At 32.8% G+C, this 144,179-nt stretch overlaps 11 protein-coding genes across 13 annotated transcripts; 5 read left to right on the top strand and 6 right to left on the bottom strand.

Moving 5' to 3' along the window:
• The first annotated feature begins 31,587 nt into the window (after positions 1 to 31,587).
• LOC139088370 (cyclic nucleotide-gated cation channel subunit A-like) lies at positions 31,588 to 90,643 on the top strand. Of its 2 annotated transcripts, XM_070637938.1 has the most exons (12): positions 31,588 to 31,947; positions 32,756 to 33,083; positions 74,421 to 74,639; positions 74,707 to 74,869; positions 80,679 to 80,947; positions 82,442 to 82,547; positions 82,641 to 82,814; positions 82,936 to 83,045; positions 86,794 to 87,199; positions 87,270 to 87,410; positions 87,486 to 87,636; positions 89,316 to 90,643. In XM_070637938.1, the coding sequence occupies exons 1-12, from the start codon at positions 31,853 to 31,855 to the stop codon at positions 89,518 to 89,520; spliced, it is 2,367 nt and encodes a 788-aa protein (XP_070494039.1). In that variant the 5' UTR covers positions 31,588 to 31,852; the 3' UTR covers positions 89,521 to 90,643. The 2 variants fall into 2 exon arrangements, with proteins under 2 accessions (XP_070494039.1, XP_070494834.1); XM_070638733.1 differs by lacking the exons at positions 31,588 to 31,947; positions 32,756 to 33,083 and adding an exon at positions 72,595 to 73,048.
• LOC139089867 (keratocan-like) lies at positions 57,446 to 59,833 on the bottom strand. Its single transcript, XM_070639892.1, has 2 exons — positions 59,724 to 59,833; positions 57,446 to 59,668 (listed from the first exon to the last, which is right to left on the bottom strand). Exons 1-2 carry the CDS (start codon positions 59,735 to 59,737, stop codon positions 58,507 to 58,509), a joined length of 1,176 nt encoding a protein of 391 aa, XP_070495993.1. The 5' UTR covers positions 59,738 to 59,833; the 3' UTR covers positions 57,446 to 58,506.
• Positions 90,644 to 97,683: 7,040 nt separating the features above from the next.
• On the top strand, positions 97,684 to 98,584 carry LOC139098435 (trypsin 3A1-like). The gene is made up of 3 exons (XM_070651005.1): positions 97,684 to 97,882; positions 97,955 to 98,388; positions 98,444 to 98,584. The coding sequence occupies exons 1-3, from the start codon at positions 97,684 to 97,686 to the stop codon at positions 98,582 to 98,584; spliced, it is 774 nt and encodes a 257-aa protein (XP_070507106.1).
• Positions 98,585 to 98,939: 355 nt separating this feature from the next.
• LOC139097594 (crustapain-like) lies at positions 98,940 to 100,268 on the bottom strand. Its single transcript, XM_070649858.1, has 5 exons — positions 99,983 to 100,268; positions 99,901 to 99,939; positions 99,676 to 99,792; positions 99,118 to 99,460; positions 98,940 to 99,051 (listed from the first exon to the last, which is right to left on the bottom strand). Exons 1-5 carry the CDS (start codon positions 100,266 to 100,268, stop codon positions 98,940 to 98,942), a joined length of 897 nt encoding a protein of 298 aa, XP_070505959.1.
• Positions 100,269 to 101,854: 1,586 nt separating this feature from the next.
• On the top strand, positions 101,855 to 112,119 carry LOC139091645 (probable phospholipid-transporting ATPase IIB). 2 transcript variants are annotated; one of them, XM_070642182.1, is made up of 7 exons: positions 101,855 to 102,166; positions 107,255 to 107,384; positions 107,452 to 109,995; positions 110,063 to 110,207; positions 110,667 to 110,796; positions 110,857 to 110,930; positions 111,456 to 112,119. In XM_070642182.1, exons 1-7 carry the CDS (start codon positions 102,015 to 102,017, stop codon positions 111,587 to 111,589), a joined length of 3,309 nt encoding a protein of 1,102 aa, XP_070498283.1. In that variant the 5' UTR covers positions 101,855 to 102,014; the 3' UTR covers positions 111,590 to 112,119. The 2 variants fall into 2 exon arrangements, with proteins under 2 accessions (XP_070498283.1, XP_070499057.1); XM_070642956.1 differs by lacking the exon at positions 101,855 to 102,166 and adding an exon at positions 106,878 to 107,148.
• Positions 102,358 to 103,099, bottom strand: ND-13B (NADH dehydrogenase (ubiquinone) subunit ND-13B). Its single transcript, XM_070647622.1, has 3 exons — positions 102,947 to 103,099; positions 102,694 to 102,855; positions 102,358 to 102,636 (listed from the first exon to the last, which is right to left on the bottom strand). The coding sequence occupies exons 1-3, from the start codon at positions 102,965 to 102,967 to the stop codon at positions 102,457 to 102,459; spliced, it is 363 nt and encodes a 120-aa protein (XP_070503723.1). The 5' UTR covers positions 102,968 to 103,099; the 3' UTR covers positions 102,358 to 102,456.
• On the top strand, positions 103,124 to 104,994 carry SerRS (Seryl-tRNA synthetase). The gene is made up of 3 exons (XM_070646442.1): positions 103,124 to 103,337; positions 103,403 to 104,634; positions 104,693 to 104,994. Exons 1-3 carry the CDS (start codon positions 103,220 to 103,222, stop codon positions 104,819 to 104,821), a joined length of 1,479 nt encoding a protein of 492 aa, XP_070502543.1. The 5' UTR covers positions 103,124 to 103,219; the 3' UTR covers positions 104,822 to 104,994.
• On the bottom strand, positions 104,977 to 106,783 carry LOC139093999 (uncharacterized). The gene is made up of 2 exons (XM_070645277.1): positions 106,646 to 106,783; positions 104,977 to 106,584 (listed from the first exon to the last, which is right to left on the bottom strand). The coding sequence occupies exons 1-2, from the start codon at positions 106,720 to 106,722 to the stop codon at positions 105,051 to 105,053; spliced, it is 1,611 nt and encodes a 536-aa protein (XP_070501378.1). The 5' UTR covers positions 106,723 to 106,783; the 3' UTR covers positions 104,977 to 105,050.
• Positions 112,120 to 112,735: 616 nt separating the features above from the next.
• On the bottom strand, positions 112,736 to 115,507 carry LOC139093116 (actin-binding protein IPP). The gene is made up of 5 exons (XM_070644112.1): positions 114,186 to 115,507; positions 113,972 to 114,068; positions 113,731 to 113,845; positions 113,326 to 113,655; positions 112,736 to 113,213 (listed from the first exon to the last, which is right to left on the bottom strand). Exons 1-5 carry the CDS (start codon positions 115,273 to 115,275, stop codon positions 113,079 to 113,081), a joined length of 1,767 nt encoding a protein of 588 aa, XP_070500213.1. The 5' UTR covers positions 115,276 to 115,507; the 3' UTR covers positions 112,736 to 113,078.
• A 302-nt stretch (positions 115,508 to 115,809) lies between these two features.
• On the bottom strand, positions 115,810 to 122,828 carry Smurf (SMAD specific E3 ubiquitin protein ligase). The gene is made up of 12 exons (XM_070636761.1): positions 122,531 to 122,828; positions 122,410 to 122,448; positions 119,368 to 120,702; positions 119,162 to 119,302; positions 118,832 to 118,967; positions 118,273 to 118,764; positions 118,165 to 118,197; positions 117,968 to 118,095; positions 116,956 to 117,145; positions 116,698 to 116,897; positions 116,381 to 116,544; positions 115,810 to 116,317 (listed from the first exon to the last, which is right to left on the bottom strand). The coding sequence occupies exons 1-12, from the start codon at positions 122,580 to 122,582 to the stop codon at positions 116,033 to 116,035; spliced, it is 3,195 nt and encodes a 1,064-aa protein (XP_070492862.1). The 5' UTR covers positions 122,583 to 122,828; the 3' UTR covers positions 115,810 to 116,032.
• A 651-nt stretch (positions 122,829 to 123,479) lies between these two features.
• On the top strand, positions 123,480 to 126,386 carry LOC139090797 (protein RCC2 homolog). Its single transcript, XM_070641015.1, has 4 exons — positions 123,480 to 123,621; positions 124,276 to 124,805; positions 124,871 to 125,632; positions 125,693 to 126,386. The coding sequence occupies exons 2-4, from the start codon at positions 124,403 to 124,405 to the stop codon at positions 125,965 to 125,967; spliced, it is 1,440 nt and encodes a 479-aa protein (XP_070497116.1). The 5' UTR covers positions 123,480 to 123,621; positions 124,276 to 124,402; the 3' UTR covers positions 125,968 to 126,386.
• The last annotated feature ends 17,793 nt before the right edge of the window (positions 126,387 to 144,179 follow it).

The raw sequence follows: 144,179 nt of genomic DNA, 5'->3' as shown, positions 1-144,179 counted from the left end.
TCAAATTTTGTATTTAAAAGTCGATTCAATATGACTTTACTCTCCAAAATCGAACGCATGCGGATACGGTTTTCCATTTGGCCTCCACATGAAGGCGGTTCCATTCGGTGTTAGTAAAATAATTTAAGAGTAGCTTTCGGGATCGGCACATATTGAAATGTTGCCACACTGCGCTGCGACGACTCCGGTAGTCGCATATTTCAGGTGTCGCAAGTGGTCGCCACTCGGCAAATTTGTTGTTTTTTGCCGTATGGCAGCTTACCATTTACGCAGGTATTATCTGAGTTGCTGCCGGTGTGGCAACATTTTCAATTTGTGCCGCGATCGGGTTTAAAGCCCGTGATGAGCTCTTCGTCGTATCAATATGTGCATCGAGTCGATTTTGTGCGCCTTTGTTAAACAGGCTCGACCTCATAACAGCAGTCTTAATGCGGTAATTTTTTAAAAGTTCTGCGCGGCATATTTGCTTACCTGGCTTCGGTGAAAGGCTGTATAACTACTGCCGGAGAGAACGCTATCCTTCAAGAACTCCTGCCAGTTCTAAAATTACAAAAACTTAAAAAAATGAAATTTTGTTCAACTTTAAAAAAACGCAATTAAAAAGATAAGAAATACAAAGAAATAAAAAGAGGCGGAAACAAACGAAAAAAGCATTATTGCCTCGAGTACTGTCTAATAAAATATAATGAAATGATAACAATTAGGTATATATACAGGAAGCAGAAGAATTGTAATAAAAGTTCATCAAATAACAGCTGAGAAATAAGAAGAAATGTAAAAAGTTTTTTTTTTTATATTTCTCTATGTAGATACATACATCTGATTAATTAAAGAAAATGTCAGCACACACAGCAAATAATGGAAGTAAACTTCCAAATGATTTAGAAAGCTTGTATAAACTTTTTTTTTCCGCTTTCAAGCACATTTTGACAAGATTATTGTGCAGATGTTTGTATACCTTGTTGACTACAGGAGGTAACTGACCATCATGTATTCGACTAGCTGTCGCCGATGATAAAAAAAATTTCTTCCATTGGTGGCTGCTTCGGTTGACTAATTGTGTAATAAAATATTTTTTTGATGGCTGTTTTCGATGGAAATAGCCACAGGGACATTTTTTGTAGCTTCTCAATTTTTAGAAAAGAATTTTCGAGAGTATTTGGAGTCGTCAATAAATGACGTTCAGTTTAGACCAGTGATGTCCAAACTGTATGCCACACGCGTTAATGCGATAAACCACATGCCGTGTTCGGCTTCGTCATGGAATACCAACAAATTATGCCGTAGCACACGCAAATTTTGACTGCACCAACTCAAGGAGTCAGTCTTAAAAAACTAATCGAGAGTCAGGGTCAGGCATTGCGGTCGAATTTAGGGAAAATTGTAAAAAATCAAGATTTTTATTGACAGTCTCCGATCCTGAATGGGGAAGCAGAATTGGCAGGACTTTGGGGGTTTCTGACCCAATTGAAAGGAAGAAGGCTGTTCATTGGATTCCTGTCAACCTTCTGAATCCACTTCGAGATCTGCTATCAACTCAAACCCTGCTCTAAAGTGAAGCATCAACAATTCTGTATATATATAACCAATCCCAATTGTGTACGCAATTTATGAACATCCACATAGATCCACATCTCTTCAATAACAATATATGACCTTCAATCCATATCTATAGCTCGACTACAGCTTTAATAAAATTGCAGCAAAATAAAAAAGCAATTTCATAATCATTTTGGATAAGAAATAAGATGTCACAAGGGCATCTTATACAACGTCCATTATTTCTTCAGGACGTAAGTCTTGACAAACAAATGATATTGTGTTGAACATTGAAGGTAGACGATTCGGTTCCAAAAAAAGTTTTTCATACAATTTAATTTCCTCGCAAAATTATTTGAAAAAGGATTTTTTATGGCATCCAAAAAAAACGTTCATTTACCTTACATTTGCTTACATTGTTCCCAGTGATTGAGTCAAATTATCTGAAATAAAAATTGTGTACACGCGTGAGCCACAGAAGGAGGAAGACAAAACTTCAATATCGGTTATGTCAATAAAGTTCTCTCATTTTTTTTTTGTTTTTGGATGTAAGCATGGAAGAGATAGATAGATGGAAAAAAAGTTTTATTGAATTAGGCTGAAATAATAGGATCAGCTATTTTTCTATATAGACTGTAAGGGCGACGTTGGAAGGGAGATATCAAAAATAATCTGTCCGGGTACATTTTTTACCCAACATAGCTTTCATTACAATGCATAGAATATGAAAAAAATATGATAAAGGATGAATGAAGGTTGGATAGACACTTGGTGATTGAATAGAAAAATGAGATTTATGAGGAGTGAGGATGGGAACAAAAAAATGATTGAATTTGACATGAAAAGCATGGTGAAAGATTTTTCATCAAATTTCATTGAATGAAGAGCGATAAAATTCCTTTAGCTTGGACAGCTTGTGCTTGAACCCCTTGAAATAATCCAATTGTTTCATAAATCCAAAAAAAAATCCCTTTTTTGTTCCTTTCATTCATCTGAAAAAGGTAAATCAATTGATCATTATAAATTGCTTGATTAAGGAAAAATTGAGTTAAATATTATGGATTTGGCACTTAATTTGGGTATGAAAAAGGGATTTGAATAACTCTTTTTGTTCTGAAAAATAATGCAAAGCTTACGGTTGTGGATATCGATATCCAAAATATCCACTGGAAAGTATGGTATGGGGAAAAATCTGCATATTGATAACGGGGAGCGGATAGCTCAGGTGACACATTCTGTCTCTGTTGTCATTTCTGTTTTTTTTTTTTTTGGCAATTTGCCCGAGCGACACAAATGCTAAGAGGTTTTACAAATACCAAACGGAAACCGATTTCATGTCGAGGTCAAATGGCGTACATATTGCAGCCAAACTGAGGCTTTTTCCTTTTGGTATTAGTAAAAGAGGTTAGGCGAAGCCTTAAGAGCTCCGTGGCGAAGCCTTAATCAATTGTGTTACTCGAATTTTCATCTGAGTTCCTCGCCTTTTGATGAAAAGCCACACAATCTTTCATCAAAAATTAATATTAATACCTGAACAACCTCAATATTAAGTATTTTAATTTATTAGTTACCTGTTCATCTTCTAAATTTCCTATTAATAATTACCCTACTGAGCCTTTCGGAATCAATTTTTGTTCCAATGAATGATTAATGTGACGAATTAATAGAAATCTGTAGCTATTAATAATTTATTAATTGAGAAATTTGCTGTCATTTGTAAGTTAAATATTTGAAGAAGACACACGAGTCAAAAAGTTGATGACAATTATTCCACGCAGAGAACTGATTAAAAAAAAGGTTGAAGTTAGGCTTTGATTTATAAATAACTTGAGATTTTATTTGGATGTAAATTTGAGGAGTAAATTTAATTTAAGAATGTAAATTTAAAATTAACAATTTTTGACAGAAGTCATATACTAATGACTCCAAAAAAATTAAATAAAGAAGTGATTCTTAACAGGCAAAGAACATACAGTCGAGAGCTCGCTCACCTTAAACATACTAGGTGAACATGATCGTGTGCGTTGCTCTCAACTAACTTTGCTTTTGAAAGCATGATCTTTGTTGTGTTGTCCGAACTGCGTGACACGACATACTGCTTTACCCCCGAATCATTTTTATAATGTCATAAATCACATGTAGTGTGTGGTTTGATCGTGGCTTTCCACCATGTTGTGGCATGTAACAAAAAGGGTGCTCACCACTGAGTAGAGCATCGCGAAGCATAGTAATACCTATTTATGTGATTAAAATTAATTAAATTATCATATTTTAAAACTCACAAACTTATGAAGCTATAATACATGGAGAACTATTCCCTTCCAGCTACACCTCTCAAAATAATTTCACTAGAACTCTAAAATCACGTTTGATATTTTCTGATTAAATCTAATTTAAACTTTTCAATATGCAATGTATCGTTCTCCTATGCTTAATCATGAAATCCTTAAATAAACATATCAAACTACATTATGCTTCCGTGAATATATTCATTATAATGTGATTTGCATATTTTCATGTCAATTACCTGAAACTATGTCTTTCTTCATTATTCAACGCCTTGAACCAAAAATTCTCGATAAGAACAGAGATGATATTGATAAGTTTCGTACACATGTCAAGTTGATATGCTCGAGAGTTTGCGAAATAACAACAAAAACTTTATCATAACATTGTACAGACATACTTCGCATATATTGAAAGTTAAATATGATCTAATTAACCAATTCTCTGTTTATTTTTCCATTTCACAAAGTTTGATGTGATATTTCCACTCGAAATATGTTCAATTTTGCTCATACGTAAAGTCAAAGCTTCGTGCTGTTTTTTTTTTTTTTATTTTTCCTCCTCTTGGTTCATTTGACTTCTCATCATTATCAGCTTGTATGTTATGCATGTCTTCTGCAAACATTGGGAAATGCGATAAAAACTTTTTTGCACCTCAAATAAAATTTTGTTATTATTTGATGGTTGGGTGGATGTGCAAGGTTGTGTTTATTAAGGTATATTTGCGTCTAAATTAGAAAAGTTTACAATTTTCAGCAGTTAAAGTTGTGTTAAGTTAACATCATAAAAGCTCATGTTCTTTCCGAGCGACACAAATAGAGGAAACGGATACGGAACTCTTAAGAACCCTTTTTTCCTGTTTGCACTGTTGCTTGGCACGGAGTTTGTCAATTTCATGTACTTAGCAACAATTTGTGTGTCGCGAATACACAAACCATGGTAGGGTAACTGGAAACAGCGACAAAGCATCGAGTCTGGCAAGATGGGGTCTAACCCAGCATTGAACCCGGCCTGATCGGCACAAAATCTTCATGGCTGCCAAATGGTGGTCACATGGCATCCAAGTAGAAATTTTTCTGGTAGACAACATGATACCACTTGGACGTCATAAGGTAACCAATTAACTGCCATAACTAAATTGTATCATTGGGACAAGTCGTTTAGGTCGGTTGTCCGTACGGTTGACCATACGGCTGCCAAATTTAACATGTGTCACTCGGGTCTGAATTTTGAAAAGCTATGAATATTGCTAACGAAACTACAATTTCAATAAAATTATATATTCATCCAGACAGTGAACAAATGTGATAAAATTTATTTAATTTTATGTCATTTCCGTCTGCAAAGAAAATTGTCTAGCATGTTAATTTAGATGCTTTTATAAATAAATAAATTATACATCTGGTGAACTGAATAAACTTTAATAGTATTTTTGGCAGAAATGAAATTTAAAATTGGATGTGATTTAAATCACTTTTTTGAATAAATTTGGAATATTCACGAGACAGGGAAAATGTGAAATTTTAATTAAAGATATTAAGAAATTTGTAAGGATATTGTGAATTTCTGTAGAAGAAAAAATATGAAATAATTACAGACATTGATGGGAAAACTTTTCAACATCAACTTTAATTAAGGCTCCCAAAATTGTTTATAGAAAATTTCTAGAAATTTAATTTTTGTTTAATTTTATCGGTTTTTATTGCCATTTGGATCTCAATTGCTGTGAATTGTTGCTCCTTAATTAGTTCAGTTACAGAGAATCATCAAGTGCATCAATTATTCTCAAGTGAAAGTGCTGTTTTAAACAAAAATCATTTTCGAAATTTCTTGAAATTTTTATTTTGAATTATAAGCAATTATTATGGCTACGCGTCATTGTCCGCAATGTAAATTGGATTGTCCCATTGATGAATTTATCAAGTGCTATTTGTGTAAACGCCTAGCGCATGTATGTGCCAATGTTTTTACAAAAAATGATGTTGATTGTGATTTTGTGAGACGTGCTGCACTATCTGGATTCAAATTCATATGCTGTTCTTGTTGTCCTACAATTGAACTATTCTCTAACAGTAGTGTTAACCTTCAGACTAAACTTGATGGCCTGCAGACAAGTATAGAGAAACTCTCCACTGATGTGAGTACCATTTCCACTGATATGAGTGAAATTAAGAATGTGTGTAAGTTTTCTGATTATGGAATCAATGTTGGGAGTGAATCTGTCCTTAATAAACGAATGTCATATGCGAGCGCTGTAAAAGAAACTACCTTGATGTTGTCAGCCAAAGATATTAGTGTAGAACCTTCCCAATTGAAAGACAAAATCCAAAACTCTATCAATCCTGAAGATGACCGAATTACTGGTCTTCATGCAACGTCAAGTACTAGATTTATTCTTAAATCTGGAAATGTAGACAGTAATTCGTTCGCCGCTTCAATTGCAAGTAAGATCGGTCATGATTTTGAAGTCTCAATTCATGATAACGATATCAAGCGTATCAAGGTAGTTCGTTTTATTAGAGAAAATGTTTCACTTGATGAAATTCGAGAGGCGATGATTAAACAAAATGAAGTAGAAATAAGGAATCCTGAAAAGTTCAAAATCATCAAAGAAGTAACTTCCAAGATTGATACTCGTTATTCCACTATTATAATCCAGGTAGATTCATTGTCGCACAGTAGCTTACTCAGTAAAGGATTTATAAACGCAAAATGGAACAAATACAAAGTATTTGACGCTTTCTCTATCAGTCGTTGTTACAAATGTTCACGTTTTGGTCACAAGATTGCAGCATGTAAGTCGAATCATCCTGTATGCCCAAAATGTTCAGGTGCACATAAATCTGATGAATGCACTGTCACTTGCTTTACTTGTGTAAACTGTGTTGAATCGAAATCCAAATATAACCTTGATATCGACGTGTCTCATCCAGCTTTCAGTCCGAGATGTCCTACGATGCTAACCAAACTTAAGCATTTTTCACATAAATAGCAACCACAGAATTAGGGGTTTCAATCCCGGGACAAAATCTCAATCCCGGGATTACGGGATTTGAAATCTCAATCCCGGGATCCCGGGATTAATCCCGGGATTGGATGATGAAAAAAAATATCAAGTTTTTAGTCGAATTCAAGTGCAAATGTAATACTAATAGTTTTATTAGAAATTTTGAGGATGAAAAAAATCATTTACAGTACACAAGAATGTGTTCTAAATAGTTAACAAAACAAATTAATGACAAAAAATTGCCAAGATTTGTGATTTCAAAGCCGAAATCAAGATGTCAAAATCATGCTTTCTCAAAATCCCAATTTCGATAGATTTTTGGGATCGGGAATAGAAATTTCGGGATCTCGGGATTTTTCGGGATTCCCCGGAAAATCCCGATATCAAGAAAGCATAATTAACACAGAATTTGCTTAAATTTTTGAGATCTTTGGTACACTATAACAGAATTTTAAGAAATTACATACAAATAAATTTAATTTCTGGCCTTTCAAAATATTAAAAATTTAATATGAATTTTTAAAAAAAGTTTCAATCAATTTTTGTTATTTGATACTGTAAATCCTCATTTTTAACTTTAACTTCAAAAATTGTGGCTGAAATTAATATATTTAATTATTAGATCTTAATTTTTTTAAAATTTTAGACTTTAAACTTGAAGTTTTTGTATCAACATCAAATGAATTCTCAATCCCGTAATCCCGGGATTGAAGCTTCTCCAATCCCGGGATTTCGGGACCGGAAAAACGTCCGGGATCCCGGGATCCCGGGATGCGGGATCCCGGGATTGAAACCCCTACACAGAATGGTTTTAAACTTGAAGTTTTTGTATCAACATCAAATGAATTCTCAATCCCGTAATATGGTACACAAATGCACAATCCCTTTATGCAAACCTTCCACCCTTAAAAGTGTTTTCCGTTGACTATAAACCTAAAATAATTCTTCTAAGTGAGACGCGTACCATATCCAATATGAATCAAAATGAGTTAAAAATACAAGGTTATTCCCTATATCGTGTAGATTCATATTCCCGTCACACGGGCGGTGTTGCATGCTATGTCCATTCATCTGTTAATATAGACGTTATAGATTCATTCGCCCAAAATAATATTTGGTCATTGAGCTTTAAAATAATTTCAGGTTACAAAAGAGAGACATTCTGCTTAATTTACCGTGGTCACAAATCTTCTCTTGGTGATTTCACCTCCTTTCTCCATCGAACAATTGATTTACTATCCTTCAACAGCCAATATTTCCACATTGTAGGAGATATTAATTTTAATTATAATAACCATACGGTTTCAAAGCCCCTCCTTAGCCTACTCAAATCATACTCGTTACGTCAAATTGTAGAATCTCCTACTCGTGAACAGAATTTAACCAGTACTCTCATTGACTGGGTTATAACAAACAGCAAGTCAATTAGTTGCCAAGTCAGCAGTACTCCTAATATTGCCGACCACAACTTCATCGTTATCAATCTCTTTGATGATAAACACGTAACCAACGACAAAATTATTACCAGAGTAGATTGGTCAGGGTATTCGAAGCCAAATTTATCCAATTTCCTTAATTCGCTGGATTGGCATTCATTCGATCTTCACAACAACGTAAACAGTCAATACAATTTTATTCATGAAAATTTTCAGGTGTTTTTTAATCGGACCCTTTGTAACAAGGAAATTAAAGTGAGATCATCCATAAGGTGGTTCACAAATGACCATAGAGAACTAAAGAGACAAAAAGCTATAGCCAAGAATGAATGGAACAGATCCAGAAATGAGATCAACTGGAAAAAATATACTAGGTTACGCAATCAGTACAAATCTAGTTTACGTACAGCTGAACGTAATTACTTGCAAGATCAACTAGCGTCGTGTTCCGAGGATCCAAAGAAATTGTGGTCAATCTTAAAATCTATGTATAGTAACAAAAATGAAGCACCTTTGACATCCCTCACCTTTGACGACTCTGTCGAACATGATGGCCAGATATGCGCTGAGCGGTTAAACGAATATTTCATTAACAGCATTGTTCGCTTGTCTGGCAGCGTACCGTCTGTCAGCATGGACCTGAGATTTTATGTTCGCTCTTCTCCATCTCTTTTCAGTTTTCAGAAAGTCTCAACAGAGCATGTACGATCTATTGTAAATGAATTTAGAAACAAGCATTACCAGGATAACCTCACAGGCAAAGTTTTGCTTGATGCTGTCACGACGGCAGATTTTCTAATTTCATTCACTGCCCTCATCAACTTTTCTCTCGAGCATGGCTCTGTACCTGACCTATTTAAGATTACAACAGTCATTCCAATACAAAAGGTACCAAAATCAGCGAGAATCTCCGACCTCAGGCCAATTAATACCTTGTCAGTCTGTAGTCAAATATTAGAACGAATCGTCAAAGATCAGCTTGTAGATCACTTTGAATCCAATTCTTTGTTTGCTTCTGAGCAATCCGGTTTCCGGAAATTCCACAGCTGTGAGTCCTCATTAGCCCTTGTTATGTCGGATTGGATTGATGCACTTGACAAGAATCGAATTGTAATAGCAGTTTTTCTGGATTTAAAGAGGGCATTCGAGACTATCGATAGACAGCTACTTTTACGTAAATTAGAGCTATATGGTTGCGATCCTACTGTTATCAATTGGTTTAGTTCTTACCTACACAATCGATTCCAAAAGACTAAATTTAATGGTTTCCTCTCGTCGCTCCTGCCTATTATTTTCGGTATTCCGCAGGGAAGCGTCCTCAGTTGCGTGCTGTTTATAATTTTCGTAAATGATCTCGTAAATGTAGTCGAGCACTGTAGAATTCGAATGTTTGCGGACGATACTCTGATTTACCTTGAGTGTGATGCAGATAAAGTAAATGAAGCTGTAGGTCACCTAAACCACGATCTGAACAAAATTTATGAATGGCTCTGCTACTCAAAGCTTTCCATTAATGTTGAAAAGACAAAAGCAATGGTTATTACCAAAAACAGAGCTTTACATCAGTTGTCGGCAAGAGTATTAATCAACAACGAGTACATTGAAATTGTCAATTCCATTAAGTATTTAGGCATTATTATAGATAATCACATGACATTACAGGAACAACACGAGACCATGCTTAAAAAACTAAATAAGAAGTTCTTTGTATTTAAGCGCTGTGAACCAAAGATGAACTATGAAAGCAAAAAACTATTTGTACAGTCTCTCGTGTTTCCGCACTTTAATTATTGCTCTACAATTTCATTCCTCTTCAGCAACACTCAAGTTGACGACTTCCAAAAAATATTAAATCGTTTTATGCGAGTTATACTTAAGCGTGATAACCAAGCACACCGTCAGGAAATGCTCGATGTTTTCAATTGGTTATCGGTGAAGCAGCTACTAAATCTTAATGTATTATTATTCTTCCACAGGCTGGTAGTTTTTGAATCTCCAGATTACTTGTTCTTCAAGCTACAGAAAGCAGCATGCGCTCATCGATATCCGACAAGACGTGGCGACCAGTACATTCTACCTAACTATACGAAGCCTTTCTCACAAAATAGTTTGTTCTATAAGGGACTGCAGCTCTTTAATGAATTTTCAACCTATCGTAAGGAACAAGGCAGACACGCGTCCGTAAAAAATATGGCAACTGATTTCGTGAAAACACGATTCCCTTTAAACTAAACGCATTCAACAAGACACATGTGAGCGGTTGAAACACTCGTCACTCGTGTCCCATACCATGAATCTCCGCGTTGTGTGATATGAGCTGCTCGTTCTTAGTCCAGAGTGGCTTGTGTATGACAAGTAGAATGATCATGATGATGATTATCTGCTTTTCATCAATAGCCTGTCCCCATTCACGGCGCCACGCTTGCATCAGATCCAAGGATGTACTCGTGCAGCGTGGTGTGACAAACAAGCCAACAAAGTAGGATAAACGGTGGCCTCCGGGTACCTAGTCCATAAACACAAAGGCTTGCGTGTGAGAGCACGGTTGAATGGAACACGACGTTTATGCCTCTGCTTCGTTAGTAGCAGCACCATTGTCGAACAGCCGAGTTAGTAATGGTGTTGGGATGTGATTGTTGAGTGTCAAACCACAAAACTGTCTTCTTTGAATGCTTATATGAATTGTTTTAATTGGACTTTTATACTGAATTAATTGTGATATATGAATTTATTGTTAATCAAATACCTTTATGGTAAATAAAACCCATCTATCTTCAATAAAATGTGAGCAAATAATCAGTTTTATAAAATATCCTTAAGTTAATTCCCAAATGTCACAAACGGAAAAGGTTCCGGTACAATTAATTTAAGGCTTTTCCACGGTTTCCAAATGTTAATTAATTTGTGTTTTTGCAGAGAGCATTTGCATAGCCTTTTCAGCATTCGCTCGGTATTAAAAAATTGAATTGAAATAATCGAAAAAGGACATAGCAAAGAAATGGTCAAAAATCTAACATCAGACAAGCGTTAAACTTGCCTAAGGTAAGATTCGATTAAATACAGAGTCTATATTCAAGAATGAGACAAACCTAGACAGAAGAGACAGTCTGGGGTAGAATTCTCGATCATTTTTACAACATTTGCCTTTTGGATAAGCAGTGTTTGCCTTGAAATTTGTAAAATTAATTCAATCACAATTGATTGAGGACGACATTTAATTAGCTAGTAGTCTGAAATTGCACACTTTCCTATGTACTTAGAGAAACATCCATAAGACACCTCATAAAAAGAAGACAAATTATAAAAAAAAAACTCGAAAAATAAAGAATTTTTTAAAGTAAATCCTTGTTAAAAACTGATTACGAACTAACTGTTTCCACTAAGTTTCCACAGCAAATAAACTAAGTTTAAAACTTCAAAGAATCTCAAGTCGTAGTTTTTCAACTAAACCATAGATATCATCATGTCTGCAGTTAATCCAATTCCATTTCTCAAGTTTTTTGTTCACAGCTGCATTATACTTTCAGCATGGTATCTCGACGACCCGAGCGACACGTTAGGACGATGACATTCATGCAATGTTATGATGGGTCACTCGGGGTATACCAAAGCAGAACTGTATTTGCACAGCAACCTCATGATTTGTGATCATTGATTGTGATGTATTCAATATTCTCTCAAAAAATAAAATTTCCATTACTGCTGACTCAGCAACATGAAAATTGTGTGTAATCAAGTGCACTTTAATGGAAGATAAAATAAAAAAAAATTTGGAAACTTTTTTTCCATAATCATATGAATGCGAGTATCTAGTGCTTCTGATGTGCAAGAAATAAAGACGAAATGAAATAAAAAGGATGTGTGAACGAAAAGAAGAACTAAAAGTGATGAAGGTTGAATTATTTTTTTTTTTTCGATGACTTGATCTAATACGAGGAAAAAAGATGAATGAAATCCTATAAAAAATGAGTTAACTTAAAATTATGAGAAATATGTGTAAGTGACTTCTATTGCACTTTTATCGATCTGGAATGAGATTTTGAATTCAAGGAGAAATGTGGGATGAAATGAGAGCACTACGATGAAGTTGCAATGATGAGAAAAGTTAATTTTAAATGCTGATTATCAATATTTTACTGGAAAATATACGACGTAGAAATTTCGAAAAATCTGGAGTAGCATCGGACCAATGCTGGCTTGGGGTCAGATTTATAGATTTGGCCCTTGACTGTTGTCATCCTGACCGGCACATTCAGTGAACCGCGCTTATTTGTCGTACAAATTTGTCGAAATCCGTCGTCACGGTGCCATCATGGCTACTTAGTGTTTAACTATTAATACGGTGACGCAGTGGTAACATATCGAACACGATGCTACTCGGGTATGCTGGTCAACTACCGGAGGTTTTGCTTTTTTGTGCTTACTTTAAAGATACAGAAATGCATGAAAACGGACTCTTTGTCTGTTAGCGGTTTGCTTAACACATTGCCAATAACATGTGTTGTCCGGGATTGGATTATATACATTCTATCATGATAGTTCTTCTGTCTGCTATACTTTGTGAAGCATAAATTGGATTCTGGTTTCTTGAGCATGAAATCGTGAAATTGCTGAACTTTTACCAGATCTTGCATCAAATTCGAAGTTAGATTTCAAAGTGCTATCAATAGAAAGTCAATCCAGTAGCAGTATTCATCAAAATTCTAAATCTTTTTGTCGATCAACGTCTGTTTTGTAACTTTTGATTACTTAGGACATCATGAACATTTTATTAACACAAAATAGCATTCTTAGTGACCTTCCTTAAATAATTTACAAGATGTATCCACAATTACTATTGCGATTCCATTTCTTAATTACTTACACAAGCTCATTATGACTAATTTACTTAATATAATCATGATTGATTCTTTCCGTCCAAACATTTTATCTTTGTGGCAATTCGGACTGTGATTTCAAAAGTCACGCAAAAATTCTTACTCATCATTACGCTTACTAATCCCAAAAATAATGATAATGGAGACATCAATACAGGCAGACGCCCAAAAAATTCGGAAGATTATAATCATCATTATGGAAATTGTGTAGGCGTTGAACGTTCCTACCCGTTATCAAAAAAATAATTATAATGTATTTTAAATGACCTTCGTTGCGCTTTGTTTGGACTTTTGATGTTTGTCTGCCATGATTAATTAGCTATGGGCAGTATTTATTGGATAATGAGTTTAACAATTAATTTGGGTCATTTAAAATTTTACTTGCTTTTCTCACGCGTGAATTTATTTATTTGGTGGAATTACAACAATGAATAAAATTCAATTTTCACACATGAATGTGTATTTAACTGCTGAAATAATGAGTGCCTGTATTTGTTAGTTATTGGTTAATAGATTTTGTATTTGATTTAATTTTTGAATATTTTATTTGTATAATAATCTGTGAAAAATCCATAAAAAGCTATTAAATCATTTGCTGAGGTTAGATGCACTAGTTTGCGCTGTTTAACTGGAGTCAAGTCAATTCTGACCGCAATCACAATGCACGACGTAGCCGAAAAATTGAGCTGTTCGAATTTGGTAATTCCAGCCTCAAACTGTTAGGCAAATGCTCCTTAAATCCACCAACTCCCAAACTTCCTTACCAACATTCAATATCTTTATTACACAGTCCATTTCCTGTCTCCATACGAGTCATTGCTATCATAACTTTTATCTACAGAAACCGATTCAGCACAAAGAAAACAAAACTTTACCCAGCTCATGTTCTTTAAGATGATAAGCAGAGAACCCAGATATATATTTTTAGTAGGAACGACAAAGTTTCAAATCTTTTGATTATTTTCCTTTTGATGAGTTTTTAAATTGAAGGCCATCTTACGTGTCAGGTTTTACTCTCTAAAGCCTATGAAAAGTTTTCATGTTTAAATTTTTTTAAAGAATTTTTCAGCTTCATCTTTTCAATGCTTTATATTGAAGCTTCTCGCATGCGGTACACAAAAAAAAAGTTTTTACATTTACAATGTAGTAATAATGATGATAACAACATTGCTTACATCAACATGAGTAAATACTTTTTGACAAGTTGAGAAACCAGATTGGTTTAATGATTCATCGTCATCCTTAAAATAAATATTATGGTAGTTGTGATTTGCTATGCTAAAATGATTTATTAACTTCAAATTTTTTGTTGATACTGAAATTTTGGATTTTTTATACTAGGAAGGATTCTACGTCAGGCATGACGAGGTAAAAATACATCTACCCCGCCAAAGTGGGTTTGTATGAGAATCACCGGTTATTAGTTCTAATCCACCATTACAGACAATAAGCATACCCACTTAAATGAGCGTGGACATGAGTATACTCCATCTGTATAACTGTGCATTCTCAACTTTGTGAGTACACTCATTTATATACCTTCTGCTCGATCTCGAGATGGAGTTTTGAGACCGGATGGCAGCATGTGTTCTAAAACATCAGAACTTAAACAGCATCAATCCTAATGTTTCCTTTTTACACAATCTCGTGGGAAAGAAATAATAATCTTCGCAAATGACCTACATAGTTGTCATACACAGTCAATTGAGATCGATCTAACGCCTACAGTTGTATGTTACTGAATGTGAACAATCATGCTTGACTCATTTTCGTACCATAAGTTTTATCTTTATCTTGTCAAATTCAAAATTTCCGCCCTCTGAATGAGAATTAAAACTTGACACAACCCGATCGACACATATTGAAATGTTGGAAACATGGCGATGAGGTGACAGTATCGTGAGAAGCAAGTGTCAGACGATTGGTAAAAACAATCAAAATTTTCAATTGTTGCCAGATTGTCCTAAGTGTACTGCCGCATCTTCACCATATGTTGCAACATTTCATTGTGTGTCGATCGGGTCGTACATATGTATCTGACAAAACAATTCACAAAATTCAAAATCATTGAACCTATATCCATTTTCGATTCCTAACTTCAACTTAGTTACCCACGTAAAATTATATCTGAAATATGAAACTACGCCTTTCTGATTAAACTTTAAATAAGGATGTAAAACTTTTTGTATCCGATGAGAGTGCTCAACATTATATGCTGTTGCTCTGTCTTATATACGTAGCAGAAAATAGGAAAAATATCTCGTTGGCGACGACGTAATTGTAAAGCATAAAGAGAACTTTGACATGGCTGAAATGAAATTGAAATTGTTATTGAAACTTGTTATTGTACAAAAGAAAAGATAATAGAAATAGAAAAAGTAAATAATTTGACTTGAAGTTTCTCTTCTGCTATGACATTTTTTAAAGACATCAATTTAATCAAATTGTACTGAAAAAGGAGAGATGTGGAGATTAAGGTTGTCATTGAAAAACGATTGTCATATTCTAATGAATGGATTTTCAATAAAGGGTATTGGCCATTTTTTTTGCTTAAATTTAGGGATCTTATTTGCATTTATCATCTTTGAGTTTCCCTTTTTTTTGTGCTGGAAAATCGGGTATTTGTCAAGCGAAGCAAAATTTGAATTTCAATGACTTACTGAATATCCCAATTCTGGATTACTCGAGTCTCGGCATCAAGTTAGAGTCCCAGCAGCCTGCAGCCGGCTTTGTGATCAATTATCCGATTTGTGCTTTTCGGATCAGTCTTTTAGAGTTGAATGACTAATGAGTAATCCTGATGGTAACTAAACCGGATAATACAGGACGGTAAAACCACAAACAATCCAGATTTAGGATGATTTGACTCTAGTTTGAGCAATATTCAGAGAAATCTATACTCAAGGTAGACTAGAGTTGGTTTGAGGACAGTTGTTCTAGATGCTGCTTACGTCAGTTGACGCTTTTAATGAACGAGCTATCAAACATTTCCATGACCCCAGAGCTAGATGTTGACTCGAATTTTACATGCAGTCTAGTCCACTTTTCGACAAAAAATCCGAGTCGACTTCAAGTTTTGCATTGCCCAAACTTGCCGTTTTCTAATTTGTATGACGTTTCCTTCGACAAAGTCATGCATTACTGCCCAATTTTGATCCAATTCATTTAAATTGACATATTTAAATTCCTGAAAATTTCAATAAATTTCTACAAATTGTGGATATTTTTATAAGATCGGAAACGACCATTTGTACTCGGAATTTCCTCAAAATGTGAAGAAAATTCCTAAAATATCAATCATGAGAAAAATTTCCTCATCCACAATGGACACGAATATTTTGACATCTTTCTAGAAATTTATGAATGGGAGAGCTTAATAGAAAGTCTTTCGGATCAATGTATCGTAAAATTTCGAGAAAAATGAGAGCATTTACATTGTAATTGCTTTTAGGGCAATGTTTTTGCTCAGTGATAAAAGCGGTGTGAAAAATGGGTGGAAAATGACACTTAATTCCATTTGGATTTTTTTTTACATCCATTGTCTCTTCTTGCTACCTTAAGGGAGTATTTTCAATGTACTTACATAAAATATCTTAATGACACCTATGTGACTAAAAATTTTATTATAAAAAGCTGAGCTATAAAATGTAAAAATGTGTTGGGGTTGTTCGGGTATGATGTTGAATATTTAGAAGAGGAGGGGGTACATAGGGGCTTAAAGCAACACTAACCATGGAGAAATTCCATTAAAAATAGAAAAAAAAACCTTGAGCTATTTAGATCATTGATCCAGAGATGCACCAGGATGCTTCGCGGCTAATGTTGTTTGCCAAGTGAGGGTGGGTACCAGACATGCGGGCTCAGTAGACTTCCAGTTTAAAGTGGGACCAGAACCTGGACCAGCATCACTCTTTTGAATACATTACTGTCTGTATGTTACAAATTGAGGCTTTTCAGTTACGTTTCCACGTACATGTGACTCGAAAAGGACAACTGGACAGTTTCTCCAGCTGAGTTTCGAACCTCTGATCGCTGGGTCAGGTATTGCAGTAATGAAGTACTAAGTTCCGACTATTGACCCATTCCACCACCGAGCAACTTCGACTCGCTAGCCAAACACGAATAAAAGTGTTAATAACCATTCTCATAATATTCCAGACATTATTTATGGATGACCCCATGACACACCCCAGACGAGCAAAGAGATTTTGCTCTCAAATAAATTTTTAATGTTTACTCATTTTTCGATAAAATTCTACAAAGAAGAAAAGAAGCAAAAAAACTTTATAATATTTTTAAGAATCAAAAATTATTTCCCATCGGTACTTAAATGCTTAATGACAAAATATGAAAATTTTTGTATCAATTTTTTATTGCCCTTTTAAAGAAAGAACGAAAAAAAAGAAAGTGTACGTGAGATAAAAATGAGGAATAAAGAGACTAATGTCTGACAATAAAAGGTATGGGTGATGATGAAGGAAAAAGGTCGTTAACTGAAGACATCAGCGTGTTTTCATTAAACGACTCGTAAAATTTAATTTTGTTGTCTCTACTAATTTCTAAAATATGATTAAGATTAGTTAGACTGATTTGGATTGATTTTTAATTAGCTAAATTGTTTGGCATCTACTTGAAAAATTTGTTATTGAGGACGTTAAGGTCATTCAACTATGTGAGCAACGTGGGTTGTCAAAAACAGATTCTGGTATGTTTTTGAAATGTGTACACATGAAGAAATGGATGAAATATGAGTACACAAGCTGTAATGCTGAGAAGGGTTATCCAATCTAAACACTGCATGGAACTAAGTGTGTGGAAACGGATTAAAATGAACCAAGCATCATAAAAATTGACAAAAATGTGATTAAACAGTCACTTCTAATCTATGTATGAAACGAATATCCCCAATAGCACAAATCGGTTAATTGATCCAAAATTGGGACTCTAACATGGTGCCAAATGTAATGCTTTTAGCATTCAGCATTCAGCATTTAACTACATTACAGCTTTTAACCAAAATTCTTTGAATTCTGAATTTTTGGTCATCTAAACCAGTGGTGGACAACCATTTTTCGCGGCACTCCTTGGTAGCAAGCCTCGGCCAAAACTACACACTACTCTAAACCATAAAGATAATTCCCGATCGGCACAAATGTTGCCACCACGGCGACGACTCGGTCGTATACTTAAAGCCAAGTGGCTGCCACTTGGCAAATTCGGTTGTTTTCGCCAAGTGGCAGCCACTTGGCTTTAAGTATACGACCGAGTCGTCGCCGTGGTGGCAACATTTCAATTTGTGCCGATCGGGATGTTGGAGTTTCCAAGAAAATCCATGGTAATGGTAAATATACACTGTCTAGACACTTACATAGCAGAATAACAATTGGAGCTTTGTCAAGTGCTTTAAACGACCTTGATAACTTAGGTGTAAGAGAATACATTCAGATGTCGTAGCCAGGTGGTTGGGTTTAGGATCAAACCCAAAAAAATTCTGGATACGCCCTTGAGGACATGTATTCTATCTCCGTTCGAAACAATTTATTGGGAAACTCTACCTTTTTTTGCTATAAAGTCCAATCCCCAAGTTATTAGATACAAAACATTAAGTTCCAACCATTATATTTAAGTAAACATCCACACGAAGTTTGGTACATCCCCTGCAAAATCACCAGCTATAGTAGCTCTTAATTAAAATTTCTTTGTAATTTATTCTAGTTCATCTTATTAAGCGATAAATTAATTTTATACTAATTTGCATATTTTTAAAATAAAAAACAGCAAAAAAAAGTCATTAAGACATCAAATGACATAAAATTAACAATTCGCGAATAATAAAACAATTTACGAGCTTTTTAAAGACGATGAAGGATCTCTAATTCTCACAGTTTCAGTCAGTGCTGAAGAAAAAAATAATTTATGGAATCGTTCCTTTATTCTCGTTGAATGGCGCCGTCATATAATGTTTTGATGTGCTATTGAGGTGGTGGAGGGTGTTGAAAAAAATAACATTGATGTTGAGCTGTGGAATGCGAGAGAAGGAAGAGAAATAAAAAAAAAAATCACAAAAGTCTCTTTTTATTTTGCGTAAACAAGATTTTTAAGGATTTTTTTTTCATTTGGGGTCGTTTGTAGGTTAGGTCTAATTTAAAATGGCATTTTTAACATCGGTGACTTTGGAGTGAAATGGCATCGGTGGTCTGAATGGTAGGGCGTTGGCCTTACGTGCCTCAGGTTCTGGGTTCAATTCCAGGTCATGTCTAATTTTCGAAGCTCTTTTCCATTTAGTCGTTCTAATTACGAAGCTCAGTTTGTGTGTTCAGTGCACTTTTGACGTTTTTGGCACATAATGTGTCTGCATTGCTGAATTATCCACAAGGATAAACTTCAATCTAGATGATTTCCTTGGTGGAATCTTGCGCACTTGAATTACTACTGGATATATTGCACGATACAGCAGATTCTCAGAACTAGCTAGTGGTTTCCGGATCCCACTTTAATTTTTAAGGTTTGAAGGATGTGGTACAACAGATTCTTAATCGCCTATCCCTGCAGTTCATCTTTACTTTGTGCTCAAAATTCCCACTAAATTTCTACAAAAATATACCACATCAATAGAAATTGTTGCATCCTTTGTGAATAACCCCACACAAGATACTTTTTTTCCATCATCGTTATTATTATCATCCTTATTATTATTTTTTATTTTGTAGTAATAAGTATTGTTGTTATTGCGAGATTTTTTTCTCATCGGCGATGACATGACAAATAAAGTCAAAAATATATAAAAGAAGATATTTTCTCAAGAGGCCATCTTGAGCGGATATTTACCAACGGAAATGTATTCATTTTGTGTTGACTAAATTCCTTGAATGATACAAGTGAGAATATGTCATTTGGGTGTGATGCCTACCAATCCTAATTTTTGTTTTTGGCTTGTTAAATAATAAGAAAATATTTAAAGATTCATGGTGGAATTGTGGTGTTTTTAAAGTGCTTTATTTACGCAAAATTGAAGCCATTCCAAAATGCCAACCTTATAGATAATTGGTATGCTTAGACTAAAACCATACATGGCATACGGTTCATAAAACTTGATTGCACATAGGTTGACTGGAATAGAGTATCCAAATTCTGGCAAGATTTGTTTCAATTTTTCCGAGTCTGGTATGGTATGAGACAGTATTACCTTACAAATGGAACAGTTGAGTAGTGTACCAAGTTCAGCTCAGTCCATATCAAACAAGTATCACTGAAATCAGCTCCTGACTTCCTGACGTTAAAGTATCTCTTCCACTAAGTGATAATAATACTTTTTGTCTGCCAAACAGTACAATGAATAAATTTGCTAATGACGCAAATGAAAAATTAATTTTTTTTGTTATCGTAGCCATCCAAAATTCACGACTTTATTTGTAGGAACAGAGTCGAAAAGTAAAAACAACAAGTTGGGGGCGAAAAAATATTCAGATTAGGAAAAGTTCAACAAAGTTTATCATTGAAATGAAATAGGATGCTGTAGGAATATTTTGTGCTGCTTCCATTGTTTGCGTATATGCCAAATAGAATTTTTTTTTTCATGCATGTCTATCGCTGTTCTGTGATTTACATTTTTTATGTAAATTTATTGCTGAAAGTTATTCTAAAAGCGAAAAGCACTTTTGAAGGCACGAATAATAGCTTATTATGTGTCGACATTTATGTCAAAACATATTGTGATTGCAAATTACTTCAAAGAATTTCCTCAACGATCCGTTCTTCTTTTTCTCTCTTTTGTGATACTTTATTCAATTTTCCTTTGTTTTGTGTGATTTAGAATTCAATTTGTTTTACATGATTTTGATGTGGGAAAATGGATTTATGAGAATTTTGGCTTTGAATTCTATATTCTGTCGATAAAATAAATTAGAAGAGCTGCGTTCTGCCTTAATTTAACTTAAAACATGATAAAGAAGAGATAATAAGAGTTTCGGTAATAATTTATGCAACAACTTTCGAAGAGTACTTGCAGGTACTTGCAAAAAATATTAAATTGCAGTAAAACTTTGTGTTGCAGTAGAGAAATTTGATAATTTATTACGTAATCTATGAGAGGGCCTTTATCAGAAGTCTAATAAATTTTTCAAATACCTAACAAATGCGATTACAAATTAAATCATTCAGCATTTATTGTTCAATCGCTTTATGAACGCCCTGTGATTCACAGTAAATCAATAGGAAGTAATCATTATCATTTTATATTTTCTTTACATGGGAGAGAACAAAGTAGACAAGAAATTGATAAAAATGTGACTAAAGTGAGTAGCAGTGAAAAAGCGGCAATGGTCTAGTTGGTTAGGAATTCGGACAATCGTCTCAGAGATCCGGGGCTCGATTATAAAAACGAAAATTTGCCATCTGAATTGTCCAACCCCTGTTCTAGTTATGAAATCCAGACTTGTGTACATTGCCATGAGATGTTAAGTTTATTACTAGACACACGGTCGAATAGTGAGAGCATATTGCAATCGTCCTAACGTACATACTTCGAATGTCTCTACATAGAAGTGTTTTAAATTACTAAAATTAATATTATTGGTATTTAATACCTAAAGGATACAGAATAAAAATTGTGAAAAATCCGGCGACAGGTCGGTGTGACTCTGTGTTGGGGTCAGAGTTTAGCGATGAATCTGGTCTCGTCTTCGATTTATTTCGGCCTGGATCTGAATTGTTCACTTTGCTATGACTATACTGTATTCCTTCCGAGTTATTTATAGCCATTAATGATGTAACCTATTAATAATCATCCTTTAAAAATAGACAAAAATTCAACCAAAAACCCATTTAATTAAAATAAATCCTGTGAACTCTGCACATCCAATATAAAGTTAATAATCAGACAAAATAAAATTATCATTTTTCACATGAAAAAAAGCTTCATACTTCAGATGCTTAAATAAGGAAATCATTCATTTAAGCATAACCATAAAATCCAATTAGATTACCTATTTTTGTCTTCAACGTCTACACATCCTCAATTTTTTTTCAAATTTATTCATACATAAATTGATGACAAGTTTATCTACTCAACTTTAATACTATTTCACATTGCCTTATAGAAGATTAAAGAGAGAAAATGTTATTTTAGAAAAAGAAGTGTAAATTATTTAGCAAGTTGTTGTTAAGAAGTAAGCTGTGTATATTCTCATTTTGACAGGATTAATTTTAGTATAAAGTTTAACACGTGTGCTTTAAAATGAGAAGTGATGAACTCATGTTGGGGTTATTTGGTTACCAGAGGAACAGTAATCTCGAGTATCAAGACTGTTTAAAGGCTTCGCATTTTCTCCATCATTCCATTTAAGAGTCCGGAGCTCAATATCGACTCAAATTCTTACCAAGTCCTACTTTTGAGTCCAGTGGAATCCGATTCCTGCAGTCCTGCAGTCCAATCCTGCCTGTCACATCGGAGCGGACTTTTTGTCGCTTGGGAATGTAACACGCTGAAGTTTGTGATAAGACTTGTCCATTACTTAAACCTGAGCCAATCTTTCAACAGATTCAAGCAGATTTCTTCATTTTTCTAGGTTTATCAAGCTCCTATTCTAACCTCCCATACCTCCTCCCTTTTTAATGGTGCAAATATGTTAATTGATCCGAAATTTGGCACCAAGCCAACATGAATCTAGCATAATGTCGAATTTAAGCCGAATACGGCTCCAAATCAGAGTCACGCCTTTCTGGAGTCGGAATTCTGATCGATTAACCGATTTTAGATATTTAGTTCCAAACTATGACTTCCTTGAAAATAATTCCCATGCCAATAAACAGAATAAATTGAAAAATTTGCAATTTAAATCAAATACTAGACTTCCTAAGTATGCACTCGAATTCAAACATACCGACATAAAATGGATGACAAAAGAACATCATCCAGCGCTTTACTTTTTTTCTTTTTTGTTGCTATGCTGCTGACATCACAACTGAAATTTATGAGTTGTAAGAAGTACACACAAAGAAAGAAGGAAGAAAAGAAAAGTTTGATGCCATTAAAAGAAATGTAAAACATTTGTGTGTTTTTACTGCTATTTGAAATGGATGGGCTGATTACAAATATACTCCAATGCTCGCAATTTTTTTTTTACTGCATAAATTTCCATAGTAACAGTAATTTATTTTGTTTGTTTTATTCCTCGACGTTATTCCCTCGCTTCTGCTTAAAGAAAGCTTATAAAAAATGAATTTATTTGAGATTAATTATTATAGAAATCTGAATAAACATTTTTTTTTCTCATTTTCCTATTAAATCATGAGACTTGATGCTTATTGTTTTGTTATAAGAAAGACATCTGATACTAGCATCAATCATAAATATAAAGCTTTATGAGATATTTTAATTTATTATTTGATATCTTTGTTAATAATAATGAATAAGCCATTCAATCCCGAGTGGCACAAATTAAGAAGGCTTCGTTGAGATGCTGTTAAGGCTAAAGCTCTTTTATTTACATCGAATGAAGGTCGTCTCTATTTGGCAGTCTTATGGAAGCCGCACAGAAGTGGCTTCCATTTGTTGCTAATGAAGAAGTTTTGATACAGCCTTCTTTATTTATCTCGATCGGGACTATTGCCCTAACGACACAATTGATGAAAGCTCTGATACAGGCTCTGATACTGATCCTTTAAATTTGTGTCACGGATACTTTTAACATTAATACTAAAAGTTTTATATTATATATGAGTTCTGATTCCGGAGCTGATCAAATGTCAAGTGTATACCTTCTCGTGATATCTCCTGATATCGCTAAATACACCGCTGGTGTCCGAGCAGGATGTTCGTTTGAAGATTGACAGCTCCACAACTACTCTAGGGATAGTAAGGTTTAAAACCGTTCATTTCCCATATCACTTTGCACAAATAAAGCAGCATTAGCTCTATGTCGTTGAAATTGCATCGATACTCATTAGTCACTAGCAGTGGTTCTCAAACATCTTTAAATGCAAAGTCTCCATGATTTTTTTTAAAGAACGCAAAAAATGCCGCTGGTGTGAATCAATCGAAAATTCATCGAGCATGTCAGTTACCAAATGATGTTTTCATTGCTGAATATTTTCAAAATATTATTTTATCAACAAGTCAACCAAATGATTGTAAAAAATTATTTTATTAACTTCATGTTGGCTGATAAATATGGTAAAATTGTATAGCAAATATTCACAGTGACACCCCAAATATTTTGATTAACAATTTCTTCATTATACTACCATACGTGCTGTGCTTTCTATAATATTGTATCTGCGCATCAATATCCATCATAAATATATTTACGACGTAAAAATTCACGTTGATTTAATTTATAAATTGCCATAGTCAAATTTAAACTTTTTTTTCAGTTCCACCGTAATCATTTCATCATTAAAAATTCTAAAATTGTTATTATCATGTCATGATTATGTCATTAAATTTAATTCACATTTGTCCTTCACGTCAATCATGTCATTTAAATGAAATTCATTGTCTGGGACGAAGATAGATGTTAATTTGCATAAAATTCGAATAAACGGCAATTAAATCGCCATTGAGAGATCCTGTCAGCTTTATGGCATGCTTTGAAAAAGAGATGAGGGAATTAAATAAGAATGAGACGGGCTTTCATTGTTTTAAGATCGCTGCTTAGCATAATTTTGGATGAAAAATATGCGCTGTGTAAAAATTAGATTCCAATTTGGTGGGTTGAGGTCTTCTAGTCAAATTTACCCTTTCTTGCTGTCTTTGTTATTAGTTGATTTTGGAAATGGTCAATTTTAATCCTTACCTTTCACCTTACCTATCAATGTAGGGATACTGTTTGTGTAGGCTTATTTAACGAATTCAACTTTTCACATATGTAGCTAGGGTCACCTGGGGTATTATTGTCGCCTCCTCTTAATACACTCCTGAAACCCACATTGAATCTTTACAAATATTATTATTAAGACAAAGACAAAAATTAAAGTTTACTTATTTTCTTATCTTAAGTGAAATTTTATGATGATTCATGTCACTTGCCTGACATTTGTATAAGTAAAATGACACTTTTGTATAGTATTCATAAGAGGATGCGGAACAAGAGAAAATGAGCATAATGGTGGCAATAATACATTCAATACATAAGAAATTAAAAAAGTGCTTTTAATTACATTATAAAAGCTTCCTCAAAGCTTTTCTCACACACGACAACATGGAAAATGAAGCTTTATGCCAGGAGCGTAGCCAGAACCGGTTTTTCGAGATTTTTTAAAAAAATCAAACAAAAAATTTAAAAATAAAAAATACGATACAAAATAAACGGTTTTCCAATTCTCGAAGGAGGGCCGTGACCCCAATGAACCCTCCTGGCTACGCCCCTAGTCTGCACTTATATGAGATGAAAAATATAATTTTTATCATTATTGCCATTAAGTACTTGAAACATTTTCATTCTCATGCCATACTGTATATTTTATATACATATATTTTTTAATTCAAAGCACATCACGGAACATTGCAAATTTTTTCCCTCTTCCTTATGAACGATTAAAAGAGATGAGAAGAGAGAAAATTTAATTGCAATATCTGGAAGTGATTTTTATTTTTATAACAAGGAAAATTTTCAAAGATTTTTTTTTATAGAAAAATAAATAAAAAAGTTTAAAAGTTGAAGGAAATTGACTTTTATGAACAAAATTGAAGCTTAAATGCTGTTTATTTTGGACTTTTCTGGATGATGAAATTATAAAATGACTGTGTTGTCAGTGCTGTGAAAAGAGGAGCTTTTAAGAAATTTATTTTTGTTGATATTTCCGAATTTAATTTTGCAATTATAACTGTTTTATTGACATAGAAAGGATTTGCAGTTGAAAATTTCCAGGCAACCGTGAAAAATGATGCTAAAATTTGTTGTTATTTGTATTTATGAACCTAACCCGAGCGACACATACTGAAATATTTCCACCACGGCTACGAGACGTCAGTGTACGTAGACAACTGTCTAAAGTGTACTTGGTAACATTTCAACATCAGGTTGTTTTCGCCAAGTGGCTGCCACTTATCCTTGCCCACATCTGATACCTAAAATCTCACAGATACTTCCAGAAACCCTGAACTTCAATCATCTTACATAAACTTATGACATCGGAAAAACTTCGATACATAAGATAAATAATATCTGTACAGTTTGTTTTGCTTTGTAAAAAGTATTGACAGCCAAGAAATAAATCGATATTGAACTCCTCCATAACAGCTCTGATTGCTCATAACATTAAATAAAATGAGTTTAAAATCAGTTGAAATCTGTCGAATGCACAAGGCTCCATTTCAATTCGCAAGCACACGAAGTTCAGAGTTTAATTTAGATCTTTATTGGCTTTGTCTGTTACTAGGTGTAGTCCAAGTCAATACAAGAGATAAGGGTGTATCTATAGGATCTCGAGATTGGGACAAAGAATTCGAAAAAAATCCGTTGTCCATGTTTTCGATTAAGGACACATTCAAAAATTAAGTAACATCCGCCTTTGTAACCAAATCTCGAATCATAATCGAGAATGCTTTTACAAATATATAGGTCTCCCTCCCCAAGCATTACTTAATCTCCAAATATTTCCTAAGGTTGATCTCGAAACTTAATTAAAGTTTATTAAAAATCTAAATTAAATATTTAAAAGAAAATCAAGATCAACAAGATTAAAAGTTTATTATTGAAAAGCTTCATAAAAACAAGCAGAACAGAAGATAGCAAAAAAGTATGAAGATCAGTTATCATGAATAAAAGGCACTCAATTTGAATAATTGATTGAATAGAATGAGAGCATTTTTATTTTAGAGAAATTCATTAAAGTGGTTTGGGGATTGTGTAGGAATGAATAATTATTAATCTCTGATGCGGATATCTGCAATGTTCTTTTTTTAATAGGTCATCAAGAGCATTTTATTGAAAATGAATTCTCAATTGAGTATAAATTGATGAATTTCAATTAAATATATATTTTGAGGGATTCTAAGCAATTAGTTCCATTCAGATATCGGAAATGAATACCTTCTTTGAATCCAAGGACAATCTTTCTTGTTGGATTCAATTAGAACTGCAGTACTAATGACAATAAACGCAGACATTTAGCATTGAACGAACTGTAAGCTACAGCCGAAAACTGCACACCTGTTCATTTAAAACGCAAGACATGAAGGCCTGAGGCTCATGGTCGAACCTTTCTTTGTGGTTAAATGGACATACCTACCATACCCTAACACCCAAAGAGCATGCTTTCGAGAGCTCGCTTCCCTTAAATACACTAGATAAACATGCTTGTAAGCATTGATCTTAACTTACTCTGCATTTGAGAGCATGTTCTTTACCTGTTAGAGATAATGAGAATCCAATAACATTGTTTACTACAAAATCATTAAAATACCCTTCAAAAGTCTCGAATTTGATCTTCTTCAACCAAAATACGAAAATTTACGTTGATACTTCACCACCCACGAAGCTTTTAAGTGGTCTGACTATAACTTCCTTCACAAAAATTAGTTCTCTCTGATCTGTAAACTTGTACAGAATTATCTCAAACATCCCATCTTAATGTCAAACATGAATTGGTACAACAAAATTCCGAAAGAAGTCCTTCCTCATCATCAAACATCCTTTGAGTTCTTTTATGTGTGAATGTCGGTTTTTTTGTTTTTTGCTACATAACATCGAAATTATGTTTTCAACGCATGAACTCATACCTAATGTCCTTCCATATAAATTTTAATGTTTGAGCTTTTTTTATGATGAAGCTATAAAGTTAAATTACTAAATTTATTCTTCTTTTTCTTTGCGTGTTTGGGATTAAAAAAAAAAGATGAGTTTGATGTGGAAGTAGGAAGTGAAGTAACAAAATAGAATTATGGACTGTTTAAAAATCACGTCCAGCTTTTACTGAGTAAGTGAGTAAAGATTAGACTTGATCTATAAGTCACTCCATACCCGAGTAACTCGAGTGAATATGGCAATCTGACAGCAATGTGGCAACTTCGTTATAAGGCATCCATGTGGCTATAAGGCAGTCATATGATAATTAAAGAGCTTTATGGCTATTAGCCAGCCACATGGCAATTTGACAGTCATAAGGTAATTTTTCAGTCAAATGGCAATTTACAGCCATATTGCAATTTAACAACCATGTATGGTCCTATGGCTTATGGCCAAGCCGTACGGCTATTAGGCAGCCATATGACCATTTTATAGAAATATGACCATTTGGCAGTCACATGTATGCCACACTAATACATCTTCCATTTAATGTTAATAGAAAAGCTTTAAGTAGAGATAAGATTTGAATGCTTCGTAGCAGACACTTCTTCTTTTATGTCGCTCGGTATACATGTGATAGATGTAACTATGAAACTAAATTTTTAGAATGACGTCATTCTTGAATAACCTTTAAGAATGAATATTTAAAAGTCATTCATTAAGCCCACACACGAAAGTTAGTTAAGGGTTTTAATAAGATGAAATAAAAACTTTAAAATGACATCAAAAGGAATGCGAATGTGTGTGTGCATTACCATAGCTAAATTTTCATTATCAAAAAATTCAGAGACGATTTGAATGAAATACTCTTACAATTAATTACATCTACATCCTACATTCATCAAAAATTCGAGTCTTTAAATTCCTGCCTACGCCAAGAAATAAAATGAATGATTTCTTCATAAGCCTGAAGATTAGCCTCATTTTTTCGAAAAACTTTTGATCTAACATAAAGCACATTCCAAAGTACAAAAAGTTGAGTAATCATTCTTAAGGTTAAAAAGCTTCCTTTTATTATGATGAAAAGTTTATGAACTGTGAAATTCCGATCTATGAACATTAAATTTACAGCAGTCTCTAATTTTATTACATGCTTTTTATAAAAACTTTTTAGACGAACCTTTTTCCTGTGCCTTCTTATTATCGATGTCGGAAGGAAGCAAGATTCATCAATATTAAATTTGATTATTTTGTTAAAAGTTTCAATATAGAACATAGTAATTTTCCAATAATTTTCCCGAGAGGAACAGGTTGTGATTAATGTACAGTATGTCTAGTTATATCCTCGACTTCAATTGATTCATGGCAAGTTCCACTCGAGTCCCGTGTTGGGTTTCAGCCGAGCTTAAACGTCAAGTTGCCTACCTTTGAGTTAATGAGTATTTCTAACGGTTTTTGGCAAATCCGGAGCTCTCTAGACATCTTTGTCGAATATTCTTAAAGATTACCTTCGATGCATCTATGCATGTGGGATCCATCAACACGATGACGTAACAATACCTAGACTACCTCAAACAGGAAAATACCTCTACAACTCATAAACTGATCTCCTTACTTTTTCAGGTACTACATTGTGTCGCCCGGGATTTTTAAGAGTGCTTCATTGATACCGCACATTCCAAACATTGTTAATTAAATAAAAATCCTTTCGCAAACCAACAAATTTATGATTCTTTATTCTATCGAACAGTAAATTACGATATAATCAGATAAATGTTTTCTTACCGCATTCCTTTAACTGTCGTAATCCGCAATGTAAATTTACAAAAGGAGGGAAAATGCTTTGTCGATTGTTTGCTTTTCAAGTTGAAAGTGTGAGCAGTAAAACCATGGTTTTTTTGTGTGCTGATAAAAATAGGAAATTTAATACAATCTAAAGTTGCGTTTTCTGTAACAATGCATTGTGGTTGAAAGATCTGGAAATTGAATAAGTTTTAAATTGATTTTCTTTTTGGGGGATTTATAGGGCATTGAATTTGACTATTATAGAGCACAATTGAATTTTGATTGGGAGACAACTAGGTAGATTGATGAGACTTGTTCTTTAATTGATGGAAATAATTTTCGATTAAATCAGGCCGGCACAGATTATTCATGATAGTCAAGTGGATGTCAGTTGGCATCCAAGTAGTTATTTTCATGTTAAGTGCCATATAATCATTAGTATGCTCGTTTAAGTGAGTGTCTTCCAGAGTTGGCGGGACCGCAATGTGGAGGCGCTCCCATTGGAATCCGGAGTCCGAAAAAAATTCAGTCCGACTGCATGGAATCCGGACTTTTTTGGACTTTTGGAGTCTGGACTCCAAAGTCTTACCACTCTGGGTGTCTTCATTGTATATTTAGGCTGGATGCTCTGTGTTCAACATATGGCCGAATGGAATTAGCTGCGTTCAGTCAAACGTATGTCTTGTTATGAACTTGACATTCTATCGCAATTTCCACTAATAAAAAATTTCGTTACTAGATATAAAGTCGACTAATCACAGCCTGTTCTCCTGCTGTTGATAAGCAAATATTACCAAGGTTATGCTGATTATCACTATAAATTTGAATGTCAATAAAACGATATGACATTTCAATTATTCACAGCATCGACTGATTCACACAATGTGCATGTGATGTCGCTTCGTCAACATTATTGCGTCTATCGGATAGGCTTTCAGGGAGTCGTTCACTTTTTTTCCGAGCGACACAAATAAAAAAGGATCCACTACGAATGGTTTAACACTCCATTAAACCTCTTTTATTAATATTAAATAGAAGTTGCGTCCATTTGGCATCCATAGGTCCATAGCCTTCTTCAATTGTGTCACTACGTTAAATTTTTAAGGAAGAGGGGAGGTCTACGAGCCTCATAAGTGAACGGAACCCAAAAGATCCTTTTTGTTTCTTTAAAAAAGGTTTAATAAATATTTATTAGAATTTAAGGCCTTCTCTAACTTTTAAAATGATTTATGATAGCAAACACTAAAGGGTGAAAACAGTATGCCATGACATGTGACGTCAATAGTAAAAATTCAATATTAATTTTCTTTTCATTTATTACACGCTTTTATTGGACTTGCTCTGTCTGTCTTTCTGTCTGTCACGTTCAAAATTTGTGACCCTTTTTTCGACCACTTCTACTGGTCCAATCATGCTGATTTTTTTCTTGTTGTTTTGCACAGTAAAAAAAGCCATTCACAAAATAATTCAATGAACTTTAAAACCCATAACTCAAACTTGTACCTAACATTAAAAAAAACCTCAGACATAAACTCATTAAAATATCTAACCACTCAACATTTTCATTTTCATTTTACAGTAAAACAGAAGGAAAAATTATCATAACTCACAGCAATAAGAAGAAGAAATAGAATATACAGTGTAAACAATAGACAATTGAAACCGTGACCCATTTAACAATATTGTACATCTTTAAAGTGAATTTGTCACAGCTGATGCGGGTACTAAACATTGTAATTTTCAAAAAAAAGAAGTAAATTTTGGATTTTAAATTCAAATTGCACGCGCCATTTGCATGCCCATAATAAAATATGTAAATTAAGTTGTGTGCTAATGACAAAGTACGTACTACATAATCAGTATCAATAAAACACGAGAGGGATAAGCCACAAAAAGGAAAAAAAATTGTGAAATAGAAAAGTGGAAATGACAATTTAGTGAATGAAAAGGGTTTGGTCAGATGCAGTATTAATTAAAATACAAGAAATAATTATCAAAGGTGAACCTAAGAAGGTGTAAACGATTGAAAAAAAGAAATTAATTAAAATAGTACTGAGAAATAGTCGTTGAAAATTGCGCATATTGAAATCAATCAATAAGAGCAGCAGCAGCGGTAAAAAGGAAAGTAGAGGAAGAAATAAAAAATTCAATTATTCATTCGGGTGGCAGGTCTGAATGCGATGATTTATCAAAATGTGGACGTACATGATGGCAGCAGCCCGAGGTGATCGAGCAACGTCAATAATACAGGCACGACAAAACGCCAGACATGAAGAGAATCTCTCAAGGTAAATGAAAAGTTTATGTTTTTTAAAAATTGGCATCTAGAATCAGAGTTGGAATTAAGAATGCAATATCCAGGTAAGAAGCCTTTAATGTCTCACGGCACATTTTGGTGGTAAACCTCGATCGAAACCGTACAGAGCATATGGTTTATGGCATATCTAGTTTGCTCACCTCTGTCTTTAAGTTAGCTACTTGGTATATCTCAGGTATTACAATTTGACAGCTCATTTGATGGCCATGCAACTGTGTATTGCACTTTTTAAGAAGACTCAGACCAAGATTCAATATCTGCAGAACAGAAGCTCTGTTACATAAGGGCGTTAAATCTGACTTTGCAGATCAATTGTGGGAAACCTTTTATACGCCACGCCGCAATATCTTGATCATAAGCCATGACAGGACATACGGTTAGTTTCACTTTCAAATAATTCCGGCGACGCACTAATGTGCCGCGGCACACAGTTCGGACAACACTGTTGTAAATGGTACAAGATCACATGAACGATCAAAGGACACTTAGAAGGAGGCTGTTGACGGAAATTTGATATTGAAAATTGGAAGACGGTACCATCTGAGGAAGGCCATCGATCACAATTTTCAGATAAGAGTCTAAACCATGCTCTCAACTCCACAAGCTACGAGTCCAAATCCCTGCAACTCAACTCTGATTTAATATAATTATTCTACTTTGTAGCAAAAAAGCTTACTTAATTAATTAATTCATTTAATTGTCAACTTTCATTTGCAACATTTTTTCTCAATTCACATTAATCGTTCGCTTCTGTTTTTTTCTCAATCTATTCATTGCAGATTACCACAAACAAATTATTCTCATCGCATACCCAGAATACCGTATCAAACAACGCCATTTACAATTGATCCATCAGCACGCAGCACTCAAACATTTGCACAACGTTATGGTGTATCACCGCCTCACTCGCCTGATGATACATATGGTAATGAATATTCACTTGATGGTAAAAATGGAAAACGTTATCAAAAATCATCGAAAGTGTCAAAAGATCACCGAAGGGATGCTCAAAAGGCTGTGATAAAAGAAAGTGTTGGCATTTGTAGTGAAAATGAGCAAAATAGCAAAAGCTTTCTACCGAATTCGTTTGATGTTGAACTGCTTCAGGTGAGTTATGGTCCTTAATTAAGAACCTTTTTTTTGAATTAAATCATAAAATCATTGAAAACATTAGCTGATGTTGGATGATTTAAGTCATTTCATTTACGGATCTACAGAATATGATTATACTGATTTGTCATCAAGCTTTAATTTTGGATGTATATTTTGCATCAACGATGTATGTTTCTGATTGATATGACAAATGACAATTTTTTAAATCAGTCATGCAAAGCGAAACGTGCTTGATGTTCATAAATGTAAAAAGCTTACTGATGCTTATGATTTTACTTTTCATATGAAACTTTTGTTCCTCTTTTTGCGCACTGGATATTTGACGTGTTTTTAACAAATTTGTGACATAACTATGGATATCTCGGTAGTTTTCATGAACTATTGTCTCAGTTCAAATGTATGGATTTTACAAAAGTAGCTACATAGTTCAGATGTGCTTGTTTGAAGACAATAAATATGTTTACTAATAGTTTGAAGCCAGATTTTCAATTGCCAATTTTTGGGGACATAACTCTATTGAAATTAAAAATTTTTATTTTGTGCCTTGAAAGGTAAATTCTGGGGTGAAGTTGAATATCACAAATTGGCTAATTGATCCAAAATCTGACATCGAGCAGACGTGAATCTGGCATATTGTCGGATTTAAACCGAATCTTACATCAACTAGACGTAATTCTAGTCGACAAGGGGTTGGATATTTGATCCTCTAACCGATTTGTACTAATCAGTGAAGTTGGAGCAAAGGGAACATGGGCTTATTAGTCATGTATTTAGCAACGTTTTGGCAAATTTGATTCTAGCGTATGAATTAAATAATATAAAACTAATTTTTTGTATGAAAAATTAAATTCTGGTCAACATCGAACTCTGGAACAAGTTCTAAAATAGATTCATTTGTAAGAACATTGCTCAGGTTTGATCTCAGTATTTTAAGGGTTCATTCAAAATTACAGTCCTGTGGACAAAATTGAATGTCTGCGCATCTAAAATGCAAGAAATACAGACCATGCTGACTATTTGGACCGTGAAAACTTTGTTCAGTTCTAAGGGCATGCTCTACAAAATATAAAATGATCAGCAAATAAATACGTCCCTGTTCCTTCTCGATTTCACTACGAAATACTACAATATCATCAGAATCGCTCCAGACACCTTCCTAAACCTCATCACGAGAATACTTTCCTGGTTTAATTTACTAATATCCCTGCATAGTACGAGAGGCCATTCATACACCGCATACTATTTGTGTTTTCATGCATAATAACAGGACATGTGGCTTTATTCAATTAACGTAATTTACAAGCATTCACATACAAAATGGCAAAAATTTGTGGCATTTTCTTTTGCGATATTTCACTTTATGCTCCAATTATTTCACAGATTCATTTTTCTCTTTCATGTTTTTCCATCTATTTAATTATTGTTCAGTATGTAATCTTGTCTTCGTCTCTCTTTTATTCATTAAAATTATTTTTTTCGGTTTCTTTCTTGCATAATTAACTTTTTTGTGCTAGATAATAGAAATTAATGAGACTGAAATGACTTGTTGAAGGCCAAAATTGAACTTTTTTTCTTTTCTTTTGCTTTGTCATTTAGAAATTTAATTTTGCGAATCAATTGTCTTTTAAATTGCTAAAGTGTGGGACTGTTCGATATGACTGATAAATTGAAGGACATTTTTCACATTTGCAAGGGTTAGGATGGTATTTTGGGAAATGAAGACAACTTTTTAGGCTTTAAGAAATTCTTAAAGTTTTCAATCTTTTGGGAATGAATTTTGAAAATCAAATGTGGGCATCATGTGTGCTATGGCATGTTGTTGAGATATACAAATAGTTCAGCAGCTTCAATAATGTTGAGCATCTTTGGAATACAACTTGCTTAATTCGCTGATCGCACAGATCAATTGTGATCAATGACCTCCTGTGATGTCATCGGAAGCTGGCTCTATTGATGGCTTCTACATTTCCCAATGCCCCTTGAGTGTCCTTTGGGATACCCTTTGCCAAAATATCCCCCAATTTGTCTCTAAATTCGATGAATTCTGCTTGAGCGACACAAATGAAAAAAGCTTCGCAAAATAACTTTCAAAGCTCCGTTAAGGCTCATTTAATTACATTACATGGAAGCCTCCTCCAATTGGGTCCATAAGTCTGCCAAATAGAGTCGACTTTGATATTAATAAGCTTTTGTGGAGCTTTAAAAGCTTCGTTGAAAAGCCTTTTTTATTTCTGTCGTGCTGTGCCATAACTTAATGCACTTACCCTACATACGTCAAATACAATTCTGTATCACTTTTTAATTTGTTTTAAAAATATCCTCCATATTAAGGTCAATATGCCCACTTAAAAATTTTCCAAATGCAATCACACGCTTTGTTCATTCACAATTTTATAAGCCATCGTACTTTTTTTCGTACTTTATTGATTAATTTTCACTTGCTCATATGAGCAAACAATGCTCTTATCTAAAATAAATTCAGAAAACTTCGTTCGCTGAGAAAACAAAATATAAATTTATTTAAATTTTACTCAATATTGATTCGTTCCATTAATTTTGTACAAAAAAATATATATAGGAAATATACAAATAAAATAAAGTAAATTATGCAAACTCAAATAAGTACAAAATGGTGTTGAAATCTGTTGAAAATTGATTTATTTTTATTTTATTCAGTGTGAATGATAGGATTTTTGGTGGGAATAGGAAATGAATTTTAATTGTTTATTTTTGTATTCATTGAGAAAAAAAAATTTTGTTTAACTTTATTTTATTTACTTTCATTTGGTAATGTAACTCCACCCCAGGAGCTTATTTTGAAAATTTAGACGATTTAGGCTTTTTTGAGCATTATTTGTGTGTCATCGATTCAATTTTAAGGGAACACGATGAACGTTTTCACTTATATTGGAGTTTGTCATCAAACCCGATCAGAATTGAAGCCAGAAATTTTTGAGTAGGGGAAAAAAGTGTGGGATTTAAGGAGTTTTGGGATTTTATTCACGAAAAACTCCAGAAAATTGAAGATTTTTGTCTCAAAAAAGGAAAGAAGTGGAAGATGGTAGGATGACAAACACAAATACTCCTGAACCCGATCCATTTGGCTGTTGAATAGAGGCAGCTTCCATTAAAGCTAGAAAAGATTTTTTATAGAGTCTAAATAGCTCCATTATTCATCAGTGCATTTGTGTCGTTTAGGGAAAATTCTATGAATTTTGAGCTGTCCAAACATTTTGGTTCCACGGCAAACCTTGGTATCAAGTCACGACCATTCAGTGAGTGGCATTTTTCGATGACACACTAGCTTGTCGCGGCAAACAGTTTGTACAACACTGACTTAGAGACTCAAAATTAATCGCCCGGGGAAAAATTATCCAGATGATCTGAAACTTGAGGTGCAAATTTCAATAAGAGAAAGTTTTGTCATGTTTTACATAAAACACCTGCTGTATAAAAACTAGAGCAGTTTAACGTGTAAAACCTTGAAAATTTTCTCATAAAAGTTGTACATCAGTTCATGTTAACTCAATTAACAGCTTTTTAAAAATATATTAAATTTGTTAAAATTTAAATTATTTTAATGAAGTATAAAACAGCTGTTGTATATCATGTATATAGCCAACTGCATCCAATGATTCCTTATTTCCATATATCACATCAATAGTTTGCTTTTAAAGTCCCAAGCAACAGCTTTGCATATGATGAAATTCAACAATTAAAGTCATCCGCAAATAAAATTCATGGCACGAACACGAGCGACATCCAATCAGATAAATTGAATTGGCAAATAAACATTCATGCCAAAAATACGTTTGCTCTTGACACCGCCAATAAAAAAGTGAAAAAAGATTGTACACAAAAGTCCGAAAAATTTTCAACTAAATGCTTGGTGCCAGCATAAATTTTAATTCATCGAATGTCAATGACAAAATAAAAATTTTCTGTTCGGTCTATTAAGCGAGTGGAAACAAGAAGAAGTCGCACTTTTCATGCATAAATAACGAACGAGCCATTAAATTAACTTAATTGGCAGTCAAATCATATTACATTAAATCTGTACAGTAAGAGAATTTTGGAGATGAACACAAAAAGGAAAATCGATTTTAATTTTCTATTTTACTTCCATTTTCAACTACTAAATTATGAATTTATTCATTCTGTTAAGAGTTCTATGAGATGATAGAAGCACAAGATCCCGAGCGACACAAGTGAAGAGGGCTTTGGCTCTATTCCGGGGTGAAATTTTGAAAGGATCGTCTCTTTTTGCTCTCTCTCTCTCTCTCTCTTCTCTCCCTCTTCTCTCCCTCTTCTCTCCCTCTTCTCTCCCTCTTCTCTCCCTCTTCTCTCCCTCTTCTCTCCCTCTTCTCTCCCTCTTATCTCCTCTTATCTTCTGAATATGCCCCTGCCTCTATTTGCCAACCATAAGGTTGTACCATGGATACAGCTTCCATTTAGTGCTGTGTTAATAAAAGAGCTTTAGTGGAGCTTTCCGAAACAGAGCTTTCTTTACTTGTGTCACTCGGATAGAGCCCTGGATAGATCCAATATAAAACTTATAAACAACAAAGGAAGACACAGCACTAAAGAGCTTTATAAGTCGAAATTCATGCAAATCTAATGACAGAAAAGTTTTTCATCAAACTTCTTTATTTAATTATTTTTTGTTTTCTTCATATTTAATGAATCTGTTATTAATGAAGGAATGGAAAAATCATATCTGGCACTAAAAGATAAATATTGAAATACATAAATCAACAAAATTTAGCTTCGTCTTGACAATCGAGAATTTCCACGAAGAGAATCCAACCAACAAAAAAAATTTTGTTCATGAATATTTATGAGGCATTCATTAAAGTCAATATCTGTCTTTGCGAATATTCTAAAATAAAATTTTTTTATTTGTGCTGTTTTCTCGTCTCGGAAATATTTAGATGATGATGAGTATGTGACTTGATATGAGGAGATAAATAAATAAATAAAAATTTTTATTGTGCATTATTCAGTGAAAATAATGAGCGACAACATCAAAAGAGAGTTTATTGTAGGAGTTGCAAAGATGATAGCAGGGTGTATCCAGGGAAAGCTTTTTGGCGTCGAAAATTCCCAGAAAATTAAATCTTTCCAATTACCTAGGTTATTTGAGACTCCTTTCTCTTATGTAAAATGTAAAAGAGACATTAGGGGTGCAACTGAGCGTCAAGTTGAGCTTAATATGTTGAAATTTGTAGAATGTTATTAGAAGTTCTAGAACAAAAATTGATGAACAAGAACCAATATTTTGGGTATTTTCTGATCAGGGCATCTGCATTTATTTTCCTTGGTCTTAATAAGCGCAATATGACAGACAGGATGAAATGAAATCAATGGCCTGAATAGTGAAACGATGGCCTTACAAGCCAAAGAGCAAGGGTTTGATCCCAGGTATTGTCTAAGTTTCGAATTTCGTTTCCCATTTCTTGTCTATTTCACCATTCCAGTTACGAAACTCTAGTTAGTGTTTTGGATGCAGTTTTAAAGTCGTTGGTATATTATGTATCTACATTGCTAAGTAAATTCACAAGGACATACTACTCAGAAAGCCCACGTAAAAGAAATCCGATCTCAAGAAAGCAGCATGACTCTGGCTCCATGTTAGATTACATAAAATTCGGAACCAGAACATAGTTAAGACGCCTTAGAGCTGAACTTTTGACCATATTAGAGCAGTGTTCCTTTCGTTCTAGTATCTAGAGGATTTTCTGGGTGGGATCTGATACAACTAGGTGCGTTGCATTACTACGACTGGGCCCTTTACGCATTATATATACGTATATTACCTACAATACTGACATTCATATTGGAATCCTCACCTAGTTAAATGTACAAAAAAATAATTAATTATTTTCTTACTTCTTGTAATTTCCATAGAAATCAAAAAGAAACCAGAATTATTTGACATTTATAAATTGAATTTCTTACACAAATTCTCTACCATTCTAAATCATGATTTTAATTTACGAAATTCACAATAGTCCTATTGTCATGAAAATTTCAAACGGCAATGAAAAAAAATGTTTTCAATTAGTTTAAGACGCCGTGATTTATTTTCAAGGATTTTTTTGCCTAAGTCGTAAACATTTTAATAGCTGTTCTTGGTTAGTCTATTGACAGACAAAAAAAAAATAAATATAAATAAACAAATTTTAATGAAGTGATAATGAATTGCGGCAATTGTAATGAATTTCGTGTCTTTTTATTTTGTAAAAAGTTCAGATATATAAATTGGAATTGGTTACAATTGCGTCATTCAAGTTGTTGAAAAGAAAACATTTTTATGTTAAGTTGCAATAGTCTTGTATCCAATTTCTAACTTTAGCAACATTGGCATAAATTCCAGGGAAGTTCTTCACAGCACATCCATAACCTAAAATGAAATTTGAATAAATATAAATTAGCTTCCTTTGAATGTTCTTTCTGGTTATATGGCATTAACTCGCACTAGGTCTAATTGACTCTGATTTCAGGGCAGGGGAGAAAACCCATTTCAGTTTTGAAATATTTAGGGAATGTCTTGGGATTTTTGTCTCAAAAAACCTTAGAAATATGAATTTGTTGTTATCAATAAGAGGTTTGATCCCCGAAAACCCCATTTCAATACATTTCTGTCCTAGGTCAGACAAGATGAAATCCGGCATTACACAAGTGTCAAGTCAACATGAGGCTAGACTTTCGACCATGTTTGCATCGTGCATGCGCTTTTTGGGACACTTGATTCAATAATTATCACAGTGGTAAGCAACCATTTATAATTTGCGGCACATCTTGGTGGTAAGCCTCTACCAAAACTTCATACGGTATACGGTTCATAGTATAGCATAGACAATCGCCTAAGGCGTATGCATAAGGGTGCACAAGCACATGTTCGATTTATCCGACCCTCATGTTCGACCCTAATTTACTAAATTTTTTAAACGACACACTAGTGTACCGCAGCACACAGATTGCCCACCACTAATTAGAATATTACCTGATGAAACTACACCAACTTGAACTATTTGGTCATTGGAGCTACAAATCAAAGGTCCACCCTATAAATTTTCAAACATTAGATTAGTTCTACTTACATAAACTTCTTCTGAGCTTCCAAAAATTCTTGAATTTTTGAAATAATCTCAGCAATAATTATTGATAAATCAGAATATTTCAATATAAAGTAATATTGAATGCAAAATGCCGTAAAAAAGTTGATGATTAACTTACAGAGTCACCTAAAAAAAATAAGAAAAAAGCACATGAATGAAGTGATAATTAACATGAACGATAAAATCGATATTAATAATTAATTAGAACTAATTAATTTACCACTGCATGCATCTCGACCACCTTCCATATATCCAGCACACATCATATAATCTGTGATATTAAACCTTACTTTCGGAGTATTATAACAAGCTTGACATGTTGTCTGGTTCACCACCTTGACATCAACGAAACGTAATCTATCAGGTCGTGTATCATTATCAGCTTTACCTAATACATAATAGAAATATACACATATGAGAGAGACATAAGAGCTCATCATTTTTATAGACTCATAAACATATTCATTCTCGTCACGTAATCTTTATTTTATGAACGAAAAAAAGTATCGAGAATGAAAATCCTTCCTTTTTTCATATCATCAATCCATTTCTCACCCCATCCAGATACAGTGCATATTGTATCATCCGGTATTTCTTGATTTTGCTGTGGTAATGATATGGGTCGTACATTAACATAATCGAACTTTACTTCCCGATCAGGTATTAGTAAAGCATAGTCGTAGTTTAGCTTAAGCATGTTGAAAAGTGGATAATTAACAATTCTTTTAATATCATAAACTTCACCACCTTGCTCTTTAAATGTTGATCCTACTCGAACAGTGATGTTTGTGTTATATTGGTATGTACAGTGAGCTGCAAAAGGAAGATTAAGTTAAGAATATGTTTAGTGTAGTAATAATAAATTGATGCAAGAAATAGACGTAATAAATTGTTTAAAGGTTTAAGCTTTGTGAGCTAGTTTAACACTGCGATTGAAGAATCTATGTGTCTTAAAGATTGGGATCCGAATAGGGGTTTCAATAAAGGTATTGATTTGTATGATATACCGGTATTCAAAACCGGTATTACACACATTTTAATACCGATATTGAAATCTCTAAGTTCGAGTCACTTGCAAGCTGTTCACGTTTTAATGAGACAAATTCATTATATGATCAGATATACCCTGCAATGTACCTAGTTTCTGTTCATGTGCGCAAGATTCCGACAAGAAAATCATTCAGTTTCTAGTATATCCTTGTAGATATTCCTAGCAATGGAGAGACATTATGTCACAATGTCTTCAAAAATTGCACCAAGTTCACAACCCAAACTTTTTATCCAAAACGACGAAATGAAACAGGCCATCGAAAATTAGACATAGTCTGCGATCTAACCCAGGACTATTTACTTATGGTACTTAAAGTCAACGATTTACATTTAGACTACTTATGTCATTTCATCGATGCAGGATACTTTTTAGTTTAAGTTGTTATGATGCCAAATAGTATCACATGAACTTTTAATGGAAATGTCACAAAACTTTCCATTTTTATCGCCTCCCCGAGTGGACAACTTGACTCACGCTGCTCTTGTGAGCACGCTCTTAGCCTGTTAGGGGTCAGTAATTATACCTACAATCGACTAAAGACACTTTCTTTGAAACGTTCCTTAAAATGTGTCATTAGTCATTAGTCGACGGTAGGTTTAGTTATTATGCAGACATTAAGTCAAATTGATCACTCAGACTCCAATTGCTGGTGATTGAACTCTAATTCCAAAATAAAATCATGCATCATGAGCCATGACGCTTATTAAAAGAATCAAAACACTCTAACCGATTAATTAATGCCAAAAGCAACATAAGTGAATTACCACAACAATTTATCAACTTATAAAGCATCCAAGATTCATCATAAAAGTCATAAATAATTACCTGCAGTTAAAAAACAATTATTGGATATAACACTACACCCACACTTTAATTTTTTGTTTGCAAGAAAAGCACATTGATGTGGAAATTGCTTTATTGTAGTTTCTTGTCCACCAATTATCTGAAATTTACTTGCAGACTGACAGTAATTAATAATGAAAAAGAAAAAAATTATAAAAATTCGTTTTTTCATGATTCAAGTGTTTTTCGTCCAGTTAATGAAGAATGACTGAATATTGAGCTTCAAAATGTTAGAGTCATTCGCTTTATGAGGAAAAAGTTATGACGGGACAGAAAAAAATGATTAAAAGAAAAGAGAAAAAAAATTAAATTCAAATCGTGATTTTTAAACAAAAAAATTTTATAATTAAGCACGATAAGCAGTTAAAAGTTCTTTTTGGTATTACAAATAAATATAGGCAAATTTAATTAACAATTTTTAAAACAAAACTAGTAATGAAGCGGATCACGCTTCATGGGAATATTCACACCATACGTAGATCAGAAAACTGTATCTGTGCAAGAATTAAAAACACAACTTGAACAAAATAATTGATTTATGAAATAAATGTGATAAATAATTATGACTTATAGAGAACTAAAATTATTTAAATGAATGAACTGCGTCCGAAACATTCCTCTACTCACGGCAACATATATTCATAGATATGCAGTTTCTATTGCTTGGGAAAATTTTCACGCCTTCACTCGCTTCGCTCCGTTCAGGTCGCAAAAATTTGTGAGCTTCGCTCAACCAAGTCCGGACTGCGTCCGAACTAATTGAGTTCGAGCTTCGCTCGAACTATTTTTCTACTGAGCTTCGCTCGCCCGACTTGGGTAGATTACAGTACTTTTATAGATCACTATACGAGCCGGGCTGAGCTTCGCTCGCCCGACTTGAGTAGATTACAGTACTTTTATAGATCACTATACGAGCCGGGCTGAGCTTCGCTCGCCCGACTTGGGTAGATTACAGTACCTTTATAGATCACTATACGAGCCGGGCTGAGCTTCGCTTGCCCGACTTGGGTAGATTACAGTACTTTTATAGATCACTATACGAGCCGGGCTGAGCTTCGCTCGCCCGACTTGAGTAGATTACAGTACTTTTATAGATCACTATACGAGCCGGGCTGAGCTTCGCTCGCCCGACTTGGGTAGATTACAGTACTTTTATAGATCACTAAACGAGCCGGGCTGAGCTTCGCTCGCCCGACTTGGGTAGATTACAGTAATTTTATAGATCACTATATGAGCCGGGCTGAGCTTCGCTCGCCCGACTTGGGTAGATTACAGTACCTTTATAGATCACTATACGAGCCGGGCTAAGCTTCGCTCGCCCGACTTGGGTAGATTACAGTACTTTTATAGATCACTATATGAGCCGGGCTGAGCTTCGCTCGCCCGACTTGGGTAGATTACAGTACCTTTATAGATCACTATACGAGCCGGGCTGAGCTTCGCTCGCCCGACTTGAGTAGATTACAGTACTTTTATAGATCACTATACGAGCCGGGCTGAGCTTCGCTCGCCCGACTTGGGTAGATTACAGTACTTTTATAGATCACTAAACGAGCCGGGCTGAGCTTCGCTCGCCCGACTTGGGTAGATTACAGTAATTTTATAGATCACTATATGAGCCGGGCTGAGCTTCGCTCGCCCGACTTGGGTAGATTACAGTAATTTTATAGATCACTATACGAGCCGGGCTAAGCTTCGCTCGCCCGACTTGGGTAGATTACAGTACTTTTATAGATCACTATATGAGCCGGGCTGAGCTTCGCTCGCCCGACTTGGGTAGATTACAGTACCTTTATAGATCACTATACGAGCCGGGCTGAGCTTCGCTCGCCCGACTTGGGTAGATTACAGTACTTTTATAGATCACTATACGAGCCGGGCTGAGCTTCGCTCGCCCGACTTGAGTAGATTACAGTACTTTTATAGATCACTATACGAGCCGGGCTGAGCTTCGCTCGCCCGACTTGGGTAGATTACAGTACTTTTATAGATCACTAAACGAGCCGGGCTGAGCTTCGCTCGCCTGACTTGGGTAGATTACAGTAATTTTATAGATCACTATATGAGCCGGGCTGAGCTTCGCTCGCCCGACTTGGGTAGATTACAGTACCTTTATAGATCACCATACGAGCCGGGCTGAGCTTCGCTCGCCCGACTTGGGTAGATTACAGTACTTTTATAGATCACTATATGAGCCGGGCTGAGCTTCGCTCGCCCGACTTGGGTAGATTACAGTACCTTTATAGATCACTATACGAGCCGGGCTGAGCTTCGCTCGCCCGACTTGGGTAGATTACAGTACTTTTATAGATCACTATACGAGCCGGGCTGAGCTTCGCTCGCCCGACTTGAGTAGATTACAGTACTTTTATAGATCACTATACGAGCCGGGCTGAGCTTCGCTCGCCCGACTTGGGTAGATTACAGTACTTTTATAGATCACTATATGAGCCGGGCTGAGCTTCGCTCGCCCGACTTGGGTAGATTACAGTACCTTTATAGATCACTATACGAGCCGGGCTGAGCTTCGCTTGCCCGACTTGGGTAGATTACAGTACTTTTATAGATCACTATATGAGCCGGGCTGAGCTTCGCTCGCCCGACTTGGGTAGATTACAGTACCTTTATAGATCACTATACGAGCCGGGCTGAGCTTCGCTCGCCCGACTTGGGTAGATTACAGTACTTTTATAGATCACTATACGAGCCGGGCTGAGCTTCGCTCGCCCGACTTGAGTAGATTACAGTACTTTTATAGATCACTATACGAGCCGGGCTGAGCTTCGCTCGCCCGACTTGGGTAGATTACAGTACTTTTATAGATCACTATACGAGCCGGGCTGAGCTTCGCTCGCCCGACTTGGGTAGATTACAGTACTTTTATAGATCACTATATGAGCCGGGCTGAGCTTCGCTCGCCCGACTTGGGTAGATTACAGTACCTTTATAGATCACTATACGAGCCGGGCTGAGCTTCGCTTGCCCGACTTGGGTAGATTACAGTCCTTTTATAAATCACTAAATCTTATAGTCTAGTAGGATCCTTATAACTTCCAGACACATAAAATCAAGATCCATACAACTTCTAGACCCATAAAAATAAGATCCAGTAAGGTCCAGTTCACTTTCAGGCTATCAAAATGAGATCCAGTAGGATCCATATAACTTCCAGACCCATAAAAATAAGATCCAGTAGGATTCAGTTCACTTCCACACCATTAAAATGAGATCCAGTAGGATCCATACTACTTCCAAACCCATAAAAACAAGATCCAGTAGGATCCAGTTCACTTCCAGACCCTTAAAATGAGATCCAGTAGGATCCATACAACATCCAGATACTTAAAAACAAGATCCAGTAGGATCCAGTTCACTTCCAGACCATTAAAATGAGATCCAGTAGGATCCATAAAACTTCCAGATACATAAAAACAAGATCCAGGAGGATCCAGTTCACTTCCAGACCATTAAAATGAGATCCAGTAGGATCCATACAACTTCCAGATACATAAAAACAAGATCAAGTAGGATCCATACAACTTCCAGATACAACTTCCAGATACATAAAAACAAGATCCAGTAGGATCCAGTTCACTTCCAGACCATTAAAATGAGATCCAGTAGGATCCATAAAACTTCCAGATACATAAAAACAAGATCCAGTAGGATCCAGTTCACTTCCAGACCATTAAAATGAGATCCAGTAGGATCCATAAAACTTCCAGATACATAAAAACAAGATCCAGTAGGATCCATACAACTTCCAGATACATAAAAACAAGATCCAGTAGGATCCAGTTCACTTCTAGACCATTAAAATGAGATCCAGTAGGATCCATATAACTCCCAGACACATCAAAACAAGATCCAGTAGGATCCAGTTCACTTCCAGATACATAAAAACAAGATCCAGTAGGATCCAGTTCACTTCCAGACCATTAAAATGAGATCCAGTAGGATCCATAAAACTTCCAGATACATAAAAACAAGATCCAGTAGGATCCATACAACTTCCAGATACATAAAAACAAGATCCAGTAGGATCCAGTTCACTTCTAGACCATTAAAATGAGATCCAGTAGGATCCATATAACTTCCAGATACATAAAAACAAGATCCAGTATCATCCAGTTCACTTCCAGACCATTAAAATGAGATCCAGTAGGATCCATACAACTTCCAGATACATAAAAACAAGATCCAGTAGGATCCAGTTCACTTCCAGACCATTAAAATGAGATCCAGTAGGATCCATACAACTTCCAGATGCATAAAAACAAGATCCAGTATCATCCAGTTCACTTCCAGACCATTAAAATGAGATCCAGTAGGATCCATACAACTTCCAGATACATAAAAACAAGATCCAGTAAGATCCAGTTCACTTCCAGACCATTAAAATGAGATCCAGTAGGATCCATACAACTTCCAGATACATAAAAACAAGATCCAGTAGGATCCAGTTCACTTCCAGACCATTAAAATGAGATCCAGTAGGATCCATACAACTTCCAGATGCATAAAAACAAGATCCAGTATCATCCAGTTCACTTCCAGACCATTAAAATGAGATCCAGTAGGATCCATACAACTTCCAGATACATAAAAACAAGATCCAGTAAGATCCAGTTCACTTCCAGACCATTAAAATGAGATCCAGTAGGATCCATACAACTTCCAGATACATAAAAACAAGATCCAGTAGGATCCAGTTCACTTCCAGACCATTAAAATGAGATCCAGTAGGATCCATACAACTTCCAGATGCATAAAAACAAGATCCAGTAGGATCCAGTTCACTTCCAGACCATTAAAATGAGATCCAGTAGGATCCATACAACTTCCAGATACATAAAAACAAGATCCAGTAGGATCCAGTTCACTTCCAGACCATTAAAATGAGATCCAGAAGGATCCATACAACTTCCAGATGCATAAAAACAAGATCCAGTAGGATCCAGTTCACTTCCAGACCATTGAAATGAGATCCAGTAGGATCCATACAACTTCCAGATGCATAAAAACAAGATCCAGTAGGATCCAGTTCACTTCTAGACCATTAAAATGAGATCCAGTAGGATCCATACAACTTCCAGATACATAAAAACAAGATCCAGTAGGATCCAGTTCACTTCCAGACCATTGAAATGAGATCCAGTTGGATCCATACAACTTCCAGATGCATAAAAACAAGATCCAGTAGGATCCAGTTCACTTCTAGACCATTAAAATGAGATCCAATAAGATTCAGTTCAATTTATTTTTTTGTTTGTTTACAAAAATGTATTTTGCAATAATCGACTATAATTTGGACCAAAAAAGACAGTTTTTTACATCTTGTGCCTCAATGGAAGCATCTTATGGCTCCAAAAACAATACAGTTCTTGCCATACCCATTCCCTACCAGAAGCAAAAAACCCGAAGTCTTAGTATTGAGTTTGAAGAGAGATATCGTGCTGATTAACTAACTAACTAACTAACTAACTAACTAACTAACTAACTAACTAACTAAATAACAGAAAGTGTTTTTTTGCGATTTCTCGGCACAGGAAGCACCAATCAAGATGCGGTTTTCACTGTTGGATTGGTATTTTCAGGCACAGACTTTCCACCATTGGAAATATTTGTCAATTCTGTAAGCCTGATGCAGGAAATTAAAAAAACTGAAATTTCAAAATACCAAAAGCAATATATTCACCCAAATTGAAAATTTGGTGTGAATATGATTTCAATATTTTTTTTAAATAATATTTGCAATGTCACAAGTTGCACGAAAATAAATTATTGATCTTTTTTTGTCTTTCAGCAAAATGTCAAAATTTCATTAAGAAAAAATATTGCTGACGAAGTTCATAAAAAAAAAAAGCTTTTTTCAATCATCTCATTTTATCCCCATTTTATCATAATCTTCTTTATTTTGTCAGACTTATTTGCTGAGAAGCTTTTAAGAATAACTTAAATATTTTCTTTGTTCTTTTTATTCTCAGTTTTTCTGACAATTTGTTTTGAATTGATGGAAATATGTGAAGGATATCTAAATGGCACAAGTCGATTAATCGACCCAAAATCTAGTCTCAGGTCGGCGTGACCCTGATTGTCATAGTTACTTACTTACTTCGCTGGTTGTACTTACTTACTTACTTAGTAATTGCCGCATTTAGAATTCGTCGAAAGCTGGATCTGTATTTAGATAACTTCTGCCAGTTTCTAATTTCCAGCACTTTTGCATCGTTGCTCACACAGCAATCCCAAGAGCTTTTTGGTCTACCTCGCTGGTTGTACAGATCAGCTATTAAAGATCCATAGCCTCTCTCAGTTGACTCTGTCTTTGATCTGGGTATCATGGTGTCGGAATTAAAGCAAATCCGACATTTAGTTACTTAAACGTTGACCTTGGACTAGATGTTTGATCGATTAACTGATTTGTGTTAATTTGTGTCTTTTCAAAAATGTCTTCAAATTATAATAATTTTTTTGCCGAAGTAAAGGGGGATAGGCTTTCGAATTGGATGATAATAAATTAAAGTAATCGATTTTTGTAGATTTTTTGGGATTTTCTAGTGAAGCTTCCTTTGCTCCACTACGAAAATGCTGTAAATTTTTATCAAACACTTATGACAGCCATGTAAGAATTCGGATTAATAAAAAAAAATCCCTTAACAGACAGCGGGAACGCTTTAAGACTTCGTATCAGTATAGCTGTATGGTACAGTAAAAATGCTCTTTTTCTGTTAGGGATTATCGTACTAAGGGTTTCCGATGCCAAGACAGGAATTTGTTCAAAAGGAGACTTACAAATTCTACGAAATACTCCTTTGACTTCTTGATAGTTACTTGACTGCAGAGCACTTATCTGAAGACTTAAAGCATCCGAGTGGACTAAAAATCGTTAGAATTAGTCATAAACTAGCTATTAACTTACCATTAACTAGTTTTAATGTATTTTTGTCAATTCGGTACTTGAAAATAGACAATACTGATAGCAATGTCGCTTTATTACTGCTTAACGTAAACATAAAGCTTTCCATACTCTCTGAATACATCCAAAATTTATGAAAGATATGCGAACATTCCTGTATAAAAGATCCTTCTGTATTTAATTTTTATGACAAAATAAAATATTTTTTATGTTTTTGTCATGATAAAAAAAAATCTGAAAAAAAGTTTCTGTCGCCGACAGACTGAAAGCTGCTTACATGAGAGAAAAAAAGCATAAATAAACCGTAAGATAAAATACGTAAGCTGGTCCAAAAGCCAATCTTAATTTGTCTGTCAAAATCTTTCATATGACATTAAATTTTTATAAATTGGATATGAACTATTTTCATAAAAGAACTGAGATTTTTGGATGAAATTGAGAGAGAATGGAATAAACAAGCTGAATAATTTTATTCACTTGACGCGACTGAGTTCTGAGTTTTATTTCATATTTTTTTGCTAGACTTCTTTATATTCCATGCCAATTTTTTTCATACTCTCCTTGAATTGCTTAATGGAACATGAAAGGAACAAAATGAATGAAATTTGTAGTTAAATTTAAGTTTTCAGATTCCATTTTCAAAGTTTAAAATTGCTTCAAACTTCATTCCCGAGCGACACAAATGAAGAAGAATCAGACATAAAGCTTGCAATGCTCCGTCAATGCTTCATGACTAACACCAAATGAAAGCCGCCTCTATTCGGCAACCAAATGGGCAATTTACTGTTTTATTCATTTGTGTTGGTCGGATGTCAAGGCTTGCTGTAATCTGTCTCGAAAAACAGCTAACTTATTTGCAACAATTTGCAAGTTTCAGATTTAATTCTAAAGAATGTTTTTATTTGAATTCTCATTTTCATAAAACTTTCCTTTTGCTTCAATAATACTGAAGATGCAATTCTTTGTTACGACTACGTCTCAAGAATATCTTCATTATGACGTTTGTTGAATGATGAACAAAGGAAAATCAATTTAAAATGGAAAGAATCTATTTAATTTAATTTATTATTGATTAAGATACAAAAATTGTAAATTATGTAAGAAACTTCATCAATTTGTTTTTTTACAGTAAAAAATTGTGTTGATTTTTGAATTGATTTTGAAATTTTGACCGATCCTTCTTCATTTGCGTCGCTCAACCAACAAGAAATTAAATTTGCCAATAATACCATAATCCTGCTGATAAAGTTAAAAATTGGGTAATAATTAATCCAACAAAAATATACCCTAATAATTGAAACCTTCCATTTGAAGTCTGTTTCTTACTATTTTCGATTATTTCTAAAATAGTTTCGTTTAAATTGTTTTGATAAAGATTTTGCAACAAAACCTTAAAACTCCAGTCCTTTAATTCATGAACTCTTGACAATAGTGGTAAGTTTGGGAATTTAATCTTCACAGAATCTTCAATAATTGATAAATTGTTATAGAATGTTTGAATATCATTTAAATTCAGATTCTTTCTGGTGCTTTCAAGAGTTCTTAATTTTCTGTACAAGACGACATATTCCTCATTCTGGCATGTTTCATTCAAAGTCTTTTGTAATTTATTTAGTGATTCCTTATTTCCATGAATCATTTCCATATTTTCTTTTATGCATTCATTGTTTCGTAGATTCAAATCATACAATTCTTTCAAAGATGTAAAAATATTTGTCCCAATATGCCTAAGCTTATTATTGCCCAAGTAAATATACTCCAATTTCGAATTATAATCAAAAAGTCCATTTTCCAATATTTCTATATCATTTTGTTCAAGATTAAGAACAAATAAGTCACTGAAAGGTGCCAAATCATGACGATGAACTTCTTTTAAATGACTGTATGTAATTTCAATTACTTTAAGGCTTTTGTGGAAAACATTTTCAAGATTTTGAGGAAAATAATGGCAGGTTTTGTTAATGATGTTGATTCCTTTGATGGTAGTTTGATCAGAATTTGAAGAGTTTGATGAGTTTATATACGTATCGTCCGAAGAATCTATGCGAAAATCCCCTACTACATTGCAACAATTAATGTTATGTATGGCTGCAAAACTTCTATTTTTAAAAACGCATGAAATATCTAATGATGCTGAGCAGTAGACAATTACAATTAGATATATTAGAAAGAATCTGGAAAAAATGCCGTTTTATTATTTCTTGAGCGACACAAATGAACAAAATTCTGGAATGGAGTTTTTAAGACTTCTTAAAAGCTATTTTCTAAACATCAAATGGAAGCAGCTTCTATTTGGCATCAATAAGAAGGCACTGTCGTATGGCATTCGATGTTAACAAAAAAGCTTTCAAGGAGCCTCAAAGTAACAGAATCTATTAATATCCAGCAATTTTGCATACTTACAATAACTTATTCATGTCTGAAATTTCAAATAAACTGAAAATGAATTAAAGTTGAGTGTCTTCCTAAATGAGTTGAATTTAAATGAATGTTCAGTAGTGTTTTCAATTGTTGTATCTGATTTACGCAAAATTTGTCATAAAAGTGACTGTTAGTATGAATAAACATCTCGAACGCATTAATCTCTTCACATTTAGTACATTTTTCATTATTGTGTTCAGTTTGTCTGCAATACAGTCATAGTGTACAATCTATTGTTACAGGAAAGGACCTAGAGATTTGAAATTTAGCATAGCTTTGGTTTTTTTATCCACATCCAGACATAAGGAAAGATTTTGGAACTGTTTACATCTTTTTAAAGTTTTTGCTGTTGGAATTGACTGTTAAACATACTTTTCGTAAATTTTTTGTAAAAATTTAACATTATACGCTAAAATTTTGGATACCTTAGTAAAATATTGCATATTCAGGGGCAAGTAACTACTCAAAATTTATATTTATCGAATTAAGTAATTATTAGTTGTTCCTAATTATGAAACCAATATGTATGATGGTTTTTGAGGAACATTCAACTAGAAAAAATAAAATTATATTTGCATTAATTTCAAACATCTTTACTAAATCAAGGAAACTTTTGTATATGCAAGGATCATTAAAGATTATTTTGTTAAGCTCGAATTTCGATGTCGTCAATGAAAAATGCGCTTCTGTTTCCACACATATGTGGACTTTTTTATTTGTTTTTATTTTAGTATAATTTTTTTAGTAATGTTTATATCATAAAAGATAAAAGGAATTATTATTAAAATGAAAATGATTAATTGAAGATTATTAAAATATGAATGTTAAAAAGTCATCATATGGCGCATCAGTCACTAAGTTTTAATGTCTCATAAATGAAATTAATAAGGACGATCAATCTTCACATATCGTTTTGCATTAGAAATTGAATGGCTTATAACATGATCTTCAGGAATGTAATTTTTAACAAGAACGACTAGTAAAATCACAACTAATAAACTACAAACTCCAATCCAGAATGATCCAAAATTTTGATATTGATCATCATCGACAATCTTCTTCGTTTCCTGTATTAATTTTGAATTATGGTTCCTCTTGACATCCAGCTTGACTATATCATTTTTATAGTCATTTAATATTTTGCTATACTTTCTATCCATCTTATCTTTAATATTGTCGTTTAAAATAGACATAAAGTAATTCATTTGTTTAAAATTTAGCAATAAAACTTTAAAACTCCAGTCCTTTAATTCATGAACTCTTGACAAAAGTGGTAAATTTGACTGCAAAGAATTTTCGATAGTTGTTAAATTGTTATAGAATGTTTGAAAATCATTTAAAGTCAGATTCTTTCTGGTGCTTTCAAGAGTTCTAAATTTTCTGTAAATGACTACATATTCCTCATTCTGGCATGTTGCATTTAAAGTTTTTTGCAATTTCTTTAGTGTTACCTTATTTCCATGCATCATTTCCATATTTTCTTTTATACATTCATTGTTTCGTAGTTTCAATTCATACAAATCATTCAAGGATGTAAAAACATTCATCCCAATATGCTTAAGTTTATTATTGTCCAAGTAAATATACTCCAATTTCGAATTATGATCAAAAAGTCCATTTTCCAATATTTCTATATCATTTTGTTCAAGATTAAGAACAACTAAGTCACTGAAAGGTGCCAAATCATGACGATGAACTTCTTTTAAATGACTGTATGTAATTTCAATTACTTTAAGACCTTTGTGGAAAACATTTTCAAGATTTTGTGGAAAATAATGGCAGGTTTTGTTTACGATGTTGATTCCTTTGATGGTAGCTCGATCAGAATTTGAAGAGTTTGAAGATTTTATATGCGTATTGTCTGAAGAGTCTATGCGAAAATCCCCTAATACATTGCAACAATTAATGTTATGTATGGCTGCAAAACTTCTATTTTTAAAAACGCATGAAATATCTAATGATGCTGAGCAGTAGACAATTACAATTAAATATATTAGAAAGAATCTACAAAAAAAAATATTGTGGTTTATTGTTTATAAATATCCAACAATTCTTAGTACTTACAATAACTTATTCATATCTAAAACTTCAAATAAATTTAAATAGAACTAAAGTTGAGTGTCTTCTTAAAAGAGTTGATCTTAAATAACTACTCAGTAGAAATTTTAAATCATTTTATCAAGTTTGAGTAAAAATTGTCATAAATGTGACTAACATTATAATAAATTTAAATCTCCAGCACATTGCTTCATAATTTTTTATTTTATTTTATTAAATTATGAAAGATAAAAAGACAGAATCAATTTAACATGAATAATTGAAGATTATTCATGAAAATATGAATATTAAATAATTTTCATATAGCACATCAGTCGCTAAATTTTGAATCATGGCTCATAAGCATACTGAATCAGAACGATCAATCTTTACATATCGTTTTGCATCAGAAATTGAATAGCTTATAACACGATCTTCAGGAAAGTAATTTTTAACAAGAACAACCAGTAAAATCACAACTAATAAACTGCAAACTCCTATCCAGAATGGTCCATAATTAAAATACATAATATTATTGATGATCTCATTTAACTCGTTAATTAATTTTGTATTGTCGTTAATTGAGTCATTAAGCATTTTGGTATAATTTTTGGATTCAGCTGATGCCTGTTTCATGTATTTATTCATTTGGTCAACGATAGTTGTATTTAAACTCTCCATTAAGACATTCATTTGAGTAACATTTTTAAACAATTCGTCAAAGCTCCTGTCCTTTAAATTACGGACTCTTGTTACCAATGATGAATATTGAAATTCATGCCTTAAAGACTTTTCGACGGTCGTTAAATCTTCATAGAAAGCTTGAAAATTATCCGAGTTCAAATTTTGTCCAGTGATTTCAAGTTGTTCCAATTTACTTTTTAGGTCCATATATTCCACATTCTGGCAAGTTGTATTCAAAATTCCATTAATTTGCTGTTTAGTTATACCTGAATCATTTTCTATAAATTTATTTATACATTGATTTTTTTCGAGATCCAAATGAGTCAAATTATTGATAATATCAAACACATTAATGTCTATATGCTGAATTTTATTTGACGAAAGACAAATATACTCCAATTTAGCATTGTAGTCAAAAGTTCCAGTTTCCAAAATTTCAATATCATTATTTTCAAGATACAGAACAATTAACTCACTAAAAGGTTCAAGATCTTGTTGATGAACTTCTTTTAAACTACTCGATGAAATTTCAATCACATTAAGGCTGTTGTTGAAAAGATTTTCAAGATTACGCGGAAAATAATGGCAGGTTTTATTATAGATTCGGATTCCTGTGGCATTAGAATCTGTTAAGTTTGTTGATGTGATTTTAGTATTTTCCGTATAATTTATGATTAAATCTCCAACGACATCGCAATAATCAATATTTGGTAGGGATAAAAATGTCTTTCTATCAAAAATACATGAAATGTCAAGTGAGTATAAGTTATTGAAATGCGTAGTAAAAACTATTGTGATAAATCTGTAAATAAAATTTTAATTAATTTTTAATATTTTTAAAATTGCTGATTTTTTGAATTCTTACATTAATTTATTCATAATAATCTATTTTGACATGAAGTATATTAAAACTTAAACTTTGTTGCTTAACAACTAAATCAGAAATGAAGAGTTTATGAAATTTTTCACTAATTTAAGTCAAAAAAATAATCAAATAAATCATCAAACGTGATGAATTTCTACTATATGCAAAAACACATTCATGCTCACACCAGAGTTGGCGGTTCTATTTAGAAGAATAGGCACATATTTAGAATATTATTGATTTAACAGAAATAAAATAAATTTTGAGTATATGCATGCTCTTACCATTGAGGAGCTTTCGTTTATTATTCGACTATATCAGTGTTTTTTCTAAACTTTTTTATGCGCTATGGACCACATCTTAGTGATAAACAACGATCGTACAACACTAGATGTACCACAGCACACAGTATGAGCAGCACTAATCTAACGGAAAAGTACAATTTCAAATAACAAATCGCAACTGAGACTCAAACCAACATTCTAAGATTTACGTTCGAATGCTCTTACCTCTGAGCTATCGGAGGTTATTCGACTATATGACAGATTGTCATACATAAATTATACATCTCCTGTATCTCCTTGTAACTTCACTCCCATCGTTGATTGGCCATTCTAGAAATTCCTATCCAAATGATGCAGTTTTTTTTAAAAATCAAGTGCATTCGATCGACGAAATTATTCCGTGAGCTTAATCTATCTGTCCCATGCAACAACTCCAGATTTTTTGTTTTCGTAAATTACATTTTAACGTTTTATTTTACATAATTCAGATAATTTATATGAGTCATGCGGACGCTTTGTGGCCGTTCACCTTTTATGTTTATCGGAATTTCCATCTTTAACATCAGATTTATAACTCAACCTTCAGAACCTAATAAGCCTGTGATTAATTACAACAATTTAAAAATTGATACAATATTTAAATTAAGTTTAATTCATTTGAATAAATAATGATAAAGAATATGATCATGTTTGGACATAACATGATTAATATTAAAGATAAGACACTCTATTGCCTTCATGATTAAATCGCTTAGAATCAGAAATTGAATAATTAATAATTCGATCCTCAGCAACATAATTCTTAATAAGCACAATCATAAGAATTAGAACCAAAACACTACACACGCCTATCCAAAATGGTTCCCATGTAAAAGTTGATTCGGTAACTTTTGTAATTTGTCTACTTTGAATTGCTGATATTTTACTAAGATTAAGTCTCAATTCGTCTAACATTTGGATATTTTCTAACTTTATTGATTGATTTTGAAAATCGTGTGCCTTATTTTGTTTTGAAACGTCTGAAAGTTTACTATTGTGGATATTTTGCTCAATCTTGCTTAATCGTTCATTTATTGTCTTGTTTTGGGATGATATTAGATCATTAAGCTTCATGGCAGTGTTCCAGAGCATAGAAATATTCCAATCTTTCAATGATTTTATCCTATTCTTAATTGTGGAATATTGAGAAAATTTTGAATTTTCCAGATTTTTAAGACTTTCAAAAAATGTTGTAAATTCTTTAATATCAAGACTTTTACTTCCTTCGAGAATGCTGAGATTTTTGTTTAAGTCCATAAATTCTGAATTTTGACATTTTCTATTTACAATTTTAATGATTTCCTGCAGTCCTGTTGAATTATTAATTGTAAAATCGTTAATGCATTCATTGTTATTCAAGTATAATACTGTTAACTGTTTTAAGTTCTTGAATATAGTTCCATCGATGTGTATAAGCTTATTTTTACTAAATAATATAAATCTCAAATTTTTGTTATAGTCAAACAATCCATTTTCAAGTATTTCAATATCGTTGGAATTAAAATAAAGAATTTCTAATAAGATGAATGGCTTCAAGTCTGTTTGATGAATTTCCTTTAATTGACCATATGAAATCTCAATTACTTTAAGATTTATGAATATTTTATTCAGTCCTTGTGGAAAGTATCGAGTTGTTATATTGAAAATCCGAAATCCAACTGTATTAGTTCTTTGATTAGCATTCGTATTTTCCATAGTGATGACTGCTTTTTCTTGTGATATAATATTAAGATTGTTAATCACTTGACAGCATGGCACATTTTTTAAATTCATGTAGGTGTGGTTGATATAGGAACATTCGATAATTAGTGGTTCAGATAATTTTATTGATGCAAAGATGCAAATTGCGATCCTAAAATTGAATAAATTTAATTAGGAATAACTTCAAAAGCTTAATGACATAAAATTCCTTACAATATATTCATATTGATTTATTAAAATGTGTAATTACAATTTTAGAGTTTTAAATTCCAAATAACAATGAAAAATTCAAATAAATATCAACAATGCTTATATCTCACTGGACGATTCACAAATAATAACTCACTTAACTTGTCATTTTAGTCAAAAAAATATCGCTCACGCAAAGCTATTTCTCATAATCATGTTGATAAGTTAATAAACTGTTTATTCATGATTTCATGTCATGTGATAAGATGCACATATTCACAATTTTGAATGAGTGTTTACATCAGTGGTGGGCGACCTGCGGAGACACGAGTATATATTGAACCTTTTCTTCAAAATTCCCAAAAAATTTTGAGTCCCAAAAGATTTTGGAATTCAAAACAATATTGAACAGATTCACATTGGTGTGCCTTATTTTAGTTTTATATGGTGTGCCGTGACACATAAAAAGGTTGTCTATCACTGATTTTCCATATACTAAATTCTTTATCCAAATATATATGGATGTAATTTTGTAAAGATGATTCATTTGTTGGTTATGATGATTTAGAGCCAGAAGTCCGTAAATCTCATTTCTGAATGATCTCATTTGGCTTAGGCAGTGGGAGGTTTTTTTTCGCAAACTATCCGCCTCTACTCTGTGCGGCACAATGCGGCGAACCGCACAGATCAAAATTAGCCTTCACTGGTTCACTCGGTGCCGTCCGAGCAACTCCACGTCTTACCGTTAAATCGAAGACGTGATCTACTACACGACGTGCTGTTTAGGCACTTTTCATTTAATTTATTCATGATTTAAAAAGACCCCAAAAAGTTTAAGGTAATAATAAAAATATTCAGGTTTCGGAGCTTAAAATTTCTAAAACTATCCTCTTCACTTCCCAGAGTGTAACAGGCTGAGATTATTAGACATTTTGTCTAGTTTTGAACTTGACATTTCATGGCACTTCGAACATTTCGAACAAGCTGCGTGTGTCTATTTAAGAATATGACATTTATGGAATTTGCCATGAAATGTCGAGTTCACACCCTAATAGACAATGAGCATACCCGCTTAAATGACCATACGCATGATTATATTTAATCAATTTAATTGAATATGCTTAAATTTGAGAGCATACTCATGAACATGCTACATGTCTGTTTGGGATAACTAGACATAAAGTCTACAAATCACACCCTGTTCCACTCAGGTCTTCTCATAAAATTCTGAATATGGCTCTATGAACAACACTAAGTCAATACTTAGTTATCAAATTGATTAGAATTAGCAACTTTATAGCTTACGATGTGATCATTAAAGAAATATCTCTTAATAAGTACAATCATCAAAAATAGCAATGAAGCACAACAAAATCCTATCCAAAATACTTCCAATAATTTTGATTTATTTGTTTCTTCTTTTTGAACTTGATTTTGTGAAGGAATTGAGTCGTTAATTTGACTATAATGCTCTTCCTCTAATTTATTTGAAGTTACTTTAGAAATTTCAATCTTTTGTGCTTGATTGTCATCGATTTCACGGCTATCTAATTCTTGTTTAAGAAGATTTCGTTCTAATCTGTCCAATCTTTCAAGCACAGTTACATTAAACCGTGATAAGAATTTATTGAAACTGCTAACATCACTCCATAATACTTGGAAGCTCCAATCTTTCAATCGATGAATCCTTTTCCTAATTGTTGAATTTTTGAAGTTTTTTGCTTTTGTTAAAATGTCTAAATTTGTGAGATTTCTGTAAAATGTTGAAAAGTCTTCCAATTTTAGACTGATTTTGGTACTTTCGAGAGCAATAAGGCTTTGATGTAACTCATTGTAGTCTTCATTATTGCACATATTTTTTGCAGCATTAATCACTTTATCAAGTGGACTCAAATTATCAGCTTGTAAGTCAATACACTCATTTTTGTTCAAATATAAATCCGTTAATTGATGAAGCTTACTAAAGGCATTCTGGTCGATGTGAATGATTCTATTTTCCGATAGTGTAATGAACTTTAAATTGACATTATTGTCGAAGATTCCTTCTTCAAGTATCTCAATGTCATTTGCATACAAGTATAAAACTTCAAGTAAATCAAATGAATTTAAATCTTCACGACGAATATCTTTCAAATGACCATGAGATATTTCAATTACTTTAAGGTTTTTAAAGACGCTATCTAGTCCACGTGGGAAGTACTGTGTTGTTTTATTGTAAATACGAAAGCCAGTTGTTTCATCTTTTTCAATGTCGGTTCCACTCACAAATTTAATTAATGCTTTATCGGGGAATTCAATGTTGAGGTTGTTCATTACATGACAGCATGATATTAGATGAACATGTGGATAATTATGAATGATATATGAGCAATCAATATCCAAGCATATTAATGATTTAAAAATTGTTACGAAGTTGATGAATAGCCTGGAATTGAAATTCAATTAATTAATAAGTCTATATTCACCTCGGTGCTACTTACACTATTATTTTCATCCTTAAGTATCGAAAATTTCCAATTAAAATCTTGATTTGATGAAAAATATTCAAAATTGTTCTAGATATGCCTTTTTAAAATGTTTTGCACTCAAGATGTAAACTTCAAATAGCATCTCAGATAACAAGTGAATTTCGCTCACACAGAATCATTTGACATCTTCTCGGCAATTTAATCAAAAAAATTAAGTATTATGTCTTTTAATAGAACGTTCATTGTAGTCACATGCTCACGCAGATTTGTGACATCATTTCTTTTATTACTTTTCATTCAATCTGTAAATATTGCAATTTTTTAAGAGAAAATAATTCATCGACAAGTGAACTTAAATATGATGTAATTTAAAAAAAGTATTGGATATTTAGCTTCATCTAATATTTTCAATCTTAGCTTGAGCGGCTATCCTTATTTTTAAAAATAATTGGAAAAAAAAAAAAACGGAACTTGAAAAAATCGGACCCAAAAAAAAATCGAAGCTGAAAAAAAAATCAGAACCGAAAAAAAATCGGAACTGAAAAAAAATTGTATCCGAAAAAAAATGAGAACCGAAAAAAATCGGAACTGAAAAAAATGGAACCGAAAAAACATCGGAGTTGAAAAAAAACTGAAACCGAAAAAAAAATTGGAACTGGAAAAAAATCGGAACTGAAAAAAATTCGGAGCTGAAAAAAAATTGGATCCGAAAAAAAATCAGAACCGAAAAAAAATGGAACCCAAAAACATCGGAGCTGAAAAAAAATTGGAACCGAAAAAAAAAAAATCGGAACTGGAAAAAAATTTGAGCTGAAAAAAATCGGAAACGAAAAAAAAAATCGAAGCTGAAAAAAAATTGGAAAAAAAAAATCGGAACCGAAAAAAAATTGAAACCGAAAAAAAATCGGAACCAGAAAAAAATTGGAACCAAAAAAAAAAGCGAAGCTGAAAAGATTGGAACCGAAAAAAAAATCGGAACTGGAAAAAATTGGAACCCAAAAAATCAGAACTGGAAAAAAAAAATCGAAGTCGAAAAAAAATTGGAACCGAAAAAAAATCGGAGCTGAAAAAATATTGGAACCGGAAAAAAATTGGAACCAAAAAAAATCAAATTTCAAAAAAATCGGAACTGAAAAAATCGGAACTCGAAAAAAATTGGAACCCAAAAAAAATTAAAATTTAAAAATATTGTAACCAAAATAAACAGAACTGGAAAAAAAATTGGAGCCGAAAAAAAATTAGAAATTCCTTTTGACCCTCAATTGTGATAGAATAGATGATTTCACATGACCTTTCCGCTGTCTGTAGCTTAATAGTTTTACTATAACTTGATCATTGTTGACAATTTTTACTTTTCTGTACAGTTTTCTGATCTAAACATGGTACGAATATTGTCATAAAGCGTGATCCTCTTTATTACTAGTTTCATTCTATTTTTCAATGTAAATGTTAAAGGAAATAAGACATCATTCTTCTTCACTTTTATTCCTCATCTATTTATACTTCTATACGTAAATGTATGAAAATTAGATTTGTACTTATAAAGAGACATGATGTGATCAGACGCACACATCGAGTTTATACATTCAATCATAATAAACGAAATCAGTTGGCTTCAACAGATGCAATCTATGTGACTGATGTCTAATGAAAAGCACAAAAAATAAGATTTTTCATTACTGATACTGATTCGTTTACTTGTTGCGTAATGTTTAATCACAACATGATTAATGACTTTAATGCTTCAAGATTTTATACAAAAGTTGGCATAAACATATAATTTGACTGGTGGTGAAAAGTCAGATCACAAGCGACAGTGTGGAACAATCAGTTTCTATTAAATAGCTTTTTGTGTTAAATTCATTAATGACGTCTGACAATTTTGGAAGTGTAAAATTTTGGAACTAAGGGACATTCAATAAAAAGTGCTCTTACATGAATGTTAGATCCCGATTGATATAATCGAGAAAGATTCCATCACGACCATATTAATTTACTTTCTCCGCAGGACGTACGATCTTACACGTGTTACGTCCATATAGGCTGAAAATAGATGCGACCGCCATTTGCCTTAACAGACAAAGAGACAGCTTTTAGGTACCAGAGTGGTGTTTCTATACCATAAAACGGACCAACGATGACGGAGCCGTCATGGCGAAGAATTTTTCATTTCTGTTACTTAGAATCTGATATGCATGCAACGATTATTTTATGATAAATGCCGTACAAAGCTACAGAGCCATTAAAAAGATTTACAGCTCCAAAAATGATAGACATCATTAATGAATAAATCAATGTCGTAGCCAGAAATTCAGTTATTTCAAAACGATATTTGATATAACTGATATCGACTAGCTTCCCAGACTGGAATATTACACTTCAAATGTTCCGAATATCACAAATAAGTAAACCAATCTATAATCCAGCACCAGACTGTCGCGGTTTTTGGAATGTGCCGAATTTAAATCGAATCAGATTCACGACGGCCTCAGGATGGATTGTTGATCGATTACCCGATTTGTGCTATTCGGGATATTCCTTAATTCTAAATAAAATTCTCTAACCTTAATAGACAAAATGTTTACTTTTCCTATAATTATTATTGCTACTACATAAAATTTGCCTTGAGAAAAATATATAAGAAAATTTCATTAAACTTCCACTCAATTACATTCTCAATTGCGAATCATAGAATGTAGAATGAAAAAAATAAAAAAATTTTTTCTTTTCGTTTCCATGACAAAAATTATCTTACATTTATGAAAGACGTATAAAATTCATCCGTAAACATCCTTGAGCATTAATCAACTTCGACAATTTTTTTTATCTATATTCCTTAGACAAGCAAAAGGAAAGAAATTGTTGATGTAATATCTCATCATGCTATGTCATTGTTGCTGGTGATGTTTGCGGCTGCATGAATTAATTTTTTTTTTCTCTCCTTCCGTTGATGTAGATGAGAAGGAAAAAGAGGATTAAATACGAGTCAAATGATATAAGCGCATTTCCTTTAGGCTATAATCCAATATTCTTGACTCTTTACTGTTTATATCCGAGCTATAACATTAATCATTTGTATGACATGGAAAACAGATTCACGATCTGAATGTTATTGACCTCCTTTTCTGCAGCACATAAGAGCTTTATAGTCCTATAACTTAGTTCATACATCAAATTTTTAGTTTTTTTTAAAACTTTTTATTTGGCAAACTGGTTGAAATCATAAATCATGTTGAGAAATGTTTATTAAAATTTATGGACCAATAGAGATGATATATTGATAGAATCTTGAATATATGTGAGGATGTAATTGAAGCTTGATGAAAAATTTCATGCAGATTTTTATTGATCATGTGTGTAGTGAGAGATGTAATTTGATGCCTAGATGCAGCAAATATATTGTTGTGGTTTTGTTATACATATTGTGGAAATGACAATTGATTTGGCTCAATATTTATTTAATTGATGATATTTAAAGCTTGGAAATGTGTATTTTAATGGCTTTAGATCAGTGATGGGCAACCTTTGATTTATGGCGGTACATCTTGATTTTAAACTTCTATATGATCAAGGATTACCATTAATTGGGATGTCACATCCACGTGCCGCAGCACATAAGTTGTCCACCACTTCTTTAGATGCCGTTTATTCTAAAATTATAATAAACAAGTACTTAAAGTAAATAGAGCATAGATTCCATATAGCTACCAAATAGAGGTGTCTTCCATTTTTTGTTCTTGACAGAGCTTTAAAAGCTCTGTATCGGAGCCCTGTTCATTCATGTAACTAGGAATTATTTACAATATCTTCATTATAATATTAAAAACAATCCATTAAAGAGCTAAACTTAATCTACATGAACACAAAAACTTTATTTACGTAAATCAACAATTATACTTTTACTGTTTATTAAACCTTCTAAAAGTATAAATTATTTTTGGCTCTATAACTTTTACGACATCTACAAAGTACTTTTCAGACTAAATTAACCTATATTTTTGCTTTCAATGTATTATGCTAATTAGGAAAATTTAATATTGTTCTAAAATTTTAAATGGAATTTTGCCAAAATGTTAAGACTGAAAATATGATGTTGACGCTGTTTGCTTTTATTATGAGCCTGTGAACATTTTGAGCATAGACATTATTTAAGATATTTTTGGGAAAAATAGAAAATATTTAATGTGAACAGAACCAATTGGCTTGCCTTTTTGGAATTTGGTTGAAACTCTATGGAAGTTTATGTTGAGTTGTTTATCCTTTCGAGGATTAAGACACCAACATCCTATGTTCCTAACCTAGTTACGTCTTCTAAAAAGGATATTCCTATGCTCAATTTTGTAATCAATTGTAGTCAATTAAAAGTAACTAAGATATTTCATATAACATGGAATTGGACTTACTGGACGATTGTTTGCCACATGCCAGCCATATGGCTTCCAAATAGTGATGGTAACCATTCCGAAAAGCACAATTGCTAATATTGGGTTAATCAATCAAAATTCAAGCACCAGATCGACCAAACTCTTGCACCAAGTCAGATTCGGTTTATATCCGAAGCCATGCCAAAATCTCGTTGATTTGTTGTCTGATATTGTATTAATTAAAAGATTTGTGCTATTCAAGCATGATGGAGCCTTAAAAGAATTGTTGTGTGTTTTCCATTTCAGTTCCACTGGTTGTTTGTACTGCTTCAAGCTCGTTCTAAATTAAAATCTATTGATCAATTGAATTCCGACTCTAATACCAACATTTCTCATAACTATTGTGCTTTAAAATTTCCACTATTATATTCGAATCAAAAGCTTTAATCATGAAAAATTCTAAATAATAGAAAAAAGTATTCCCAGCTTGATTCCCATTCAATCAATTTCCAACGTACTTTTTGTCGTTATGTGGGCGAGTCATTTCAGTTTTATTTCCTTATTAAGTTTTCTTCACTCAAGAAATGAAATCTCCTTTTTAAAGAGCTTTACTTTTTTTCTATTTATATCCTTTATTCATCTGGGAATAAGAAGTCAACATCTGTTGCTATAAAATGTCTTATTTTGATTCATATCTTTTTTTAATAAAAATGTACATTTTCTACTCTATTATTAACCTCTTTCAGTCATGTGAAAGGTCTTATGGGACTATTCACAAAGGACGTCCTAAACACTTCGTAAATATTAATAGAATAACCTTTGTTACAAATATTTGCTTCTATATTGAGATTCATGCAGTATACCCGAGCGATACAATTGAAGAAAGCTCTAACTTGAAGCGTTTAAAGCTTCGCAAAAGTTCTTTTATTAACATCAAAGGAAGTTGTCTTTATTTGATAGTTAAATGTAAGCTACACACGGAGGCCTTCTTCATTTGTTTCGCTCAGGATGTTATTTGATTCTATTCCTTCTAAATGTCACTGGATCCAGTGATCAATTTTTTCCAGTGGTGGTATGGTACGATACAATACGGTGTGAGTGCACCGGTAGTAGGGCATAGTGGTACAATGACATGGTATGGTATTGGTGTACAATTGATTTGGTTATGCCATTGGTGCAGATATATGATATTTCCGTGCGAGGTCGCCGTACCATACCACAATCGGAGAAATCAACCCCTAGGTATATGTAGTGTGTGAATTTAAGATTTTGGATTTTTCTCACGAAAATCCTAAGCAAATAAAAAGTTTTGTCCAAAAGAGGTTGAGGCGATGTGAAGATCCCTGAAACCGCCATTTCAAGACTCAGAATGTTAGACAGACAAGCAGAAAATTCTAAAAATTGAACAATTTCATTGAATGATTGAGTCATGCTAAAAGTCTGACAACATTATTGAATGACCTCTTTATCAACCATAAAGACGTATTACTATCATACTTAGAAATACAAAAGAACATATGATATGCAATCCTAGTCTCATGTAATATTCCTATATTTTTCCAATAAAATACATAACACAATATGCAACAGATCAGTTTCATGTTTTGAAATATATTGTGCTTGGGGATGACAATATTGTATTAATTAAGTAAGATATGAATCTACTCATTCCATATTACATAACCATTAGACAAGTAATCTACATGTATGTTAGCCACAACTCGTTTTAACCACATATTAAGGCTAAAAAGACATGCATCCTAAATTCTATTCCACTTTATTATTTCCCAATTATTTCCTTTCATGTTTAAAAGAACAATAACATATATTCATTGGAACTGCCATTTGCAATGCCCACCCATAATGTTTAGCAAATTAATATATCCTGTGTTTTAACATAGCTGTAAGCAACGGGTGGTCAATAATAGCGATAAAACAAGAAAGCAACTGTTAGAGTCAAATTATGGATGATAATTGTGTCAAATAGGGTAAAAAAAAAGAATTAGCACAAAACTCATGTTGTGAATATTTGTTGTTAATAAAACAATTGAAGAAGTTTTAATGCATGCTGCAGGTTATTCATTATTATTTGATAAGTTTTAATTAATTTCATGAAATGGCATCATATTGTTTTTTTTTTGTCAAGACAACAACTATATTGTCAGTGAGCTGATAAAGTTATTATTGAAATCAGCATGAATTCTAATTAGATTTGCCTATTTTGATTAAGATCGTATTAAAAGTTATTGGAAGTTCTTTAAAAATTCCATGAAATTTCTCAAGAATTTGACAAAGGGAATCCTTAAAGTCAATCATTCATACCACAAAATTGATTAATATTTATTATTAAACCATGCTATTCCTGTGACTGTTACCCTTCAAACTGGGTTGTTTGGATAGGCTTTTGATCTATCCATTCAAGTACATATCCTGACACAGAGCTCATTCGACAGTGGTGCATTTTGTGATAATAAGGAACACCACGAGAAGGTATGCGACTGACATTAGATCAGATTTGAAATCAGACTTCAGCTTTTCCAATTCCTCCATCAATGTAATTAAGCTAGTTCAATTTTGTGAGCATAATCATAGTCAAGCTCTTTGTCTGTTCGAGTTTGTAATTTACGATTGATCTTTCAGAAATTTTACATCCATGATCAATTAATTAGCACATCTAAATTGAGATTCATTAGTTATACCCCCTCGACTAATGCTTTGAAGCATTAATTTTAGAATTTTAAAATACAACCAAAATTTAGGTATAATTGTTCCTAATTTATGAATAAGCAAAAAACTCTAGGAAATTTTCTAATTACGCCTTAAAGCATCTTATAGTAAATACGACAAGAAATATGAAACTCAATGTGGTAATTACGTGAAGAATAGAAGGTATTGTGCATGAAAAAATAAAAATTTCAAAACAAGGAAAGATATTGGATCGATAGGAAGTTAATAACTTCAGACTCGCCCTCACAATATGATCTCAAACCATTTGTCTTTCCACATTCTCCCATTAAATTTGCTTGCACGAAAGCAACTAACTAATGAGTATTGTTAATAAACAAGAGAAATAGCGCCTTAGTAATAATTGTTATGTCACTTTCCATTTATTTCATTTTACTCTATGTCCCTTCTTTATGTATTTCTGCTGCGTACACGAGTTTTACGATGGCTATTGATACTTCTTCTTCTTTTAGTTTTTCGATAAAACAATTAAATATTTTTTTTTATATTTACATATTTTTTGTTTTCGTTTGAATTTTTGAAATTGACATTCAGTTCTTGCTAGCTTTTGTGTCCAAACAGATCGATGGACATTTTTTTCGGTTTCTCTTTCTCATCATTCGGGTGTAAATAACATTAATTAAGTTTAAAGTGTGATGTGACACTGAATAATACATAACAATTAATCAGAATCGGAAGTCTATTGATTATCATTGGATTGTTGTCACTTATTAAAGTTTATTATATATTCAATCATAAAACAGCATGCTGTTTTCAATTATTAAAACGGAATTAAAATTGTCGAATTGGATTATGAACAAAAATATTATTTTGACTTGTTGATTATCATGTGTATTCAATATTTTGTGAACTTGACCATAGCTTTTAATGATTATATTCAGCAACTAACGAATCCATATAAAATTAATGATCAAATTTAAGTTTTGCTGATGCTTCAAGGATACTTTTGATTGAAACTGAACAAAAACTGGGTTCAGAATACTTTTTAATTAATTGGCATGATTTCAAAATCCGAACAGCACATCCTTACATGTAATGAGCGCTTTGTTCCCATAAAAATGGAACAAAATTAACCGTCATGGTGCTCTCAGAACAACTTCACGTCTTCACCGTTTATACAAAACGGTACATGAGCATTCTCATGGGTATCCTTAATTATTATATTTGAGTATGTTCAATTTTGAGAGGATGCTTCTTGTCTGTTCAGGACAACCAGTTCGACAGAGCACAGCTACGTCGCCGTAGCAACAGAAAGATGTAAAGTTGTCTTGACAACACTAAGACGGCTTATTTCGACCCATATTCACGGAAAAACTTGCAGTACGCTGCATTGTGTCTCACGGAATAAATTCTCAAAGATTTATGCTTGTAATTTATTTAAAATTATCTTTGTATGTCTTTGAATTCAAAGTCCCAAGCCATCCCAAGTGGACAGAAATACATTATAATAAGTTAATGGCTAGTCAATGTCCAATTGTTACTTTCTATTTCTAACGTATTTTTGTCCAAATAGGTGTTCCACGCCAAGTTGCTTTTTGACCTCCATGAAACTTTTTCCCTTTGAAATTCCAACTAAGTCCAGAATTTGTTCAACCTTAATCAAACAATCCTGTACTTATCTGATATTTGATTGAGTTGTGACAATTCCAGCATTTTTACCTCGTTTTTCTTAACTTGCTTTCTTGTCTGTCTGTCTGTCTGTCTGTCTGTCTGTCTATCTGTCTGTCTTGATCAAATCTTGCGATTGAATTTTCGACCACTTCTACTGCTCCAATCGAGCCGAAATTTTTTATGGATGTGTATTCTCGATGACAATACAATATTCAAGCATTTGTGAATCATAAAACTGCTTGGTTATGCTATAATTAATTAATTTTCAAAACAAGATTACGTATCACATACATTTTACGTACGTAATTTTTACGTAGTCTTTAAAAATTTTATTTTTCAAAAATTCCATGCCGGTCATGAGTTCAAGTCTCAAATTTTCCAACTTTTTTTGTCGTACTTTTTCAATTCTTTTTCATACTTTCTTGATAATTTATAATGTTTAAAGACAGAATTTTCCATTTTCACACTTTTCTAAGCTATTTTCCAATGTTTTCTTGGAGTTTAAAATTTTTCATCACGCATTTTCACACAAAATTTTACTTTCGAAAGAACTATTCCTTGATTATCAGAAATCAAATTTAAATAAAAGCTAATATATAAATTTCTTGATAATAATAATAATTATAATAATAATATTAAATAACAACTTTTTGTTTTTAATACTATGAATTGCAGTTCATTAAAATAAAAATTATATGTCGTGGTGGCGTAATGGTTAGAGTGCAGGTCATGGTAAACGTGAGGTCATGAGTTCAAGACTAGGCATGAGCAGTACTTTTTTTTATCATTTTCTTTTTTTTGGATAATTTCATAAAATTCAATGTTTTGATTCTGTACTAGCTTAATTCTTCAAACTCATGCCAAGCAAAGCTTGGCCAACCGGTCTAGCTTAGTTCTTCAAACTTATGCCAAGCGAAGCTTGGCCTACCGGTCTAGCTTAGTTCTTCAAGCTTATGCCAAGCGAAGCTTGGCCTACCGGTCTAGCTTAGTTCTTCAAACTTATGCCAAGCGAAGCTTGGCCTATCGGTCTAGCTTAGTTCTTCAAACTTATGCCAAGCGAAGCTTGGCCTATCGGTCTAGCTTAGTTCTTCAAACTTATGCCAAGCGAAGCTTGGCCTACCGGTCTAGCTTAGTTCTTCAAACTTATGCCAAGCGAAGCTTGGCCTACCGGTCTAGCTTAGTTCTTCAAACTTATGCCAAGCGAAGCTTGGCCTATCGGTCTAGCTTAGTTCCTCAAACTTATGCCAAGCTAAACTTGGCCTATCGGTCTAGCTTAGTTCTTCAAACTTATGCCAAGCGAAGCTTGGCCTATCGGTCTAGCTTAGTTCTTCAAACTTATGCCAAGCGAAGCTTGGCCTATGGTCTAGCTTAGTTCTTCAAACGTATTCCAAGCGAAGCTTGGCCTATCGGTCTAGCTTAGTTCTTCAAACTTATGCCAAGCGAAGCTTGGCCTATCGGTCTAGCTTAGTTCTTCAAACTTATGCCAAGCGAAGCTTGGCCTACCGGTCTAGCTTAGTTCTTCAAACTTATGCCAAGCGAAGCTTGGCCTATCGGTCTAGCTTAGTTCTTCAAACTTATGCCAAGCTAAACTTGGCCTATCGGTCTAGCTTAGTTCTTCAAACTTATGCCAAGCGAAGCTTGGCCTATCGGTCTAGCTTAGTTCTTCAAACTTATGCCAAGCGAAGCTTGGCCTATCGGTCTAGCTTAGTTCTTCAAACTTATGCCAAGCGAAGCTTGGCCTATCGGTTTAGCTTAGTTCTTCAAACTTATGCCAAGCGAAGCTTGGCCTACCGGTCTAGCTTAGTTCTTCAAACTTATGCCAAGCGAAGCTTGGCCTATCGGTCTAGCTTAGTTCTTCAAACTTATGCCAAGCGAAGCTTGGCCTACCGGTCTAGCTTAGTTCTTCAAGCTTATGCCAAGCGAAGCTTGGCCTACCGGTCTAGCTTAGTTCTTCAAACTTATGCCAAGCGAAGCTTGGCCTATCGGTCTAGCTTAGTTCTTCAAACTTATGCCAAGCGAAGCTTGGCCTATCGGTCTAGCTTAGTTCTTCAAACTTATGCCAAGCGAAGCTTGGCCTACCGGTCTAGCTTAGTTCTTCAAACGTATTCCAAGCGAAGCTTGGCCTATCGGTCTAGCTTAGTTCTTCAAACTTATGCCAAGCGAAGCTTGGCCTATCGGTCTAGCTTAGTTCTTCAAACTTATGCCAAGCGAAGCTTGGCCTACCGGTCTAGCTTAGTTCTTCAAACTTATGCCAAGCGAAGCTTGGCCTATCGGTCTAGCTTAGTTCTTCAAACTTATGCCAAGCTAAACTTGGCCTATTCTAGCTTAGTTCTTCAAACTTATGCCAAGCGAAGCTTGGCCTATCGGTCTAGCTTAGTTCTTCAAACTTATGCCAAGCGAAGCTTGGCCTATCGGTCTAGCTTAGTTCTTCAAACTTATGCCAAGCGAAGCTTGGCCTATCGGTCTAGCTTAGTTCTTCAAACTTATGCCAAGCGAAGCTTGGCCTATCGGTCTAGCTTAGTTCTTCAAACTTATGCCAAGCGAAGCTTGGCCTACCGGTCTAGCTTAGTTCTTCAAACTTATGCCAAGCGAAGCTTGGCCTACCGGTCTAGCTTAGTTCTTCAAACTTATGCCAAGCGAAGCTTGGCCTATCGGTCTAGCTTAGTTCCTCAAACTTATGCCAAGCTAAACTTGGCCTATCGGTCTAGCTTAGTTCTTCAAACTTATGCCAAGCGAAGCTTGGCCTATCGGTCTAGCTTAGTTCTTCAAACTTATGCCAAGCGAAGCTTGGCCTACCGGTCTAGCTTAGTTCTTCAAACGTATTCCAAGCGAAGCTTGGCCTATCGGTCTAGCTTAGTTCTTCAAACTTATGCCAAGCGAAGCTTGGCCTATCGGTCTAGCTTAGTTCTTCAAACTTATGCCAAGCGAAGCTTGGCCTACCGGTCTAGCTTAGTTCTTCAAACTTATGCCAAGCGAAGCTTGGCCTATCGGTCTAGCTTAGTTCTTCAAACTTATGCCAAGCTAAACTTGGCCTATCGGTCTAGCTTAGTTCTTCAAACTTATGCCAAGCGAAGCTTGGCCTATCGGTCTAGCTTAGTTCTTCAAACTTATGCCAAGCGAAGCTTGGCCTATCGGTCTAGCTTAGTTCTTCAAACTTATGCCAAGCGAAGCTTGGCCTACCGGTCTAGCTTAGTTCCTCAAACTTATGCCAAGCTAAACTTGGCCTATCGGTCTAGCTTAGTTCTTCAAACTTATGCCAAGCGAAGCTTGGCCTATCGGTCTAGCTTAGTTCTTCAAACTTATGCCAAGCGAAGCTTGGCCTACCGGTCTAGCTTAGTTCCTCAAACTTATGCCAAGCTAAGCTTGGCCTATCGGTCTAGCTTAGTTCCTCAAACTTATGCCAAGCTAAGCTTGGCCTATCGGTATAGCTTAAACCTCCAAACATGTTCCAAGATTATCAAAATATTAAATTAAAGAATCATTTGACTAAAATGTTGAAAATAAAATACTTTATAAAAAAAAATTTTTAAAAAAACCTCGTTTTTCGCGTAGACTAAAAAGTAAAAAATAACTTTTATTTTGTGCTGTAGAGAAATTGGTTTGAAAGTTGAGACCACACATGAATTACAAACATGTACCTTGACTTTATCGTATAGTTCTACAACTAAAAACGAGGGCGCGAAGCTTTGATAAAATTCTGATACCAGGCGCCCTCGTTTTTAGTTGTAGAACTATACGATAAAGTCAAGGTACATGTTTGTAATTCATGTGTGGTCTCAACTTTCAAACCAATTTCTCTACAGCACAAAATAAAAGTTATTTTTTACTTTTTAGTCTACGCGAAAAAAGAGGTTTTTTTAAAAATTTTTTTTTATAAAGTATTTTTCCACTTTTTCATCCCAAACGACACGTGACGTTGTAAATGCATTCATCATGATGTGATGACGACGTCAGATGACGAAATATTGTCATGACATCGTAAACACATTATGATGAATGCATTTACAACATCAACGTCATGAAGTGTCGTTTGGACACAGATGTCATATATGTGTGTGAATGAATCCTGATTGCAATTCAATAGATTTGTAAAAGTTTCGAACAATAAATTCATTAAGTCTAAAAATTCAAATTCAGGGATACTTAACAATCAATTGGCAGCTGATAATCAGTGACATTAAACATTAAATAATATCCTCGATGCACTTTGAAATAGTGATAAAAAAAGACATACCGAAGTGTAAATAAATGCATATATCCATCATCACGCTGAATAAATGTGAATAATGACTATCGCATAGTTGCGCATATTAATTTAAAAAATTATTTATTTCACATGTTCGTGAAGCGTTTTTATTTTGTGTAAGGACGATAACAAGATACATGCAAAAAAGAATATAACTCAGTATGATTGCAAACGTTGTTCTGTTATGTCAGTAGCAGGTCATAAAAAGCAAGAAATAAAATTAATGATTGTGAATATATAACAGAAAAGTGCAATAATAAGTTTGATACATGCAAGTGAGCGACGAGAGCTTTTCAAAGTGATGAATTATGGTACAGAAAATTGAAATCGCTGTCATAAGCGGAAATGAAGCAAAGTGCGATGAAAAATTGGTAAAGTTGCCTTTTGTTGCCATTTGTTTACGTAGCCAATTCAACAAATATTGTTATTTTTATCGTCCATTTCATATTTTTTTCCATTAATATCCTTTATACATACATTTTGTCACTATTGCTTCATGTTTATGTTTAAAAAAAGGAAAAAGAGAGAAAAACTGTTGTAAATATTTACCGATATTGATATTGGATATCCATTTGTCTCCCCCTTTTTCCTCATTATTTCAATTGCTTCTCTTCCTTTTTTGACATTCTACGTTGATCTTCTGATGTTTAAAGGACAATGAATTACGGTTTTTGACTGTGCTAAAAATAATTTGAAAATATGTATATACACGTGGATTGGGTATTTGAGTAAGAAAATTTGTGTAAATAAATCATAAAGATTTAAGAAATTGTCAATAATTGTTGGACAATGACTTATTTATGTATGAAAATTGAATGGGTTGATGCGGAAAATCATACCAGAGCTTGAAATCGACTTGGATTTTGTATTAAAAAGTCGACTTGAGTTGACTCGACTTCGAGCTTTGAATTGCACTTTTTGTCATAAACCCGAGCAATTCGAAGTAAAAAAGCTCCAGCACAGAGCTTATAAGGCTGCCTTTAGAAGGCACACAGAATAAAAACTGCCGAAAATGCAGCTGCAGATCAGCGTGATTATGGCTCTAGGAGAGAATCGATGAAATCTGTTGTCTAGCCAAAGTCAAGTCGACCTTTGGTCGGATTTTTGGCAATTTCTAGGCAGTGTGTTTTCGGACCCACAAAAGGTCTTTTATTGACACTAAATGGAAGCCGCCTCCTTTTGACTTCCATATAGGTCCCATCTTTATGTGGCTTCCATTTAATGTCAATAAAAGAGTTTTTTACTTGTGTAGCTCTAAAAAAATAGCTATAAAATTAGCATAGTGGAGAAGGACTCGACTATATATGTCTTGCTATCAAGTCTGCGATATAGCGATGCCCTATCGACTCTATTATGATGTTTAAAATAATTTGCCTTATTAGAAAGCTTAAGAAAAGCATCCCAAGATGGTTTAAATCTTGACCTTGAATTTGAATCCAACTCTGTTCAAAGAACCTCCTTTTGCCTGTTGAAATCTCAATTAATAAGATTACATCTAACTATAGTTAACAAAACAAAAATCATCGAAAACTTAAACAATCGTGATTATTTTACACAAACTTTCCACACCGTGTCCTCCGTGTCAATGTCTCGTCAACAAATTCTTCTTCATTTGAACCTTCAAAATACAAAAAAATTTCTCCTATGTAAAATGAAAATACATAAAAGATTATTTATGAATAATATTAAGTCTTTACATTGCTCATGACTTTTCTTTTCCGTTTTTTTTTCATTACCTTTCAGAATTCATCGAATGATCATTCCTATTCCGTGTTTCGACGAACATTGAATGCATTAGGACGTAGAATATCGAAGAAAGGACATCGAACGAGACCGCCTGAAAAATTTGATCCCGATAAATTTTTAGACGAAATGGGTCAACAACAATCGTTGAGTGGCAATCCATCAGATGGTATCGTCAGTCGACTATCTTTCGATCCGTCCTTGCCCTCATATTATCGGGTACGCAAAAGTCTTTTAAATTTCATAATTTTATGTAAATTTATGTTCCTTAAATTCTCATTTATAGTGGTTAGCTGTAGTCTCCTTAGCGGTTCTTTACAATATTATTTTTGTTGTTGGACGTGCAATATTTTGGGAAATTAATAAGAAAGTAACGCTGCTATGGTACTTTCTCGACTATTTATGTGATTTCATTTATCTTCTCGACACACTAGTGCATGTACATGAAGGTAAGTTACATTTTATTGTGTTTAACTATAAAATTTATTTGAGAACTTAAAGCAATTAAGGGAAAAGCTTAAAGAAATACAATCCGATATACAGTTGCTGGAAAATAGCTTTAAATCTTGGAAATAATCTTAGGTGCAATAATTTAAAATGTGTCATTATACTTTCTAAAGTAAATAAAATATGAAGGTGCAATACAGAGTGCAAAACTGTATAAAATACAGATAAAATTGAGAATTCAGGTCTCATTACCCAGTATCGTCAAGCTTGAGCAACGAAAATGAAGAAAGCTCCATTACGGAGCTATTAAAGCTACGTCAAAGCTTTCTATTCATGCCAAATGGAAGTGGCCTCCATGTGACATTCAAGTGGCTGCTATCTGGCATTTACATGGAGAACCTATGGAAATCTGTCGCGGAGCTTTCTTCATTTGTCAGAAAATTTAACGATAGTCTCTGACGCAGGTCTCTGACGCTGGTACATTTCCTTAAAATGCGTTTCCAAGTGAATATTAAGCAAAATCTCGAAACAGCTCTTTAAGTTACAAAAAAAAAAATCAGCTGCAAAGTATCAAAAAGCAATTTCACAAATAATAAATTTAAATGTCAATCAATAGAAATTCATACGTACTGTACAAAATTTGACAGTTGAATTTTTCAGTTTTACGCGTCTTTACATCAAAAATTTGATTAAAAAAACCTTGAAAATACATCAAAAGCTTCCAACATTGAATAAGAAGCTGAATTCATTTTCATGGAATTGTGATAAAAAATTTAGTTCCCGTCCAACACACTTTTGAATGCTGGTTATTTGAGATTCTGATTGGGCAACTTGACAAAGTTAAAAACTAGACTAACGGCTTAATGCTGACATATTTAACGGTTTACGGAACATTTCAAAGAAAATGTCATCACTCAACCATAGTGATGGTTATTAACTAGACATTAGGTCAAGTTTACCACTTGGAGTTGGATGTTAACTTAGACTCAGCTGACGTCTTAAACTGGCTTTATCATTTGCTACCCTTTGCCAATTGGCAATACCATGTACTACACTGTCTCTAACGACAGCCTCCTTCCAAGAAAACAACCTCTTAAATTGCGGTAAATTTCTAAATTATGCTGATCGGACTATTCTCTTATTATTGTGTACGTCAGTACTTAAGTTTTGACATTTGCAACTTATCATAAAAAAAAATTCAAATTGACTACTGCTGCCGACGTCAGAAGGTTCTTTTAGGAATTAAAATGGATAAATTATAAAAAGAACTTTTATAGCATGAAATAAAATTTTAGACCCTCATTACGAAATGAACTTTTAAACAAAGGAAGAAGAGGATAGCCTTTATGAACTGAATTAGAAAAAAAATTTGTGTGGAAAAAGAAAAGTTCATGATAATTTCAAGGAAAAATCTCGTCTTTTTCTCAAAATGTGTCAGAAAAGTAAGGTGAAATTAGTTCCAATGGATTGAGTTTCATTTCGAAAAAAAAAGTCATAAAAAATTATGATGAGTCATCAATATGGCTGAAGTTTATGATGATCGAGAATAAATGAAGCATTAATGATTTTTATATTGCCATTCAATACAATTTTCTTACTCATCAGAAATAAAGATATTGAAATCATTCTTTAAACCCGAGCGACACAAATGATGAAGGCTTCGACACGGAGCTATTAAGGCACCGCTTAACCTCTTTCACTAATACCAAAAGGGAAACCCTTGTGTAACTTTAAAGGCCCCCATTTGGCCCCGCTGGCTCCATGTGGAGACCAAATGGCATCAATATGGCTGCCAAAGGGAAGCTGCTTCCATTTGGTATTATTTAAAGCATTAAAAGCTCAGTAGTGGACCATCTTTCATTTAAGTAACTCGGGAAACCATTGGTGAACAACCTTTTGTTTTTGCGGCACACCTAAGTGAAAAGCCTCGACCAAAACCATACACGATATACGGTTCTAGTCATTTTGAACATTTTTTGACAGTACACTAGTGTGCCTTGGTACACAGGCTTCCCACCACTGCTTTAAACAAAGAAAAAAATGTAATTTTATTTCAATAAAATCCTGCTCTTATAACTCTTTAATCATTTCAACCACAAGACAGGAAGCGGATAGATGTAAACAAAAGAACAAAGACATGGCTTGAATAGATGTGGATATGACATTTGTAATTAAATGTTGAATTTTGATAAAATAGAAAAAGCGTATGATTCATATCACGTTTTACAAGATTTCTTATCGTGTGGGATTCATGGTTGACGTATTGAGATGGGTTGAGTGGAAAAATGTGATGTCAGATAGGCATATTGTATCTTCTTCGACTCTTGATGTATAATAAATGACAATAAAATATATGAAAACAGACGTATTGAATGATATGATGCCACGAGTTGACGTTAATTGACAACTTTCTTATTGATTTTTATTCTCTTTTTTTGGTAAATTAGAGATGCGATTATTAGTATGAGTATTCATAATTTCCGGGCAGCACAATGAGATGAACAGCCTTTCTAGACATAAAGTGGGTCAATATCGTCATGATACTATCCTAAGTGGATATAAAACTTTTAAAATTAGTCATTAACAAGACATTGAATTGCCTTGAACTAGATACAACTTATTTTTGTCAATTCGAGCATTATCATAACTTTGCGTCTTATCCTTTATAAAGTGATTTAGCGGAAATTAATAAGAAATTCTTTCCTTACTTCCTTTAAATTAAACCAAAAGAATTTTTGTCACAAATGTCTCAAATGTATTATTCCCGATATATCACAAGTATATCAATTTCTCACAAATGCTGTCTCTTTAGAAATTGAATTTTAACCTCTTCCTACATATAGTCGTCATACATAGTACCAGACCCACTTTCATCTTCTTCTTTTAACTGTTGGAACAAAATAAATATCATAAGTGGACAGTCCTTTTGTTTGCTCTTTATCTTATTTCTAAAAATGGCAAAAGCAAAACTTTGAATCCTTGAAAAATGTTTTTTTTTTCTCTTCCTTAATTCATATAATTTCCTCTTCATATCATTTGTGATTCTGTATACGACGTATAACATTGAATGGTCTAATGTAAGAAGAAGAAATGAAATATCGATCATTGAGAAATATATGTAAGGGTGAGTTCAAAATAAAGGATAGAAATCATCTCATATTGCGTGACAGCTTGTAAAGGAAAGTTTTAGTACGACAAATAATACAAAATAATCCTCAACCTTTGAAACTCTAAAACTAATAACATGGAAAGGCTGAGAAAATACAAATCTTTCAAAAACAGTCACATTGAAACCTTTAAATTGATGTAGGATGATTTTTTAATTTTTGTGGTCCTTAAGATGAATAGAATAATTTTGAAACTAAAGATTTAAAGGTCAAGGTTAAATGAAAAGCCATAAAAAATTACAATACAGCACATAATATTTTGTGCTGAAAATCATCATTGGCAGTCAATGGCGGGCGTTGACATTTGCTAAAGGCTGCCATCGATAGCTGTTGACACTTTCCATCGGTAGTCAGTCGGTCGTCGTTGACACCTGCCACCGAAGGCATTCGGTCGCCTTTGACTGTCAACTGTAGAAACAAAAATGACCGAAGACAGCCGATTGCCAACTTTGGTTCCAAATATGAATATAAGACAGCATCCATTGCATAAAATTATATCACAATTTTGTCTGATTCTGTTCTTTGCAACCAAAACAGCATTCTGTTTAACATCCAGCAATTTTCAAAAATCCGCTTTAAAATTGTCGAATTGGAAACTTTATGTTTTAAATTTTTTGGATGTCAATAACATTGATGGAATTTTATAAAGGTTATTTAATCGATATTCAATGAACATTTTTGTTTATTTTAACTTGATGGATTAAAAAATAAGACGGAATTAGAGGGGGCGAGAAAATGTGAAAAAGAAAGGTCTTTTTGAGAGTTAATCAATCAATTTTGTGAAGGATTTTTTAGAATTATAAATAAGTTCGAAGAATAAAGGATCTTTGAATTTTGTTAAATATTGAAATCTCAAAATTACAACCATTAAACAACTTAGGTACTTAATATTCTCAGTGAAATATTATATCTGGCATGAATCACACCAACGCTGTCACAAATGAAAAGACTTTTCTGCTGTTGTTTAAAGTCGTTTCTATAACAGCAAATTTGCTTACACATGGAGCTCCTCTACCGAGTGACACAAATGAAGAAGGCTTTACAAATGCTATTACGGATGCGATGAGGCTCCGCTAAGCTCCTTCTATTAACAACATAGCTCGAAATCGACTCGACTCTATATAATATTCAGGTCGACTTTGAGCCCTGATCTAAGTCGTCTCCATGTGACATTCAGATGGCTTTCATAAGACATGGAAGCTGCTTCCATTTGATGTCGGTAAAAGAGGTTTAGCACAGCCTTTACAAAACCACCAATACAAAGTCGCCCTCATTTGTGTCACTCGGGTCCTTTGATAAAGCACAACACAGCATTGTTTTCAGCTGCTAAAAATAATCAATTTCAAAATATAAACCCACGCGAATTTTCTCCCATTTTTAAAAGTTCAAGCCCATGAAAAAATTGAAAAGTTAATAAAATTTTGGAGAAAATGTGAATGAAATTCAAATTGCTCAAATTCATTTAATTTTCTGCAATTTTTTTTATCAAATCAAATCAAATGAAAAATTTCAACCTTTTTCTAAGTATTAAGTACAAGAAGAAAATATCAATAAGATAGCCCACGCTTATATTTGAAACTGAATAAGGCGAAAAAGTTGTCAATAGAAATTACGAGAGTGGAGTCAATCATCGTGCAGAAAAAGAAGGAAAATTTTGCCAATGTTTTTAAAAATAAGAGCAATTTTTATGGAAAATATTGAGCATTTTTTAGAGAAAATTGAAACAATATTTTGGTTATTTTAAGCTTCATTAAATGAAATATTTCATCTAATTTAATTGATTCTTTTGTTTTGTTTAATGTCGAATGTTTTGTTTAATGTGCGCCTACAGGTTTATAAATGTTGTCATGACATCAAATGCAGTTTTCATGATGAATTAAAGTTAAGCTTTATCATTGGGAAATTTTGTCCTAATTTGAATCATTGAGTTCAATTTTTTTAATTAATTGACTACTTACCTGGATAAAGGGTTGTTGAACTCGATTCCTGAAATGTACCCTGTAATGTAATTCTCGAAAATATTGGGAACTTAATTAATTTTGGAATAAATCAAATGATGCAGAATTGGATTTGGCATAATTACCTGAATATAGTAGTTTAGCGAGGCTCAGAGAGAATAGGGAGACTAGGGTCGTAGACTGAACATTTAAAGTTCAAATAACGTCATTTCCTATAGCAAATTTAAATTCAAAAACAAATTGACAAAATAGTCAAAAATTAATAACCTGAAGCAAAAATAAAGTTAAATTTGTTATAAAAACGAATTGAATATATAAGTGAAAATATTTGCATTTAAATTGCTGCAAATATCAAAAAGTTCAAACAATCAGAATCTATTCTGTAAATATTACTTTTTACTAAACAAATACAATATCAATGAAATGAGTTTTCAACAAAAATATTTTCCATTTTATTTCATACATTTGAAATTTTTGCACGTGTATATCGGATTGTTCGATTGATTTTTATTTGCGATTAACGCTTGACATTGCAGGCTATTTGAAAATAAAAACAAAAAAATCGGAATGTGTCACAAATAAATTATATTATTTAAATTCATATAAAATTTAAATTTTTCATCGTATTCATATTTATTATTATTTTTATCAGCCGTATTTTTATCTATTATTTGAATGTATTTTAGGCTACCTCGAGCAAGGTCTCCTCGTACGTGATGCCAAAAAATTACGCCAACATTATTTCAGCACGAGTCATTGGCGTTTAGATGTCTTATCAATGCTACCAACAGACTTTCTTTACTTTTGGTGGGGTCCAAATGAATGCAGTTACGATCGCGTTCCATGTGCTGTTATTGTACGAATTAATCGTTTATTAAGGCTGCCTCGTATGTGGGAATGGTTTGAGCGTACAGAAACAGCTACAGGATATCCAAATGCATTTAGAATTTGCAAAGTAAGTCAAACTATCAATTGCATGTGTGTACGACATGAATCATACGTACATGTCGACATATGTAAATTTTACCCTGAAAATTGAAATGTAATTTAATCTAATTGATGGATGAGCTTTTACAACAAGGAGGAGGACATGTGATACGATCTTTTGAAAATTAATTCCAATTTAAATTCCATTCAATGACTGACGATAGCATCAATTAAATGATTAATGGAAAATTGTGGAAATGTGTTGAAATTCCAACTTATTAGTCATTGGAGTGTCATTATTAATTGTTTTGGTGCTGTTTGAAGAGGAAGAACTTGAAAAAGTGTTTCTTTGTTTTCCTTAGTTTTCTTATTTCCAATTATACGATTGTGGTGTCTGAGCAGAGTGTAATCTGGGGTATCGAGCCATATTCAGACTTATCGACCAGTGCAAGAGTAAGGCCTCTGTGGTCGAGTGGATAGGCAACAGACCGGTAATCTGTCTTAATCTTTAGTGAGTACATGGGTTAGATTCTCATTATAGACAGCCTCTTAATCATTATATAAAGTGCCGTCTATATGACAATGATTTGCTCAATACTCACTACATTACTGATGAAAAGTACAACTGAGGCAACACCAACATTTCGTTGTACACCCATTAAATGACTAGAGGTTCTTCAGACATTCCCCCTACTCATAACTACCTCCTTGCCACAACATTTCAATTAAAATACTCCTATAATTAAAGTATCATAACACTCTTTACTCCCATTAAATTAAAGACGTCATCAGCAAATGACTCCGTATATATTGAGCCAATTAGGTCACTAAATAGTTTCCTTCATTAGCAAAAGACTTCATATTCAGAAGAGAGTTATTTACTTTCGAGAATCGATTTTTCCCCAGATCGTCATTGTTTAATCAAGAACAAATAATAGGAAAAATCCATTAATTCATATCTGCCCCGAATAGCATATTGTGTTTGTTAGGAAACTGCTGCGTCGTCGAATCAACGGTAATATACAAGATTATCCTGACGACACCGTGATGACTGATTGCCGGACTTTGAAAATGTACAAAATTTCCCCCGAGCAGCACAATTCGACACACCATATTTTTCACCGTTATAATGTGTCAAAAAATGCCATCATGGTGCCGTTAGCAAAATTTAACGTCGAAACATAAATGCTGCGACGTAGCGGCACCCTAGCAAACACGTTGTGCTGATCGGGATCTATTAATCGCTCATTTTCTCCTTCAATCTACTCTTAAAATTTAATAAAGACGAGACTATAATGTCAATATAGGTCAAACCACATAGAAATGGCAACAATTTCTTTATCGTTGTCCTTAAATCAAGTTGACGCTATAAATCTTATCATTAAATGTGAAAATTACACCCAAAAGACATAAAAACATCCTTCATTTCTCAAAAGGATCTTGAAAAGTGAAACCATGTCAGTGCTACATATTTACTCATTTCCACAAAGAATAATTTTTTCTCTCTTTTCTCTTTTCAAAGGTCGTGCTAGCAATATTAGTTTTAATACACTGGAATGCCTGTCTGTATTTTGCCATCAGTTACGCTCAAGGTTTTGGCAGTGATAATTGGGTTTACAATCTAAATGGTAATTTATGGCAATTTTGTGACGAGAACAAGAAAAATTTATCGATAGGCATCATTTAAAATTCCATCATTCTCCTTTATCAATCATTTTTAGGCACACAAAATGCTTCACTTACGCGTCAATACATTTACAGTTTTTACTGGTCTACCCTTACACTTACGACAATTGGTGAAACACCAACACCTGAAAATGAAACCGAATATTTGTTTGTTGTTGCTGACTTTCTAGCGGGCGTGTTGATTTTTGCTACCATCGTCGGTAATATAGGTAAGTTGACATAAATCGTATGTTTATTCACATTAGTACCCTTCACATCTATCCAAAATACCCTTTGAATTATCTCATATGTTTTATACCTTTATATTACCTCATATCTATCTTTCATCAGGTTCAATGATATCCAATATGAATGTTGCACGTGTTGAATTTCAAAATCGTATGGACGGCGTTAAACAATATATGGCATTTCGTAAAGTTGGTGGTGAATTAGAAGCACGAGTAAGTTTTTTTTATATCGTATATGACTTTTATATTTGGTCTGTGTATCGAATACTGATGGCTTTTATGGACATCTTTTTTTGTAAATATATTCAGCTATCATTACATAATTTATTGTATAGTTTTCTGACTATCTCTCTGGGCTATGAAATTACGCTTTCGATGATTCATGCAGAGATGATTGAAATTCATTTTATTACGCATAAAGCGTGCAGACAATCCATTTTGTAGATTGGGATGAATATTTTAAAATTAACTCGACTGAATTTTTTTGTAGTGAAATCCCAACATTTGCAAATTAAATTTATTCATGGCTGATTTACTTTGAGAAATTTAATTTACTCTCGACGACTTTAAAAGGATTTTTTGGATGTGAACTTGAATGATGTCTTACTTGTGTAAAGATCAATTGTAAGACATTGTCTCCCTCAGATGTCGCCTAAACGTGACACAATTGCTGGCTACCTTTGGCCTGTTTCTAATACCAAATGCAACACTGTCTCTATCAACAGATTACTTCGATGAATTTATAGGCGGTCCTCATGATTCATTTACAAAATCAGATTTAAAGAGAACTGAATTATGTCTTATTCTTCGTAAATAATCATCAGATTTGAAATAAGGGGAATGTTAAAGGGATTGAAGGTCAAAAGATAAAGTTATCGTAAATTCTCGGAAATCAAACGGCATAGACAGACTCATGCAAGTCTTGTGCCGGATTTTCAGGAATTTTTACGCAATGCGCCTTCTTGGACTTCATTTTAAAGATTTAAAATGACTATTCTAAGGGTGTACGCAAAAGGGGTTTTGGCAGTCAAAACGCCATCCCCAACTCGCTCCTTTTTTGGAAATAATTCATCAATTGGCAGAAACTTTTTGAAAAAGCCACCCAAATCCCCTACCCCTGACTCACCCACTTCATGAAAATAATTCAATTCAACAATAACCTTCATACTTCAATCCTTCAATATTCAGCATTAAGACTTTACATTTATTGTTTCCTTCACCACTGACACTTTCTCATCGATTAGCTTTCAGAAAAAAATTCTATAAAATAATAGCTGAAAGGAGAGAAATTTATTGAGTAAATAACCAAAGGCAAAAGCTCCGTTTTACATTATCGACCCACATCTTATCATTTCATTTCATTCATACATATCATCCTACATCATAATGTCATGAACCATGTTAAATAAAATTGAGCAATAGAATGTTCATTTGTTCATGTAATGAATACAATGGTTAAATGTGTAAAGCTTCTATATTCGAATCTTAAAATGCTATTTTTATTTTTTTCTTTAGAAAATTTTTGAAGCTTCAATTTGTTTGGTGATGAGAAAGTGAAAGGTGTTATCTGTTTTGATCTATTGGAAATTTCTATTAGATTCTAATGTATGGAGTGGGGAACGGTCTTTTAAGCATTATTCGTTCTAGAAAATATTAGGAAATATTTGATGTTATATGTGAAGCTCTTCTTATCCGGAAAACACATAGCGCAAAAATGATTGAAAATCCGGTCATGGACTTGTCTCGAGTTTGAGGCCATATTTCATCGAATCTGACCTAAGGCATAAGCCTAACTGGCCTGAAGTTAAATTTTACCTTGTGCCTTTCGGGCTATAAGAAAATAAATTTGCCATAAGAAGCATTTTGTACAACAAAATCTCTTCAACTCAGCATCTCAAAACATAGTATCTCAAAGCATTATTATTCGTTTGTCCTTGATTTATGATTTATCTCCATAAAGTTTATTGAAAAAATATTATTGATAAACGTGAATAAATTTATGTTTCTAAATACCTATGTAAATAAGAGCAGATAAGCCATACTCATAATATTTTCACGAGTTTTAAAGATTCCTCAAACATCATAATGTGGATTAGGATTTTTCAATGATTTTCAATGTCGGAAAATCAGATGAAATTGAACACTGGCTTTCAGAGCTCTTTTATTAGCACCATAAGAAAGTCGCCTTTCCTTTTTAGTCATTTGGTTGCCACACGAAAGTCTTAAATGCTCCTTGACGGAGCCTTTTTAATTTGTGTCGCTCGGGAAGTTAATATCAATATTGAAAGCCTTAAAATGTATATTAAATGATGCACAGAAACAGACAGTTTAACACTACATTATTTTTTTAACGGTACGTATTATCTAAACGACTCCAGTTGTAATTCTTAATTTCTTTACAAATTTCCTCATGTATGTAGATTATAGATCTTCATACATAATCCCTATATTCACCATTTCTAATCAAGTCACATAAAAACAAAGCATGAAACCAAAATTCCAAGAATACAACAAGTTCCGTTAAATTGCGACGTGACTTGTATGATTTTTAGGATATTTTTTTACATAAGAAATTCGCAATCTCAACTAATTGACTTAATTGAGTTTCGAAAATTGGCTTGAAATGAAATGAAAGTCTCCATCGAAAAAAAAAATCTTTTAAATTACAGAAATGATTTTCTTTCCTACGTTTCCATGATGTCTGCCATTTCTGTATCATTCTATCTGTGCAGCATAAGAAGAAGATAAAATTGGCAACACGAGATGAGTTGAAATTTGAAAATTGAAGATAAATTAAATTATTCAATGTAATTTAAAAGGCAAAATCATTAAAAGGCTTACAAAGTATCAGAAGCAGAATTTAATGAGAAATCTGTTCTTGCTAGACAGCTGCAATCACCACAATTTTTATTAACCTATCTCTAGCAAATTCAATTCAGTTCAAGAAAGGTTTTGAAAATAAAAAAGTTTAAAACCTTGGGAATTGAAATTTTTACATAATATGAAGTTTGAAGAATTTTTGAAATTTATGCTAATTTATTGCCTTTGGTAAATTAAGGTTACCTTAGCATAAAGTATTAAAATTAGAAAATCTCATGACGTTAAAGTGAGTCGAAGTGAGTCGATGATGCTGTTATTCAATACCAGAGAGTTTAATAATTATTCTGGATTTGAGACTCAGTTAAGCAACATGAAAACAATAACATGAACTTGCTCGGAAGACACATGGGGTAGAAATAGCCAAAAATCCGACTCCAGACTGACTTGAGGCCGAATTAATTCGAATCTGGAATATGGCCAGAGCCATTCAGGCCTTGATATGGATTTTCATCCATTTCTAAGTCGTGTGCTATCTTTTTGTATCATAAATGTGAAGCTTGATCCTTAGTTAAGATGAACAAGCTCTCAAGATCATGCTCATTATATGTTAATGAGATGGAACTCCATGTAGTGCATTTTAAGTTGTTGGTCTCAATTGCTCTTTAAGCTCCCTCTCAAGGTCACTCCTGAAAGACCTTAACCCTCCAAATACTCAAACTCACTTTCATACGTCCAAAAACAACAAAAACATTTCAGAACAAAGACGACAATTTATTCCCTCAAATTGCTTTTATGAGACCATAGAACGCCCGAATGAGCATTTCATATTTGAATAAACAAATAAAGGAAACGGAATGCAAGAAAGGAGAAGAAAAAAAGAATTGCTCATGGTCGATTAACGCTTTCAATTTGATGCCTTTCTTCTTCATCACATTGTTCTTTTTGTATCAATTTCTTTCTTTTGAGAGCTGAGAAATCTTTTTTTTCCTCCTTTTCTTGCTTTGTTGCCATTTGCTCATGATGATTAGCACAAAACGAAAAGGCATTGAGCCAGAGAAAGTCATTAACAGTATACAGATACACAGAAAAAAATGCTGTTGATAAGAACAATCATTTAAATGTTTTTTATTCACTTCCGTAGGTCATCAGATGGTTTGCATATACATGGGCACAAAGTGGAGCACTTGATGAAGAACGGGTATTGGCAGCATTACCAGACAAACTTAAAGCTGAAATTGCAATTCGAGTACACATGGAGACATTAAAACAAGTTCGAATATTTCAGGATTGTGAGCCGGGCTTATTAGAAGCTTTAGTATTAAAATTACGGTTGCAAGTCTTTAGTCCGGGTGATTATATATGTCGGAAAGGTGATGTCGGTAAAGAGATGTATATTGTTAAACGAGGGAGACTTTCGGTTGTGGCTGATGACGGTACAACTGTACTTGCTACACTCGGAGCTGGTTCCGTTTTTGGTGAGGTTTCTGTATTGGAAATAGCTGGAAATCGAACGGGTAATCGACGAACAGCCAATGTCAGATCAATAGGTAAATTTATTCATGAATTTTATTAAATTATGTTCCTCATATTGATTTCAAATGTCATGACCTTTTCTAGGATATTCTGATTTATTTTGTCTCGCAAAACGTGACTTGTGGGAAACATTAGCTGACTATCCAGAGGCGCGTCAATCATTGACAGATCGTGGTTGTCAATTATTACGAAAGGATGGTCTTCTTGATGAGGAGGTCTTTAAGAGTAAGTTGATAAATTTATTTTGAGCCTTAACATCCAATCTTTTAATAAACTAAATAATGTTTATTCCAAATTTAGATGCACTGAAAGCGCAAGACTCATTGGAATTAGGTGTTACAAAATTGGAAATTACTGTTGAGAATTTAAATTTAAGATTAGCACGATTATTAGGAGAATATGCATCATCACAAGCAAAACTTAAGCAACGAATAACAAAATTAGAAGAGAAGTATGAAAATGAGAAAAATCTAACAATTGAAATTATTGACGATGAAAATACGATAATTGATAAAGCTTTGGATACAATTAATGTAGATTAAATAAAACAAAATTTTAACCTTTTTGTGTACTTAATAAAATTAATGAAAAATTGGATTTTTTAAAAACAAAGACTTTTGAAGCGCACAGTAGAAATGACCCTTAACATCCTACTCACTCGATAAGTTGAAACCTTTCCTATTTTCCCTAGCAGACCTATACTCATGCTCCTTGTCTGTTTGGGTTTCCATTCAAAATTCAAAATAAATCTTGAGTGAAAAGCAGAACTTGAATTAGACTAGATTTTAGATAGAAGATTTCTAGTTGTTGAGGGTTTCTAAAAAAACGGAAAACGGGCCGTTTTTTCGAAAAAATAAAAACGGAAAACGGCCGTTTTTTGAACAAAAATTTTATTAATTTTTCGACTCAAAAAAATTTTTAAATAATAATTTAAACTAAGAAAATTAATATTTGTCAATAATATACTTTTAGAAGTATTTTTCATGGACATATTTGGCAAATCAAAAGGACTAATTTGAATACAACGTATTGTTTCTAAAAAAACGGACCCGTATTTTTCAGAAAAAAACGAAAACGGCCGTTTTTTAAAAATGCCGTTTTTCAGAAACCCTATCTAGCCCTAAATAATACGATTATTGTTTAAATGCGATTTGTGGTCCAAAGAACTAGACACACAATTGTTGAAATATAGTCTCTTGGCACATATGATTCGAGATATGATTCTAATATCGTAAGAAATTAAATAAATTTTCTAAAAAATATATGTTGTCCTGTAACGAGCAATAAGTCTGTGATGATTGAGAATGAAACTAAAATTCCTATTCGTCAACTGAAAATGTTCCGCATTTTGATGGGTTTTTGGGAAAAATCTAATTTTGTTCATATTTGTCAGACATTATTAAACAATTTATAATCCTTCATTCTTCTTAAAATTGCAAATGATAAATTAATAACCTCTTTGGTTTGTGAGGAGGTTGTCACATTTTTCTGATTTATGAAAGCTAATCTTCATTCCATTTTCAAATTATTTCCTTGAAACTATTCAAATTTTTAAAAATATTTCGACACAGGAATGAGCATTAAAAAGCTAATCTAATCATCAACTAAATAAAGCTTTTCTGTCATTATAATAGTCAGCCATGTTCTCCGACAACAAGCACATTTTCATAAAATACTGAAAAGCTTTCCTTAATTTCCCCTTCACAAATACAAATGAACAGAAAAATATCATTACAAAAAAATAATTAAAACGCACTTTATACATAATTGCTTTTTAATTCGATCCATGCTTCTCACTAAAGCTTGAAATTAGAATCGAAAATAGATTTTCATACCTTTCTAACTAAAAACCCCAAAAGAAAATCCATCACAATAGGACATTCGAACCAATATTGAAATCTATACACCTTCTGACCCCAAGATTATAAACTTAATCGAGTTAAGTGGATGAAATTCTTCTAAAATTCTTATTTTCTTGCGTTCCTTAGCTTCAAATATTTATTTTTCTTGTCACGATCATTCGCTTGTGCGCACATGAATGAAGATGAATGAATTTTTTTTTTCCATTTTTAATGACCAAACCGTTTTCTTTTTTTTGCTTCTTTTTTACATCCATCTTATTCGATTTAGGTTGGTAGATACACCGTTAAACAGGAACGAAGGCAATGATGATGAAACAAATGAAGATGAATTGCGACAAAGGCGATTATCATTGCAATTAAATGAGTCGAGATGTTATAGACGTGGTAAAAAATTATCTACACAGCCGCAATTGGACAGCGAGGATGAATTAGAAATACCAGCTGAACTTCTGTCAAGACAGAATACATTTTAAATGAAAATTATTGTGATTACTAGTTTACTACATTTTTTTCTTAATCTTTCTATCTTCTTCCAAACGCTCATTCTATACTAGTTCATTAATCTATAATCTTTTCAAGTAATACACGAAACATTTACTAATGAATGTTGATGAAAACTTTCTATTGCGATTTTTTTCAAGATAAATTACCTGATTTGGTTATTCGTTTTGTCTGTTTTACTCGAGTAAGCAAACATATGTAACATGCTGGACACTCGTGTAACCTTCGGAAGTTTGATATCCTTTTCGTCCAAGATTCAGCACAATGAAAGCTAGAGCTCGAAGTCGATTTGAATTTTATATGAAGTCTAATCGAATTTTCATAAATGATCTAATTTGACTTGACTCAGAGCTATGAGGAGCTAAGTTGTTTATGTAGTTTTCGTTTAAAAATATCGAAAAATTTGAAGAAAAAAGAATTGAAAATTGAAATGTTTGCATTGACCTGGGTAATTTTTGAACATCGTTCGAACAAACCAAGAATATACACATTGATGCAATCCCATTGAGAAGGAGCTCGAATGAAAACATGTGAAAAATCTGAAAAAAAAATTAAATATATTGAAAGTTTGACCTAACCAGGATCTGACTTGCTAAACTTCCTAAGCTTTTATTAAACTCCAAAAATCATTTATTTGGTCAAAAAAATTTCCTTGAAAAATTGATTTTCCGAAGGAAGACCAAAGCAGAATTTCATCCGAACTTTAACAAACATGATATTGTACGGAGGATACAAATCAATAGTGAGATCTAATGAAGTTCCCATTAACAAAATCTTTAAGTCTGAATTTTTAAATTCATACAGACCATAAAAGTCTTTAATCCGCTTTCAAACGACTGTTAAAAGCTTTGAAAAGATTCGTTATATTCAACGAAATTTTGTTGTATTTTTGTACTTATCCCTCCCAGTTTTTATACCGAAACAAACAAAAAAAAATCGACAAAAAGAAAAGTTTTCATCAGCAAAAGTAAAATTTATACGAAATAAAAACATCGAAACATTTTCTGTACGAATTACTTAACAAGTAAAAAAAAATGTAGTTGAAAAGTTTCCTTTTCATACACAAAAAACTAAGTAGTGTTATTCGATAAACGAGAAACTAATCTCATTCATTTTTATTTTACTTTAAATGAAATGGAATTCTTAAATACTGAAAAAAAAAGAATTTTTTAAATCTGTAAAATTAGGGATTTACATTGATTCAATTAACACTTTTTTCAGTTTACATCCCATAAACCCCAAAAACAAAATTATTTAAAATTTTATAAAATAGAACACGAACTTTTTAAAAATCATTTTAAGTGAATTTAAAACTGAAACTATGAGTCTAGTGATGATAAAGATTACGACATGAATTTAATAAAGCTTTAAAGATTGAATGGAAAATGAACTTTGCGGGTTTTTGAGAGAAATTAACAGAATTTATAATGACTCAGGAATGTAAAATGTGATTAGACAGAGAATATAAAATATTTTATGAAATGTTATTACGTTGGAATGAAGGCAGTTGGTTAATTGTGGTTTAATAAAGATAATTGAATTTAGCACCAACAAATTTTACAGCTTTTAAATGGAAATTAATTCATGTCGTAATTTTTATTGGAATGGTTAATTAACTTTGATAAATTTTTGCGGGAAATTAATGTTTGGTAGAAGGATAGAGTGTGCCAAAAGTCATTTTTAAAAGCAAATATTCAACAGCTTTTGCATCACATTCACAAAAATTAAATTTTATGAATTTTTTATTCTTCAGAAGTATTCTATATTTGATGCTATTATTGATAATTTTTTTAAAAATATAGAACTTTACATCTTGGTTGCAAGGTAATTTCCCAGAATCTAGATCGAATAATTGATTCTGATAATTGATTGGTTAATTGATCAAAAATCTGAACCTAGAGCAATGACAGTCTGGTGCCGGATTTCAGATCGATTACCCAACTTATGAACAAGAGTAACGTTGGTTTCGGTCCAAGAACTTTCTCAATCCCCGAATTGAATTGTATGTAATCCCGGGACTCAGTACATTTTAATCACGGGTTTGAAAGCTCTAGTTAAGTTTATCGCAGTCTGTTTCACTCGGGAATTATTTCCTTTTGGAAATTGTTCATCAATTTAAAACAATTATTTCATGTTCTTTATTTCTAGTAACTTTTCGTTAACTTTGAATTATTGATCTCCGACTGAACAATAGTCCGTTAGAACTAGACAGTAAATAGTATTTCTTCCTAGTCAAAATTGTAGAAGATTTAATTGATTCAGAGTAATTGCATATAAAAATGTCTATTGGCATACACTAAAGAGAAAAGTAATGATGAGAAAAATTTATAAATAATAATGTGCCTAATAATCAATAACTAATTATATGAACATTAATTTTTATTGAAACTAAAAAAATGAAAATTTTAATCGAGTCTATTTGTTTTATTCAAACATAAAAAAAAGTAATAATAAAATGAAAAACAAAAGAGAAAAGAATGGAATTGAAAGGAATTTAAAAAAGGAAAATATTTTCACAGATTATAAACATATCCTAACTCTATTTTTACGAGATGAAGACAAAAAAACATACAATAAAAGTGAAAACAAACAAAGCATGCATGCTCATTATGCTATGTTTACAACTTCTTCGCAACGTAATTAAAAGTTTCATATTTTATTAGGTGATCATAGCAAAAAAAAAGAACTTTTATAATTAATTCAATTTATTAATTGAATGCATAAAATTAAGACTTTCATGTTAAACTAAACTTTTTTTGTTCCATTTTATCGTCTTTATTTTATTTTGTTAATAAATCCAAGCAAGACATGTAAAAAAAATTACTGTAAGAAACACCAAAACCATGAGGATAAACAAAATTTATGAAAGCATGTTGACCTTCGCAACACATTAAGTCGTATCGAGAACAGAACAAAGTCGTTCTGAATAGTTTTAATAACTAGTAAATAACAAAATTGTCATTAATTTCAATGGCAAACGATATGATCATATTTAACTAAAGTCAAATTGAGTGTGGTCGGTGTTTGTTTTTGTCTGGATTGATGCCAAATAGTCACAATTATAAATATTGATTAAATTTTCATTTATTGAGGTTAAATAGTATTTTGGTGTGTGTTTGTGTATCAGGGGTTTAAATTATTCTTCAATTTACATTAAATTTTTTTGAAAAATATCCCAAATCGATCCAATTTCAAACCCTCGTCCCTCAAAAACCTTTTAGTACACCTCTAAATGTTCTTAGACTTTCCATGAACTTTTAATTAAAAATATTTCAAAAACACAATTTAATTTCGAATAATTGCAAATATCTCAAACAAACAAAGATATTCTTACTAATTATTCATTCAATCTGCAATTAATTGATGCACATTATTGATTAGAAGCTGTTACAAGGACATTATCATCTCAATATGACTTTAGTTTCAAAGTGACATAACTAATTAAATTGTATTACTATTTGAAATTAATAAATTTTTATCGACTAAGAGAAATGAAGTTAGACATGATAAGAATCTAGTTCATTAACATTTAACAAAAAAAGTGAAAACATAACTGATTACAAAACATTGAAATTGTACACTAAATGATAAAAATAATACTTAGGAATAAAGACAAAAAGGTTATTTTTTAGATAACAGAAAAATAAATTTTAAATGTGGATTCTCATTCAACAAAGATTTAGATCTGTGCTGAAAATTAAAAGAGTAATCAATATATGATCTAGATCTTTGTAGATGATACTTTTTCATATTTTCAATCCGTTTCTTAGTTTTAGGAAAATATCTTACCACAACAGGGTGTGAATAGCAATTTTTTCTTAGGCCTTACCACGGAATTTTGAAGGTTCCACTAAACCTCTATCGTCATCATACGAACGCCAAATGTAGGCATGAATTGAGGCCATCACAGTTTACTCCAACTCAAGCGTTGTGATAATCAGGTCAGATAGTTCAGATGGATTAATTAAAAATTATAAATGAGTAGGAGATTAATTGAATTTAATCAGATTTTGAAGAATTCAAATTGGTATTTTTAAACATAATTGAAATGAGATTAAATTTTAAAGATTTTCTTGAATTTCAAAAATACTTTCATGTATTGATATCTTCAAAATAAAAGAATTTTCAATTTAAATCACCAGCCGAAATATTTTAAATAGGTAGAAGACAAAAAACATTTTCAAAACTCTTCAAAAACATTCTTTATTTTTTAATTTCGCTGCTATTGTCAATTCTCAACAGTTCTTGAAAACTTATGTAATAAAATTTGAATTATTTGAAAAATGATTCGCTGAGCTTCCATTTCTTGAGAATAAAAAGAGGTGAACAAGTGGAGCAAAAGCTTACAAGTTGAAGCCATTTTCTTGTCACTTGAGTTCATGAATAAATGATACATAAATTCAATTGGATTTGAATATCTTGAGGGTATATAAGTATATTCATTGAAGCAATATTTCGTGAAAGTTGCAAAAATAAAAAGCACGTAGATACAATTACATATCTCCATAGCCTCATCGATGAAGGTTTTATTGAAAAAATTTGTCTTTGAAGATGATTTGAAAAGTGAAATTTTCCGCGAGAATCATGCCACGTGTTAGGAAATCAATTGCTAAATCAGAAGATAAGAATCACCTTCTTAAAGATAAAGTTTCAATTTTTAAAACAAATCATTTGGAACATTAAGAAAGAATAACCCGATCGGCACATTTTGTATCTTCAGAACCAAGTTGCAACCATTTGTCAAAGTCAATTAAGCTGCCTTCTTGTCACTGTAGTTTCAGTATTTCAATAATGAATGAATCATGAATATAACAATGAATCAAAATATAAAGATTAAAAACATTGAAATATCAGGTGTGAAAAGGTACTTGTTCTAAGATTTTAATCGCATTTTGAGGGTTTCCCATGAAGAAATTCTTCTTTCAATATTTTTCCTTAAGTTTGTTTCCTTCAGAAAAGCGCCTAACAAGATTTAAATTTTTATCTTTGACGAAATCAGAGACCCTTAAAAGGTGTGAAATTTGATGGTTTCTTTTAAAATAAGATGCAATATAAAAAGAAAGATCGACCTCTAGTCGTGGAAATGCTTTTAAAATTGATAAAAATACACTTATAAAAAAGGGATAAATTTACTGAATTGAAGACAATGAAGCACGTTTAAAAATAAACTCTGTGGAGAATAAACTATTTGATGGCATATCAAATGTAAAATTTGTGGAAACCAGTAATATTTAAGTGCTTTTTTGTTGCAGAATATCAATTTTTTCAACAATTGACATTGAAATTCTCCAAATTTTAATGATTAAAATCAAATTTACGCACTTCTAACCTATAAATCAGAATTAACCTCACTTCCATTCCCCCATAAACGTAATAATTGAATGGAATTGAATATGTATGATAAAGAACAAGCATCTACGTGATTAATACTTTGTTGTAAACTTAATCACAAAGCATTCTTTCCTCATCATTAGAAGTTAAAAAAGAAAACATTAAGAAAAGAAGAAGGAAGAGATAATGAAAGAAACAGATTTTTACCATAATGGCAAACAAAACCACAAAAAAGGATTTCAAACTTTTAGTATCCCTAAAAAATTCCTTTGTTCTTTATTTTTTCTGAGAATATCTTGTTAGTTTTGTATCATTAACAATCGATTATCTATAAAAGCTTTTAATTTTTTATAAATAATCTAAATTCACTTGAAGTATAAAGCTTCAAGGTACATAAGTTAATTACTGGAAATTTTTGCTGCGCATGTAAAAACAATAAGTAAAGTCATTACAGTATGTGTTAAAAGCTTTTCTAATTTACTTTTAATAAATTAATTTGATAAGTTGCTTTTTCTTTCAATTTTCATCTTTTCTGGTATATGGCAAGCTTTTCGGTCAGCATGGATGGTCTTCTCATTAATAGAATTTTCCATAAAATGTTTCATACTCACTCAATTATGATCTATGACCTCTCTTTCATAAAATGTTGATTATCATATTTTCATCTAATTAATCTTTGGCCTTTACCTTGACTTTCTTACCTGCATTCTTAGTATTTCAACTAAAATTATTATAATCATTAAAATAAATGAGAGAGTATTTTATGACACTCGACTCAAAGAGTGTAGCCAGGAGTGAGGCTCCACGGAGCTTTTATAGGCTAATCCAAAGCTCTTTTATTATAACCACATGGAAGCCACATAAGTGTGACATTTGTGTCGCTTTAGGAGGCTTTAGGTTCATTGAATTTCCAAAAAAGTTTTGAGGCACACTAGTGTGCCGCGGCGCACAGGTTGCCCATCACTGTTCTCGGTTGAGTCCTGCTATAAACAAGCTTTAAGTAAACTTTATTATTTAACCTCAATCTTTTGATTTTTTTCAAAAATGACGTAGGCACAAGTATTTGAATATCTTACAAATGACTTCACGCGTACATAATTTTGTTCTGAAATTAACTTTATAGTCTAATAATTTTCCTCAAAATAAAACTGCAGTTACCAAGATGATTTTTGCGTGGTTTAATCATGACATCAATTTGAAGTAAAATTTCTTCACAAAATTTCATGAGTTTGAGTTTTTACGGAAAACTTTTTCAAGGTAAGTAGTTCATTACTCGAACTTCTTGGTATAAAATCTGATTTGACATTTCAGTCACGTTTTGAGCATAGACTTGTGTTTATTCACTTCATAAACATCCATTGGTGAACCATCTACATTTACTTCACAACAGTTTTTATCCATCATGAATCTTATCATCCTAAAAATAACTGAATTTCCTACTTTTAGAAGCAATTTTACTTCCTTTTTGTAGCTAATTTGCAAATAATGCTGATTCATGAATAAAAATTGTCGTCGTACAATTGAAAAATTTGTCTTTTTGATTGGCATTCAAGGACAACAATTTGGAAGGTTATGCTGCAAAATAAAACTTTTTGTATAAGAATCAGCAATTCCTTTAGATATGGATACCCACAGGGTTGGACCAATTTTCATTTAACAATAAAACTTTAAACAATTTTTAATTTTAAAAGAAATTCTTTTGTTTTAAATTTCAAATTAATTTAATTTATATTAAATTCCAGTCTTTTGCTGTTATGCTTTGTCACCACAAGTACCTAGGAATTGAATTTTATTTTCTATGGAATCAGAAAAGTGCATTCAATTGAAAATGTTCTGTACAGCATCAATTAAATTCTATTAAGTACTTTAGTGGCATTGCACAAAGAATAAATATAAGGTAAGCAGGATGAAGATGAATAAATAAATAATTCATTTGTTCCTTTTTACATTGTTCATGGTTTGTAATAGATTGTGAGAATGTAAGCGATATTCTTGCTTTTTACCGGAGCAGAGCAATGTGACAAATATCAGTTTTTGCCGTAAAACGGTCTGAATCAGGTGTCTCGATGCCATCAAGAGCAATTTTGCGTTTTACTGTTAATACGGCGATGTTGTGTTGCCCTAGCGAACATGTTGTCCTGTTCTGATTAATTATTCCATTGAGGGATTGAGTTATTATTAGCTTTCGTTTGGAACACAGAAGAGGTCATTCACTTATAACGTAACGCTCTTCAAGGGGGCAAGGAGGATCGGTTGAGATATTTAGTAATGCTTCAAAAAATCAATTTTCGAATGAGGATGATAATAAGTCAGTGTTGTTCAAACTTGTTTGCACAAGGGCAACCTTGGTGGTAAGCCTCGACTGAAGCTGTATACTGCATTTAGTTTATTGGACCACAAAATTTCGACTACATAGAGTTTGAACAACACTGTAATAAGTGAACGACCAAATGTCCCCGAAGGTATTTTATTATTATATTGAACTAAATTTTATTATTAGTTTATTATTTAAAACAGAGTCGGTCTTAATGACAAAATTAAATCGATTTATTGAAAATAGAAAAAATTAATTCAAAAATTCTAAGATTCCAAGAAAATGACAACAAAGTGCACGACAGCAAGGTTGAAAAAAACTTCAATTCACAAAGAAAACTGAATCTAAAAGTCCATTGCTGGATTGTTTTAACCAAACGAAAATTAAAGTCGTGCATAATTATTGCAGAACGTGATAAAACAATAAAAATTTGATTGGAAATAAATTAAATTCTACAGCAAAATTTCAAAGTTTATTTTCATTTGTCAACATGAGGCTCACATTGGATGTACCAAAGAAAATTTTCTTAATTTTATTATTTATTAATTTTGTTGACTGCCGAAAATTTCAAATTGTTGGTGGATATGCTGCAAATATCCAACAGTTTCCATTTCAAATTGTTTACTACAGCGAAAATGATTTCGTATGTTCAGGAAGTCTAATCTCACCATTATTTATACTTACTGCAGGTAAGCTTTGAAAATAATTGGACACTATTAATTCTTTTCACGACAATATGGACATTACTTCTTTTTTTATAGCACATTGTACATATTATTTTTCATCACAAATAACTGTACGTCTTGGATCGTCATTTCGTGATCGTGATGGAATTGTATTGAGTATAGTTAAACATTACGTACATCCACAATATAATTCAAAAACTAATGATTATGATTTTGCAATCTTAAGACTCAACAGTACAATCAGATATTCCAGAAACATTCAACCAGCAAGGTTACCTGATGAAGATAGTACTTTAAGTGTTGGTCAAGAATGTACTGTATCTGGATGGGGAGTTCAAAGTTTCAATGACCTCTCAGATCCTCCAATTCAAATTATGATGACAACACTTCAAGTTTATGACTTTAATCAATGTAAATTAGATTACGAAAAGGTTTTTCAGAATATAACTGAACGTATGTTGTGTGCATCAGTACCTGATGGAACTCGTGATTCTTGTTTAGGAGATTCGGTAAATACTTACATAATTCATGAATAAGAAAGTTATTAATAGAATTACTTTATAGGGCGGTCCATTGATATGTAATGGAACACTTTGGGGAGTTGTATCATTTGGATATGGATGTGCTATAAAGGATTATCCTGGAATATATAGTTATGTACCGACAGTTTTGGGCTGGATCAAAAAAACTGCTCAAATAAGATAAAAACCAAGGGAGCGCAAAGTAGGAACATTTCTGAAGTGTGCATGCACTTTTAAGAAATGTGATCATGTCCTTAACAACATGCTTTAACCATTTTTATTGTATTATCCAAATAGAATTTAAAAGTTTAAATAATAAATATTTTCCTTAAGGCACACGTCGTAGAAATGACCTAAAATCCGTAGTTAGGCTAGTTTTCGACTCTGAACCTGGGTCATATTTTATGAAATCCGGTTTCAAGCCAGAGTCAAGTCGGTCCGCGATCGGATTTTTGGCCATTTTTAAGCTGTGAGCTTTCCAAGTTCATAAATTAGCATCCTTAATATTAACCCTTATTACTTAATTTCTAATGTAAAATTTACTGCGCAAACATTGCATAGCATGCAATATTACAATTATTACTTTTGTTCCTTGCCATACGAATGTATCCATCTTCTCCCCAATCTGGTCCCCATGAATTTTTGACCAACCTGCATGTGTAAAAATAGGACATAAAGTGGGTATTACAGACACAACAATAAATCATTTAAACCTACCAATAATCTCCCAAAGTTTGATCAGTTCCATAGCCAACAATGACTACTGCATGGTTGAATAACGTACAGGTATTTCCTGATGGACATTTTGCATCATAGAAAACTCCTGAGGCGTAGGACTGTAAGTTACTTGTAACATAAATTGCAGCAATTGTTGGACCATTATTAGCAATTTGTGCCTTCATTGCATCTTCATCTCCACCAAAAAAAATTTCTCTAACTTGAGTGATACCCAAATTAACAGTTGAAAGTGTCTTCCTGCATGTTTTAACTCCTGCTCTATATGGATATAATAGTTGTGGTGGTGCTTTATTGTTTCCACCAAATGCTGTTTTCAACCATGCTGTAAATTTGGGAATGATTTGACATTATCTCAGTAAGTTAATCATATATGTCAGTGTTGTCCAAACTGTGTGACGCGACACTCTAGTGTGCCACCGAAATTTTATGAATGAAATGAACTGTTTGTAGTATGCGGTTTCGGTCGAAGCTTTCCACCAAGGTGTGCCATGCCACAAACAAGTTTGGACAACACTGATTTAAGTAAACAATACATACAAAGAGCACTAGTAGGCCATCCACCAACACATCCAGATTGAGCTAAATTGCAGTCTAGTAAGAATTGTGGTGCTAAAACTGTGCTGTATGATGAATCTTTAATTTTCAGTAGCCCTTCTGTGAATTGAAAATTTGGATTAATTTAACAGAATTAAATTATTATTAATTTTGATATTCTTAATCAGTTCCACACCCTAACAGCCGTAGAGGACGCTTTTAACTAACGTAAAGGTATTAATGTACCATTAAAAGCATGCTGTTTGTCTGTTAGGGACACAATAGAAAAGATTAAATTCTATCATATTACCAAGTTGAGCCATTACAGTAAATGCCCAGCATGCACCACACGACAATTGATTTTGAATTGGTTGCATTAAACTTGAGAAATCTGTATAGCTAGGTGCATCATCTGATGTATAATTTCCAAACGGATAAGCAATGCGAGCATCATCAGGTGTAATATCGGTTTGGTTATCAGCACTATCAGGAAGTTTTGCACCACATCGTGTAGAAATGAATTCCTCTTCAGTCAAATGTGTGAATGCATTTAAGTCCTTCTGATATGTACTGTCTGGATCCGAATTAAAAGCCATGATCTCATTTTTTGTGTCAATAAATATTTTTTCACGATTTCTTCTTTCTTTGGTGCTAGGAAATGTTACTCTGTGCCTTAATCGCCACTGTGTGAACGTTAAGTTTGAGAAGCATTCAGCACTAGCAACTAATGCAATAATTATGATCCACTTCATGTTGTAACTAAACTAATTTTAGTACCACAAAATATCTTACAGAACTTGATCAGTCGAGATGAAAAATAGAAATGCAGTCTTTGCGTGTTATTCCTCTTTCTAATGGACCTGTTCTCATCTTTTAATTTTGTTTTGTGATAAGTTTTCGTAGCTATTGACCCATATATTTTTTGACATTCCATATCTAGTTACAGTTAGCTAGCTTTTGTATTGAATCAGCTGTTGGATATATGATCGATTTTTTGTTGGGTTCGCGAAAGTTCAGACTATTGGCACTATGTAATAAGGAGCTATATATTACGTAACATTTCTAGATTGGGGTTTAGATTTTGCGTCAACTAAAGCAATGAAATGTTTTGTGGAATTCTTGACTTTGGGGGACTAAAAAGTTGGATTTTCTCGTTACGTAACAAGTGAATGGATCCTAAGTTAATGAACTCAAAAAAATGTTTATATTCAATTGAAATATGCCGGTAAGAAGCCCTTGTACTAGGTGTAATTCTAAAATTATGTTTGAGCGACTCAATTCCGCCAAGGAACTTTTAAGGCAGACTCCTCTAAAACTCATTTATTAACATCAAATTTGGTCATATAGCCAAATGGTAGGCATATGGATGCCAAAAAATTAAGTCTACATAATAATTTGGATCGATGATAGCATAGACATCCAAAAAAAATTTAGGGATTACAAGAGCTTTTAAAATTCTCATAACGAATCTGAAATTTTCAAACTGAAAGCTCTTTTAATTTACAGAAAAGCTTAATAGTAAATAAGATTTTCTTTTCCTATTAATAAAACATCATAAATTATTTCAGAACACCTGTTATAACTGTTGATATGCTGCATATTAATAAAATGAATTTATAAACCAATTGTTAAATTTGCTCAGAGATTACAAATTTTAGAAATTTCGTCTTAACGAATTTACAAGATTTAAATTTTTGCAATCGTGCAACTTTGTTTTTTGTGAAATATGCACCTGCCTACGTCATTTTGACTTGCTTGATATTTTTTGTGAGATCAGTTTTTTGATTCAAAAATGTTGCATGCTTTTAAACTGAATGTGGAAACAAAGGTCCAAATTTGTGTAAAAAAAATTAAATTATTCCGTTATTTAACAGTCACTTTGTAGTTATGTCACACGTGACATGTAACATTCACTCTTACATGTGGTATGACAAAATTAATCTTTAATGAACTTTGAAATCTAAGATAATTCTAAGCATGCTTAGTTCCTCAAAAAATTTAATCAAATTGACCCCTCAAAAGAAATGCTTATCGTGGATTTTTTATACATGTATTCATAAAGATTCAGGTTAGAGAAACTTACTAAACACACGAAAATCAGCTGTATTTTATGCAAAATGCTTTATCTGTTTGAATCATCTTAAAAAGTTTTCAACTCGAATGTCTTAGTAGTCTTGAAATTTCCCTAGAAATAAAATATATGTGTTGAATAAAAATATTATTTTAGTAGCTTTAGTAGGATGATTATAATGACAGCTGATGTAATACAATTAAAAAGTGTTTAGAAGCATAGAAAATTTGTAGATTAAGTGAAATAAATTAAGAAAAATTGGTGGAATCAAATGTATTTCGATTCTGACGACGATTCGCAGGAAACTGAATTATTAGTGCTCAATAACAAGCATAAATACGATTGTATAGAGAGGGATCAGTATAATCCACGTCTTAATCGAAGATACAGTCCAATGGATACAATTAAAAGATGCTTTTGTGGGTGAGTTGCACAAAAATGACATTCAGAATTTCACCATGAAAGAAAGCTGAACAAAAGTGTTTACGTAAAATGTTTACGAAAATTACCATGATTCATATGAATAGCAGCACTCCTAGATATAATCAGTCTGTGGCTTTTAAAGTAAACATGTTATATTGTTCAAATTAAGTGATAATGAAAGATTAGTAACATTATGTGTAATACATATTTTTTATTCAAGTTTTATGTGAATGCAGCACATCACATAAAATCAACTAAATTTTGAACAATAATTCTGAATTTAATAAAACCTATTTTCTCTCTGCTGGTGGCCATTGCCATTGAGTAGCTGATGGTTCACGGATTAAAGGTTCCCATGGCTTCCATCCCAACATTTTTCTTGCTAAAACTAATTCCTTCTCAGCCTGTAAGATCATTTCTTCAGCTTGACCACATCCGACGGCATTTTCAAGGGCTTCTACATTTTTGTACTGTAATTAACACATGAATTAACGATAATTTCAAATCCTCGGAAGTATATTACTTACAGTCTGAACGGCTTTAAGACGGTCGTTGACGATTTGTTCTGTATATTTGCGGTATGCAGCATCTTGGGGCATTTTAGCAAGTGCTCGAAGGATCTTTCCATAAAGAGCATTCAATGTGTAATGAGGATTGGGACTAACTGCTAATCCAGTCAATCCAGTTGCCTACAATATGAAAATTTTTCGTTGTTTTCATTTTTGTGATAGAACAAAAATTGCGTAAGCTGATATTTTATGATATACGCGTCAATCTTACCTTCTTTAATACACCAGCCATTGTTTGTGTCCTGTCCTAACTTTTGCCAATAAAATCAATTAAATTTAATGCTTTTTTAATGCAAAAAATTAAATTTAATTGTATTTGCAAGATTTTCTGTAAGTTTTACAAACACAATCAAAGGAAGTCATTCACAGCTGAATTGGATATGAAAATCGTCGAATAAAGTCGTCTAAAAAATCATTGGAGAAAAATCGTGGCACATTTCATCAGAATTTAATTTTGTGAAAAAGTTTAATTAATTACATTAAAATGGTCTTGGATATAGAGTTTTTCCGTAGTGATAAAGGCCATGATCCTAATAAGGTTCGAGAAAATCAAGAAAAGCGTTTTAAAGACTTGAAATTAGTCGAGACAGTAATCGATGAAGGTATTCATAAAAATAATTCTTTGGAAATTGTTAAATTTCACAATATGAGTCATATTGTATTCTAGATGCTGCTTGGAGACAAAGCAGATTTAAAGGTGATCTTTATAATAAGCTGAAAAATCTATGCAGTAAAGAGATTGGTGAACGAATGAAGAAGAAGGAAGCCGCAGGAAATGAAGCAGACCCGGTATCCAATGAATTGATTGAAAAACTAGAGAATCTCAAGATTGATGACTTAAAGCCATTGACTGTTGCTCAAATTAAGAAAGTCCGTCAACTTATTGATGATGCAATTGTCCAAAACGAAAAGGAATTAGTCCAACATGAATCGACACGTAACAGCGCATTAAGAGAAGTTGGAAATTGGTTACATGAATCAGTACCGGTCAGCAATGATGAAGATGAAAATGGCGTTGAAAGAACATGGGGAGATTGTGAAGCAAGACGTAAATATTCTCATGTTGACTTAATTCACATGATTGATGGTATGAATGGCGAGAAAGGAGCAGTAGTTAGCGGTGGACGAGGATATTTCCTTACAGGGCCAGCAGTCTTCTTAGAACATGCACTTATTCAGCATTCACTACATCTCTTATTCGATAAAGGATATACACCTCTCTATACTCCATTCTTTATGCGTAAAGAAGTTATGCAGGAAGTTGCACAATTATCACAATTCGATGAAGAATTATACAAAGTTGTTGGAAAAGGACAGGAAAAGACCGAAGACAGTGATGAAAAGTACTTGATTGCAACATCAGAACAGCCAATTGCAGCTTATCATCGTGATGAATGGATTGCAGAATCATCACTTCCAATTAAATATGCTGGCATTTCAACTTGCTTCCGTCAGGAAGTCGGTTCTCATGGACGCGATACACGTGGAATATTCCGTGTCCATCAATTTGAAAAGGTTGAGCAATTTGTGCTGACATCACCTCACGACAATAAATCGTGGGAAATGATGGAAGAAATGATTGGAAATGCTGAAAACTTTTGTCAATCACTAGGCATTCCTTATCGCGTTGTAAACATTGTATCTGGCGCCTTGAATCATGCTGCCTCAAAGAAACTTGACCTGGAAGCCTGGTTCGGTGGCTCTGGAGCATTTAGAGAATTAGTCTCATGCAGTAATTGCTTAGATTATCAAGCACGTCGATTACTCGTCCGTTATGGACAGACAAAGAAGATGAATGCAAATATCGATTACGTACACATGCTTAATGCAACTATGTGTGCTACCACAAGAGTTATCTGCGCTATCCTTGAAACTCATCAAACTGAAACTGGCGTTAAAGTAATTAACTTATTGCTATATTTGGGGATTGAAAATTCATGTCTTTATATTATTTTAGGTTCCTGAAGTATTGCAAAAATACATGCCAGAGAAATACAAGATTGAAATTCCATTCGTTAAGCCAGCACCAATTGATGAAGAAGAGAAGAAAAAGGCGGCAAAGAAAGGAAAGAAAGACGCAGCATAAATGCACACGAAAACATAAATTTTACGATTTTTTTCTATTAATTTAATGTTATCCTCTTCCCAGTAAATTAAAGCATTATAACGCTACAAGCTTGCTTTTAAGGCATCAATAAAAAGTTTTGTTTTTGAGGAAGTATCTTAATTATTCTCGAAAACTGGAATAACTGAAACTTATCATGCAGCTGTTTATTTATTCAACTGTTTGTCTTAGTCATAATAACAAATTGGATTTAAGAAGAAGCCAAAATTCTTGATGGAGGCATAATGGGGATTTTACCAGGTATAAATGCGTCAGCTTGAAATGCCTGAATTTGTTCTGGTGAAAGATCTTCATGCTTACTATAAAAATGATCGTCATTAAATGTCACATTTTGTTGGAAGGGATTTCCACCGAAAGCTTGAGAAGTTTGTCCTGTTTGTGGTGCCTGTATACTGAATATATTACCGCCCATGCTTTCACTTTGTTGTTGTGGTTGCTGTGGCTGTTGTGTAGTTCCAAAAACGGAAGTTTGTTGAGGCTGACCAAATGGTTGATTCTGTCCCTGATTTTGACTAAATCCTCCAAATGCATTTTGTGGATTTGTAGTTGCTGCCGCAAATACATTTTGTGCTGGTTGTTGCATAGTTGTAGCTCCTGCGAATGCATTTGTTGCTGGTTGTTGCAAAGTTGTAGTTCCTCCAAATGCAGTTGATGCAGGCTGAAGTGGATTGGAACCTCCAAAAACATTTTGTGGATTTGCAGCTGCTGTCGCAAAAACATTTTGTGGATTTGTAGCTGCTGTCGCAAAAATATTTTGTGTTGGTGCTGGCTGCTGTAAAGTGGTAGTTCCTCCAAAAATATTTTGGACAGGTTGCGGTGCAGCTGGAGCTCCAAAAACGGATTGAATGCCTTGTTGGGCAGGAGTTGATCCAAAAACTGACTGTGCAGGCTGCTGAATTGCCGCAGTTCCTCCAAAAACAGATTGTGTAGGTTGTTGGGCATTTGTAGCTCCAAATATAGATTGTGTAGGCTGCTGGATAGCTGAAGATCCGAAAACCGATTGTGTTGGCTGTTGAACAGCTGTAGATCCAAAAGCTGATGTTCCTGATTGTGCTGCAGGCATTGCAAATGTACTTGCTTGCTGTCCAAAAATATTTGATTGATTATTCGAGAAAACGGAACCAGGATTTTGATTTTGTGTTGAACCGAAAACAGATGATTGTCCAAAAACTGATGGCTTTGGTTGCTCTTGAGAAGCCGAGGCAAAGGAGAAGGCAGAAGTTTGTGGATTGTTAGTTGTAGCCGTTGCAAAAATAGAACTTGTTGGCTGTTGAGATGGTACTTGTTGAAATGGATTATTTTGTGTACTAGAAGTACCAAAAATGCTAGAACTCGGCATTGCTTGCTGCTGAGTATTTCCGCCGAAAAGGTTACTTGATTGGAAAGGATTTGGAGCTGAAGATTGAGCAGGAGTATTACTGGTTTTTTGGTCACTAGAATTTGAAGTGTTATAAATTGAAGCAATAAGTTGAAGAGTGTCACTTGATGGTGTCTTTAGCTCAGTCATCTTCCTTAATGCATTATTATATTCAGTCATTAAATTATTAACATAATTTTGAACAGTTCCATTTTTGCTATTTTCCATAAAAGCAATTCGAATCTCCTCAAACGATTGATCAGGAATAAAGTTTGGAACAACTACACTCTCTTTGAATGGTCCAAAACATGATAATAGCCATTGCTTGCCATTTATAACAGCTTCCGCTTCATTTTTCAATAATGTTCTGAAAAGATACAGAAAATTTCAATAAAAATTTTATAATTTCGGAATGTGATGCTACTTACTTCAAATCAATGTGATCATTCACACATTTAGATCCAAATCGGCAGTTGCCATTTATAAAATATGTACATAATCCCATTTTTAACAGTTAATTAATATTTCACTTGTAAACTTTCTGATTTGTTATTGTTTTTTTGCTGAATTCAATTTTCGACGAGTTTTTAGACGAAAAAAATTTAAAAATTGGCAATTTCACGAAATCTTTAAATTCATTAATTAAAGATTCTTCGTCATCAATAGACTTATGACGTGTTAATAATTATAGTTACAAAATGTCAGTGATATTAAAATAAATAATAGAAAGTGGTATAACGGAATCAGCTTATTTACATCGTTTAGACGATTTTGAAAATAAACTTTTTATCGAAAAGTATTGAAAAAATAAATTTTTAATCAAAATTGAGTTTGTAGCTATGGATCAGCTTTCAAATACCACACCAACGCATGTGGTGATGAAAGAAACCATTCCATTAATTAATAAGCCACAAAGGAGCATATTCAATGGGTAAAAATCGTGAAAATTTAATACTCTTTGTTTTTGTTTAGAATAATGGCGTAATACTTTCGTAAATTGATATATTTTGACTTATTTCCATCATGAATCCTTGCAGATGTTGGTGCTGGGCATGGAGAAAGTGGTTTTCTCCAAGGGAACTGAAATCCCGTACTGTATATATTGGACATCGATATCAAGGATTTGATAAACAAAAAAATCAAGTGAAAAATGAAATTAGAAATCAGGTAAGCTTGACATAATTTCCATTAATCTCCAAAATAATAATTACATGATATTTTTATCTACTTTCAGAAATACAATATCATTACATTCTTACCTTTAGTGCTGTTTGAACAATTTAGATTCTTTTTGAATCTATACTTTCTTGTGATGGCTCTTTCTCAGTTTATTCCATCAGTTAAAATTGGATATTTGTACACATATTGGGGACCTCTTGGCTTCGTACTGACTGTGACTATTTTTCGAGAGGCTATTGACGATTTCCGACGTTATCAACGTGATCGTGAAGTAAATTCTCAAAAATATCGACGATTAATGCAATCTGGACATTTAGAATTGGTTCCGTCATCAAAACTTAAAGTCGGTGACATCATCATTGTTGAAAAAGATGAAAGAATTCCAGCTGATCTCGTTTTACTAAGAACTAGTGATAAATCTGGTGCTGTTTTCATTCGAACAGATCAATTAGATGGTGAAACTGATTGGAAGTTAAGATTGGCAGTTCCTGCTACTCAGAAAGTTAATTGTGATTCCGAATTATTGAATATGGATGCAAGTGTCTATATAGAAAAGCCACAACGTGATATTCATTCATTTATTGGGACATTTAGTCGTGAAGGAGGTGAAGAAGAGTCACTAGATCTGCAAAATACATTATGGGCTAATACAGTCGTTGCTGCTGGAACAGCCACTGGAATTATTGTCTATACAGGCAATGAAACGAGATCAGTCATGAACAATTCGCAGCCTAGATCAAAAATTGGACTTCTTGATATGGAAATTAATGGAATTACAAAAGTTTTATTCTGTGCAGTCATTGCTCTTGCTTTCGTGATGATGTGTATGAAAGGATTTGGCGGACCTTGGTATCGTTACATGTTCCGTTTCGTTTTATTATTTTCCTATATTATTCCAATTAGTTTACGTGTCAATTTGGACATGGGAAAAGCATTTTATTCATGGCAAATGCAGAATGACCCAGAAATACAAGGAACGGTTGTTCGTTCAACAACAATACCTGAAGAACTTGGCAGAATTTCATATCTTTTAACTGATAAAACTGGCACATTGACACAAAATGAAATGGTCTTTAAGAAAATTCATCTTGGAACTGTCGCTTATGGAAATGATTCATTTGAACTTGTCGCATCAACAATTCAGTCATTAAGTAGCACAATTCATCCAAATAGTGATCAAGCTGAAACAACTAAACCGGCAATAATGCGACGTCCTGAAGGATGGAGAGTATGGGAAGCTGTAAAAGCATTAGCATTATGTCACAATGTAACTCCAGTTTATGAAGAAAGTGATTCCGAAGCTATTGCAAAGTCAGTTTCTGTTGAAATTCAAGCTGAAAGAGTTTATCAAGCCTCATCTCCCGACGAAATTGCATTAGTCAAATGGACAGAAAATGTTGGTTTAGCATTAGTTGAACGTGATTTAAGTTCCATAACATTACAATTGACAGGAATAGTCAAGTCATCTGATAACGCTTCAATACTTACAACCACAACCGATTTAAGTTCAATATCATCTTCTATGTCACAAGAGAAACTCCTCAAATATAAGATCCTTCAAATCTTTCCATTCACAAGTGAGAGTAAGCGTATGGGAATAATTGTCCAAGATACAATCAGCGGTGAAATTACATTCTATTTGAAAGGTGCAGATGTAGTCATGCTATCGATTGTGCAATACAATGATTGGTTGAGTGAGGAAAGTGGAAATATGGCACGAGAAGGCTTAAGGACATTAGTTGTTGCCAAGAAAGTTTTAACATCTGAACAATATCATGATTTTGAGACAAAATACAATGCAGCAAGATTAAGCATAACGGACCGAATTCAAAGAGTTCAGACAGTTATTGAATCAATCGAGAGAGAAATGGAATTATTGTGCTTAACAGGAGTTGAAGACCGTCTTCAAGAACAAGTTAGACCAACATTAGAATTGATTAGAAATGCAGGCGTTAAAATTTGGATGTTGACTGGCGATAAATTGGAAACGGCAACATGTATCGCAAAATCATCACATTTAGTTGGACGAAATCAAAATCTTCATATTCTTAAAAGTGTTCAGACACGAACTGATGCACACCTAGAATTAAATCAGTTTAGACGCAAACAGGATTGTGCACTTGTTGTATCTGGAGAAAGCCTTGAAATTTGCCTTCAATACTATCAGTATGAATTTATGGAATTAGCAACTCAATGTCCCGCCGTCGTATGTTGTCGATGCAGTCCGACACAAAAAGCGGAGGTCGTAAGACTAATCCAAAAACATACAGGAAAACGTACATGTGCAGTTGGTGACGGTGGAAATGATGTTAGTATGATTCAGCAATCGGACGCAGGAATTGGTATTGAAGGACGTGAAGGCAAACAAGCTTCTTTGGCAGGAGATTTTAGTATTCCACAATTTAAATATATCGCAAAACTTCTTGTTCTGCATGGACGTAGATCTTACAAAAGATCAGCACAGCTATCACAATTTGTCATTCATCGAGGACTTATTATCACAACTATGCAAGCTATATTCTCAGCTGTTTTCTACATGTCATCTGTGTCTGTTTATCAGGGTTTCCTCATGGTTGGATATGCCACAATTTATACAATGGTGAGCTTATTACTTCTTTTGAATACCGGAAATAATCCTTAACAACAAAAATTCATTTTACTTCCAGTTCCCCGTATTTTCACTGGTTCTAGATCAGGACATTAATGAAAAAGTAGCGTTAAGGTTTCCCGAGCTTTATAAAGATTTAGCAAAAGGAAGATCGCTTTCATATAAAACCTTCTTTATGTGGGTTCTGATATCGATATGTCAAGGTAAGTAATGTATTGAGTTATTGCCTTCATTATTTTCTCAAATGGATTTTTTTTTCCAAGAACGATGAATTGTGTTCAAATTGATTGACGGCTCAAATAAAAGCTTATCATTCTTATTGTTCCGCTTTTATTTTACGCATTAATATAAATTTTTGTGAGGCATCTATTAATGTCTTATGAAGTTTTAGTCATAAAACCGTTAAAATGAAATTTTAAAATTTTAACAGACATTTTTTAAATTTCAAAAATACGTTGAAATTTAAAATTTAAAAATCCGTTAAAAAATTCAAGAATTAACCAAATCACTTGAGTTTGTGGATTTACTTAAAAGCCAATGTTTACTTTCTTTGAACACATTTTCAACCTCTCGATTAAACTTTCTATCCTTTATCTCATTTTATAAAAACCATAATTTAATGAATTTTTAATTTCCAATTATCATTAATGTTTAATCCTCAGGTGGTGTTATAATGTATGGCGCATTAGTTCTATTTGAAGACGAATTCATTCACATAGTAGCGATTAGTTTTACAGCATTAATTTTGACAGAACTCATTATGGTTGCATTGACAATTAGAACATGGCATAGGTGAGTTTATTGCATGTTTGTTGCTACATGCTGTATTTATAAATAATCATTTATTTACAGATTAATGGTTGTAGCTGAATTGTTTAGTTTAGGAATATACATCATCTCTCTTTTCATCTTTAAACAATATTTCGGTAAGTAATATCGATGAAAAAATAATAATAATTTTGTTTGAAAGAAGCCATAAGGATTTATTTTCGGTACATAATTCTTTTTGAAGTTTTCTTAAGCTTCTTAGAAAACTTTTATGAAGAATACTGACGCAACCGAATGTAGGCAGTCACATAAAATCATTCTTATTGATGTAGTCTCTCGTGATTGATAATAGCGCATATTCAGGCACAGAATTTCAATTAAAACTTGTTAAAATGTCAATTCATAACATATCGGCTATTCTTTTTGTAGCTACATAGTACCTAACTTCTTAGCAGTGATGAAGTAGCTCCAAAATAGCAATTTATGAGTTCATCGATAAATTGCGCTAAAAATCAATCACCTACAGCAAAATCAAAACCTATTTAATGTTCCTTTTGCTTACTGAAATGAAGTAAATGTCAAGTGTTAAATTGTCTCTTTTATAGCACTTTATGGTATTACTCGATGATTTACATGTTTGATCGATAAATTGTCACGAAAATAATGTCTTATTTATTCAACAGATTGGGAATTCATTACCACGAAAGATTTCATATTGAAAGTAGCGATGATTACCGGAGTTTCATGCATCCCGCTGTACATCCTCAAATTTTTACGTCAAAAATGTTCACCACCATCATATGTTAAATTGTCATAAGGATTTTACGATGTATACATTTTTTAAATGCATTTTTTGAACAATCGTCAATGTTTTTGGTTCTTATCAAAACATCAAGTCGCATAAAATATTTTATGTATCTGTTATATTTTATTTTACATGATTAACACTTTATTATTTACCTTTATTAATTAATTAATAATTATACACAAAAATATTAATTATTTTTCTCCATGTGATAACTTCATCGTGAATAGAAAATATTTTAACTTATTATTCGCTTTATTAGAAACTTTTCAAGCAAAGTGTAACCGACTAGTAGCACATCGATGATGACGATCGATTTATGTTATTTAACTTTTCATTATTATTAATCGATTTACTTTTTTTTGATAAAAAATACATACCTAGTTGTTTTTTAAAAACAGATGCTTTTTAATTATACTTCTCAGTGACCGGAAAACACAAAGAAAATATTTATGGATATGAACGTGATGAGTTTTAAAGAGATAATAAATTATGAGAGTCGATTTACATTGAATAAATGAGAAGAAAGTCGGAAAAACTTATTTAATGTGTATTTTTAATAGCTTTGAGATTTTACAGAATGCTACTTCGAACTTTTGCATTCATGACCTTCGAAAATTCATGAAAGTCTTTATTGAGGAACGTCATATGTGTCAGTGATGATGTCACTTTGTGTGTCGTTAAAAAATGTCAATTAATTCGTGTTGCAGTGGTAATGTCACGCGACACTAATGTTTGCCACATGACATTTGTGTTGCTGAATGTTGTCGTTCACCGCAACATGTGTTGTGCTACTGTAGTAATGTCAAGAAACGTCATACACGTCATAATAAAAATGTCACAAAGAAATAAATTAATGTCACCTGTGACACTGTTAATGTCATTGTGTCGCTAAAATGTCACGAGTATTACTGACAAATGTCGCATTAATGTGATGATGTGTGTAATGTAGTGTGCAACAAATGTCATTTTGAAACGTCCTGTTCGTCTTGATGGCACATGTGTCATAAAGTGAGTCGACATCAATGTAAATTCAATGAACTTTAAAACCTGAAAGACTCAAAAGCTACAGAAGTAAAAAGCCATTTATTTAATTTGTGTGTGATAAATGCATTAAAAATTCTAGAACTTTATTCTACTCAATGAATCTTTTTTTATCTTACACAATGCAATTATTGTAAATTTTTGTTATTGAATATCAACATATTTGTTTAGAATAAATACTTTAAATGCGCACTACCATAATTAAACATATGTGACTTTTTGACATAGCGTTACGTGAATAATTTTTTTTTTTTTTGCCTCAGTAGGAACATATATATAAGAAGATGTGAGATGAATGCAATTAAATTAATGTGTAGTACAATGACTTTAATTAAAGTTAATTGAATGATATATTTAGATGAAGCTTTTTATCATTTCCTCAAATAAACTCTCATACATATTAGAAATATCATAAATAATTAATTTTTAAAAATGAGAATATCATTTTATTACGATTTTAAATCACAACAGCACCAGCTTCACTTCGACTTGTTGGCAACGCTGGACAAAGCTTCCATGTATCCGAAAGCGGATTATAACATTCAAATGAGTTTATCGTGATCTGTGCTCTATAAAAGTTTACTTCACATGTCTGTAAAGAAAGGATTAAGTTTATATAATGAAGGATACATATTCAATGTCACATTGTATAAATATATTGGCATAAGCCATGCATTCATTCATAATTGATGTTTATATCATACCTGATCACCACCTGCAACATATAGGAACCCATCAGCACTAGTGACAGCTGGTGAAGCTCTTGGATATGTCATCGGACAAACTGTCGTCCATTTATCGTCATCAAAGGAATACCGTTCAACGGTTTGTAAGACTTCTTGATGACTAGAATTTCCACCGACTACATACAAATGCCTTCCTAATATCGAAACACCCATTTGACATCTAGCCGTTTGCATTTTCGATAAATGTGTAAACTCTTTTGTAACAGGATTATAACTAATTAAATCTGGAAGATGCCGAGAGCTTTGCGTACAACCTCCAACAATGTAAATTAATCCTTCGAATGATACCTATTTTGTGTTAAAGAGAAGATAGAACATGCTGTTTAGTATAACTACGCATCATATTTTGTCTACGTGACTTACAACACCCATACTGAATCTTGGTTCTGGAAGTTTATCAACAATTTGCCATTTCTTGCTTATTGGGTCATAGCTTTCAATTGAATCACCGATATCCTCGCCTATCCATCCACCAATTCTATATTTGCATGTGAATAAATTCATATGGTTATTTATACAGTTTATATATACTTTAAGGACAATAGTATCACATGTTATACATGATACACAATAGTATTTTAATAAACCATTAATATAAACTTACGCAAATAATGTGAGACCCAAAGCACATAAGCCAAATTCGCATCGTGGTGTCATCATCGCAGGCAAATTCTCCCACGTATTTAAAATTGGATCGTAAACTGATGACAAAGAAAAAGAATATGTAAAATATTTATGACGTAAATTATTAAGAAGTATTATGATGTCCTTTCCACAAAAAACGTAGAATTAAGTCTTGAATAAAGAATGAAACATACCCTCGCCATTCGCAAATATTTGAGATCCGCGTTCACCGCCAACAACGTAGATTTTAGAATTTAATACAGTTGTACCAGGCAATATTCGTCCGGCTGCCATTGGTGCTACATCAACCCATTCTCGTCTAAAAATATCGTACTTAATGACACTATCAAATATACAATCATTTGTCCATCCGCTGGTTGATTCTCGTTTACTTCCGCCTATCACGTAAATTGATTTTTTAGCTCCAAATCTAGGATTGGCATTAATTGGTACCAATTGTCCTCGCCTGAGTGTCAAATCCTTTAAAACACTTCTTAATGCTATTTGAAGTGAAATATCACGACATTTCTGAATTTCATTTTCAATCAACGTTAATGGAACTAGTGATAAGCGTACGTTAGCCAAAATGTCAAAAACAAATCGTTTTCGATTACTGACTTCATGCTTTATCCATCGCATTGCGGCTGAGAAGACCTGAAATTCACTATCGACTCTTATCATTTCGGATGATATTACTCGCGAAAACATTTGTGATGAAATTTCGAGAATTTCTTCCTGTTCAGCAATTTCTGTAAAATGTGAATTGATGAAGGAATTGGCACTTTCCGCCAACTCTTTACAGCTGTGTGCCTCGGCGAATCTTAAAATTCCCAGTGCATTTGATGGATGTAATTCTCTACATAAATACATTGAACATCCCTCAACCACTTCATTTAACTGGAGCATATCCGCAGCAGCTAAGAGCTCTTGAACATTCACTTGATTTATCTCAATCTTTCCCGTGTATATGAATGATACAAGTGATTTTAATATATTATAATTAATCGAGTGAAATTTTACAATTTTATTCTTATTCTCATTAAAATCATTTCCAAACATTGCCTCAAAGTAGCTGCTACTCGCTGATAAAATCACTCTGTGTGCCTTAATTACATTTTCTTCATTTCCATTGCTGTCACAATGCAATTCTACGTCAAAGAACTTTTCGTCATCATATAAACTCTTCAGATTCTTGAAGAATGTTATGTAATAGCTATTGGCAAGTTGTTGATTTGCTGACAGCTGATCAGTCGGACTTAATAAGTTATTTTCAAACTGTGGCATTTTTATTATTTTAACTTTTTTCGCAAAAAATCACTTCCACCATACAGGTATTAAAAAATTTAAAGACAACTCCCTATTTTCCTGTGAATTTCACTAAATATCACTTCACGTCATCTTTATAATGGTTTATGTACACTTTGTATCATTTGTAGTGGATTAATGATGTTTTTAAACCACTTTAATTAATTTATTTTCTAAATTTTCTGTAAGAAAAATTTATTTTCGTTTATTTACAAAAACTAACACAATCACAAAATCTATTGCATACAAATGTATACTTGAATTGAGTTTTTTGAATTCTAAAAAACCGTTATTTTTAGTAGTTTTCATATCAAGCAACTTGACTGCAATTTAATAATCCATAATCTGTCAAACACTTTCTTTGCACAGCATGAACTGATAAAATATGCCTCGTCATTAATAACTATAGAATGAATCGCTTAATCCATCCAATTTGCAAACATCCGCTGAAATAAAATGATTCTGAGCGAGCAGCCTGAAACAGACAAATTATGGTAAAAGAATACACAAATGTTTTATGCTCTTCATTACTCGTCATTTTTCATTTCAGTTTTGTTGATTATTATAATTGTGTTTAATATAATTTCACGTAATTCATAATATGTATATAAAGTTCTTTCAATTTTTTACTGAAAATTTTGTCTATATAATAAAAATAATAATATTAATTAAAATATGTGTGTGTGTGTGTGTTTGTTTGATGTTGTATACATAAAAAAGTGCACAATTATATCCTTTACTCTACAGCAAATCCGCATGTCTCCTCGACTGCCTGACTCAATTTATCATACAATAATTGATAACTGTCATACGGTGGCAAATCAATTCGATTAAAGCATGTATGTGCTTTTGGTAAATTCTGTATTGGAACGTCATTTGTCAAATGAATTGTAAATAGACGTGGAGTTGCGGCGCCTGTGTTTCCTTGTAGTGCCTTGAATCCTTGTAGAGGAACTCTCGATGAGCCAGTAACAAATTGTAGCAGTCTTGCACGCATTTCCGGTGAATATGATTCGACCACCTTAAAATAAATTTAATAAGTATCAATGTCCAACAAACCCTTCATATTCCTTTATAATCTTACCTGCCAAAACCACAGAACTTGTGGAGTTTCAGGCGTACAGTGTTTAAGACGAGTATATTGCTTCCAATCATTAACATCAATATTGCTTATTCCGCAAATCACTAATTCAAGCTCGCGTTCATCAAATGGACGTAATAGTTGATTCGGTATTAATTCGCAAAAACCTGAAATGTCATAGAAAGTTACACAATTAATTTGATTGATCATAAATCGTATGCGCTGCACGACTTTGAGCTAGTCTTCTAAAGTCGACATAAATGAAGCGCAACACACGACTTTTGTGTGCTCATTGAACATTTTGGAACAGAAAATTTTACCTTTTTGCAATGCTAAAAACTGCTGTTCTATTCCTCTCATGAATCTATAGTTGACGTAAAGCTTCACGTATTCTTTCTTATTATCTTCAGTTACTGTAATTTGTTGCCCGTTTGGCTTCAATTCGTGTACTTTTAAGACGCCAAAGCTATTATTTTCCACACTGAACGTTGATTCTATTACATTTGAAATGTTATTTTCCCTAAAAATATTCATTATAAAGTATATCCATTTAGATCATGAACTAATAATATTCTTACAGTATCCATGTCAGACTTCTATGAAGTTCAGGATCAACGGCTTCTATGTCAGGCAATGTAATCGGTTTATTTAGGAGTTGTTTATAAAATGGTAAAGTAAATCCAGCGTCTAAACAATGTCCATGAAAAACAGCTATGCCTAATATTCTTCCAACAAAATGAAAATATGAGAGATGATCGGGATTTACACCTGTAAAGAGAGGAAATTGATAAATTAATTTGGGCATTGTTGAGTACGAAAAGAGATAGGAATAAAACAATGCGCCATATAATGTCCATAGAAACTCAATTGCTTATATCAAGAAGAAACATTTCCAAAACACCAATTAGTGAGATATGAAAATATTTCTAAAGACGGAAACTTGATACAGTCATCATTAAAACGTTGATACGAGCCCTTAATAATAGTATCAATAACAATGATAATAAAAATATGAATCAAATTACATAAATAGCTTCTATACAATTACTCAAATAGGTCAAATAGCTTTGATTTGCCTATTATGAATGAAGCTCTTTGAACTCTTGTTAAATAAACATTAAATAAAAATTGGAAGTGACTTAATAAATAATATACATGCTCTAAATTGTAGATGATCTAATTGATGATGAATAATTTCAACGGTAATTTCGCACTTTTCACTTTTTGCAGCTATAAAGTTTTATTGACTTTATGCAGGCATTCGTAAATGACGTAAATTTCAACATGACAGTTTCAAAATGTTTCACGACGCATTGTTATGCGACACAACAAATGTCACACAACATTTTGACCGCAACTGTCACGTATCATGGCAGTTTATTATTTCAGCATTTAAATATGATTCAACTGATATTGAGCGATACTCTTAAAGATAAGCATCACTGACTATAAAACCACTGCCGTCATTTGTGAATGACCTCTAATATTCATAAATGAATCATCACACCTTATTATTCATCAATCAATCATTCATATCTAGTTACGCAAATAAAGATTAATAGCGCATTATCATAATAAACAGGTTCTTACTCGAATCAGGATTGATTTGCAGTGTATATTGATCGTCTCTTGAGTATTGAAACAGTCCGTATTGTGGATTGAGCATTTCTCGAGACAATAAATGAAGCCATTCTCGTGCTATTCCACCATAATCCAAGCTAAAATAAAATTAATGACAAGGCATTGTAGGATATAAAGTAGGTCAATAAAGCATATGTCTCTCTTACCCTTCTTCATTTCGAAATTTAACCATCAGTCGTCTGAAATGGATCAAGAACAATTGTTAACATTTGTAATGTGCTTTAAATGAGTCAGATATCAAATTCAATGCTTACTTTCTCATATCCTTTGGTCGCATCTTCATAATTAATCGATAACTTTCCTCAAAAATCTCTGCACGTGATACTTCGAGTCGACAATGTCCAGATTGTGGCTGGAGCGTTTGTAGTTCGGAACGGAGAGCCTTTAACTTACCAACTAAATCTCTTCGATATTTTGGCAGTTCACTTTCGAGTAATTCTACCGGTAAATTTGGAATTGCATTATTTCCTGTCGTTGAATGCGATGTTGACGATAAATTTCCCGTTACAGCGGTATTAGTTATAACATTTGATCGATGCTCTACTACGTTGTTTGGTCGAATAATTGCAGTCGGGCCATTTGAAACTTGTGGTTGAGCGGAACTGGTGTTTGCCTGAACGGCGGCTGAACGCCTCAAAGCATTTAAAACCTGTCCATTTAGTCTTGGATCTGTGAATTGTGTTGTCCTATTATTATGATTAACAAAATAATCACGTCCACTTGCTGTCTTCCTCTGCTCCCATCCACTGCAAGATAGAAATAAATCATTTGTAATAAGACATAAGTTTATGCTTAACATGTATTCAATTATACCTCGGAAGCGGACCCAACTGATCGACCGTCAGAGACTGTATGTCGAAATCTCGCGGTATTCTCGGATCATGCCATGTAGATACGCCAGTTGGAATGTGGAAAAAGTAAACTTGACCTTGTTGTGTCGTTCTCATTTCTGCAGAATAAACATTTATACATTTATTTCTATGTATAAGATTAAGAATTCTCAAAAATATATATACATGCATGAGTAATGCAATGCATTACTTTTTATCAGTAATGATTTTCACTAAATCATTGTTACGTCAAAATTTTATACTGAATAAATATGACTACTGTTATGTCTGAATATAATAATGAATAGCATACCATAACCAGGCGGTAGGTCGATAGCAGGTCGTACTATGCTTGGCCGAACTGAACCAATTATTGGAACTTGTCGCATTTGTCTTTGTCGTTGTCTTCTTTGCGATTCTTCTGCAGTTCTAGACGTTCTTCGGGCTCTTTGTGCTGTAACAAGAAAGTATTAACATGAGCATTAACACGTCATTAACAGTAATTAAGTAATTTCTTACCATCAGTCGCATTGCGATTTTGAATCACTTCTGCTGATCTTTGTGGCGTTGAAGGATGCGAATTCTCGTCATTGCGTTGTTGCGGTAAATTCGTTGGTGGCGAACGACTTCGTTCAACATTGATTGGGGCAGTGAAATTTGGATTAATATTTGGAGGCACTTGTTGTTGCTGTGTTGGTGATAAATTGGTCGTTTTATTTAGAATTCTTACACTACTATTAACGTTTGTAGATGTTAAGTTATGCTGCTGCTGCGGTTGCGGCTGATTTGAGTCACATGAATTATTATTTTCAATTGCTAAAGAACTCAAATTCGATGCTAAATTATTAACATTTTGAATATGAATGGAATTACGTGGGGAAGATATAATAGTTGATATAGGATTTGCTGTTGGTGATGATGCTTTATTTTCAATACTATTTGTGCTACTACTATTACTGATATCACCAATTTGTGTTGATGTTGTAGTTTCTATAATATTTTCTGATGAATGTCGTCGATGTCCTGTAATTTCTGTAGATGAGTTATTGAGGCTTCCATTTGATGGACTTTGCTCAATATTACTCATTGTCGTTGACCGTGAAGGTCCAGGACCCGAAGATTGATTATTATTATTATTACTGCTACTATTATTGTTTTGTTGTGTGTTGCTAGAATTATTATTACTATTACTATTGTTATTACTATTCGATTCCGTTGCTTGATGTCCGTTTGTGACAGGCGTTTGTGGTGCTGCATTACTAGAAGCATTACTTGTTGCTGGTTGTGTTGGACGTGACCATTGTGTAGTTCTCGATACATGATTTACATAATAACTTCGTCCATCTACCGTTTTTCTTTCCTCCCATCCATCAGGTAAATTGCTTGATACATTAGTGCTATTACTATTATTATTATTAGTATTATTATGTCTCGGTTCGGAACTATTTGAATCGTCATCGTCTGGACCACGAATATCACCAGCAGGACCAACAATTGCTAATGGGTTTCCTCCAGATCCAGTTACAGCATCACGAGATAGCATCGAAATAATTATCTGACCTTTTACAGGTGTTGGATCATCAGGAGATGATTTACATAAATCTAATCTCTGATATCCAGTATCTTTTAGTCTTTGAACAGTCGATGCTGTTATTCGGACGCATCCCATAAATCCACTTCCAGAATTTTTAAGCACTTTCTTTTGATTCCATACTGATATCGTTACACCGTCACCTCTCGCTAAAAACAGATCGTAATGTGAGCTCCATTTTGGATCAACAGTTGCTTTGCATGCTTCCGTCGTAAACACTTGTCCACCATCAACAACAACTTTTGCAAAAGGATCAGGAAGTCCTATAGATGATTAAATTTTTATTATTATAAAGTTTCATTAATGAAATAAAAAGAAGATTTGTGGTCAAAGAACTCTTAAAAGACCCTTTAATACCTTTTTAAGGTATCAAATTTCAATTATTTTAATTTCTCGTCATCAAAAATTTACTTGCATTCAGCAAGACATCCAATTATTTAACAACTGTCATGATTTTACTTCATTAAACTATTATTTAAAGCCTGTTTTCATTACATATTCTTCACACGACAATTGACCGACAAGGATGTCCAATAAAATTGAATTGAAATTAATACATTGTAAAAAATAAGTGCTTCAAACAGCCAAATTCACATCCATTACTGTAAAGAGGGTCTACAGCCTTTTACAGTCACAGATGCGATGTCAATCATCTGAAAAGAGAAATTGACACACCGCAACTTGTTCGGTTCTGATATCAATAAAAAGTTTTATCATCTTTCGCAACAGATAAAAATCGCAATTACTCAAGCCCTAATTATTGATATGACAGAATGAAATATAATGGAACTCATATCAAAAGCAAGACAATAAATGAAGTTACAACAAAACAATTGGTTGGAGACGTAAGGCTTAATAGGGCTTTTTTTTAATGTAATCTAATCGAGCACCTCCAGGTTACAGACAAACTGAATCGATTCTTATGCAAGAATGCGTCGAAAATGTCATTGATTTCTGATTATCGCACACTAAAACAAATTGAGATAATAATTGGTCGGCGGCGGCAGACAGCGTGAGTGAAGGACATTTACTGTAAATATATTGATACACATACCGCCAATGTTCAAACAAACATACATATTTATGTCCATATATTAAGAATGTAAAGGAAGAAGAGGTAAGAGACAAACTTTGAAAAAGTAATTTGGTAATTTGTGATTTTTTTTATACTCTCGTTTTGCTATGGATTGTGTGTATTGTAATTTTTTGTCTTTACAATTCAGTGCACTTCCTGCCATATATACATTAACATTACAGTATTTTCTTCCACTTTATTTTATTCTCTTTTTCGCTTTCGTTTTAGACACTATTTTTTTATGTGGATTATGACACTATTATAATGCGCAACAAATCAAAATATATATGAATATCTATGCATAGATTGACGAGAGATGAGAACAGCACATATGTATGTGCAATACATGTTGATTTTGTTTCGTACTATAGAAATAATCATGATAATTATCACTTTAGAAAATGTGACAAAGACAGTTCTGTTGACAGCATCGTTTAATGCGAAATTATAACAATCTATCCAAGTGTTTATTGTCACTGTGTGAGCTGAGCTCATCGAGACACATAAAATAAATTTATATGATGATAACAACAACAACATTATATTATATATATTATTAATTCTCACGAATCTGACACTATTTAAATCAAATTAAGCATCGTGATACAAAATTGGATGCAAGGCTGTATAGATTTTTTTTATGTACATGTCTAGTTGTTGACGAGTCATTTTTCAATTGCACATACTTCCAAGAATCTCAAATGAATGTTCATACATACAATGTATATTTTTTTTTTGATTGACAAAATTGAAATACTAATAAGCCATTTGAGAAGCACGAAAGATGCAAAAACAAAATAAAATTAAGAGGTTTTTTTTTGAATAAGAATTAATAAAATAAATTGTGAGATGAGACGAGAAGAGATGAAGTTAAAAAACAATGTTATAAACTTACTAAACAAGTCTTTTCGAGCGAGATTCCTTGCTCCAAGAACTGCATGTATATGAATGAAAGAAAAAGACGAAGAATAGAGATTAAATTATGTTATTTTAATATGCAATATTCTTTCCATTACTTGTAATTCGTATTTTTTGATGAGAATTTGAGCCACCATTTCGACGATCCATTTTCTTGCACTTAATTATGTTGCACAAATTATGGAACTAGATAGCAATATGCTTATTACTTATATTACATTATTTTTTGCCTACTAAATTTGTTGTTTGTGTCTTAAATTTTTTTAAATTAAAATTCACAATTTTTCATCTTTTCATTTTTTTCTTTTAATATGCCTATATTGCAGTAAAAAGCACTAAAAACTTGATAATTTTGACTATCAACACTTTACGAGTAAAAAAAATTAACAATTTTATGCTAAAAATCCCGATAAACTCTCATAAATTAAATTAAAATGTATGAACTATTCAAAAGTCCGAAAATTACAAATATTTTTTGAAATGTATTTTCCTCGCAATTGACTTCCACGCGACTACTACTTGTGATCAAAATTCATTTTCGTTGACAAAACGCAATTAACTTAGCATTCAAGTATGGATTTCAATGCTATAAACTGTATTATTAATAGCTAGACATGTATAGATAACAATTATACGCTTGTGCAACAACTTTGGCAACTTCTACTTTGAAATGCTTCACACTTGGAAGTTTGTTGCAATCTTCAATAGTCGTTTGTTTTGAATATTCGAATGACCGTTATTTCAATCAATATGTTTACGCAATTTACTAAAGTTACTGTGATTTTATTTATGATGACTTATTGTAGCATACTTTATTTGATGAAAAACTACTACAACGTAGTTCTAATAGTTATAGTTATTGTAAATTGATTACAAAATTCCTAATTTACTAAAAATTGATCCAAGTCGTTAATGAGGTTAAAAACCGTTAAATTTCGAAAATTCGAAAACGTTACATTACTTTGAAGGGAAAAATCTACGACGAATAATTCAGAGCAAAATTGTTTGATTTACAATTAATTATAGCACAATTTTACAACATTTTAACAGAAATCATTAAATTAAGTGAATTTACAATCGCAAAAGTTTTATAAAGTATATCAATAAGTACAAAAATAAAAAAGCATCAATTGTCTTTTAGCTTGTTTATCAATTGTTCGGCTTGAAAGTAATTAATTTTATAAAAGAGGTAAGTAATACAAATTTATCACTTAAAACATGTTAATTCGATTAATAAGTCCATTATTTACTCAATAAACCGTAAGGAACGATAGTTATGTATGGATTTTGAGGTTTATTTGATAAAAAAAATAATGCTTTTGTTTGGGTTTCTAAATGAGTCATAAAATGCATAAAATTCAAACAAAAGCATCAAGTTTGCGCCTAAAAGTGTCAAAAACATGCATAAATAGAAGTAAACGATAGTTTAGTTTAATTAAAATCGCATCTTTATCTGAAAAATGATTGATTTTTTCGTGAAAATTATCCCAGACAAATAAGAGCGTCATAAATCATTAAGGGTGACAAGATAGAATGCTCAGATTATTATGTTTGTGTAAAAAAATCGATTGGCAACATCATATTAGAAGGATTTATGGCATTACTATATAGATTCTATATTCTAGTCACCCTGTGTTCACAAATCTCACCTTTAATTGTGTGCGGAATGGAACATATATTGAATGGAAAGAGATACATATAACATTTTAAGTAGATTCTTTTCGGCTATATTCTTGTAACTGTAACATCCTCTTCTTTACTCACTCACTCATTCTCTCTTCCTCTCACCTCCCATTCAGACATATGTATTTCATATTCTTTTTATTCTGCTTTATTTTTACAGACACTTACCTACCTTGTATTATTACATTTTTTTCGCATAACACCAACTTCTTGTATTTTTCTTTGATCCAAAAACATTTTCTCAACAATAACAATAATAATACATCAAATTTTAAACATAAAGTGAAATGGCATCGAAGCGTAAATCAGAGCCAGTTAAGAAGACCGCAAAGCGCGGTAAAAAGAAGACTGAAGATTCTTTTGATTCAGATTTGAGTGACGAATTTCATGATGATATTAATGAGAGTAATGGATCTGCACCTGTTACATTTGATGAACGAGCTGTCTTGCCTAAATTGCCTGACGAATTGTTAGCCTCGAGAGATCGTGAGCCAGGCAGATTACTTATCGCTGGGATGGTAACATGGGATTTAGTCGGCAAAAAGACTGATACAAAAGGAGGCATTAAGATACGTCCAAATTTGTATTATTTCAATCGTTTCACTGAAGATAAGTACCGCTTAGCTGTTAGTGGATCCACTTCAGCTCACTCTGTTCTTATTTCCATGGATCGTAAAGCTTTAACATTCGGTAAGTCTAATTTATATTTTACGAGGAATTTGGTTACTAATAAAACGACGATTTCTATAATTTAGGTCGAAATACTTTTGGGCAGCTTGGTCAGCCAGAATTAAGGACATATGAGAAGCCAACACCAGTTCCTGGATTAGAAGGATTCGATATAATTGATGCAGCTTGTGGACGTAATCATACATTGTTCCTAACTGACACGGGTCTTGTATTTGCTACAGGAGACAATAAAAGTGGACAGTGTGGTGTTGGTTCGACATCACCAATGGTCCCAAAGGCAACGAGAATAAATTATAATGGTCCACCAATCATTAAAGTCGGTTGTGGTGCCGAATTTTCTGTCATTTTGGACATAAAAGGCAACTTACATACATTCGGATTGCCAGAATACGGTCAATTAGGCCATAATACAGATGGCAAATACTTTATCACTTCATCCAAAATGTCATTCCATTTTGAAACATCGCCAAAGCGAGTTCCATTGTACATTGAAAAGGCAAAAGACGGTCATGTTACTCCCGTTGATGATGTACAGATTGTTGATTTTTCTTGCGGCGCAAATCATTCTGTCGCCATTGATAGCAAAAAACGATGCTTTAGTTGGGGATTTGGCGGAGTCGGACGTTTGGGACATGCTGAACAAAAAGACGAAATGGTTCCACGATTAATCAAGTTCTTTGACTCATCAAATCGTGGCGTACGAAGAGTTTTCTGTGGTTCTTCATTCACTTTGGCTATTCCTGATGCCGGACAATTATTTTTATTTGGACAAAATAAGAAGACTGGTGAAGCTAACATGTATCCCAAACCAGTTCAAGATCTTGCTGGTAAGTTAATCATTATTTGTGTATAATAACAGACTTAATGAAACTAATTTATTTAACTAGGCTGGAACATTACTCATGTCGCATGTGGATTCACATCAACTGTAATCTCAGCAGATGATTCTCTCATTGTATGGGGTGCATCACCAACATATGGTGAATTGGGTCTCGGTGATTTGACAAAATCATCATCTCAGCCAAAAGAAGTTACAAAGATGGCAGAAATGAAGATTCCACAGGTAGCAATGGGATATAGCCACTCATTGCTTCTAGTTAATACGGATGACGAAAAGACTAAGGAAAAATATGATAAACTTAATGAATTTATCGTTGATTAGGAAGTAGATCTCTCTTCATGTCCATTTCTTAAAAAAATCTCAATTTTGTGTTTGATAATTTTTTAGTTTCAGTTCCAATTTTATGGAAAATATCCATCTGTTTGATTTTTTTAGATTCCTTATTTTATTTTGGAAGTTTAAAGAACAGGAAAGAGGAACAATCAGAACAGGAATAAAAGAACCTTTTTTAAAGTAAATCCATTAATTTAAAGTAATTTAAACGCTAATTATAATTAATCATTAGTTGTAATTTCTCCTTCCGAGGATTATTTTCTAACAAAAAAAGAATTTGTGAATCAAATTTCAAGATCATGAAACTCAGTATCATTAAAATATATAGAAATTTTCATCCAATTTAAAAAACAATCTATGCTCCACGTAACAAAATAAATTAAGTAAATTTCAATTGAGAAAATTCACCTACGCATTTATTATTATTTGACCTAAATTTGTTGATAGCAATAATTAATGAATTTAAATGAGCCACAAAATGATTTTTTAATTCGATTCAATTGGTTTTTCCGCACTTAAAATTCAAAACTTTTTTTGTGCAACAGCAATTAAACAAACAATGAGCATTTTACCTGGTTGCAAAGTTTTTAATAGTTTAGAGAGCTGGAAAATTGTGAAATTGGGGGTTGTTCGCTTATGACTGGAAACAATTTGTTCATGATTTGTTCATTACTTACTTCCTTCCTTGGCTAAAGCGTACGTGGACTCTTTGCTGTGAGGATAGAACGTCTAATGCCGACTTCTGTCAGTTCAGAATGTTAAGGACCTTTTCTACACATCATGAGCTTTAAGCCTGGCATTAATGAATGAATTATTGAAGATATTCGATATTCTGGTATAAAGCTTTTCATGGAATTTTTATGAGATTCATTCATTGATTTTTATATTTCCTTTATAATAAGGTTCATTATGAATAAATTGATGTCACGTATCATTTGTCGAATATATCGATATCAATTAAAGTAAATCGATATTCTTCATTTGAGTCGTTCTTTCGGGTATATCTAGAGGTCGTACAGTAGGGCATTGACATGTGATCTCATTCCAAGTAACCAAGTAACCCAATTCAATGGATCAGTTCTGAAGAATAGCTGCCTTTTCAATACACAGTGTGTTTTACGGTTCTTTTTATAAAGTGATAGGACAGAGCTGTTGGCACGGTGTCTTAACATCTTTGACAAATTTGATGTTTGCTGAATATGTGATTGGTAATAAAATTGGTAGAATGCTTCCAACTAATGTCATTTAGAAAATTACTTCAAAAGAACTGTACGACCCAAATTCTCAATTCTTGATCCTCTCCTCATAATTTTAAGTCTAATGAATTTTAAGGGAAATGTAGGCTTTAATGAAGAACATCTATTGAGATCTAATCCTTTGAAACATTTCTTCATCTTTCGATTTCTTTACAGACTACTTAATTCCCAAACTTTCTTAGGAATCGGAGTAGATTTCAGAAATTGATGTTGACATCCCTAGACGAAATGACAAACTTGCGCACTAATTTAACATAATGCCTCTTAAATCACGAGGAAGAGGAAGTGTAAAGTAAAAATTAAACTATGAATGAACGTCACTTACGAACAACCCCATAGGAAGAGCAAGAGAAAATAATTTATATAATTTCTACAGCAAATAGATAGTTATGTTGACAGAAGGGATGTTTTACTTTTTTCTTATGTTTTGTTTGCATTTATTTGAGTGAAAAACATTCCAAGTAATAAGTCTGTAACATTCTAGATTAATCTATTAAATCGTATCATTTTCCAGTAGTCATTTCAGAAATATAACAAGCACTCACGATGATTGCAAGATTACCTTAAATACAGAACAATTTTTTTATGTATTATGCTTCATTTTGAAAATAATGCTACTAAATTGAAGGTGGAATGGGACAGCAATGTTTTATGGAATAGCTGAGAAGCTTTGATATATCACCGTAGGGATTATTTGGATATCTGATTTTTAACTTATACATGAAAATATATAGACACATTACTCAAAAAAAAAAAACATAAAAATTTTAATAAATACTATTGACTGGAATGATGCTTAACATTGACATAGAATATAAGGCTGGTATTAAATTGAATAATAAAATGAATTAAAAAGTTTTATGGAAATATTAATTAAACAATCCCGTCTTCTTGACTTTTATTCATTCACATTTTTTCGATTATACAGCTTGGATTGATTTTGCTATGAATGGCTTCGACCTTCTATTTTAATTCTATAAATTACTTCTTCGTACCAAAAAGTATTAACCACTGACATCCTTTTCTCTTAAATCTTTGCATTTGACAATTTATTAAATGCATTCCATAGAATGTCGGTCTGCTTAAAACATTACTTAGTACAAGAAGAACAAAATTTCTTGAGAACTGTTCATAAATGAAGTCCATCAAGTAATTGGAATTTTTAGACATCATCCTATATATGTCATAAGATAATATGTCTGTTGTGTCGAGGCGAGACTCGTGAAGTCGCAAGACTTCGAGGAATTTTCAGGTCGCTAGACTTCGAGGAATTTTCAGGTCGCGAGACTTCGAGGTCTTTAGGTCTCGATTCCGGTTATGATTTCGGTCTTGGTCTCAAAAATTCGTCAAAACCGATACTTCGGGAAATCCACTTGATCCTCAAGTTGTGCTCCATGACACACTACATAGTTGTGCAGAGTTGCGGTGACAAGATCCAATCACAGATAGAGGTGACAGGTTCAAGTAAAAGCAGAATTGCAAACTGCCATTACCTGTTGAAAAGTTAAATTTATTCTCCTGGTTATAGTTCGTAGTCGACCTGTTACAGATTGCAGAGCAACTACCGTTAATACGTCGTAGAGACGTAGCGTTGCTCTATTGAATACGTTGTGCTGTTCGGACATTAAATAAGGAGTGATTTCAGCGTGTCGCGAGCTATTAAGAATCAAAATATGAAATCGATTATTAAGCTTCATTTTGACATGATTTATAAACAACCCCAAAGTTCAATGTTCATTCACAGTTTGCACAGAGAATGAAATTGGTAAAGAAACGGAAAAGATTAAAGCTTTTATTTTTTGCACCAAAAAGAGACAGATTTATCTGTTTGATGGAAGTTAAATTGGCAAAATCAACAAAAGGGGTTGAAGGCACTGAGAAAAGCTTATTGCTAACATTGTCCTTAGAATGTTAACAGTTCTGTTGTTCCTTCTTCTTCATTTCTCCGAGCATTTTTTGTCCTCTAGAAGATAATAAGTGTTTAAAGAAGTCCTTTTAATCCTTTAACAGACTCTCTTGAACGATCAACGTGAAAACCCTCTTCTGAATGTATTTAAGGACGAAATGTTCAGCACGTATATTCTCGACAAATTTACAGGAAGAAGACGAAGAGGAAATTTGCATTGAGTATACGCATAACACCTGGTGCCGAAAATTATTTATTGTTTTTTGTTTATAGCGCGTTTTAAGGGATGCAAGAGCTTACTTACTTTTTGGATATTTATGTAGAAAGTTTGACTGCCGTTTCTCCAATTTTACGTACAGATGAACCCTTGAAATCGAAATGTTATGTATGTGGAACATGTTGTCGACATCAATTCTTGGTGTCAAACCTGAAAACCGTCTTTACGACTTACAACTCAAGTAAATGCTAGGACATACAACATGGTGGAGAAAAGCTTTTCTCGACAAATTCTCGAGGCCGAGACCTATACTACCTGGAAAGTCTCAGCATCCGGATAAATCGCAGTCTCCGCTACAACATCAGTAACCCTTAATCACTGCTAATTAAAATATAGTCCTTGACTCACTATTGAGTCAATTGAGAAACGCCATATTACATAAATTTTATTAATTTATTGCAAGTCGATAAAATGACATAATTAGTCACTTTAAGCGTTCCATATTCTCCGAACAACCCTTAAGTATATCCTTATGCAACAGTTGTTGTATCTAAAATAACAGTAAACTTGAGAGACGACATCAAAACTCATTAAAAAGTGAAGAATGTTTCCTCAATGAACAGATATATCAAGTGGATAGAAAGTCATTTAAACTAGACATTTGCCAGACATCTAATCGATTGCTATTCATCAATTAATATAAATGTTGTTGAATGGTACAATTCTGTAAATTATTGTTGAAGTTTAGTTATGGAAAATTGAAAAGTGGATTGTGTTCTGGGAAGGGTTTGGTTTTGGGGTGTTTTGTTTAAACTTTAAAGTTTGGATGTTGTTTTGAATTTTGAAAGTCTAGTCATCGTGAAAACATATTTATTGTTTATGGTACTTCAGGAATTTTGAATGCAATCTGCATGAACAGACAAGGAGTAAGCTCACAAAATTGAGTATGTTACATTGAATTGATTGAGTATACTCATTTAGATGAGCATGTGCTATGCCTGTTAGGACTAATGAGTTCAAGCCGCAATGATGAATCAATGTTTTGGGAAGAGCTCTTGTGTGTCACGGGACATAGTATAAGTATCACTCACTAACATACCCGAGCGACACAAATGAAGAAGGTTCCACTAAATCTCTTTTATTAACACCAAACGGAAGTCGTCTTAATTTGACTGCGATATGGATGTCAAACCGAGGCAGATTGTATCTGGCTTGAATAAAAGAAGTTTTGCGGAAAAATAAAAGCTGCATGCAGGAGCCTTCATCATTTGTATCGCTCGGGATACAAAAAGCTTGCTGATTGTGTTGAGTATACTCAGAAGCAGGATTTGTTTATAAATTATATTATCCACACAAGATGCATTTTCTCTATTAAAGACTGATGTAGATGAACTGCAATCCTTTTCATTGTTGACCTTACTGCACCATATCCTGTAATTATACTTACAAATAAGTTAGTAGCTCCTACATATGTACATATATCATACCTTTTGTGTCTATATTTTTCGATCTATCCTAAATATAAGACATGCATAAATCATAAGAATTAAAAGGAAGTTTCAGTTTCTCTTGTGTTAAACGAGGAAATAAATAGATTTTCTTTATTGCAACATTTTTATCTCTCACTTTCTTCCGAATTTACAGACTCAAAAAATGTTCATTTCGTTTAAAAATAGAATTTTTTTCATTATTAAGATACATTATCATTCATAGAATAGTAATAGCAATAACATTTTGACTTTTAATTCTTAATTGAAGGTAGATGGATGCATGAATGATTGATTATTATTTTGTTGATGTCAATTTTACACTTTACAGTATGGAAACATGATTTACATAATCTAATAATTTTATATCTTACATTATTCAAACTTAACTTAATTCTACAGCATCTACTATACACATTTATCTACATAAATATACCGAATATGTATATATGTCTTAAATTTCTCCTTATAGCCCACTATATAAAAAGCATAATGCATTTTTTATACTCATTTTGTTTTCCTTACAATTTAATGATTGTTTCAGCTCCGTCGAAAAAAATCAATTTACATGGTTTCTTCCCTTACATACTAGGTATAGCTCGTTTTTAAGAATAATCACACGAGAAATAATATATAAAGATACAACACGGCAGGAGAATGTTATTAAAATGGAAATATTGATGAGGATAATAAGGATATATAATGAGGATGCTTATTTTATTATTTACAGACATGCTTTCCACAGGAAATAGAGGAATTTTGATTTTGTAAACAAAGAACCTAATAGGCAAAGAGGTTTGATGGTAGAGATAAACCATTAGGGTACCTAAAAGCGGACTCTTTGTCTATTAGGGGGAAAAGTTAAATTTGACATTTAGTTCCAAAAATTGCTCCTGTTTTGAGGTTAGAATCTTGAAATTCCTAAAAGTTACATATCCAGGAGGTTCAAATTACCTTCAAATTTTTGAAATGACACAAACCTTAGCAGGCAAGGAGTTTGCTCTCAAGTACATAGTAAGTTATCAACTACGCTCAAGAGCATGCTCATCTAGTATATTCAAGGTGAGCAAGCTCTCGAGAACATGCTCTTTGCCTATTGGGGAAAGTGTACAAAGTGTAACCTTTGCCATTGTTCCAATCTACAGAACTTTATCATTATTCACATCTGCAACAATCACACACTTGCCAATGTCGGTTTTTGAATCTCCTAGAATTTTCAAGGTTTTTATCCACAAACCCCCCATAGACACAGTAGGAAAACCTTCACATCCATATTCGATTCACAATCATAAATTTAAGTGTGAGCTTTTAAATGGGAAGCTTTTCAAGCAATTTTATACATATATTGAGTGACGCAACAGTCAAGTTCATCCACAAAATGCTAGAAAATTTACAAATGATGCAGCATCTGTATGCTACACATTAAAGTTGCTTCACTCAAGCTAAATTAAATGAGAAACAAAAATATCCGCAGAAAGCTTCATTATTCAACTTAAAAGCTCACGAATTTCGCCCAATTGTTTATTTATCTAATATTGGAATCGAAGATGTAAATGAAGACGTAAAAGGAATGAAAATCAAAATACGATTAAGTTTAACAAAAGAAGGGGAGATAGATGGGGTTTTTGGGTATATTCAAGAATAATTTTCGGTATCCAATTTTTCACTATCATGCCATTATCATCTTTTTCGCATTATGTTGCTCAATTCCTCAAATTCACACTTGTGGGAATTTACATGTTAGGTAGCTTCAAGCTTCTTACTCTTACAATAAAAAAGGAACGCACACAATCGTAAAAATATATTATTTTTTTGGTATTGTTTGACATTTTTAGTGACGCAAGAAGGATACAGACGTATTTTAAAGGCGACGCAATGAAGACATAAGAAATCGATAAGCACAAGATAATACTTGTAGAACTACAATAAAAGTACTTATTCCTTCCCTGTGCATAAATTTCATTCAATTGCATAATTTTCATGCATTATGGATACGTAAAGAGCTCTTGGGTTACCCCTTCGAACTTAAGTCCCACAAAAAAAATAAAATAAAAGTAAATTTCTGTCTTCCTTTATCCTTCTTATTTCTCATAAAGAAGAAATTGTTTCTAAAATGTTTTCCTTTTCCACATGCAGAACAATCTTATGAGTACAAGACGATAGAAAGAGAAAATATGTTTGAAACGTACTAACAAAAAATAAGATTTCCTTCTTGCCTTTATCGTTCATAAGAATTTTATGAACCTATGCGACACTTTCATCTTCTTCCTTTTAGCAATATTTTTTGAAGCATTGAATTTTAGGAATTTAGAGACTCTGTTTGGGATTGAAGAGATTGTTGAAAATATTTGAATATTTTGCTAAGGTTTGGTCTAAGTTGAGTGGAGTTCCAAGTGTTTTTCCAGGAATATCGTTTTAAAGGCTGTTGTTATTGGTGATTATACATTATGATCCATAAGGATTTAAGGAATTTTACATCCGATTTGAATGTAAACATGTTTTGAATCAAAGCTTGAGTTCATTTAATGCTAACTGCGTAGTCAGAAGCGAGGATGTCTTCTAATGGATCTAATTCTCGAACGGACAAAAATACGCTTTAACTAGTTGATGGCAAGTTCTAACGTGTTTATGTCCACTCGGTATTGTAGCTCTTATTCCTACCAAAATTGTCTAGCTTTTCCTAGATCCAAACTGGTCCAAACTATTAGCACTTCTTAAACTATTCTTTTATAAAGTCGTGGTTCCTACGACATTTCTAGACCGAGACTGAGTCTGCAATGACATTCTTCTTGGTAAGTATCGGTCTAGACAAATCTGGAACCGAGACTGGAAAGTCTTCGTCTCGGTGTAGAGAATCCTTAGTTTTCAGATGTGTCAGATCAACAGAACATATCTGAATGTGCTCTATCCATCTGAATGATCAATAATTGAACAGTCAAGTCACTTAATCAGCCTCCATGCCAATTTTATTGATTGATTTCTTGAAAAGTCGTTTTAATTATTACAGTCCAGGAATACTTTAGCTTCCTAACTCTAACTCTAATTCAAATAAAACCAAATCTACTGTAAATATTCTCATTGACCATTTATTTCCTTGAAAATAAATCATCCAAAGTACCTTGTCCATTGAAGGAAACTTAATTAAGTACTTAAAGATTCATTAAAACTCTTTATAGCCAGAAGCCCCTTTTGGTCATTTCTCTGTATGAATTCCCCAAACTTGCTTCCTTCTTGATACAAAATAGCCAAAAGGCAACACGAAAGGAAGCAAGAATAAAAAGAATAAACTTTTACGAGTTAAACAATAACTGTCAATTTAAGGAATTTATGATGACTTTTTTATTTTCATTTCGAATTGTGCATTCATACTCTGTTATTTTTCGTTATTCTTTTGATTACATCCAGTATATAAAGACGGTAGATGGAAAAATATTAAAACCTTCAATTCAATTATTGTTGTTTCCTCGTTTCTTTTCCATCCATTTCAATAACAATCCAATCTTCTTGAATGTCATATACACAACTATTGTTTTCACATACATAATCCTCCTATATGCTATAGATTCTTATTCATGGTCGCTAAAAAAACAAATTATTAAAAACTGAAAAATAAAGAAGAATCGTGACGCCTTTCAAGTCGTTAAAAGCGGAAATAAGGAATGGAGACGAGAGCGACTTGCGATATCACTGGCTATGCAATGTGAATGGCATGAGACATAAATAAGAAAAAAAGTTTTTCATAATTTGTTCACATAATCAATTTCTAAAGGAACTAAAGCTTTTTAAGCTCACGTTTTGAACTTTTTTTATATTTTTTCTACATAATCTGCCATTAAGCAATAAACAGCTATGACGAGAAAAAAAAATTTTCTTTTAATACTATTGTGTTAGCTGTTATTACTTCAACGTAAACTTCTAATGGATTCAAAATGAGGAGAGAACAAAAGAGCATTTACACTAGTGTTCCATTTGGGCAATGCCATAAAAGATGAAATTATCATACAAATGATATGAATCTACTTGTGAATGTTTGGGGCATTACTGAGGATTTCCGGCAATAAATGTTTGCAATTTGAATGAATTTTGAATAATCATTGAATGAAGTATAGGGAATTAGATGCTCATTTTATTTCATGACCTGCATGATTATTGAGCTTAAATGGGATTTAAAGGAAGCTTTATTGCTTTTATGTTTAATTTTCGAACCAGCGATTTTGTGCTTATATTGGTATGTAGTCCCTAAGTATTGACGTATTGGTAAAGCTTTAAAGGTGTCCTGGGGGAGTAACCTACTTACTTCCTTGGCTGGGGCGCACGGAGGCCCATTACCACGTTTAGAAAACGTATGAAAACAGCTTAATCTTTCGATAAATTCTGCCAGCTCGGTCTCGGGAAGTTAAGTGCTCTTTAAATCGTGATATTCAATGGTTATCATTTTAAGCTGCTTTAGTTTACTGCTTTAATTGAGAAAGCAAGTGATTACCAAAACAGAGCGCATGAGGCGCATAATAGAAGTTTTCATCTTAAAAATGGACCGTAAACAGCCATCAGGGTGCTTCCCGTCTTGTCATCAACACGATGATGTAAGAATGGTCTAATGACTATCTTGTTCTGTTTCGGATAGAATGAGGTTCACTGAATTTCTGATCCTATACCCCTTTAACCAAAATGTTTCACATGTTCTTCATTGACGATTCTAAGGAATATCAATGTAATACATATGGATCATTCTAGTTGCATTGTTTTGTCCAATTTGGAATGACCACAAGAAGATTAATTTTAGAAATCCTTAAATCCAAATTGTTTTTCCACAGAGTTGACAGGACTCAGAGTCTCTGGATTCAAAAAGTCCACAAAGACACCTCCACTGGAGTCCAGACTCCAGTGATGTTCCAAAAAAGGTTGACTCCACGAAGTCCCGACTCCATGGAGTTGCCTCCACTTTGAAGTTCAACCAACTATGTTCCTGCGTTCAACAATTGTGTTTACATTAGCTCAAGAAGCTTAAAAAGTTTTACCATTCATAGAATTTCCCTAATACATAAATAGTATGAAAAAATACTTAGCAAAATAACTTTAATGGAATTTTAATTCCTCGAAGTTGTTAATTTACATTTTGCACGTTCCATACTTACTTACTTACTTACTGGAACCATGCTCCGATGTGGAGCCTAGGTTTCTACAAAAGGCCTTCCATCTGACTCTGTTGCTGGCCTTATCACAAAGTTTGTACAAATTCTCCGTTTTTGCATCTAACTGACATTCTTTTAATACCGTCCTACGCCATGTTGCTTTTGGAGCTCCAGGACGCCTTTTCCCTTGTGGATTCCATCCTAGGGCGGTAAAACAAACTTGTGTTTCTTCACCCGCATTGACATTTTGTACTGCGTTGCGTTTTCGAAGTGTGTGACCTATCCAGCCATACTTTCGCATGAGAATCTCTTGATTAATGTCCTCCTGTCCAGCTCTTTTCAATAAATGTCCTCCTGTCCAGCTCTTTTCAATAATTGCACGTTCCATAATAGGTTTAAAATTTATGCGGAACAATAAAAAAAGGAGATTTAATTTTTTTATAATCTGATAGAAAGACAATGGACAGCAACGTCCAATTTTTTTCATATCAAATAAGCTAGTGTAAGACGAGATTGTTTGGTCCCTCATCTCATTGTTAGTAAAAATAACAAAAGAAATGAAGATAAAAAAAGAAGCGTGGAAAAAAGTTTAGGTGTCGGATATACATTTCATTCTGTATATAGTTTGAGAAATAAAACTCAAAAGTCATTAAAATTAATGGTCCTTAATTTTCAATGAATCAAGAAACACGAATGGGGATCTAAAAATGGATTTTACATGCTTCCACCATTTACAAACATTCCTCTGCATGACTCGAAGAATTGAAATTATTTTTGTGACGAAGAAAATTTAATTGAATTAGCAAGCTTTTGGAGATTGGAAGGGAAAAGATACAGAAAAAATGTTTTTGGAGATGACCAAGATGGAAAAAAGATGCTTTCAGGTTGTAAATAATGATTTTGATGTGACACCTCATTTTTTCCTCAATAGTCAATGGTATGCGATCAATTACGCTGGACTCAAATTTGGCATTTGAATAATTTGAATAGGTTCATTTAGTTTGCATAGCAACACGCAGATGAGGTAAGAAGCAGTAGATGAAAACTTCTCAATCCCGAGCGACACAAATGAATAAGGGTCTGCTACTGAGCTTCTAAAGCTCCTCTAAAGATCTTTTGTTAATACCAAATGTAAGCCGACACCTTATAGAGGTCAAATTTCGTCATATCATAGCCACATGAAGGCCAAATGACAGCTTCATGTAGGCCGACTGGCAGCCACATGAAAGCTAGATAACAGTCACATGTGCTAATAAAAGAGATTTACCAGAACCTTAAAAGCTTCATAGCACAGCTTCCTTCATTTGTGTCACTCGGGAATCATTGAGAATGTGATTACAAGCATATTTTTACATGGAGCTCCTAAAAGGTTCACTCTGTAATGTGCGAACGAGTTCTTATTTTCGGAATTTCAATTTCGAATGGTTCTTATTTTCGGAAAAAAATTTAAATTTCAAATGAACGTTAATAATCTAAATGAAAAAACTCCAAATTAGCCTTTAATTATTGATTTTAAAGCAAGATTATGCTTAAACTAAACTAAATAACTGTAAAAAATTAAAGAAAAAGTCTCAAATAATGAAAAAAAATGAATTAAAGGCATTTAAGTTTTTCATTGTTTTCTAAGAATGTTTGTAAACAAACAATGAAAACAAAACTAAAAATTTGGAATAATTTTTGAATAAAACTAACTTTAAGCTGATAAGTTTAGCTTTAAACTTCGATTAGATGATTGAAAAAGCTTCGATGAACATAATTAAATTGGTTATCTTGATTTAAATGAACCATTCAAGCTAAAAATCATGAAGAACTAAAAATTTTAAAAGTTTTTATGTTTTTCAAGATGGCGGATTTTTTCCGAAAAAACATTCGAAATATGATTCAAATTTCTTCGAATCAACGTCCTCATCAACTGTTCGCACATTACAGGGTTCACTATTCATTCAAAAAGATACGAAAATTTTTCATTTTCACTGAGCTATAAACTTCCTTACGTTCCTTTATACAAGATACTCTGCGTCCCTTTTCTCAAATTAACAAACAATTTACACATTTAAAATGTTTATGTAAGAAGCAAGTTGCCTATCATATAAATTCCCAAAATCCCTAGAGTCAATAACTAGTTGAAGATGTTCAATTTTATAGAATTTTCAAGTTTAGATTGACAATTTATTGTGTATATTTTAGTGACTTAAGTGAGTCAAATGCTTTGTTACTCACAACCCCGAGCAGCACACGAAAGTCACTTAGACATTGCTACGTCACACAATCGATTGGACTTTTGATGGCTGATTTTAGGCCACTTTTAAAGCAAAAGATAAAATTTGACGCATTGTACAACTAGGATTGATGAGCAGATGAGTAAGACCCGAAAGGCACAAGACGTAGAAATGCCGAAAATCTGATCTCCGGCTGGCTTGACTCTAGTCTGTGGCCGGATTTCATCAAATCTGACCTAAAACCAAAGTTTTGTTAACCTGGTACCAGATTGGTGGCAATTTGTCCACCATGTGCTTACCGAGAAAGATTTCGAACCGAATTCAAGTTTGTATTAGCTACGTCCGTCTACTTCTATTTGAAAACTCAATAATTACAGAAAATAATGATGCAAAATTAAGTTTAAAAACAAAACCATTAAAAAACATAGCCCAAAAATTAAACCATCTTCACCAGTCACTTAACTTCTGGGTCTTGAGGTCACTCAAATAGAAAATTGGATTGGATAACATTATGACAATCTTGAGGGTATTACTACCTATACATTTACAAAACAACATCTGTAGAGTACATTTGAACAATTTTTACAAATTTGTAGTAAAAAACTATGTGAATATTTTCATTAAATTACATCCTGTCTTATAACTTTTGTGTGTTTCTCGTCCTCATTAATGTTACATGCATGATAGATAGTTTGGTGAAAAGTTTACTTTTTGGGGTAGGAAATAATATTTATTTTATCTGTCATTTTGTATTATTATGAAATATAAAAAGCTTTGTTCATCTAACATTATTCTTACTATCTATGTATGTAGCTACTATATTAGAAATTCTGCACATTTCATTGTTGAGGCACAAAATTTAATTAAATATATTTATTTCATTTTTTTATATTCATTTGTTGCTTAATCATTCAAGAGAATAAGTTCAAGAATTTTCATCAAAAGTCACTTCCTTTGCAAATTTGTATAGTTACTTCTGTAAATATAGTATCTGCCCTGAAGAATATTTGTTTTTTATTCCACACTCACACCATTTCTAATAAACCTGAAAACTTGAACATTTCTAAATTTATATATTGTATTTTCATAGGATGTAGGGGTGTACTTAGGGGAGGTGTTGAAGAAAGGAGGTGCTCGAGGAGAAGATGATGAATAAGTAGGTGTTAAAGAGGCTATGAGAATCTTAATAGATTGAAGGACGTACCTGATTGGATAACTTGACATAATGTCTAGTTAATAACTAGTCATACGGTTGACTAATGACAAACTTTACGGAAAATTTCAGAAAAAACGTCATAAGACGACCGTAGGTTTAGTTGTTAACTAAACATTAAGTCAAGTTGTCTACTCGAAGTACATTTAAAAAATATTATGCATTAGGTGAGCCCTATGGGTTCTCCAAATGGAATTGAGTTCGAATCATTATGGGATCTTCATCTCAATTCCGCATAAATCTCGAATATTTATCTAAGTCAAAAAATCGTTAGTCCATATTGTCCCTTTAATCTATGAATTTCTCTAGTACAGTAGTTGGCAACCTTTTGTGCCATGACTCAGTCCTACATCAAACGGTATATCAATATAACAAATTTATTGATCTTAAAGATCTTCTTTACTCTCAAAAGCTCAAATAAGAAGCACTAGGTTTATATTTAGATTTCTATTAAAGTTTTGCGATAGTATTTGATGAGTCGCGGCACGCAGGTTGTCAACCACTGTTCTGTTACACTTGTTTCCTTAACAAACATTGAGTATACTCACCTAAATGAGTGTACTTAATTTGAATTATTGATCAATCAATATAAATAAGCATTCTCAATTTTCTGAGAATCTGCTAATGAGATTGTTTATCTGCTCCTTGTCTATTCTAGTTTAATTGTCTCCTATTCTCATTAGAAAGCATTTTAAAATTTTCTCATCAACTCCTCCATCTAGTTACACCCCTGCTGCAAAAAGTAGATTAGAAATAAAACTTTTTTGTTCTTCGTTTCCTTTAATTCCAAAGTTTCTTTAGCTCAAAGAGTTTGGATAAACTTTGAAAAAGTTTCATTTTCATCTTCCCAATTGTGTGTGATTTGATTTCACTTCAAAGAGAACAAAATATATATATTTGATATCTGATGATGATAATGTGACATAAAAATTCGTTTAGCTTCTTTCGTCTTTTTCTGTTAAGGTAGGTAGGTATATACAATTTTCTTCACTTTCACAGGCCATTATCAATATTAATATCATTTATGCAATAAAAGCATTTTTATTTCTTTCCCCTAAAAAGACCACACGAAAATTACTTAATTTTCATTATATCTAATGTCATTTACCATAAATACTTTAATTATTGTTACCAATTATGTTTTTCTATTCTTTACATTTACCACCACAAAATTATTAATTCTTATTATTATGCCTTATAAATAATTTAAGAACGTATATGCTTTCTTTCACACCAAAACACTACATTTTCATTTTCAACAAAAATTATTATCCACTAATATTTATTTTATATGTAGGGTAAAGAATATAATTTTTGTGGTAATTTCAATCTTCAAGATTTTAAAAGTTCATAACTTTTCACGTGTTAATTCTTTTAGGACAATTTCTTCGGCAAAATATTAAGGAAACAAGGAAATTTACTATAAGCTAATCAAAATTTATCCTAAAATAACAGTTTTCGTGAAAAACTGATTTTATTAGTGAATATAATTTTTGTGGTATGAAATATAATTTTTGTGGTAAAAAAATATAATTTTTGTGGTAATAATAAATTGAGAATTTGTAGCTTAATTCTTCAAGAAGATTGGCTAAATTTATTATCAGGCTTATATTCAACTAATTTAAGTTCAATTTAAGTCTGCAAAGCATGTGGAAAATGATAAATTAATTAAAAAAAGTTGAAATAAAGTTATAGGTCGTAAAAAAATTTAACGAATTTTTAAATTTTAAATGAGATAGGGGAGCATCAACCTTAGGGAAAAATCAACCAAAAATTCTCTTAGAAAAAATACCACAAAAATTAGATTTTTTTACCACAAAAATTATATTCAATGTTTACATATTTTAAATGTGTTTTTTTAGTTAAACTAATTAACTTTAACTGTTTATTACTAATTATTGTGAAAATATATGGTTTGTTTTATCATATTAGTTCACTTCCTAAATGAATCAGTGATAATTTCTTAAGAAAATATTTAATTGAAAATTGTAGTAAAAACTTGAATTTTTAGGGTAAATTTTTGGATCGATAAAACTTAGTTATAGTAAGGTAAAAGCTCCATAAAACTAAACATATATCATTTTAATAGCATTCTTTCATAATTTATTTACCTTTCTGGATATGAAAAGCAGTGTAAAATAGAATTTCCAAAAAAATGTCAATACCACAAAAATTATATTACCACAAAAATTATATTCTTTACCCTATTTTCTTACTGGAAAAATCACAGATAATTTTTCATTATCATTACTCATTCTAAATCCATTTCTGCTAGCTATACAATTGGAATTAATTTATTTTATACTTATTTTATGCAATTTTTTTGATAGTAAAAAATTAGCCAGACGTTAATAAAAAATTATTTATTGATGAAAATAAACTTTGAAATTATTAAAAAATTATTGAATCGTAAAATTTTTGAGGTTAAAAAATAGTTTTTTACGATATTATTTTCTGATAAGTTTTTTAATCGATCAGCACAGCAACAGGTTTTTAATTAATTAAAACGAAAACTAATGAAAAGTATGAAAACTTTTTATGGCTGACTTTATTTCTTTGGAAATAAAGTTATAGGTCGTAAAATAGAACGATTTATGATAGTGAGGAACTGTAGCGGACATTTGTTGTTTAAGACTGAAGTAATATTCAAGAATTAGTTCTAGAAAATTTCGGGATTCATTCATAAATGATGTTAATATATTCTTAAAATATTTAAAGGGCCTAGCCCTATGAGCTGGGAGTACAGGAATTAATAATCTATTGTATCACATCCGTGAAACCTACTGTTCATAGTGGGATCTGAACCACATTCTAGTTCTACACATTGCAAGGGCACGAGTTCAACATAAGATCTAATGTACTCTGAAATGTACATAGTTGCAATCTATGTTTGTAACATTCCGGTAAGAAAATCATTCAAATAATAGGAAATTCTTGTGAATTTATTGAACAATGTCGACACATTATCAGCTGAAGACCTCAAAACTGCACCCAACTCACTAATCGGGACTTCATAACAAGAACGGCGAAATGGAAAAAAGCTTCGAAAATTAGACTTGATTTGGGATTGAACCAAAAACCTTTGGCATGTAAGACCCCAATGGTGGCGGATAGAAAAGTCTACGTTACAAAAAATATTTTTTTGAAAAGAAAATTGTTACAAATTAACATCAAAAATTTTTGATTTTTAAATATTTTTGACCGTTATTTTGAAGATAAATAAATTCAGTTATTTTGTGACGCAAATTCATTTCTTTTATGAATTTGACGACAGTGACTACATAATGAACAGTATCCATTTCGATTGCAACTATTACAATTGGAAAAACAGCATTAATTTAATATTTTCATTTAATTAAAAAACGGTTTTTAAAAATTCAAATATTTTATTCTATAAATTTAGTACTTGAGTTCTACGTTTGTTCTAAGTATAAGGCCCTTAGTTCTAAGTATAAGGCCCTAAAATTTTCTTTCCGCCACCATTGGGTAAGACCAAAGCTCTATCATTTAAAAACTAATGCAATTTCACCTTCTAATAGATTTTACCAAGATTTTACATATCTCTAGATACTCGTCAGTCCGATAAAATTGAACATTATTTACAGACGACCCACAAAACATAATTCTTCTTATGTAATTCCATACTTAAGTTTGGCCATCTGCTTGGTGATAACTGCTCTATATTTTAGTAATTTGACCTCTAAAAGCTTTCATTTGTTCTGCATTTCGTCAAAAATGTCTTCTGTTTCTATAAATACTAAGATAAAGCTTTAAGGTCATTCAAATATTGCGTTCACTTTTTAGGAAGAATAAAGCTTAAAAGAAGGATTGTTAAGCAAACAGAAGAAAAATGTTTACATGGAAGTTTTAGGACAAATCGAAGTGGGGTTCTAAAATTTCAGTGTAGCTTTAAAAGTGAAGAATTCCCTTTCATTATAGCACTCTCAAGCTATGCTCTACGACTTATCAATGTATTGTCATCAGGTGTGTTGCAAAAACTATTACGACACGCCAAAATTATACTTGATACATGGTTTACTGTATCACGCTCGAAAAAATAAGAAAAGCACTGCCTTATAATAACAAAAACTGATTTTGTAAAATAAACATAATTATTTGCCATTATTTATGTATGAATATTTTGCATAGTAAATATTCAAATAGAATTCCTTAGAAATTTATTCAACATTCTTATAAAAAAATGATCAAATTATTTAAAATCAACTAGTGTAAATAATGTAAAACCTTAAATAAATACTCTTGAACATTTATATTATTCATAGTACAACTTCCAAGAATTTTCATTTATCTGACTGGAGGAAGTATGAAGAATGTTATAAATTTATAACATCTATTTCATCACAAATAACAAAAAATTACTCTGTTAGCCTCTGGCACTTATAGTCTGACCTAAAATAAAAATTTACCTTTCTCAAAATAAATGCTGAATTCAAGTTCCTCGAAGTAAAGTCCACAACAAATCATATTATTTATCAATTTTTCAATGCCTCCATAATCTTATTAAATTTCGTATAGATATGCTCTTTTTGGACACAATATTTTTTAGAGGGACTATCCCGAGCAACACAAATAATGAAGGGGAGCCTCACGGAAGTTTCGTCATGTCCGTCACGTCCTATGGCTGTCAATAATCGGCAACTTCAATTTAGAGCTAACCAAAGAGGTTTAGCTGATCATTAAAAGCTCTGTATCGAAGCCGTTTCCATTTGTGTCGCTCGGGTATGAAAAGGAAGCGACAAAATTTTTTTC

Source organism: Chironomus tepperi, unplaced genomic scaffold, assembly GCF_022539635.2.
Source record: "Chironomus tepperi strain 1889 unplaced genomic scaffold, CSIRO-AGI_Ctep_v1 contig_3, whole genome shotgun sequence".
Classification (NCBI taxonomy): Eukaryota; Metazoa; Arthropoda; class Insecta; order Diptera; family Chironomidae; genus Chironomus; species Chironomus tepperi.
The sequence above is the reverse complement of the archived record's forward strand: the minus strand, read 5'-3'. Positions and strand labels throughout refer to the sequence as shown.

What these genes read in the sequence shown, in the direction of transcription:
- LOC139088370 (XM_070637938.1), top strand. Translation starts at nt 31,853, where the DNA reads ATGTGGACGTACATGATGGCAGCAGCCCGAGGTGATCGAGCAACGTCA. An exon ending in ATGCATTTAGAATTTGCAAA is followed by an intron (nt 80,948 to 82,441) that starts GTAAGTCAAACT and finishes CTCTTTTCAAAG; the next exon opens with GTCGTGCTAGCAATATTAGT. An exon ending in TACCATCGTCGGTAATATAG is followed by an intron (nt 82,815 to 82,935) that starts GTAAGTTGACAT and finishes ATCTTTCATCAG; the next exon opens with GTTCAATGATATCCAATATG.
- LOC139098435 (XM_070651005.1), top strand. Translation starts at nt 97,684, where the DNA reads ATGAGGCTCACATTGGATGTACCAAAGAAAATTTTCTTAATTTTATTA. An exon ending in ATTATTTATACTTACTGCAG is followed by an intron (nt 97,883 to 97,954) that starts GTAAGCTTTGAA and finishes CTTTTTTTATAG; the next exon opens with CACATTGTACATATTATTTT. An exon ending in ATTCTTGTTTAGGAGATTCG is followed by an intron (nt 98,389 to 98,443) that starts GTAAATACTTAC and finishes ATTACTTTATAG; the next exon opens with GGCGGTCCATTGATATGTAA.
- LOC139097594 (XM_070649858.1), bottom strand. Translation starts at nt 100,268, where the DNA reads ATGGCTTTTAATTCGGATCCAGACAGTACATATCAGAAGGACTTAAAT. An exon ending in TACTGTAATGGCTCAACTTG is followed by an intron (nt 99,940 to 99,982) that starts GTAATATGATAG and finishes TGTCCCTAACAG; the next exon opens with ACAAACAGCATGCTTTTAAT. An exon ending in ATGGCCTACTAGTGCTCTTT is followed by an intron (nt 99,461 to 99,675) that starts GTATGTATTGTT and finishes CCAAATTTACAG; the next exon opens with CATGGTTGAAAACAGCATTT.
- LOC139091645 (XM_070642182.1), top strand. Translation starts at nt 102,015, where the DNA reads ATGTATTTCGATTCTGACGACGATTCGCAGGAAACTGAATTATTAGTG. An exon ending in ATGCCACAATTTATACAATG is followed by an intron (nt 109,996 to 110,062) that starts GTGAGCTTATTA and finishes TTTTACTTCCAG; the next exon opens with TTCCCCGTATTTTCACTGGT. An exon ending in CATCTTTAAACAATATTTCG is followed by an intron (nt 110,931 to 111,455) that starts GTAAGTAATATC and finishes TTTATTCAACAG; the next exon opens with ATTGGGAATTCATTACCACG.
- ND-13B (XM_070647622.1), bottom strand. Translation starts at nt 102,967, where the DNA reads ATGGCTGGTGTATTAAAGAAG. An exon ending in TGGCTGGTGTATTAAAGAAG is followed by an intron (nt 102,856 to 102,946) that starts GTAAGATTGACG and finishes TTCATATTGTAG; the next exon opens with GCAACTGGATTGACTGGATT. An exon ending in GTCTTAAAGCCGTTCAGACT is followed by an intron (nt 102,637 to 102,693) that starts GTAAGTAATATA and finishes TGTTAATTACAG; the next exon opens with TACAAAAATGTAGAAGCCCT.
- SerRS (XM_070646442.1), top strand. Translation starts at nt 103,220, where the DNA reads ATGGTCTTGGATATAGAGTTTTTCCGTAGTGATAAAGGCCATGATCCT. An exon ending in CGAGACAGTAATCGATGAAG is followed by an intron (nt 103,338 to 103,402) that starts GTATTCATAAAA and finishes ATTGTATTCTAG; the next exon opens with ATGCTGCTTGGAGACAAAGC. An exon ending in AAACTGAAACTGGCGTTAAA is followed by an intron (nt 104,635 to 104,692) that starts GTAATTAACTTA and finishes ATATTATTTTAG; the next exon opens with GTTCCTGAAGTATTGCAAAA.
- LOC139093999 (XM_070645277.1), bottom strand. Translation starts at nt 106,722, where the DNA reads ATGGGATTATGTACATATTTTATAAATGGCAACTGCCGATTTGGATCT. An exon ending in AATGATCACATTGATTTGAA is followed by an intron (nt 106,585 to 106,645) that starts GTAAGTAGCATC and finishes GTATCTTTTCAG; the next exon opens with AACATTATTGAAAAATGAAG.
- LOC139093116 (XM_070644112.1), bottom strand. Translation starts at nt 115,275, where the DNA reads ATGCCACAGTTTGAAAATAACTTATTAAGTCCGACTGATCAGCTGTCA. An exon ending in AATATTTGCGAATGGCGAGG is followed by an intron (nt 114,069 to 114,185) that starts GTATGTTTCATT and finishes CTTTGTCATCAG; the next exon opens with TTTACGATCCAATTTTAAAT. An exon ending in CAAGATTCAGTATGGGTGTT is followed by an intron (nt 113,656 to 113,730) that starts GTAAGTCACGTA and finishes AACACAAAATAG; the next exon opens with GTATCATTCGAAGGATTAAT.
- Smurf (XM_070636761.1), bottom strand. Translation starts at nt 122,582, where the DNA reads ATGGATCGTCGAAATGGTGGCTCAAATTCTCATCAAAAAATACGAATT. An exon ending in AAATCGCAATGCGACTGATG is followed by an intron (nt 119,303 to 119,367) that starts GTAAGAAATTAC and finishes TTCTTGTTACAG; the next exon opens with CACAAAGAGCCCGAAGAACG. An exon ending in AAATTTCGAAATGAAGAAGG is followed by an intron (nt 118,096 to 118,164) that starts GTAAGAGAGACA and finishes ATTTTATTTTAG; the next exon opens with CTTGGATTATGGTGGAATAG.
- LOC139090797 (XM_070641015.1), top strand. Translation starts at nt 124,403, where the DNA reads ATGGCATCGAAGCGTAAATCAGAGCCAGTTAAGAAGACCGCAAAGCGC. An exon ending in TCGTAAAGCTTTAACATTCG is followed by an intron (nt 124,806 to 124,870) that starts GTAAGTCTAATT and finishes TCTATAATTTAG; the next exon opens with GTCGAAATACTTTTGGGCAG. An exon ending in ACCAGTTCAAGATCTTGCTG is followed by an intron (nt 125,633 to 125,692) that starts GTAAGTTAATCA and finishes TTATTTAACTAG; the next exon opens with GCTGGAACATTACTCATGTC.